At 52.1% G+C, this 131,002-nt stretch overlaps 2 protein-coding genes across 2 annotated transcripts; both read right to left on the bottom strand.

Annotated features, from left to right (window-relative positions):
• Positions 1-9,930: 9,930 nt before the first annotated feature.
• On the bottom strand, positions 9,931-64,602 carry LOC144731865 (ras-related protein Rap-1b). The gene is made up of 7 exons (XM_078613165.1): positions 64,281-64,602; positions 25,627-25,721; positions 21,544-21,612; positions 13,158-13,214; positions 11,614-11,754; positions 10,833-10,976; positions 9,931-10,266 (listed from the first exon to the last, which is right to left on the bottom strand). Exons 2-7 carry the CDS (start codon positions 25,681-25,683, stop codon positions 10,177-10,179), a joined length of 558 nt encoding a protein of 185 aa, XP_078469291.1. The 5' UTR covers positions 25,684-25,721; positions 64,281-64,602; the 3' UTR covers positions 9,931-10,176.
• Positions 64,603-84,902: 20,300 nt separating this feature from the next.
• LOC144731864 (twinfilin-2-like) lies at positions 84,903-113,508 on the bottom strand. Its single transcript, XM_078613164.1, has 9 exons — positions 113,387-113,508; positions 103,459-103,536; positions 101,486-101,670; positions 100,769-100,864; positions 93,033-93,137; positions 91,573-91,698; positions 87,579-87,729; positions 86,343-86,464; positions 84,903-85,064 (listed from the first exon to the last, which is right to left on the bottom strand). Exons 1-9 carry the CDS (start codon positions 113,409-113,411, stop codon positions 84,903-84,905), a joined length of 1,050 nt encoding a protein of 349 aa, XP_078469290.1. The 5' UTR covers positions 113,412-113,508.
• Between the last annotated feature and the right edge of the window lie 17,494 nt (positions 113,509-131,002).

The following is a 131,002-nucleotide window of genomic DNA, read 5'->3' as shown; positions in this document are numbered from 1 at the left end:
AACCAAAGCATTTGTTTGTGAGTTGAGAGCGTGTCCCTCGCCTCGCCAGCAGATGGCGGTGTACGACAACAAACGGCAAAGTGCGGCGCGTACGTTGAACTTCTTTCGCACCGCACGTAGCCAATCAGGAGGTGCGGGAGAAGTACGAAGATTCAGCAGCGGTGGCAGCAAGTGGAGCCCGAGACATGGGTGCAGGAGACGCGGTGAGACGAGACGGACAGAGAGAGAGAGAGACAGGGAGACAGGGAGGGAGGTTCAGATCGAGTCTAAAACTAAACTCGATTTGAAGCTTTCGTGACTCTGGTTCTTTCGGTAAAGTCACGTGGGTATAAAATAAAAGGAATCACGACGTTTCGGGCCACGCTTTCCCACCTGACGATGGACGCATGTGCTGTGCCCGAAACGTCGTGATTTGTTTTATTTTATACCTACGTGACTTTACCGAAAGAACTAAAGAGTATAGAAAACTAAACTATTTTTAACTTTTTTTTATTTTACCAGGCCAGCCCCCACGGAAGCGACCTGGCCATCACGGACGAGGTAGCCCAGACGAGGTGGCAGCTTGTCGTCGTTCATCACGTGGAGGTTTATCTCAGCAGCCAAATACTCAAATCGCCGTGGTGATGTTGTCGATTCGAAACGTGGAGAGAAAAAACCGGAGGACCCGGAGAAAAATCCACGCGACCACGGGGAGAGAGAGAGACACGCAAACTCCAAATATACAGCAGCATCCGGCGTCAGGGTCGGGATCGCACCCACGACCTCCTGTAGACCAGGCGAGGTAGTTAACATCTCTTAAGGGAGAGAGAGACACGCAAACTCCAAATATACAGCAGCAGCAGGCGTCAGGGTCGGGATCGCACCCACGACCTCATGTAGGCCAGGCGAGGTAGCTAACATCTCTACAGGGAGAGAGAGAGAGACACACACGACCTCCTGTATACCAGGCGAGGTAGCAAACATCTCCTAGCCACCCTGGAGCCCAGACACCACCATACAGGCAAATCCTCGTTTAGCGCTCGACAATGCGTTCCTGGAGGACGTGAGCAGCGATAAAGTCGCTCCATGAGGGGTCTCGCGACACCGCCGTGCACGGGGGGGTCCCGACAGCAGCGGTCGTCATTACTTGTGAGCATATTAGATACCGGGACTCCTCTACTTACGAACACGTTAGGTTTCAGGTGTCTGTTCGTAAGTCGATTTGTTACTAAGCCCAACTTTACTCCTGTCGATTCCAAACGTGTTGTACGGCGTGTACACTAAACACGGGGAATGGCTTTAAAAGTTGTATAATCTCCTACAGATGTAGATGCCACTGGTTCTTCATGTTCTGTAGATGCAGATGCCACTGGTTCTTCACGTTCTGCAGATGCCACTGGTTCTTCACGTTCTGCAGATGTAGATGCCACTGGTTCTTCACGTTCTGCAAATGAAGATGCCACTGGTTATTCATGTTTTGCAGATGTAGATGCCACTGGTTCTTCACGTACTGCAGATGTAGATGCCACTGGTTCTTCACGTTCTGTAGATGCAGATGCCACTGGTTCTTCACGATCTGTAAATGCCACTGGTTCTTCATGTTCTGTAGATGCAGATGCCACTGGTTCTTCACGTTCTGCAGATGCCACTGGTTCTTCACGTTCTGCAGATGTAGATGCCACTGGTTCTTCACGTTCTGCAGATGTAGATGCCACTGGTTCTTCACGTTCTGCAGATGTAGATACCACTGGTTCTTCACGTTCTGTAGCTGTAGATGCCATTGGTTCTTCACGTTCTGTAGATGTAGATGCCACCACCGCCATCTATTGCGCGGTGGTTGAACTTACGTCTCCCCGTCCTAACAGGCAAACTGGTCGTATGGGCAGGTCTGTTCGTATCTCTTAAAGTTCGTTAGTCGAATGTTCGTAAGTAGAGGATCCCTTGTACGCGAATGGGGTTTATTGGGAGTGTCGGTTAAAAGTTTGAACAAAAATGCAGATGGTAAACATTAATTCGTGACTAAAAAAAAGATTAATATCTTGTCGTACTGACTTCGGTGTTACGTACGCGACTGTTGCTGCTCTTGCAAGGCGGCAGCGGGGGGGGGACACGAGGTTGCAGCAGCAGCAGCTGCTGCTGCTGCAGCTGTGGCACTTTTAAATCATCATCGAGACTGAAAATCTCATTAATCTCGAACTGCCTTTTGTTAGTTTCCGTCCTTCCTCACCACCACCTGCACCCCGGATTAGCACAGCGGGCTACGTACGGTGCGAAATAAGTTCAACATACACTGCGCTACACTATACACTACGCTGTACACGAGCCAGTGGTTCTTAAGCCGGGGTGCAGGCCACCCCTTGGGGGTGCGGGGCGTGGGCAGATTTCTTTGAGAAGGTAAATCATAGAAACACAAACTAAGCACAACTTATTTAGTTTCATCAAACCCCTGTGTAGCTATTGACCAGGGGCGGTTTCTTCATTAGGGCGATTGGGCGACGCACCACCAACGTCATTCAACCACAGAGTCACGCGAGCCGTCACTGTCAGCCTCTGGATATAGTCCAATCAGCGTCATGTCACGTTCTGTGGAGTACCGCCTCTTTTTGGGCGATTTCCCTCCGGCTGAGAATCGCCCCGAGTGTTCCCATAGACTTACATTCAAAGATGGTTTTTTTGGAACGGGGGGCGCTGCAATGCATTCTCTATGGCTTCCGGGAGGGCTCACACTAACGTGCTTACGTCATCATACGTAAGCACGTTTCATCCAACAAAATTATTTGTCGCCACCTAGTGGAATCTTTAATAAAATGAACTTGAGTGGATTGTATTAATAGTGAGTATAGAAACAAACAAGATGTATTGTAAGAGTCACTTTATTTTTCATTAATATTAAAGAAGTGAAGTTGCCTTTACACGCTTAAGCTGTTAATTTATCCTTTGCATGGGTGGACCTTATCCTTATCAATCATCCAGACATTTGCCCCCCCTGAGAGATTTTGCAGGAGCCGCCACTGCTATTAACATAACGAAAAACAATCACGAATGAGAAGCAAAGCGATGCAAGGCTGAAAGTAAAAGTTTAAGAACCACTGCTCTAGACATTACACACTACATGGTATGTGTATCGTTTATTGTAAAGTGTCAATCACAGTTCCTATGATCACTGTTACATTGCTTTTATAGCTTTATTTTGGTGATTTCGAAAACGTTTTGGTTTAGCCATATTTGTTTGTTGTAGTACAGAGTTAGTCTGATAACTTTAATCTAAATTGTCTTATGGTTGTTATTGTTTGACTTGCATCCCACTGGGATGTTTGCACACAGCCTTGATACGCGGTGCTTTTTCTGGAAGACTTTGCTGTTTTTTCCTGGACTTTTCTGTTTGCGTGTAGTCACTTCAATATGTTCCTTGTTTATGTTTTTGTTTGTTGCGGTTGCACCCGAGTCAAGAGCCGAATGGCTCACGGGGCAATACTTAATACATGAAACTGAAACACTACACACTGCACTACGATACGCTACACCACTATACTAAATTGAAGACGAATCTCTTTAGAACTTGTTGTGTTTCGTTTGTTACCACCCCCACCCCACCCACACCTCCGATGAGCACGGCTGGTCACGTACGGTGCGAAAGAAGTTCAACACACATACAGATCTGCCTCTAAGCCCTAAAGCGATGCCCTCCGTCCAACATTCTGTTGCGTGGAGAGCTTTCTTGCAGGCTGCAGCCCGAGACTCGATTCTACCCTCGGGAGAAGAAAATCGATTATTTAAAATAATAATCACGACGACTTGAAGCGTTGTCACCACTGAGTGTTTGTCGTGCGGCAAGGCCCCGCCTGAGGTGTCATCTCAACATTCACTGTGAATCCATCATTCATTCACACAGAGTGACCCCCCTTCCACTCACACAGTGAATCCTTCATTCATTCACACAGAGTGAATCCCCTTACACTCACACAGTGAATCCTTCACTCCTTCACACGGTGATCTACTTACACTCACAGAGTGAATCCTTCACTCATTCACACGGCCACCCCCTTACACTCACACAGTTAATCCTTCACTCCTTCACACGGTGAACCACTTACACTCACAGAGTGAATCCTTCACTCATTCACACGGCCACCCCCCTTACACTCACGCAGAGTAAATCCATCATTCATTCGCAGATGAGTCGCACACAGACTCGTAGAGACACGCGAACCCACTGAGACACACACACGTGACACACGCGTGTCACGTGCGTGTGTCACGTGTCGGAAGAGAAGTGGTGGCGAGTTCCCACACTTCACCCCGCCGCACGCGAACTGCCGACCGCATAGGGGCGCCACGGTGGCTAGGAGATGTTAACTACCTCGCCTGGTGTGCAGGAGGTCGTGGGCTCGATCCCACGGTGGCTAGGAGATGTTAACTACCTCGCCTGGTGTGCAGGAAGTCGTGGGCTCGATCCCACGGTGGCTAGATGTTAACTACCTCGCCTGGTGTGCAGGAGGTCGTGGGTTCCATCCCAGACCCCAACATCACGGTGGCTAGGAGATGTTAACTACCTCGCCTGGTTTGCAGGAGGCCGTGGGTTCTATCCCAGACCCTGACGATGCCTGCTGCTGCTGTATATTTGGAGTCTGCTGTCTCTCTCTCATCGTGGATTTGTCTCCGGGTCCTGCGGTGTTCCCACTCCACTTTAAGAATCAACAGCAACATCACCACCACGCGTTTGGAGTGTTTGGCTGCTAGAAATGCCCTCGTGATGACGACCACGATGAGCCACTTCGTCGAGCCGCCATTCGCAATGGGCAGGTGGCTTCTGCAACACAAGTCGACATCTGAGTGGAGGCGCTCACCTGGTACAGTGGCAATCGTTTCAGTTGCCGGTCTTGGAAGATGGGGGGAGGGGGTGGCTGCGTTGACCATACTTCACCACGCCGGTCGGCGCGGGTCGGTGAAGCAGAAGGCGGGTGTGGGGTGGGTGAGCGGGGGGTGGGGTGAGCGGGGGGTGAGGGGGGGTGGTTGTGGTGTGGGGGTGAGGGGTGGGTGAGGGGTGGGTGACGGGGGGTGTGGGGTGGGTGTGGGGTGGGTGAGGGGTGGGTGAGGGGGGGTGTGGGGTGGGTGAGGGGTGGGCGAGGGGGGGCGAGGGGTGGGTGTGGGGTGGGCGAGGGGGGTGAGAGGTGCGCCGTGGCGCGGGGGCGTCGCGCCATCGTCAGGAGCCCCACAAACTCGCCACTTTCAGGACGTAGCCACTGAACCCCCCCGCTACCCCAACCACCCTACCCCCTCCTACCCACCCCTCCCCTAGCCCCCTACCACCCCCACTACCCCCCCCACTACCCACCAAACTGATAAGATTCCCGATCCATCGATCCGTCGGGGCGTTTGGGGTGGTCTCGAAGAGGAAAAAATGTTCGGAAATCTCGCAAGAGCACCGCGGGCTCCCCCCCTCCCCTCGTGCAAGTCACTGATGAGAGCCGCGGCAATCTCCGTCTCAACTTTGCTCCACATTTCCTCCTAGGAGTTTTCATCTTTTGCTGCTGCCGCCGCTTCCGTGGACGCCGCGAGACCTCTCTTCACTTGGACGCGCCGATGTGTGCGGGGGGAGCGGTGGCGCAGCGCTTAGCACCACGCCGCGAACTCTCGCAGCAGCAGGCAGCGCCGGCCGTCGTCCGAATCTGGATCTTGAGCCCCCCCCCCCGCCAGTCACCCCGAAACCTGGTACTGACCAGCGTGAAGTATGGTCACAAGTCCCCCCACGCACCAACTAGCCCACGGATACCCAACACGGCGTGCGAGTGGGGGGGGGGGGTTCCCATCCAGCAGTGGATGAACAGACTGAGCTCAAACACACCTCGTGACACAAGACGACAGGATGAATTTATTGCTCTAATAAATTGCAGACGTCTCTGTTCGTTGGAACTTTAAACCGGGGCTGGTCTCCCTCGCCCGCTCTCTCATCCCGTTAGCGACGAGGCGAGCACCACGGACCACTTTCTCCAATGTGACCCCCTCGGATGTAGCCCCCCCCACAGCCCCAGCCCCTCCCCCCCCCCAAGATCTCCCGCCCCTCCACCACGCGACCCCCTCCCCCCCTTCTCTACATCTAATTCCCCATCTCTCATCCGGCATGACCACCACCACGACCACCGCCTGGGAGCGCATCTCAAGATTCAAATTCCTCCTATCCATTAATTATCCCTCCCCGCCCAGAATTTAATTTGTGCGCGCAATCAGCTTACTAATGAATGACTTAATTGATGAATATGGGGGGGGGGGCGTGGGTTGGGTTGGGTCGGTGGAGTGTAAAATGTAATACAATTTATTTGGCATCAAATGTATGTACGGTACACATTGTACGAATATTTAAGTAGTTCGGGGAAAAGAAAAAAAGTATTATATCATCAGACATCTACAGTACAATCAGTAGAAACTATAAAGCGGGTTAACGTGTGTGGACTACAAGGCAGAGAGACTTGGGATGCACCAATGAGTTGGAGATGGGGAGCGAATGGATTTCCTGCGGCTGGGTTTTTAAAAATCTCACGACCCCCCCCCCACGCCGGCACCTCTGCCCACAATGGTTTGCCCCATAACCTGACCAACCGAGAGACAGACAGCTTCTCCTTTCAAGTCGGGGCGTTCCATTGCTTCAATGGGGAGAGGGGGGGGGGGTCAGACTCACGAGATACGGACACGCACACGCACACACATATATGTTTGTTTTTAATTCGGAGCATTCAATTTGTTTTTTTTTCTGTAGGGGCTGGGGGGTGGTGGGTTGTGTGGTGAGGGGCAATACAAAGCATTTTGAAAGCCTTCGGGGGGGGGGCCTTGCTGGTAACTTTTTTGTGTCAATGTCACGCCTGCGAATGAACTCGACTTGTAAACACAAACAACGGAACACGCACGCGCTCGCTCGCATCCTCTCGTGCCACTGCCAAGCCGAAGTTCAACAGCTTATAACCGAGTTGTAATAAAGGATATTGTTTAAGAATAACGACGATGTCGATTGACGTTGGTGATGACGATGGCGAGAGGGGTGCGGGGGAAGGGCTAGCATCAATAAATGAATCTTGTAGTACGCACGAAAGCATCTTAAATCAAAAGTAAGGAAGTGAAATAAACCATGCAGGAGCGACCCCCCCCCCCAGCGCCGCGTGGCGTCACGCGCGGCCTGGCGAGCAGCAGCAGCGGTGGACAGAGGCAGAGGCAATCACGGCACCCGCGCAAGTTCCACAGCGTGTGAAGTTGTAAAGTCTCGCGCTGCTACAGCCCGGCCGACTGACCAATCAACTGACAGCCCGGCCGACTGACCAATCAACTGACAGACCGGCCGACTGACCAATCAAATGACAGCGCGGCCGACTGACCAATCAACTGACAGCCCGGCCGACTGACCAATCAAATGACAGCCCGGCCGACTGACCAATCAACTGACAGCCCGGCCGACTGACCAATCAACTGACAGCCCGGCTGACTGACCAATCAACTGACAGCCCGGCCGACTGACCAATCAACTGACAGACCGGCCGACTGACCAATCAACTGACAGACCGGCCGACTGACCAATCAACTGACAGACCGGCCGACTGACCAATCAACTGACAGACCGGCCGACTGACCAATCAACTGACAGCCCGGCCGACTGACCAATCAAATGACAGCCCGGGCGACTGACCAATCAACTGACAGTGCGGTCGACTGACCAATCAAATGACAGCGCGGTCGACTGACCAATCAAATGACAGCCCGGGCGACTGACCAATCAACTGACAGCGCGGTCGACTGACCAATCAACTGACAGCGCGGCCGACTGACCAATCAAATTACAGCGCGGCCGACTGACCAATCAACCGACAGCGCGGTCGACTGACCAATAAAATGACTACATCGGTCGACCTACCAATCAACTGACTGCCCGGCAGAGTGATCAATCAACCGGCTGACCGACCAATCAATCAATCGTCAGACCGGGCGACCGATCAATCAACTGACAGAACGGTCGACCACCAAAATCGCATCTCCCTCCCCGTCTCACCTGCCCGCCCGCCCGCCCGCCCGGACAGACGGGTGCCTCCGTCTCACAACGCAAAGCGGTGCCGGGGGACCGGGGCCACATCAGCGAGCGAGCGAGCGGGGAGAGAGAGAGGGAGAGCTGCGGTCTGGGGATTCTGGCACCGCCGGACTCTAACCCCAACAAACCTCTGGCGCCGTCAAGGTCCCCCCCCCCCCCGCTCTCCTCTGGCTGCCAACGGAACCCGCCAAATAGAAAGAACAAAAAAAACCCCAAAAACAATCACTCGTGCGCCCACAAAAAATAATCGAACGCAGTCCCGGCGGCGGCCAGGACGATGTTCCCCCGGCGGCTCCGCTCACGAATCGCCCCCTCTGGGTAAAAAATAAAAAACGGCGAGTTGACAACTCAGTTTTCGTGTTCCGCACCCCCCCCCCCCCCCAACATTTGATGGGAGTTCAGGAGCGGGGCCGGGGGGAGTGGCGGTGGGGGGGGGGGGGCGGGGGGAGAAGTCGTTTGGAGACGGGGGGCCGGCGGTGGAGGCCGGGGGGTTAATCGGCGGCGAGCGCAGAGAACCGGGCGAAATGCATCGTGCATCTGGAGAAGAATAGAACAGGTAGGGGCCAAGGGGGGGGGGGAGCGCCACCCAGCCCCCACCTGCCCCCTCACCCCCCCCCCCCCCCCCTCCCCGTTATTTTCTGTTCTTTTTTTTACGAAGTCTCAGCTCCTGAGCCACCACTTTTTTTTATTCTTTACAGTAAAATACAAAAAAATAATGGAGAGGGAAAAAAAAATGACAATACAGTATTTATAAAGTCTGAAGAGACGGGTCGTATGCAAAAGTCTCTGTACAAATATTAGTACGGGAGCCACAGGTTAAACGGGGAGAGTGTTAGTTGGGCGCCTGCCTGCACTGTCGAGTGGCGCTGTGCCACTCGCTTGCTCGGCGACTGTCGGAGCGGGGCAGGGGGCAGTGGGGTGCGTGAGGAGGGTGAGGAAGAGGGCGACAGAAGCCCCAGACAGCCGCAGTAGCTCACAAGTTCGCTCACAAGTTCGCTCACTCGCTCGCACACGGAACGCACACACGGAACGCACACACGGAACGCACGCGCGTGCACTAGCGTGCACACTGACGCACTAACTCGCACTCGCACACACTCGCGCGCGACCGCACACTCGTGCACACACACACACAACGCATTAGCGTGCACATTCACACGCAAGCTCACACGCACTAGCTCGCACGCACAAGCTCGCACGCACAAGCTCGCACGCGAACGCACTAGCGTGCACACTCATGCCATAGCTTGCGCACGCACAGAGAACGCACTGCCGTGCACATCGACACATTAGCTCGCACAACGCACACGGAGCGCACGCGCGTGCACACTCGGGCACACAAACACGCACGCACGCGCACCTGGCCAGCCGCCTACCTGTCGATCGCACGGCGGAGCGGGGCGGAGGGTTAACCAACTCTCACGTGCAACACACGGACCGTTCGAAACATACACACACGCCGGAGGGATAACAAAGGGACAGAAAAAGACAAAAGAAATAACCAGGGAAGGGGGGTGGGGGCTGTGTGTGGGGGGGGGGCACTCATCTTTTTCCCACTTCTCAATTTTTTTTTGTAAATTTTTTTTCCTTTTTTTCCCGGTGGACCGATTCCGCAGCCTTCACAAAAGGGCCCCCCCCCCCTCCACGGCCGCCCCCCCCCACCCCCCCCCCCTCCCGCCGGCTGAACGTCGTAAAGGTGTCGGCGTCGCGACTCGGTAATTGGTTGCGTGGTGAGGCGTGGGTGGGCGCTCGGCTCTCGAACGCGGGGAAGTCGGTCGTGGTGAGGGACAGCGTCGGTGTCGCTTTCGTCTCCGCACGAATTTCCGACAGACGCCGGTGGGGAGGGGGGGTAGCGGCCGGGGGGGGGGGGGGGGGGGCGACCGACGGACAAAAACTGGCGGTGCGCAGACGGTGGGTGGAGGGGGGGTGGTAGGTTGGGATCGGATCGGGGGGACGTTTCCCTCCTCGCAAAACGCCGAGCGCGACGGAGGACCCCACGCCGGGACCCCCCGGGGAGTTTCAAGGCGTAATAGAAAAAAGGTGGCGGTGGGTGGCGGCGGCGGCGGTGTTGGTGGCGGCGGCGATGTTGTTGGCGATGGGGATTGACGGCGGTGGTGGCCGAGGGCGTCTCACAGCAGCGTGCACGACTGCTTCTTCTTCGCCTTCCTCTTCTCAGGCGGCGCTCTCCTGTTGATCTGCCTCACCAGGTCGTAGAAGATCTGCGGCGGGGGGGGGGGGGTCAGGGGAGGGTGGGAGGGAGAGAAAGGGAGCGTGAGAGAAGACGGAGGAGGAGGGTGGAGGAGAGGGGTGGAGGGGGGTGGAGGAGGGAGGGAGGAGGGGGGTGGAGGAGGATGAGGAGGTAGAGGAGGAAAGGAGGGGGGGGGGAACCGCAGGGGGAGAGGCTGTACTTAATACTCGGAAGTATTCGGTGATAAAACGTCAAAGTGATTTCCTCCTCAAACAACAACAACAACGACGATGACGATGATGATCAAGTCGACTCGGGGCATCTGGCCACCGCGGGGTTGCCCCCCCCCTCCCCCCGACGTGGGAGGATATCGAAGCACCCAGAGAAATCGACGCGTGTGAGGGGTCGGGGGGTGGGGTGGGGGTGTGGAGGTGGGGGGGGGGTGTGGAGGTGGGGTGGGGGTGTGGAGGTGGGGTGGGGGGTGTGGAGGTGGGGGGGGGGTGTGGAGGTGGGGGGGGGTGTGGAGGTGGGGTGGGGTGTGGAGGTGGGGCAGGTGTGGAGGTGGGGGGGGGGTGTGGAGGTGGGGGGGGTGCCCACCTCGTTGACGTTGATTTTGGACTTGGCGGAGGCCTCCAGGAAGGCGCAGCTCTGCCACTGGCGCGCCAGGTTCTGGCCCTGCTCGCGGCCCACCACGCGCTCGTCCTCCAGGTCACATTTGTTCCCCACCAGGATCATGGGCACCTAGGAGGGCCAGCGGGACAAGCGGGTGGACAGGTAAGAGAGTGAACCACTGGACAGGTAAGGGAGTGAGCGGGCAGATGGACGCGCGAGTGGACAGGTAAGAGTGCGAGCGAACGAGTGGGTGATTGGATGGGCGAGCGAGTGGATAGGCAAGGGAGTGAACGAATAAGTGAGTGAGCGGATGAGCGAGCGAGTGTACAGGTGAGCGAGTAGACAGTCGAGCGAGCCGGTGGACGTCCCCCCGAGCAAGTCGTCCAAACGGACAGAAGGGAAAGAAGATGATCGGCCTCTGTCTACCCACGGCTCGCGAAGCCGTGCGTGACGCTGGCTCCTCCATGGCTTATTTCACTTCAGTAGTTTTTATTTAAGATCATTTCGTGCGTACTACAAGATCCATTTATTGATGCTAGCACTCTCCCTCCCCTCATCGTCATCACCAACGTCAATCGACAGCGTGGTTATTATTAAACAAGATCCTTCATTACAACTCGGTTTTAAGCCGTTTCATCACTTCGGGCTTGACAGGGGCACAAGGGGAGACTTGCGAGCGAGGGGGGGCGAGGGGGGGGGCGAGGGGGGGGCGAGGGGAGGGGCGAGGGGGGCGGGGCGAGGGGGGGGGGGCGAGGGGGGGGCTCACGTCGTCCGTGTCCTTGACGCGCAGGATCTGCTCACGCAGGTCCTGCAGGTCGTTGAAGGTGGACTGCGCCGTGATGGAGTAGACCAGCACGAAGCCCTGGCCGTTCTTCATGTACAGGTCCCGCATCGCCGTGAACTGCTCCTGCACGTCGTTCCCACCGAGACACGAGCCCGCGCACACGCTCACCGGCACGCTCACCGGCACGCTCACCGGCACGCTCACCGGCACGCTCACCGGCACGCTCACCGGCACGCTCACCGGCACGCTCACAGACACGCTCACCGGCACGCTCACCAGCAGGCGCACCAGCAGCCGCACCAGCAGCCTCACACAACACGCACACACCCTCATCGACACGCTCAAGAACACGCACGCAAGCACGCTTTCCCCAAAACGCACACTCACCAACACGCGTGCACGCGCTCACCAACACATTCCCCAACAAAGCTGCTACTCTCGCGGCCGCCTCTCAACAGTTTGACTCCCGCTCACAGCCAACACCGCTGACGATTACCTGTACCGGGTCTTGGGCATCCCCTCGGTCGACTCAACCTCATACGAGCACCCGGTGCGGTGAGTAAACGTCAGCACTGGGGGAGCCAAAGGCGGCTTCAAGGATGTGGTTGCGGCCACACCGCCCCATCCCGTGCCGATTCTGGCCACGCCGCTCCCCTCGAGTGCCGTGAAGGCCTTCAGGGGGGCGCTGCTCGCTCGCCGCACTTGCCCTGAGGCTACACGGGGGACCTTTGTCTCCGCGCTTAGAGCTACGCTGAAGCATGTGTGACTGTGTGTGTGCTTTGTGCGTACGCACACAATGCGGGGCTGTGTGTTCGGCTATGAATGCCATTGTGTGTGGGAGTGCACAGCTGTAAATAACCACGCGTGTGTGCGAGCGTGTGTGCGAGCGTGTGTGTGCGAGCGTGTGTGTGCGAGCGTGTGTGTGCGAGCGTGTGTGTGCGAGCGTGTGTGTGCGAGCGTGTGTGTGCGAGCGTGTGTGTGCGAGCGTGTGTGTGCGAGCGTGTGTGTGCGAGCGTGTGTGTGCGAGCGTGTGTGCGTGAGCGTGTGCGCGCATGTGCGAGTGTGTGTGCGATCGTGTGTGTGTGCGTGTGTGTGAGCGTGTGCGCGAGCGTGTGTGAGCGCATGTGTGTGCGAGCGTGTGTGCAAATGCAGTGTACATAACGGGCGCGGCTGCAAGGGCATTTACACAAATTCCTGGAGTGGTGAAAATTCCACATTGCCATGGTGGGGGGGGGGCTAGTCTGTCCATAGGACAACCGCTGTTTACTTCCCCACAACGGTGGTACTCATTTTAGTCGACCCCAGAGAGAAGTATGATGGGCCGAGTCAATCCTTACCCCCCCAGGGTTTAAACTCCTGCTCTTGCGCCGAGCCATATGGCCGTACAGGTGTTAAGCTGTGAGATGATTGTAGGCGTTGCAGGTGGGCGTGTGGGTGATTGTAGGCGTGTGTGGGTGATTGTAGGCGTGTGTGTGTGTGATGATTGGAGACCCGTGTGTGTGCGTGCAATGTGGTGCAGCACTGACTGTGCCGGCTGTATCCAGGATCTCCAGCATGCACTGTGATCCATCCACTTCCACTTGCTGGGCGAGAGGAGGGGGAGAGAGAGAGACACAGATTCACTCACTTTAGTCACAAAAAAGCAAAGACAAAGATTCCCCGTACAGCCTTAACGGACTGTCGGGGCAAGTGCTGTTAGCGAGCAGCACCTATGAAGGCCGACACGACACAAGAAGGGGTTGGGTGGCCAGCACCACGCCCGGCCGCCTTTGTCTCCCCAGTGGCGACGCACGCACACGCACACCAACAATACTAACAACAAAGTGGGCGAGAGCAATCTTGGCATGGTCTGCGCGCCGGCACCGCGCGGCACGCCACCAACACGTGTCCGCTCACGCCAACGTCCGCCCCCTTCCTCTCATCTCCCGACCCCCCACCGCCATACCCCACACACCCCCCACCACTCCGGGCACTATTTGTGTTTCCGTGTTTTGCCCCCGGCTAAGAGCGGCGTTTCCAACCCCGCTCGGTTCCTTCGCAGCACCCAACCCACACCGCTCGGGGCCAGCGAGGACCCCCACCCCCCTGCTCCCTCCCCCCTCCCCCCAGGCAGCCGTCCAAACTCGTCACTCGCCCGTCCGGCGAGCGTCGCGTACACACGGAGAACCGGGGGGGGGGGCAGCCTCATCCGACTCACGCCTGGCAAACCACGTCGCCGGGCGGCTACGCCAGGGCGTTGCCAAATGGGAGTTGCCAATGGGAGTTGCCAAACGGCATTGCCGATGGAAGTTGCTTACGAGAGTTGCCAACAGGAGTTGCTAACAACTGGAGTTGCTAACAACTGGAGTTAACCGACACATCGAACAACGCCTTTGTGCACCGCGTCGGCTTTCGTGCTCTCGACAACAACGACGGCACTTGGCCCCCTCGACGGGCCTTGGCCGCGCGTGCGAAACGGGCCACCCCTAGGTCGGCTCGGCCTCAAAAGGGGAACTCGCAGGCCGGCCGGCCCGCCCACGTGGTCGCTCGGACGGACGGAGTTCTATCGGCGGAAGACGCGGACTTCCATATCGCGGTCCCCACGCTCTCATTTCCCACAATAACCCCCACCCTCTCTCACTTCATTTAATTTAAACGCGACATCGGCACTTTCCGTCCGCCTCGCTCAGCGGCACGAGCCCAGCGGCCGCGTGTTGGGGGTCGCCCGCCAGGCGCGAGCCGTTGGCGCGAGCCACAGCGATGCGGACATACGGAGAGCGGGGAAACCCAACGGGCTCGTACCGTGCGAGTCGCACAGATGCAACGCTGTGGACTGTGCGTGCGCTGTGCGCAGACAGAGATATACACAGAGATACATAGATACACAGAGACACAGATACATCATTGCGTACTGTGTGTATGTGTATACTGTGTGCGTGCGTACTGTGTGCGTGCATACTGTGTGTGTAGTGTCTGTGTGTACTGTCTGCGTGTGTACTGTGTGTACTGTCTGCGTGTGTACTGTGTGTACTGTGTGCGTGCTGTGTGCGTGTGTACTGTGTGCGTGCTAGTCGGCAGGCCGTTGTCTCCTCGTGCGGTCCAGTGGTAGGGTGACTGTGCGCTTCACGTGATGGGATCTCGCTTTGTGCGCCCCCTGCTTTGGTACGCGTCCACTACTACTACTACGACCACCGTGTAGGCGAGTGAGACCAGCACAAGGATGTACCATTCATGCCAAACATATTTGCGTGGTCGATGTCCGCTCGCCATTCATCGCGATGTCTAACTGCGCATTGAAACTATTAAACTAAAATATTTGTATCTTTGACCAGGTAAGGACCCACTTGAGCTGTGTCGCTCTTTGTCAGGAGTGACCTGGCCATCACTAATGGCAGCTCAACCAAGTGGGCTTCTCGTCATCACGTGGAGATTCATAGCGGCAGCCAAATTCTCTAAAAACGCGTGATGTTGACTCTAAATGTGGAGGGGAAAACCCGGAGGAACCGGAGCAAAATCCCCACGATGACGGGGAGAGAGACGCAAACTCCAAATATACAGCAGGCATCAGGGTCTGGATCGAACCCACGACCTCCTGTAGACCATGCGAGGTGGTTAACATCTTTACAGGGAGAGGGAGACACGCAAAACTCCAAATATACAGCAGGCGTCAGGGTCTGGATCGAACCCACGACCTCCTGTATACCAGGCGAGGTAGTTAACATCTCCTAGCCACCGCAGAGCAACATGAGGGGGGGGGGGGCTGAGTGATAACGGTCGTCACTCAGCCGGCTCCTCCTTCTCACAACGGTTTTAAAGTCTTTGGGTTGTTTTTTTACGTTCTACACATGTTTCCAACCTAAGATAGACATGAAGTTCACTCAAAACTGCTCTAGAGGAGTTGTACACCCCTAGCTGCCAGTGCTATTCAGTGGCCTAAAATAAAATGTTTCGCTCCGGATGACCGCTACAAAGTATGATCTGCGTTTTTTATTTAGTGTGCTGATCTTAAAGGTGCATTGAAAAATTATAATACTCCGATTGATGCTCCTGCTGTTGTAGAGTGACTCATGCAGCCAGCTATGGCAGCAGGGTTTTGGTAGTACATGTTGTTTATGCCATTTATTGTGAAAATTACGTCACAGTTCCTATGATCACTGTTTCATTGCTTTCATGGCTTTATTTTGGTGATTTCGAAAAGTGTATTGGTTTAGCCATGTTTGTTTGTTGTAGTACAGAGTTAGACTGATGGCCTTAATCTAAATTGTCTTGTGGTTGTTGTTGGTTGTTTGACTTGCATCCCACTGGGATTTTTGCACACAGCGTTGGTGTACGGTGTTTTTTTCTGCAATATTTTGCTGTCTTTTCTTGGATTTTCTGTTTGCACTCAGTCACATAGTCACTTTAAGATGTTTTCTTGTTCATGTTTTTGTTTTTTGTTTGTTGCGGTTGCACCCGATTCAAAAGCCGAATGGCTCACAGGGCTATACCTAATAAATTAACTTGAACTTTCCTCAACTCCCTGAGGAAAATCTGTCACATCTTCCGGCCAAACAAGATTTCAAACCGGGACCTGCACATCGAGATCAATTCTAGACGCACAACGCAGGGGGAGGGGGGCATAGCGGAGAGACAGGAGACTCTGGTGTGGCTGGGACACGTGCTGAGAATGGAACCCGGGTCCCATAGCGGAGAGACAGGAGACTCGGGTGTGGCTGGGACACGCGCTGAGAATGGAACCCGAGTCCCATAGTGGAGGCCGCCCTACAGTGGGGGACACCACGAGAGAAAAGAGCACGGGGCAGGCCGAAGGCCTCCTGGCGACGCACCGCTCAAGACCAACCAGAGGCCATGGGGGGGGGGGGGGGGGCGCCTGTGTTGGGGTGGAGCAGAGAAGGCCGCTAGAGACCGCACAGCACGGCGAAGAGGAGTAAGTAAAAGTGTTTCCAACCAGGGTCGGAAGCGTTTCAAAGCGTTCGGGGAGCACCGAGGACGACGTTTGCTCGTCGCCGCAACCCTGACGGCGCAAAGACGGTCGCTGCGTTGCGCAGCGCTTGCGGATGCGCTTGTGCGGCCATCTGGAACGCTCATCCCTTTCGATATGAGGAAGCCAATGGAGCTGTGCACTTTCAAATCATCATCTAGATTGACAAAATCACTTCAAGGCTGATTTTAGCATGTATTTAGTTTGTTGTCGTTTCTAATTATAACGGTTGGCTATGTACTGTGCGAAAGAAGTTCAACATACGATGCAGAGGGGTGGCTCGGTAGCGGAAGAGGGAGCGGCTGGCAAGAGAAAGGTCGTGAGTTCACAACCGATATTTGAGGGGGGCGGGCGGCGATGGGTGGCAGCATTTACTCGGCCAACCATCATCGCTCTCTCTCCGGGGTCGTAAAACCGAGAACTACTTAGCGGGAAAGTCTCAACGTTGTGGGGGGGGAAATTGTACAGGTCCGTGCAATGTTCACCACCGGGCCGAGAGCTGCGATCAGTAGAGCGCACTCTCTCTCGACTTTGTAAATCGCGACATTCGTATGGCACGAGGATGGCACACGCACACACACGCACACACGCACGCCCGCGCAATGCACACACATGCACACACACGGCGGAGAGGGGCGGTCAAGGGCCCCGTTACTGCCCATGCCTGGGGACGGGGCACTGCTCAGCTGTAACCCCGGCGGTCGGCTGGCGCACGGCTTGCTTAGAATCCCCCAAAAGCCGGCACCGGCGTTTCTCTCTCGCTCCGTCTCTCTCCGCGCGTCTCTCTCGGCGCGTCTCTCTCCGTGCGTCTCTCTCGACGCGTCTCTCTCCGCACGTCGCGCTCCCCTTAGGGGCGAGGCAAAACTGCGATGGCTCGCGGCTAACAGGGATACATTTACACAACGCCCCCCACCCCCCCATCACCTCGATAGGGCTCTTGCTGGGGGGAGGGGCTAAATAGTGTAACGGAGCTGCAGGGGGCACAGCGCACACGCGGGCCGCGGTATCTCCACAGCGCCGTTCGCAACTTGAAAATAACTCCACCCCACGAGCACGGAGCGAGACGACTCCGCGGGATTCCTGTCACACCCCCCCCCATTCACTACTTGTCCCCCGGGGGGGGTAGGCCATTGTGAAATTGTGAACCCGCCCCACGCACAAGCGGGGCCCAGTCAAGCACCACGCTTCCTTCACGGTGGCCAAGGGGGAGGTGGGTGGGAGGCGGCCCCGACACCCCCCCCCCCCCCGTTCGGAGCGCGCCATCAACCCCGACGCACAGCAACGTGCGTTGCACCTTAAAACGACGGCACGGCGCTACAAAAACCACAAATTTAATTTACGCCGAGCCGCTGGCGTGCGTTCCGAGATTCAGCGGCTGAGCTGGGGAGGGGGGGGGGGGGACCCCGCACCGTTCAACGTGCAGACGCGACGTGGGGGAACACGGGGTTTAAAAATAATAATCGGCGATCCCCAGCGTAATTAAAGGGGATTACAGCGGTGCTAATGTGCGGCTCAAACGAACAAAAAACTTTGAATTGTTGTCAGCCTCGGGGGTAAACGCTCCCACCCCCCCATCCAGCCAGGCGGAATGGCGCCCGCATGGAACTCGGCACGGCGAAGGCAACGGGGGGGGGGGGGGTGCCGACTCCCCCGCGCAAATCACTCCAGGCAAGTGGCCTCACTGAGATCCACCGGTGAGAGCTCCTCCCTCAACGCCCCTCGCCCTCCCTCCCTCGTCCTCCCTCCTACTCACTCCCCCCCCTCGTCCTCCCTCCAACTCCCCCCTTCCTTCCTCTCTCCTCCTCCTCGTGTGTGGTGACCGCAAGTCGTAAGTTTATCCAGCAGCGGGCACGTGATGGTGTTGACGATGATGTGGCCAGCAGTGGAGAGAGCATGGCTCGTGGTGGTGATGGTGATGGCGTGGCAAGCAGTGGAGAGACCACGGCTTGTGGTGGTGGTGGTGGTGATGGTGGAGAGTTTATAGAGTAGCTCCAACTTCTATCGCATCTTGGCTCTAGACCTGCCGACTCGCGCTCGAAGGAAATTTAAACTAATCCAGGGTGAAGGTTTTAGGGCGAATCGTTTCGGGATGAGGCAGTTTCAGGGCGAGGGGGTTTAGGGGCGAGGGGGTTTAGGGGCGAGGGGGTTTAGGGGCGAGGGGGTTTAGGGTCGAGGGGGTTTAGGGGCGAGGGGGTTTATGGGCGAGGGGGTTTAGGGGCGAGGGGGTTTAGGGGCGAGGGGGTTTAGGGGCGAGGGGGTTTAGGGGCGAGGGGGTTTAGGGGCGAGGGGGTTTAGGGGCGAGGGGGTTTAGGGGCGAGGGGGTTTAGGGGCGAGGGGGTTTAGGGGCGAGGGGGTTTAGGGGCGAGGAGGTTTAGGGGCGAGGGGGTTTAGGGGCGAGGGGGTTTAGGGGCGAGGGGGTTTAGGGGCGAGGCGGTTTAGGGGCGAGGCGGTTTAGGGGCGAGGGGGTTTAGGGGCGAGGGGGTTTAGGAGCGAGGGGGTTTAGGGGCGAGGAGGTTTAGAGGGGCGAGGAGGTTTAGGGGCGAGGAGGTTTAGGGGCGAGGGGGTTTAGGGGCAAGGAGGTTTAGGGGCGAGGCGGTTTAGTTGAACAGGAGAGGAGACTAGATTGCCCAGCCGCTTCGGGGGTATTTATATATATTAGTGTTTTAAATGCGTTTACTGTGTGAAATCTGCACGGATAAACATACAAAAAGACAAAAATATCCTCCTGTAATAGGTTACTGTATTCACTGCACCGTACTTACCACTCCGATCTCGAAGCCTCTGCATGAGGCGATGGATACACGTGCAGTATTTTCCTTGTTTAAGTTGCATGTAGTGTATAATGTAGTGTATATAATATTTGACAGTGAAATCAAGCGTAACTACTTTGTGTTTTGGAACACACGCTGTGCCGATAGCCGGACTGGTTACAGCCTTTGGAGCGGTTTTGACGGATAGGCCCGGGACCGCCGGGTAACGATGGAATCAGCCGGATAATCGACGGTCAACTCAAGTGGCGGCATTCCTCCCGACACTTGGTCCTAACCTCAAGAGTTACATCATCGTCAGAGAGCATCGCTCATTCCACTGCTGGATGGCGGAGAAACCTCGCGAGGGAGTAATAAGTCCGCCCCAAGCACACGGATGGATGTCAGCAAGCCGCCCTCCCCCCCAGCCCCCCCCGCCAACGCGGATGCGAACCCCGACGAGCGAGACGACTCCGCGGGAGGCTTGCTAATTATCACACGGCAGTGATATAGGGGGCGTCAGAATGGCCTGGCACAAGCGTCGTGGTGACGTCACCGCCAATTAGTGGCGAATGGCGGTTGTTGTTGTCAGAATGAACAAACAATTTACGGGCACAACCGAACGAAAGGGCGGACGAATGAAACGGTTTGGCACGTAGTAGTGGGAGGGCTTTCGCGACCAATATGATGCACCATGGCGGTTTGTTTTTGGTTAGGTGACACGAATACAAACGAGTCGTTAAACCCGCCACCCCGACACATGGCCAATTAAGCAAGGTTGTATACTCTTCGGTTCATTCGGTAAAGTCAAGTAGGTAGAAAAATTAAATAATAAATCATATATCACGACGTTTCCATCGCAACACAAGCGGTCATCATCAGGTGGAAATAAAAACCCAGCAGTGGAACTGCTGAACCAGCGAGAGAGCTGTTACAACACGAGGTTATTTATTTAGTTATCGAAACGTCGTTAAAAATGATTTTTATTTTATTTATTTTTTTCTACCAACGTGACTTTACCGAAAGAACCAAAGAGTATGGATTCCTGCAGTCACGAAAGCTTCAAATCACGTAAGTTTAAGTCGTGTAAACAAAACGTGGCCAATTCGCTACTCGCACAGCACACGGCTGCGTGTTGGAGAGTAAAACCCACGGCACAACATTTACAATGAGCCAATGAAGCGGCAATTAATCGGCACGTTCTGCTTGCGTCACACAACCTAACAACTAATTTGGCTGTCGGGTGGTGGCGGCGATCTAACCAAAGGGAAACTACAAATGGAACGATCAAGAACGATCAAGTAAAATAAGTAATATTTTTAAAAACTTTTTTTAAAACACGCTTTGATGAAATGTACTAGTAATGGAAGAACTCCACGACTCCAGGAAGTGGTCCCGAAGCTTGCCACAACGTAAGGAGCCGTGGTGATTTACAGCCAACGTCAGTTGAGCGTGGACAATTAGACCCAAGCCGAAACATAAAATATAAAAAAGAATGTTTACATTTGTTTTGATAGAATATAGTATTGTCATCAGTATGACATAAGTAGTCGATACCACATTCGGAAGTGGGTTACAATTTAGTTACAAGATTTGAGGATACAACAACAACAAACAAAGTGAGTTAAATAAAAGTGAGTGGTAATCATAAAACAAAGAGGATGCGACGACGACGATGATGATGAGACGGGGAAACTCCCCAAGACACGAACGCGACCAACCCGGCCACTTTGGTGACCTGAGCGGTGCGTGTCAGCGTCCACATCATCCTCGGCGCGTGTGCACGCCGTGCCAACAACAATAACAACAATAACAACGATACCAACAACAACAACAATAAACGCTTTCATGAAATGTACTAGTAATGGAAGAACTCCACGACTCCAGGAAGTGGCCCAGAAGCTTGCCATAACGTAAGGGACCGTGGCCAATTACAGTCAACGTCAGTTAACCGTGGACAATTAGACCCAAGCCGAAACATCACAAATAAATAATTATGTTTAAAAATATATGTTTTTATTTTTTATGATAGAATATAGTAGTCATCAGTATGACATAAGCATACCAAGTTTGCAGTTGATACCACATTGGGAAGTGGGTTAAAATTGAGTTACAAGATTTGAGGATACAACAACGAAAACAACAACGACAACGACAGCAGACAGAGCGAGTTGAATGAAAGCATGTAACAACAAATCAGCGCACCTTCCGGTAGGAGTCTTCGATGGTGGGATCGTACTTTTCCACAAATATTCCTTGCACGAACTGTACCGTCTGCGGATAACACAGGGAAAAGGTGTGTAAATGTTAGGCACAACAGCACGAGCATTTCACCCCCGTGTGACAATTAATTTGTATACAGTGTCATTTGTGGGCTTTGCCTGGTAGGATGGGGATGGTTTGGTTGTATTTGTATGTGGGCGATTTGTTTACCTTTCTTGTACTGTGCACTCCTATCGTGTTTTATGTACTGTTTGTTGTTGTCACGTTCTAACCCTGTGCCCCTAGTGGACATCTGTGAGCTTTATAGCTCAGATCCCTCCTGCAGTATAAATACAGATTCTGACCGGCCATGAAAGACAACAGCAAAATATATAAATATCCTGCGCCCTCGCAAGACATAGTGCACCCGAAGCAAGGTCAACTGATTAAAGACCAAAGTAAATAAAAATAAATAAAGGGACTTCAATAGTGGAAGGGGGGGGCTTAATTTGCAGGCTATGGTGAGAGCCGGAGTGCATTCCACCACACTATAAACTATTTTTAGTTTACCTGTTAAGGCCCTACTGTGCTGGTATGTACCTCTTTTACAGAAGCTATCTGGCCAACAAAAATGATAGCTCAATGAAGTGGCTTATCATCATCATCAAGTGCAAATTTATAGCAGCCAAATGTAAAAAATGCGTGACGTCGATTCTAAATGTGGAGCGGAAAACCGGAGGACTACGAGAAAAATTTACGCAAACTCCAAATATACAGTAGGCGCCAGGGTCGAGTTCGACCCACGACCTCCTGTATACCAGGCGAGGTGGTTAACATCTCGCCACCGAGGAGCTGCGTGGATGAGGCAAGGTACGCTCCAAACCCAACCACCACCCCTCCCCGTCTTGAAATTTTATTTCAGGCCAAGTTTAAAGCAGCAGCAGCAGCAGCAACAACAACAGAAACGTAATCTCTCCACCGAGGAAAACTGCGGCGGTGGAGGAGCCTAACCCGAGGGGTGGTGGGGAACGCTCCCGGCCGCAACGGAACGACCGGCTCAAATTACCGACGCCAAAGTTTTTCTGGGTACCCCGGGCGCGGCCGTGGGTGGCGGTGTTCCGGCAGTACGATTTGCCGTGTGAACAGACCACAAACATTTCACATGATTGAACTAATATTTTACTGATTTTATCCAGGAGAGAAACTACGTTTTTTTATTTACCAGGTGAAGGCCCCACACACTGGGCTGTGTAGCTCTTGTTCAGAATGTCAAGTAATAGCCCCACATCGTGGCTTATCATCATTAAGTAGCCAAATACTTAACAACGTGAATTTCACTACTGCCACCCGACACGGCCAACCAGTAAGGGTTGGCTGTGTCAAGGTGGTTGCGGGTTTAAACGACACATTTACGTGATCCAACCCAAAAAACCTCCATTATGGATTTCCCCCCCGTCTACAGCGGTAAGCCACCAGACCCCCAACCCCCCCAGCCCTTCCACCCCACACACACACCCAGAGAGCCACCGCTGTCATCGTTTGATGTTTGCAACGGCGACGCCTGTCGTACGCCGTTTCACATTTATCGCAAATCCTGCGGCAGGCGCGCGCCACGGTTTCCAACAAGCAGCAAAATTGCCCTACAGACCTAGAGACTTAACAAGAACGACAGCCAACAACGACCCAATTAACGTGCGGTGAAACGTGCCGGCAAATGCCAAGACAACGTCTAATGAACATTCGGCGTAAGTCCCCCTTGGTTTTTGTGCGATGCGCGCGTGTGAAGTAGAGCTTGTAATGGACGCGCCGACGCATCAATTTTAACGGCGGCACGTACATCCGACCGTCGCACGCGCAGCCAGCGAAGGGCCGCTGTGCGCCAAACGTGTGACCCTCCTCTCTTTGCCACCGCGATCGCGCAAGACTGCTCCCCGGGCTGCCCGTGCACCGGCGACGCGATTAGTTTTATACGTCGCCACTCGTCGTCGGCAAATTCCCGGCAGGTACTCGGAAGACGAGGTCCAGAGAGAGACTGTAGACCGAGACCCATGGACTCCTCTCGCAGAGACCCATGGACTCCTCTCGCAGAGACCCATGGACTCCTCTCGCAGAGACCCATGGACTCCTCTCGCAGAGACCCATGGACTCCTCTCGCAGAGACCCATGGACTCCTCTCGCAGAGACCCATGGACTCCTCACGCAGAGACCCATGGACTCCTCTCGCAGAGACCCATGGACTCCTCACGCAGAGACCCATGGACTCCTCACGCAGAGACCCATGGACTCCTCACGCAGAGACCCATGGACTCCTCACGCAGAGACCCATGGACTCCTCACGCAGAGACCCATGGACTCCTCACGCAGAGACCCATGGACTCCTCACAGAGACTCATGGACTCCTCACAGAGACCCATGGACTCCTCACAGAGACCCATGGACTCCTCACAGAGACCCATGGACTCCTCTCGCAGAGACCCATGGACTCCTCTCGCAGAGACCCATGGACTCCTCTCGCAGAGACCCATGGACTCCTCTCACAGAGACCCATGGACTCCTCACGCAGAGACCCATGGACTCCTCACAGAGACCCATGGACTCCTCACAGAGACCCATGGACTCCTCACAGAGACCCAGGGACTCCTCACAGAGACCCAGGGACTCCTCACAGAGACCCATGGACTCTGGCTGAGACCCATGGACTCCTCACAGAGACCCATGGACTCCTCAGAGACCCAGAGACTCCTCACAGACACCTATGGACTCCTCACGGAGACCCAGAGACTCTGGGTTTAGAGTATTTGGCTGCTATAAATGTCCACGTGATAAGCCACTTCATGAGCTATCAAACAGCTCAGTGGGGCCTTACCTGGTAAAATAAAATAAAAATTCAATGGCTGGTGGTGCTAGTGGTAAAAAACAGTGAAGGCAAGGAACTGACTATACAAAGGAGCCCCCCCCCCCCCCCCCCAAAAAAAAACATAGAAACATCCTGGGCCCCCTGCCTCCCGTAACTTAATCCAGCCCTGAACATCATCATCGTCCTCATCGTCACCGCTGTTGTCCTCACCGGGTCTTCCACAACGTCAATCACCAGCTGCTTGGCACACGCGTCACGGAAACTCGACGTTGCTTGTGCTGGGATGTCCCTGGCTCCCCCCCGGCACGCAAACGTGGATAACCCCCACACGGCGCGGCTTCACGGACCATCGCGCACGTGTGTGTTGGTGGTGGTGGGGGGGAGCGGTAGTGTAGCGGTTAGCGCCCTGCGCTACGAACGCAACGACCCGAGTTCGATTCCCGCTCATGGCCAACACCAGTGACGGTTATCTGAACCGGTCCTGGGTCTCCCCTAGGTCGACTCGGCCTCAAATTAATACCTGGTGATGTGTCTAAACATCACCACCGGGGAAACAAAGGGTGTGGTGCTGGCCACCCACCCCCTCGTGTAGCATTCCGGCCTTGATAGTTGCTACTCGCTAACCAGCACTTGCCCCTACAGTCTGTTAAGGCTATAATACGGGAGATCTCTTCTGTCTTTTGTTGGTGGTGGTTGTTGCAGGAATGTGCGGTGCCGCACAAGACGGAAAGACTGCCCTCGGCGCCCAGCGCAACGTCACTCGCCCAACGCTTCACATCGCCCTGGGGGACACGCGGACGGTGTCGCGGTGAAAAGTCTGCCAGGTCGGCGGTGAGCGGGTGAGGTGGTTGCGTGGGTGCGTGATGGTGTTAAGATCGTCCTCTCTGGAAGAGGCTCGTGAAGGACGCTACTGGGCAGTTGGAGGCAGTCGCCCTCCAACAACAACGGAGGGCGGAGGAGCGATGCTCACAACAACGAGCGGAGCGCCGGGTGGCTAAAGCACAGCAATTTGGCACAGTAGGAGGCACAGGTGGTGCATCGGCCAGTCATCTCGGTCAGTCGACCCGTGGCACCTGCTGGGTCTGCCCCGTGACCTCCTGCCAGCGGGCGTTCGACACTTCACGTGGCCTCAAGGTGCACATGGCCTGGCACAAGCGTCGTGGTAACGTCACCGCCACTTAGTGGCGAATGGCGGTTGTTGTTCATGGTGGGGGGGTGACGCAACTCACCAGTGCGGACTTCCCCACTCCACCAGACCCCAGCACCACCAGCTTGTACTCCCGCATTGTGACACGGGGAAGCCCTCACCTGCACGCGCACACACCTGGGAGACAACACGGACAGAGAGGTAAATACTTGCCGCCTATAGTCCTTCAACAGATTGTCGGATTAAAAATTATTGCGTCGTTCAACCCGCCACCACCCGACACAGCTAATTGGTAAAGTTGTGTCACTTAAACAAAACGCGGCAATTCGTTGCGAGAGCGAAACAGGAGGAGGATTTCTCCACAACTCTGTGGCGGTCGCCTGATGACACTGGTTGTTGTTACCAGTGAAACATCATGGTACTCGAATTGTAAATGTTGTAGTGTGTGTACTCTCCAACACACAACCGGTTACTGCTCAACTAGTAACTAATTGGCACGTTTTGTTTACGTAACAAACCTGACTAATTGGCTGTGTCGGGTGGTGGCGGGTTTAACGACGCATTTATTTATTTATGAGATCCAACCCAAAAAAATGTCTATTATGGGCAAGTGCCATTTGTGAGCACCTATGCACCACCGATTAGCACGGTTGGCTACGTACGGTGCGAAAGAAGTTCAACATCCATACATAACATTTTTGACATGCGTTTTTCTGGATTTTTTTGTTGTTATTCTGTCTCTCACTGTTCAAATAAACCTACCATTAAAATTATAGACTGATCATTTCTTCGTCAGTAGGCAAACGTACAAAATCAGCAAGGGATCAAATACTTATTTCCCTCACTGTACATGGATGCCGGCACGGCACACGAGGGGGCGCGTGGGCGAGGCTACCACCAACTTCTGGCCGCCTCTGGACTCGCCCCAATGCCGATGTTTACACACAGCACCAGGTACTGATTCTTAGGTCGAGTTGACAAAAGGGAGACCCAGGACCGCTTCAGATATTCGCCACTTTGAGCTGGTGAGCAGCGGGAATGGAACTCGGGTCGCAAGGATCGTAGTGCAGCACAATCACCCCACTGCACTACTGCACACCCATACAACAACAACCGCCATTCGCCACTGTGACGTCACCACGGCGCTTGTGCCAGGCTGTGCACGTATACATTCACAAACTCAAGTATGCTTACAGAATAAACTATTTTTATTTTACCAGCTAAGGCCCACTGAGCTATATAGCTCCTTTTCAGAAGTGACCTGGTCACACAAATGATAGCCCAAGGAAGCGGCTTATCACGTGGAAATGGACATCAGCCAAATTACCTAAATGCATGACTATTGATACGAAATGTGGAGGGAAAAAACGGAGGAACCGGACAAAAATCCTCGTGTCCACGGGAAGAGAGACACGCAAACTCCAAATGTATAACAGGTGTCAGTCAAGGTCAGGATTGAAGCCACGACCTCCTGTATACCATCGAGGTCGTTAACATCTCGCACCCAATCACAATGTAGCACACACAAAATCCATCACAATATGGTAGCAAAGATAAAGATCCCTCCCCGTATAGCCTTAGCAGATATTTGGAGTTGGGTCACCGGGTTCGTGGCACAGTGCGCTTTCCACTGCACCATTGCTGTTCCCCACGCACGCAAGCGTCATTCGCCAGTCCACCCACCACTCTTACCACATTATCGTAATCATTGTCGTGTTGTCATAATTGCGCCATCACCACAAACACCTTCGTAATTACCATCGTCACCAGAATCCCCATCGCCCACCATCATCGTCAGCCTGCCCCACTAAATACTTGGTGCGTGCGTTCTCACTCGTGACTCAATCGGCGCGCTCGGCGCTTCCGCGGCAGGTGCGCACGAACGACCCCCAGCCAGCGCCTCGCAGCGTTTATTCACCCGGGGGCAGATATTCGTGAGCCGCGGGGGCCAGGAAGGAGCGTCGAGAATCGTCGAGAAGCGCTACAAAGCGCCAAAAAGTGCCCAGAAGCGCCGAGAAGCACCGAGAAGCGCCGAGAAGCACGGTATCACGGCAGGAAACTGGCACTTCCTTCTTTGCGGCCATCACTCGTGCCACCCTTGTGAGTGTGGTGCTCTGTTTCTGGGCACGCGCGCTAACCCCAGCCCCAACCACTGGGCCACAAGCGCCTGTCCCCATGGCCAGGTAGATCTCCGTACATGTCTATGGCTCTCTACACGAGTCTATAGGTCTCTGCAAGTCTCTGGGCCTCGTTGCAAACCTATGGGGTCTAAGCAAGTCCAAGGGTCTCTGCGAGAGTCCGTGGGTCTCGGTCTCCAATCTCTCTCCCTGCACCAAGCCTTCCAAAGTTGGCCTGCTGGGTATTTCCGACAACATGAATGCGACGAGTGGTGACATACAACGGGCAGCGTGGCCAGGGGCGGCAACGCTCACACGAGCGCAGGAGTGGAGGAGGAAAAATAAATATAAATAGCGAGATGGCCCTGCCTCTGCCCACCTATAAAAAGGCACAAGGTGGGGGGGGGGGTCAAGGCAGGGGACGTGTACACAGCCGCGATGTTGCCGAGCCGGTGGGCGAGCGCCTGTGAGCGACCGCTCAAAGAAGGTGATAGCCGATGGAAGTCTATGAGAATCTATGGGTCTCTGCGTGACGCGTCTATGGGTCTCTGCGTGACAAGTCTATGGGTCTCTGCGTGACGACCCGACAGACCCCCCCCCCCCCCGCTGTTCCCCATCCCGTCAACCTTCCCCGACCTCGCACGCGACTCTGTAGCTACAGGATGTTGTCGCCGTGGTAACTCGCCGTCGGCAGACCTTGGACTCGGGGTGGAGTGGGAGGATGGGGCGAAGGGGGGGGCTGGAACCTCTCGCCCGTTATCGCACCGCGGGGGCCGAGGTCGGCGGAAGCCGGAGCCAGAAAGCAAACAAGCGCCAGCGGCGCTAACAGCTGGAGGGGGCGGGGAGCCGCATTTAATCTCGTTCGTAAAAAAATTAGCAACGGAAATATTCGCACGCTTGAGTTTTTAAAATGTATTTTAGTTTCATGCTGATGACTAATTGGGTGAAACTCGTGATGTGTGCCGATGACTCTGCCCCATCCCACCCCTCCTCTCAGCCCCGTTCCGTCCCGTCCTTTCCCTCCGTCCCATTCATCAGTCCCATCCTGTCAGTCTGTCTCGACTGTCCAATCCTTCCCATCCGACTGCTGGTAACAGCGCCGGACCATGCAGGGGTGGGGGTGAGACGGTGTGGGGTAGGGAGGACTTCATCCAACAGTGGATAGACAAAGGCTGCTGCTGCTGCTGCTACTGGTGGTCTAGCGGCGTGGAGTGTGCCGGGGTTACACACGGGTGTTGTAGTGACCTGGCACAGGCACCGTGGTGACAGTCGCCGTCACTCGGTGACGAATGGACGGCTGTCGTGGTTGTTGGCGAGGTTGCATGGCGAGGGCGGTGGGGGTGGTCAGGAAGCATGGGGTGGGGAGCAGAGGGTGACGACAACAAAAGCTTCAAACGTCTCTGGCCAGTTGGTGACGCGCGCAGCCTCGCTGGGTAACTGTGCAGGGCGACCCCGTTTGGGGTGCGCGTTGACAGTCCAGCGGTTGGTGTTCGCAACGTCACTTTTTTGGGGGGAAATTTCCCCACCCCCCCTCCTTACGTGGTTGACGACCACCACGGAAAACGGACATTGCAAGAGCTACCCGCTTCGGGGTACAAAATCAGGATCTCTATTTGTTAATAGCGGAGGAATCCGTTGAACTGTAAGAACGTTTCTCACAGATGTCCAGTAAGGGGGGGCCACGAGGTCAGAACATTGACAACAAACGAATCAACAACACCACAGGAGTGTAAAGCATAGGGAAGGTATAACAATCACTTTCAAAATATATATGAGTAAAACTAAATTATTTTTTTCATCTTAAACAGGTAAAGCCCACCGAGGTATGAACTTGTACCTTCAAGGTGACTCCCTGGTTGCTCCCACGGGGGGTGATGCACGTTCCCACTCACCCTGCCCATCACAATCAGAACATTTGTTTACCCTGGAGGAATACGATGAGCTATGACAGTAATAGTCCAAACGGAAGATCCTTCCCTTTTTTACTCCTCCACCACTTCTTTGGCCGGTCCCGTATAACGCGGCCCTCGGCAACACGGCCCACCGAAACTTGACACCGCTGCCGCCACCGTGGTCGCCACGGTGGCTGGGAGATGTTAACGACCTTGCCTGGTATACAGAAGGTCATGGGATTGTTCGCCTGTTTTTTATTTGGAGTTTGCATAGCTGTCCACGTGGTCACGAGCTTAAGAGTATTTGGCTGCTATACATTTCCAACCGATGATGAGCCACTTCGTTGAGCTATCATTGGTGATGGGCAGGTCGCTTCTGAAAAAGAGCTACATAGCTCAGTGGGGCCTTACCTGGTAAACATATTTTTTAGCCTTTCTAGTTTGCACGCGAATTAAACCGTAGCTCGGAGAACACCAGCGCCGGATCGGCGCAGGGGTAACAAAAGCGGCTGCGGTGACGCCAACGCAAGATGATTGGGACTCTCACCAGAGACCCATAGACTCTCACCAGAGTCCCATAGACTCTGAGACCGATAAACTTCCATATTCTGAGTTGCGATTAAAGCGGTTTCTTGTGTGTAGTAGGTTTATAGTATCAGCCCAGTCACCGATAATTGGATAAAAAGTAGCAGTCTGACCGCCATTGGACCAACAGACGTGGGCGAGTGTAGAATGCCCCCTCGTGTGCGGATACAATCTTAGAAGTGGTTCTGTGACATGTCTTCACATCGGGCCGCCCTCTAACAAGCGGCAGGGTACTGCACAACTGTGTGCGAAAGAGATGCCAACGGACGCCGCATCTCATGACGATCGCCATAAAAAGTGGCAACGAGGCAAAAACATAAATTTGCTCGATTGATTTTGCTCTCCACTTTGTTCCTTTCGCAGCGGGCCGGTAAAGTTGCACACGTGGCACGGACACTCAAAGCAACTTTGTTAACAAAAATCAAATAAGTAAAACTATTTCATAGAGTTTTCCGGACCACAGCACCGCGTCGTCCAGAGGGTGAGGCACGCACGGTGCCGCTTGTGCCCGGTGTCAATGACGACACGCCGATCATCTGGCCGCGCGCACGCACACCAACACGCAGAGCTAGCGGGTGACTTTGGAGGTTGGTTAGCCTTTATATAATGCTAATAATTGGCCCAGATGAATTGCTATTACATTAGAGTAAATAAACCTGTATTTGTTGGAAGCCCACTTTAAATCTGATAGGTTCTTCGTGTTTGTATCGTGACACGCTTATGAAGAAGCCGACTCTGGTGACACGGTGCATCTGACGGCCTGGATCGTTACCCTTCACTTGCTGGCTTTTCCCGAAGATATCCGGCGCAGTTTCAAGCGAACCGCCGCTGCTATTTGCCGAGTTTGGTCGTGAGACTCATTCGTCAGCTCACCGGGTAAGCGAGCTGAAACAATAACTTAAACTATTTTTATTTTGCCAGGTAAGGCCCCACTGAGCTATGTAGCTCTTCGTCAGAAGCTACCTGGCTGCCACAAATGATAGCTCAACACAAGTGGCTGATCATCACGTGGAAATGTATAGCAGCCAAATTATCTAAATGCGTGATGTTGATTCTAAATGTGGAGGGAAACAACGGAAGACCCGGAGAAAAAATCCACATGACCAGAAAAAGACACATGCAAACTCCGAATATACAAGCATAATCAGGGTCGGGATCGAACCCACGACCTCCTGCATACCAGGCGAGGGAGTCAACATCCCCGAGCCACCGTGGCATTAACTGTAAAATACTCCGCGCCGCCTGCTTCCTAGTAGTGGTCGCTGACGATCACGTGACTCGCCGTTCGAAGAGACGTTTGCCAAAACTGAAATTTATACTGGAAAAAAAACTCAAATCGAGATCGCGCACACACACACCAACAACGATCCCAGTATAGCCTCAACAGACTGTTGGGGCAAGTGCTGTTAGCGAGCACCTGTGAAGGACGGTACGGTACACGAGGGAGTGGGTGGGCCAGCACCATGCCCGGCCACCTTTCATCTCCCTAGTGGCGATGTTGACTAGACACCGCACTAGGTGCTCATTTGGGGCTGAGCCAACTGAGGGGCGGCCAAGGGAACGGTTCAGATAGTCGTCACTGGTATTGGCCATGAGCGGGAATCAAACTCAGGTCGCCAGGTTCGTAGCGCAGCGCGCTAACTGCTACACCACCGCTCCCCTACACACACTCACAGTGACACAGCCAACCACCCCCCCCCCACCCCACCACAGATTGTTAAAACTGCCAACTGCGAAACTCACAGCAGAGCCTTCCTCAAGCGGCCATAGCACACACAGCCTTGCGTAGGCCTCGGCAAGGTAAGGTACTTTACCCATTTTACTGGGTAAAAGGGTAAAGGTGTCGACATGCCAAGGGGTAAGGTAAAGGGTAGGGTAAAGGTAGGCTCGTTGCTTTTTACCTTTTACCTTACCTGCTAAAGGGTAAAAAGTAGAGTAGAGTGATTGTATTGTGATAAGGTAAAAGGTAGGGTAAAGGTAGGCTCGTTGTTTTTACCTTTTACCTTGCCTTGCCGAGGCCTAGCCTTGCGCGCAAAGTACAACAGTGAGAATATCGAGTGTGCTAAATTATTTATGTGATTACAGGAGGCTCTCGACAATGACGGGGAGGGCGGCCGCGGATAAAAAAGAAAATCACAGATAATCTAAAAGTGTCCATTTTCCGCAGATCTTTATGCCAAAAACCACCAATATAGGTATGTACATTGTGTTTAAGGTCAGAAAATGTAGTTTGTTAATGAACACAACGAACATTTGTAGTCAAGAATCGACCGGTCGATGATGCACGTGCTCCGTGAGAACACTTTCCTGCTCCCACCCCACAACCAAGACTCGGCCCACTCAGCAGACAGCAGCAGAGCCACGCCAACAGCAATCAAACTCCACCACTCACTGCTGTAAAGATATTGCAACTACTGTACTGTAGGGGCAATCACGTGGATTTCAGATTAACCGGAGCACACACATTCATTCGGTTTTAAGCACGCGAGACTTGTAATAAACATTTGCAAGAATAACAACTCAATCCACGAGTTATTAATTTATTCTTATTTTGTCAACACCTCAGGTGCGCGTGGTTAAATCCGCAAGTCGGATAAACCGCACGCGGACAAATACGAGTCAGCTGTGTTATCAAACTGAGGAATTGCTCCCTCCTCCTTCGTTGCCTTCCTCCGTGGGAAGGGGGGGGGTGCGTGTGTGGGGAGGGGGGTGGGGAACGGGGAGCGGGGAACGGAGGGGGGGAGACTGGGAGGACGAGTGAGGGGGGGACATGACGCGGGCAACCAAGAAACCGGAATTGCCGGCCTCCGCGCGGGAAAATAATCTACGTACGCCGAACTGGGGTGGGGTTCAACACACAACCGAGCCACCTTCACATAATCAGACGCGTCATCATTCGGTGGTGGTGGTGGTGGCGTTGTCCGTGGTGCACAATTAACACCGGCAACACACTCAGTGCCAATAACGGACACCGTACGGGACTTACAAAAATTAATGTAACTAAAATGATTCAACAGGTGATTCATCGCGCACGCGTTGCGACTTGCGCGTTTAAATGATTGACGTGCTCCGAAGAAGGGCCACCGCCTCAAACGCTGCCCATCACACACACACGTGCTTTTGTTAAAGGCCACAGTGTTACCGACATTCACGCGGGCCGTGACCAAACCGCCCGGAATGCGGCCGATTTCGTCGGCGGGCCGCCCGGAATGCGACGCTAACATCTGACGACGCGCCCCAAATAAAAAAAGAATGATCTGGATGCAGCAGCAGCGGAGGGCGCTTGGCCGAGGTAAACAGAAAGAAAAAAACCCTCCCGGATCGCTCGCAACGGCGTGGCAAGCTTATCACGGAAGCAATAAACCAAAAAAACTATCAAACAATTATTATTTTACCGGGTAAGGCCCCACTGAACTATATAGCTCTTTTTTCAGAAGCGAGCTGGCTATGACAAATGATAGCTCATCATCGTGTGGAAATGTATAGCAGCAGCCAAATAATCTAAGTGCATGTTCCTAAATGTGGAGGGGAAAAAAAAAAATCGGAGGACCCGGAGATCAATCCACATAAACACCACATACATGCAGCATGCGTCGGGGGTCGAACCCATGTCCTCCTGCATACCAGGCGAGGAAGTTAACATCTCCTAGCCACCGTGGCGCCCCACAAAACGAAGAGTCGCGAGACGACGCGTGATAAAAACGAGCCGTGCAGCAACGACCAGGGGGCGACGCGGAATGGATTCTCGACCGAATCGTGACCCCTGGAAAGCAAACGAGCAATTGAATCGTAGCGGGGGGATGGGGGGAGGAATGCCCAGTCGCCGTTTTGCCATCGGCAAATCAACTATTTAAAACTACGAATAAACCGTTTGTTTTATTTTACCCTGTAAAGGCCCCACTGAGCTGTGTAGCTCTTCTTCAGAAGCGACCAGACCACAAATGATAGCCCCAACAAAGTGACTTATCACCACGTGGAAATGTATAGCAGTAGCCAAATACTCTAAATGTGCGTAATTATTCTACATGCAGAAGGAACAACCTGAGGACCCGGAGAAATATCCACCGGACCACGGGGAGAACATGCAAACTCCACATATACACACCATGCGTCATCAGCGTCGGGATCTAACCCACATCCTCCTTATACCAGGCGAGGTATTTAACATACCCCCCTCTCTCTCGCACGGCCCTGGCCGAGCGGTGGAGCAGCGGGAAGAAGGGAGTGGGGCATTAGGGGCGTGCGTGTACGTATGCAGAACTTATTTCGTGCCGTATGTAGCCAACCGTGCTAATCAGAAGTGCGTGCCTGCGGGTTTTTGCCGGGATCACGCGCGCGCAACCTGGCAAGTGCAGCAGCTAGAGTGCAGAAGGGGTGCTGGCAACGAGCGTATGTACGAGGATTAGGGGGTGGGATGTGCAGACAGACACACAAGTTGGCGTGTTCATCATTTGCATGCACGTTGAACTTCTTTGGCACCGTGCGCTCATCGGAGGTGCGGTGGAAGGACAACAAACGAACACGCAAAAAGCAAAATCACAGTGAGAAGCACAACGGGGATTCGATTGGAAGTTGCCGATTCTCCTCCGCTGTCCCCGATGTTCTGGAACAACAGACCCCCAGCCGCCCGTGCTGGTGACTCCCTGCGCCCAGTCAAGTCCAGGCCTCAAGTCCTTTCCCGAACGACTGTGCCTCTGAATTAAATCATTCCCGCAGCGTCTGCGCACCATCTTGAGGTGCGGTCACATTTAGACATAGCAAAATAATTCCACATCGTGTTACAAGTCAACCGTCGCCCATGACTTTTTTATACTTCAAGGCCCACTGTGTTAATGTGAAGGCGTTTGTGGTGCTCTACATTGGGCAGGCGGGGAAAAGACGATCGAGTTTTGGTAATCGGGCGATAAAACCAAAAGAACAAGCAGTTTTTGTTCCTCAAGACACGCAGATAGGCCGCGGTGCTCAGCGATGCATAACATCAGTTTGACGAAGGCTAAGGCAACGTACTTCTCTGTTTTGCTCTAAAAATGTCACTGCTGTGTCAACAACAATCATGATTTCCACTTGTAACAGGCCGAAGAATCGTCACCCACTCAACGCGAGGGAGAACGGCGCGAGTTCCGCGTTATAACGGGGGGGAGGGGGGGTGCGTAAAATTGCTGTGCGGTCCCAATTGGGCGAATTATTTAATTATTTCGTGGGCAACGTTCGACATTGGCAGATTTTGGACGGCAATAGCCCTTACTCGTTGCGAACAACTTCACGCGATGCTGTCCAAGAGCAGTATTAACCAGGGGGGGGAGGTAGGGGGGGGGGGGTCGGCCTGCTGGTTCTGAACGTCAAACGCCTCCTGCAAGCGGGGGCGGGGGCCAACGTCGATGAGCTATAAAGCTCTTTTTCACAGACGTCCAGCAGACAGCGGCAACGCCGCCGTCGAATCCCGTGAAGCGACGGGACGTTTGGTGCCGGTCTACAGAGGTCGTGGAAGGGGGTGGGGCCGAATTCTCCGAGTCGTGGTTGACTTGACGAGCCTTGCGAGAGGCAGAGTCCCTTTCATATTCGTTTTGTTGGCTTTTGTAAAATATTCCGCCCGTAAAAATCCCTCCTAAAGTGCCCGTGCGTCCGTTTGTAAAGCAGGAGTCCCCCCCCACCGTCCGGGTCGAGGCATCAAACGGCGCTCGCGTTTGCAAAACACGTTCGACAAAAACCAAAGATCTCCCCAGATAGCCGTCAGCAGATTGGCGGGTCAAGTGTCGTCAGGGGAGTAGCGCCTATGAAGGACGGCAGAGTACAAAAGGTGGTTAACAACGCCCGGCCGCCTTGGTCTCCCCCAGTGGCGATGTTTACACATCACACCAGGTATACCTAGGAGAGGCGCCCAGTAGGTTCAAATATTCAGCGCCGTTATATGGTCGCGATGAGCAGGCATTGAACTCTGGTCGCGTGGTTCGTAGCCAAGTACGCTAAATCTCTGCGACGGCGATCCCCACGACACGTAATGACACGCACGTACACACAAGATTTTTAATGTACGAGATATTATCACGAATATCACACCCAGTAAAACACTGTCTTTAAAAGAGGCAGCCCGCGTACCAAACGGAATGCTTCAGATTTGCGCTGCCATCACGTCGGGCTCGATTTAAAATGAAAATCGTAATAAAAAATATATAATTAAATTGCTTGCATCTCATTCCAGACAACTCCAAGCCAATTCTGTCTCCACGATACCCCCCCGCCTTATCCCCCCAAGCCCTGCGGGGGTGGGTACATCGTGTACCCTCGTTAAAAAAAGAAAAAATCAGCGCTGCTCCAAACAGGAATGGCCGATCGGCTCCGCCTGCTTCGGCAGGGCTGTGTCGGGTTTTGCAGTGGCACGGGCCATTGCTGGAGCCTTGATGGCACGTTGCCATGGTTGCTTCGAGAAGGCAGTCGCTCCATTACACCGCGGGAGCAATGGAGCAGAGGTTATCCCTCTAGATCCACACTGCGGGAGTGATGAGCCAGAGGTTATCCCTCTAAATCCACACTGCGGGAGTGATGGGCCAGAGGTTATCCCTCTAGATCCATACTGCGAGAGTGATGGGCGAGAGGTTATCCCTCTAGATCCATACTGCGAGAGTGATGGGTGAGAGGTTATCCCTCTAGATCCACACTGCGGGAGTGATGGAGCAGAGGTTATCCCTCTAGATCCACACTGCGAGAGTGATGGGTGAGAGGTTATCCCTCTAGATCCACACTGGAAGCATCCACGCGGGAGTGATGGGCCAGAGGTTATCCCTCTAGATCCACACTGCTGGAGTGATGGGCCAGAGGTTTTCCCTCTGGATCCAAGTACTGTCTTGCCTCTCGAATGTGCCATGTAATTTACACCATCTGCGATGTCATATGCAGGGTCTTGTTTTTCCTGTCTCAATAAAGTTGTTTGCCCGTACTATTTGTTTAGTTTGCACGAACCTCCCCAAAGCCGTGAATGTATCATCTTACATGCAGTCTTTGTTTCGCAAGTTTACAGCGCCGTTTAGACTGTGACGTGTGCCGACCATGAGAATTACAAAGAGAAAATATCAAAACCAAATCCTTCGACAATGCGCCCACACGACTCCTTCCATGAACGATGACCGCGAGAGGTCAACCGGCGCTCGCGAAATCAAACTCCGGTTCCTGGTAACGCCGCCGGCCAGCTCCGCATTTCCACGCCAACCCGGCGCTCCTGGGTGTTCCCCCGTGCGTGAAAGAGACGAGCGGTCGGCGGTGGGTGGGACGGGAAGTTTGGACAGGGGCGGGTGGGCGACACCACCCCCACCCACAGAGTCCCCCAGAAAGAAATGTTGTGATCCTGAAGTCTTGCGTGTGTGTGTAGTCACACTGCGGGCAATTACATAACCCAGCGACACTCACACAGAAACCACTGTATATGCCACCATGCACATCACCCATGCGAGGTCACTGCTTTGTCATTGCTATTTGCATTGTTACCGCAATTCACTCCCTCGCAGATCCAACGAGTCCAAGTATTGTCGCGGTCCGATTTAAGGTTTTTTTTTATTTGACTTGGGTTTCTAAAGTTTTGTTCGTATACTGTACATGTCGGCCGTCCCATCTCACTTGACACACTACACTGTGCTCGTCTGTACATCCCGTTTCATTTTGAACCGGTCAACACAATTTCAAGCCTTTTCGATTTATCCAAAAATATTTTGGCGATATTGTTCAACCTGGGTGTTACATCACCCAATCACCCTGGCAACTTTTGCCAGTCAATCTGCAGGAGCGCATTTAACCCCGCGTCTCGATCCCTAACGTCTGTAGTCTCTTCCGTGCGATTTGTTTCAACTCGACCCGACCGCCCGTCTCGTTCGTACCGTCAGTCAGTCGCCCCCCCGCCCCCCATCCGCTTCAATGCTACTAATTTGTTCTGAATGTTCATTCTGTTAGCCTAAAGGGGGGGGGGGAAATGTGCATTTAATTTTCACGAACTGGAAACGACCAAGTCTGAAACGCACTATCTTGAGCGTGTGTGAGAACACATTCGTAACATATTAATATGCACAAGCCTGGAACTTGGCCCCACGTTTACCTGCAAATGGTCTGCCGGTAATCAGGTCGTCATCCGGCGGTGGGAGCAGCAGCGGTTGGCGCGCCGCCGCACAACAAAACGCAACGACGACGACCCCGAGTATAGATTTTCTAGCCGCGATCAACCAGTGGGGCCCAGTGGCATCTGAAGCTGTCCCCTGGACGTCGCCCGCCCCACCCACCCACCACGGACCCATTTCTCCTATAGAGCGTACCAGTAGTCGCGTCCCAAAAGAACACCGCGTTATGGGGAAAAACAATTTCCAGGTTCTAATACATTTGATGTAATAATCGGTGTAACGCACAGTCCACGATAACACGTGAGATGCGTAACGCAGGCCCGAACGAAGACCGAGACGCGCGTGGGGACGCATCCAGAAGCATCCAGCAGCATACCAATGCCCCGTGGGATCGGCCACTCCCGTTTAAAGCGGCGCCGATTTTTAACGGAGGGTACACGATGGTAGGAAAATGAGGGTACGCAAAGCTGGGGGGTACAGGGGAGAGGCGTAAGGAGGTGGGGGGCGCTGTTTGATCGTGGAGATAGAATTAGCTTGGAGATGTATGCCGCACGACCGTAGTTCCGTTTGCTTGATCGCGTTATATATCCAATTCTCATCACGAAAACACACGCAGCGTTATAGGAGAACTGGCTGCGTATACAAGCGAACGACCCCGACAACCCGCCACAATGTTTACATCACTTGCGAGTTCGGCTTAACTCGTATGGGCTTGCAGCCGATAGGGTGTGGACAAGGGTCAAGCCGGGTAACTGCCAAGAAACGTTCGAGTGGCGTTTAGCCGAGCGGACTTGGGGACCACGGTGATCTCCCGCGGCGTTGGTTTAAGCGGACAGAAACCTCCGTCTCAAATCTACCCGCCATCCAAGTCACCCACAAACATTCATCCACTACTGCGCCCTATCCACCAACACAGCATGTCATATAGAACGCCATTAACCCACAGACCCACCAACACGGAATGTCATACATAACACCACTCACCCACCTACCACACTGAAGGTCACAACACCATTCACCCACCCAACACACTGCATGTCAAAACACCATTCACCCATCCACCACACTGAAGGTGACAACACCATTCACCCACCCAACGCACTGCATGTCACATCACTACTCACCCACTCACCACACTGCATGTCACATCACTACTCACCCACTCACCACACTGCAGGTCACAAGACCACTCATCCACTCACCACAACGCTCCACTTTTCGGCTGCTTCCCTCGCGCACTGCCCCACTGTGGAACCTCACTTCCCATGACCGTCTCTCTACACCTCCCCACACCCACCCACTGCAAGTATGAACTGCTGAGCGTGACGCCTGCCGCTTTTTTGGGCCGTCGCTCACAGAAAGCTACAGCCGAGAAACGACACACGACGACGGGTATGGTCAGCCTGCCATTTCCTCAAACGCAAGAGTCGAGGGGAAACGGAGGAGACATTTCGTAAACCGGAATTTTTGTCAGCAAATTTTTCCATGGCAGGGGGGGGGTTAACGCTCTTCTAACCCCAACGTGCCCGACGTTTGACCGTGCTCGCCCGTCCGAGTCACTGCTCGCATTCGCAGAAGGGCGCAAATCACGCGGTCGCAACCGCAGGAGCTGCGCATGGCAAAAAGAGGTTAATGTCATCAAGACACGGTTTGTTTCCCGATAGCGCGGCAGTAGATGTGTTCTTGAAAGGGACACCGCTTTATGGAAAATCGCGTTGTGATAAATTAAATATAATATAGGGGGAGAAGCGCAGTCGGTGAGAAAAACACCTGAGATGCGTACGCAGGCCGAACGACTGAGGCAGCATCCCAATGCCCTGTGCGACGATGCTACGCTAAGGCAGCCTACACACAACCAAAATATTACTGGTCATACTCTCTGTCATCGGGCCACGGTCAATCCACTGCTGGATGAAGGCCCCCCACGCAACCCGTACCCCCACCGCCACTCTGTCGCTATTCTTCTAGAAGCATCGCACAGCCGTTGTCCCTTCCAGCCGTGCCGCATCCGGCAAGCCCCCCCCGAAACCCCACTTTGCTTTCTCTTCACCGGGAATTGTAACGCAACCGGTGGAGGAGGCGAGGAGGATGAGGATGGTGGTGAGGTGCGGTGGAAGAATACAGAAAAGCCTAATTAAAAACCCCACACAATTGGCGATGGGATGCGTAACACTCCAGCTGTTTCTCAGGGCCACGCTCTCAGAATCTGCCATATAAGGGCACGTGTGTTACTTCCCCCCACCTCCCACCCGCCCGACGGTATCCCGCCGCTCCGCCCCGCACCACCCCTCCACACCACCCCGCGTCGGAACGAATCGCCTGCGCAGGTGGGCGGGTGGCCACCCGCCGCCCGCCGGCTGCCTGGCTGGCGGTCCCGGCCGTCCGCGTGGCTATCTTAATGGTTCCCACGCGTCCCCAGAACCTCGACCCGCCCCAGCCCAGCCCCGGGCCGGCCGGGGCCAGGCACCGCGGTTCCACCCCGCAGCTGCCCGCCCGCCCGAAACCCCAAAATGTTGCCCGCAGATGTTAAGAAATCCGTGGAAGCGCCGCGCAGGTTTTCTCATCGGGACCGGAAAAAGAGGAGAAAAGGGGACGCGGGGCTGATTCCTCGAAAATAACGAGGGTGGATATGCCGCGTTCGAGCAACGATGACAGGGCGGCGTGGGGAGTTGCTATATATTTGTTTTAATCTCTGGAACTCCGAAGATTGGAGACGACAATAGGAAAGTAACGGTGTGTGGGGGCTGTTTCGGTTGTGCCGGGTTTGTTGCTCGGCGGGCGCGACGTCCGACGGTTCGCTCCAGGGGCGGGCGTCTCCAGAAACGGCCCATTCGTGCACCAACGATGTGAGCATGGTACCGCCACGATGTTTAGGAGTCGATTTTAAAGCGAACGTGTCGATGCGGGGCCCAAGGAGGCGTCCCGCCGTTGTTTGACCGACTCTCCCTCTCTCACCGTTCACTACAATTGTTAAACCGCTCACGAATAAGCGCGACGGTGGCGAGATGTTGACTACCTCGCCTGGTATGGAGGAGGCCGTGGGTTCGATCCCGACCTTGACGCCTGTATATTTGGGGTTTGCGGTGCATCTCTCCCGCGTGGATTTTTATCCGGGTCCTCCGGTTTTTCCCGATACATTTAGAATTAACATCACCACGTGTTTAAAAGTATTTTGGCTGCTGCTATAAATTTGCACGTGATGATGGTGATAAGGCCACTGCGTTGAGCTATCATTTGTGATAACCAGGTCACTTCTGAAAAACAGCTACATAGCTCAGTTGGCCGTATACCTGGGAAAATAAATATAGTTTCAGTTTAAAAACCAGTCCAGTGATTTGGGCAGCAGGGCCCGAGGGGGAGACACGACCCAACTCTGGTCATTTTATCGCAGTTTCACGAGCAGACAGACTCGTGTCAACGTTCACATCGGTTTATTTTCCTCCTTCACTTAAAACGTACGCGCTCTCTTTTGCCTTTCACGGTGTGTGCGTGTTCGTTCTCCGATACTTGCTAACGGGAAAAACCACAAATATTAACATGCTCGCCATAATTTCGCAGTGTTTTGCAAGGCACCGTCGTTTTCCCACGCCACAGCTGAGCGGGACACCTCTTAAAGAGGGCCTCTTTAGAGAGCGAGTGTTTGGCCTACTCTTCCACACCGGCCAGTCATGGAAGAGGTCGGAGGTACCACTCACACGACCTGCCGATAAGGTCTAACCGTCTACACCGCTGGGTGGACGGACAGACTATAAACAATTACACAAACTATTTTTTATTTTACCAGGTAAGGCCCACTGAGCTCCAAAGCAGCTCTTTTACAGAAGCGACCTGGCCACAAATGACAGCTCAACAAAGTGGCTTATCACGTGGAAAGTTATAGCAGCCCAATGCCATAAACGCATGATAATTCTCCATGTGCAGGGAAAACCCAGAGGACCCAGAAAAAAATCCACACGACCACGGGGAGAGACACGCAAACTCCAAATATACAGGCATGAAGCTTGGGATCGAACCCACGACCTTCTGTATAACAGGCGAGGTAGTTAACATCTTGCCACCACAGCGCCCCAAGACTGTCAGGTGTGGAGGGGGTGTGGAGCCAGGAGATCGAACCGGCGACCAATGATTTGCACGTCCGGGGCAGCGGTTCCAATGAGCAAGTTGGTGGAGGGGGGGGGTTATTGTAAAAATATGAATAATCAGTTAATTAGCATCTGTTTCCTTTATAAGGGATACAGTTGTAAGGTGTATTACTTAATAATACGCTCCCAGGCCGTATCAAACCTGTAGTTGTCAGAGTGGTTAATATTATTTGTATTTCTCTCAATTTCAATAGATTCTCGAATTAGTCTCGGCCAATAATAATTACTTTTACACAACACTTCAACGTTATCAAAATCAATTGAGTGTCCTTGTCGGCAAGCATGTTCTGCAACTGCCGACAGTTGTTTTTTGTGAGTATTTAATATTTATTTGGTTGAGTTAGCCTGTCACCGCACAAACATCGGCGTTAACGTCATCGGCTTTTAATTGAAGTCGGCATATTGCAACCTTCGAGAATTAAATATTTACTTTTGAGCGATCACGTGACCAACACTTTATAGGGCATCTAAAAGGTGTGCCCCCCCCCCCTTGGGTGTGCATGGGGCCAATTTGGGGAACTATAAATAGCTTGGCGATGTAATCCTCCACCAATGTTGTCCAACAATAATCGTCGTCAAGGTGTGGGTTTCCATACCCACGCTAAACCCCGGTTTGCATGAACACATTGAACTTCTTTCACAACCGATCGTACGTAGCCAAACCCCTTGCATAAGCTCATCGTATTCCTCCGGTATGAATGTAATATTATCATTCTAAAGTCCACGTGCACCGATGCTCGACCACTGCGGCGAGGAATGTGGTACTGAAAAGTTCAGATGCTTTATTTTTTCTTCTCAATAAAGTGCAGTAATTCTTTCTAGATCCATCTATTTCCATCAGGCTTCAGCAGTGCAGCCTTACCTTCAGTCACTGCCAGCACACGTTGCCTTTCACAGCGTAAACTAAACTAAAACATTACTGTTAACAGGTACGGCTCACTGAGCTGCATAGCTCTTTTTCAGAAGCGACCTGGCGATCGCAAATGATGATAGCTCAACGAAGTGGCTTATCTTCACGTGGAAATGTATAGAAGCCAAATACTCTAAATTAATGTCGATTTTTAAATGTGGAGGGGAAAACCAGAGGACCCGGAGAAAAATACACACGGCCACGGGGAGAACATGCACACTCCAAAAACACAGGCGTCAAGGGTCGGGATTGAACCCGCGAACTCCTGTATACCAGGCGAAGTAGTTAACGTCTTGACACCATGAACAATGTCGATACAGTGAGGGGGCCCAGCTCGTTTTACAGGAATGAAACGGAGAAAAAAATCGATGCCCCGACATGAAACCGACACTTTCCAAAAGTGCACCAGGAAGATATTCATTAGCAGTAATCACAGACGAGCTTGACGAGGCGTACGGCGGCGAGCGAGCCTGCGCGCACCACGTGGGCATGCAGGCATAACCCGCCTTGGGCTGAAGAGGCTCATCCTGTTTGGCGCCGGTGGTTTTGGCGTAAACGGTCAAAAGTTCGACGCAAACCCTTCCACACACCAGCAGTACGAGCCCCCCCCCCCCCCCAGTTTGCTCGGGGCCAGCTCCCACCACTTGCACGGCCGCCCAGCCCGAATGTCGCCGCGCGTAACCCCCAAACCTACGAACCCCACAACTAAGAGCCGCCGTGCCGTCTGATGCTTCTTCAACGGATTGCGGAGAATGCAAAAAAATAAACTCCGCAAACTCTCCATGTCTCTCGACCCCGTAAGCCCTCCTCCTCTTGTGGGTAGCAGAAAAGAATAGAAGGCGGCAGAAGAGAAAACACGGGGGGGGGATTCTTCGTGTGTCTTTGCCTGACGCGTAAACCGCTCGAGAGCTGGTGGCGGCGGAGGTTTGCGTCTGGCAATGGAGTGGCGGTGGAGGGTCCGGGAGGAGGGGCCGGAAGGAGGGGCGATGGAGTTACGGATGAGTTGCGGAGGGGGGGGGGAGGCGGGGCGGGTCTCCATGCAGCATCTCGCAATCGCGCTGGCACGGCGACCGTCACGCCGGCGAGCCTTATAGGGGGGGGGGGGGGACTGTAAACAACAGCCGTGGTGGTGGGGGGAGCCCACCACACGACGACACTAAACCCACACGGAGAGAACGTGCGTCACAACAAACTCAAGCGAGATGGATCCGTAATGGCCAACAGAGAGTAACAATGATGTCCCCGCCGCCGTTGCCGTGCGGAGGGAGCTATCTCATGGAAACTGTGATGCGCAGAGGAGTTCGTTTGTTGGTGGGCGGGCGGGGGGGGCGCTAGCGTCAAACGACACATGGCCCCGGCCCCGAGCGAGTGACAGCACCGACTTTCCGCTCGTGTTGCTACTATCTCGACAACTGCGGCAAAACAAAAAAAAGCTCGCCCAAAATTCCGACAACCGCCGAGGAAATTAACTCAACTCACTCGCCACTTATACTGCAGGCAGAGGGAGCGCGGGGGGGGGGGGCTGATCGGACAGTAACCCCTCGGTTAAACGGAACTCCATTCAACGAGTCTCGGATTTAAATGGACAAAATCTGTTGAATCAGGAGATTTTGTCCGATGATCAGACAACGACGGACTGAGTCCTGTCCGTAATGGGGGCATCAGTGCACATAATATTCACTTCGTCCGCTTAATGGGTACACGGTGTTTATTACACACGTGTTTTTTTGTTTAAAATAGGTTCAAAATAGGGATAGAAGTGGAAAATTCGTTGTACAATACATTTACAGTACTTAGTTCTTCAAATATATGTTACCGTATTATTAATATACAGGTATTACTACACTATTATTATTACTGTGTTGATTTTTGATAATGAAAAGCATTTACAACGTTACAATTATCCTTACAGAAACACCAGCGAGTAGTTCTGTGCTAGGGTGTTGGATTTAGTGCTCACAATGCGCCATTTACCCATTAACGGCCAATTCGGTATTCTACGGACACCTCGTTCCCCCCATTAGTCCATTAAACCGAGAATGTGCTAATCACGTAAATCAATTTACTTCGCCCACCCCCCAAGGTGTCGTGTTTTTTATCGGTCAACTCACCAGTAGTAAAGGAACTTCCTCTAGTTACAAACGAGTTAGGTTCTAAGGGGTCTGTTCGCAAGTCACGTTCTGCAGATGTAGATGCCACTGGTTCTTCATGTTTTGTAGATGCCACTGGCTCTTCATGTCCTGTAAATGCCACTGGTTCTTCACGTTCTGCAGATAAAGATGCCACTGGCTCTTCATGTCCTGTAGATGCCACTGGTTCTTCATGTTGTGCAGATGTAGATGCCACTGGATCTTCACGTTCTGCAGATGTAGATGCCACTGGTTCTTCATGTTCTGTAGATGTAGATGTCACTGGATCTTCACGTTCTGCAGATGTATATGCCACTAGTTCTTCATGTTCTGTAGATGAAGATACCGCCACCGCCGCCGCCATCTATTGCACGGCGGTTGAACTTACGGACTCTCGGTTGTAACAGGCAACTAGAACATAACGGTCCAGAGGTTTGTTTACACCTCTGAACGATCTTAAGTCGAATGTTCGTAAGTAGAGGAGTGCCTTACACGAAGAAGTTACAGGTATAACGTCGATTTTACGGAAAGGACGCGTGTTCCTGAGAAATAAAAACACGCGTAAAGTGAAATGGCTCTTCCCATTAACTTATTTCTGACAAGAGGGATTTTAATTCCAGTCATTCCAACTACTACCTAATCTATACAACTTTTTGACGACACTTTTCACAATGCAAATATATACATATAAATAATAAAGAACATTTATATTAAACGGATTAAATAATACTTAGTTTAAAAAAGTAACCTTTTCAGGGAACTCGCCAACAGATCTGCTGCTGCTGCACGCTGGAATGATAAGAAAGGTGATCTTGATTTAATTTCGTGACTGCAGGAATCCATTCTTTGGTTCTTTCAGTAAAGTCGCGTAGTAATAACCAGGTAAAACCTTAACTGTTTATGGTTGTTCCATCATATCTGCAGGGTACTAGTCTGTTTTTCCCCGAGTTAATTTCCCCCCCCCCGCATCCCCAGCGTTTGGCATTGATGCTTCATTGGCATTGCTGCTGCATTGGCACTCGTGCACCGCCCCGTGCTTCTCCTGCTGTTGTTGGTGCACTTGGGCTACGCCCATCCCCAAACCCTTATAAACAGTTTGCCTTTAGAGGCTGACTCCTTTGCCTGATGACGACCGCTTGTGTTGCGATCAGAAAGGTCACGTGGAGGCGTTCCTGTTGCACTGTAGGGATACCGGGTGCCACGTGGTGAGATGTTAACTCCCTCGCCTGCTTTGCAGGATGTGGTGGGGGTTTGACCCCGACCCCGACGCCTGCTGCTGTATATTTGGAGTTTGCATGTTCAACCCTGTGGTCGTGTGGATTTTTCTCCGGGTCCTCCACATTTTAGAAACACGCCTTGAGAGGATATGGCTGCTGTGAATTTCCATGTGACGATAAGCCACTTCTCGTCGGGCTATCATTTGTGTCCAGGTCGCTTCTGAAAAAGAGCTATATATCTCAGTGGGACCTTACTTTGTAAAATACTTTAGTTGTTTACCATGACGCCGTTTGATCTTACGACACTTGTCTCGTCAAATTTCGTAATAAAACGCGGAAATTCGATTCCGTTAAATCTAAACGTGTCCATAATTTGTCAATTGCCTTCAGGGGAAATTTCCGTCATCTGAACATTCGTAGAAATCGGGGCGATACCTGTAAATAGGGGGGGGGGGGGATCGTCACCATCTCTAACTTCCCCACCACCCCCAACTAATGTGCCACTGGACTGGAAGTTAGCGTGCATGGCTTAGTGACATCATTCGCATCATCAACCGCACCACGCTGCCCGTTCTATGTAGGCAGGATGTGAGAGGCGGGGTGAAGGGAGTTTGCCATTTTCACGTACAAAAATATTGGTTCAAGCAAGCCTGACACTGCGGATGATACACCGAATGTCGAAACGGGTCCAGTTGGGCCTGCAGTCCCAGAAGGCCGTGCTGCTGGTGTATCATTTGCATATTTGATTTTGTTACTTAAAATGTAATGGATCGCAATTGCTGCCAATTTACGGACTTAAAACCGACTAATCATCCCAGCTCCAATGAGAACCAGGCCTCACAAATGGGGGGGGGGGGGGGGTGTGGGTTGGCACGGCAATTCCCGTAATGGCATTCAAATATCAACTGGACGTTAGCGTAACGTTGAGTTGCTATTGGGGACAAATTCATTGAGAAAACCGGAGCCAAAAACAAACCACACAGCTTTTGCAACTTGCAACGTATAAGGCCACCGCGTTTCCGTCGTGACGGCCGCTCAACGGGCTTCCGTGCCGCCAATGAAGCGCTGCCCAAGACGAAATACGCGTGTCGGAAAAGCGCTAAGGCACAGAATCCATGCGTGTGCAGGATTTTTCTCCCAAATTTTTTTTTATATCTATGGGGCCATTTTTGCCAGTATCAAAGTATGAAAAATAAGAATAGGTTTTTATTTTTACCCTTTCGGGCAATAAAACAGGAGTTGTGTCAAGATGTTCAAAAACCAAATAGATTATACCTTTTGCAGGGAATCAAGTGTGCACTGACCACACACGCAATTGTGGTGAACATGCAAACAAAACATGCTCTGATAATCTATGCATTGTCCTTGAAACTGATTGGCCTCCACAAGAGACAGCCTTCTTTATGGCCTAGTCTCACGAGTAGTGGTACCCCGGAGATCGAACTTAATTCGTTCCAGAAGGCCATTCGAACACTGATTTGTTCGAGTTCTGGTGCGTTCGATCTCCGACGTTCTACTGTACTGTGTGTGCTCAATGCAGACTTGATTCCTTGCAAAAGGTTTCCATTTGTTACTTGAACATCTTAACACAACTTCTGTTTTTTTTTGCAAGAAAGGTTAAAACCCATTCTTATTTCTCATCATTTTTGATACTGGCGTCAAAGGTCCCACAGACATCACTGCTCAAACCGAGCCACAAATGCTCTGATACTTGCATCGTCTTTGTGACCGTTCGCCTTCTGGCACTGTGTGTGCTCTCGCACTGGTGGTGTGACGAGGACATGAAGGCGGCTGTCTCTGGTGCAGGCTGATCAGTTTTCAAAGACACTGCACGGACTATTATCAGCACATGTTTGTTTGCATGTTTTGCCACAAGTGCGTGTGTGGTTAACGCAGTCTTGATTCCCTGCCAAAGGTTCCTGATTTGGCGTTTGAACATCTTAACACGACTCCTGTCTTATTGCAAGAAAGGGGGTAAAACATTCTTATTTTAACATTGTCGTCTACCCGGGGTCCTGGTTACGCACCCGGAGTGTGTGGCGGCCATGAGGTGCGACGAGGTCGTCGCCGTCGCCGCAAATTAAATCAAAGGCTGCGCCGATTTCGTCTCCGACCGGTTACCCCGTCCCCGGTGAGCTTGGAGCGCCCGGCGTGGCGACGAGTAACAATTCACGGCCCTGCAGGGTGGGGCTCACGAGCCCTGTGATGCGGGTATCAAGATATGGAGGCATGGGCCCCTGCCTCCCCGGAAGCCGATGCCTCCAGCAGCTTCCGCACCAGTAGCAGAAGCCCCACTCAGACTTTCCTCACTTGGTATAAGGTTGCGCTCGATACAAGCAAAACACAAAGGAATCACAATTGCCTCGCTGATCTCGTCAAGGAGCATAAACCATCATCACGCAAACTCCGGTCATCCCTTCGCAGCAGCAGTGGCTTTCTGGCTGGCCATCAAACAAAGGTAGTCACCGAATCTCACGTTTTCAGTTGCGCTTCTGCTGCTACCTGGAACGCTCCAACTTCCGATATTAGGAACCCACTGTGAGCTACGTGCACTTTTAAATCATCATCAAGATTGACAAAACTCATTTCTTTACTGATTTTTGTGTGAGTTTGTTGTCCTTCCCCCGCACCTACGCCGCGAAAAGAAGTTCAACATACATACATTATCGACTAGCGGTGGTTACAGTCACTGTCTTTGCATTAACGGTGACAAGAATGAAAAAAAAAGGGGTGATTATGTACTTATATTGAACTTCTTTCGCACCGTACATAGCCAACTGTGCCAAATGGGAGGTGCGCACAGAGAGACTTCTATCAGGAACCACAACGCGTTTAGCTTGTTAACCGAGCAACAAAGGCAGCTGCCACGATGCAACAGTTATCGAAGGGTTAGTCAATCAGCTCGCTGAACATGCAACGCAGGAGTCGCCGGTTTTCCATCTCCCAGCGTGGCAGTCAAAACAATGGCGGCAAGTTTCTGCCGAGTACACCACAGCAGTGGATCGGCAGGCCGTGTGCGGTGGGGAAAAGTGTGGGTAGCTCACCCCAAGCCGAGAGGAGACTGGTCGATGTGGACGAGTAGACCAAATACCACCCCCACCGCCAAGACCTCCCTGTGGGGGAAGCTCTTCAGCCCGCAGTGGAGTGAGCAACCAACCAAAATAATTTTAGAATCAAACCATCACCATGCAACCAACTGTGACCACTGCATCAGCCGTTCCCCATAACTCCCCCCCCCCCCATGCCAGGTGACATCACCACACCGGGTACAGAATGCACGCACGAGTCTCTCCCGCGCCAACTCAAAAGTCAAATGCGAGTGGCCGAGAAGACAGGCGCTCAACTACGTAAAAACGACGAGGAATGTGCCATCCCCGCAAAGAGTGAGGAGCTGAGGGGAGGGGGGGACGCGGGGAGGGTTTATAACAAACAAAGAATGGTAACGTGACAAAATGGGCTCGCACAGCCACAACAGAAGTGACGGTTTCTGTAGGTGGGCAATGTTCAGTTGCAACATTTCCAAATGACAATTTCTGCGGAGCGGGCCGTTTCCGATTGTGTAAGCGTGACGCGAGAACGTGAACGCACGCTCTGATCGCGGGCACAAGCACAAGGGAGCCATTTTTCTTTGTGTTTGCAGCGCAAGACGCAATATATTTGACGTGCCGATGGGGCCCCGCGCAACGCGATATCTCCCAGGAGCCAAATCGTCTGAAACGCGTGACGTCGATTATAAATGTGGAGGGAGAAAAAAATGAAGGACCCGTAGAAAAATCCACGCGAGAACACCACGGGGAGAGAGAGAGAGACGCGCAACTCCAAATATACCGCAGGCGTCAGCGTCGGGATCGAACCTACGACCTCCTGCGTACCAGGCGAGATGGTTAACATCTCCTAGCCACCGTGTGGGCGCCACGTCGAGCGGCGCGTCTCAGCGCTTGCCCCCACCGGTGCCCACTGACAACGAGGGTCGGGGGGGGGCGCTGGGTGCGCCGTACCGATAACGAGCGGTAATGGGCGTAGCGCTTGCTGTAATTGGCGAGTGGGGGGGGGGGCGTGTGTGCGTGACCAAGATAACCGCACTTCCTTCCAGCCTCCCCGGGAGGCCCCGATAGACCTCTCCCTGACGGTATTTTGCAAGAAGAGTTCGCAGGCAAAGGAAAAAGAGAGAGAGGAAAAACAAAAAGCCGTGATCGCAGACGAGGGGCGAAGGCTCGCGCCAACCAAATTTGGTCAAATGTCGTTCCAGGGGATCCTCTGAAGTTACGCGCGACCACCCCCCACCCACCCAACCATCCAAACACTCAACCAACCACCGACCCCACCCAACCATCCAACCAACCACTCAACGAACCACCCACCCAACCACCGACCCACCCAACCATCCACCCAACCACCCACCCAACCACCCAACCACTCAACCAACCACCCACACCCACCCAACCACCCACACCCACCCAACCACCCACACCCAACCACCCAACCAACCAACCACCCACACCCAACCATCCAACCATCCAACCACCCAACCAGTCAACCACCACCCACCCACGCCGCCACGTATCTGCGGCAGGAAGGCAGGGAGGCGTGGAGCAGTGATAACGGGTTTTGGTGCCTCGCAGACGGAAGGTGACCCCGGGGTGGATTAAATTCCCATGCGTGCGGAGTTTGCACGTTTCTCCCCCCCCCCCCCCGATCTGAGTGGGCTTCTTTGGGTTTTCTTTTATAGCTAAATCAAAAACCCACACGCACTGAAACCGGGTATTGGACAAACATCCCAATGCTGAAATGTTACCTGATTACACCTGGATACATCACCCCAAACTGCTAAGTTATTGAAAACTTTGACTAAACAATTTTTATTTTACAAGATAACTGAGCTAGTGAGTTATTTTTCAGAAGAGACCCGGCCACAAATGATAGCTCAACGAAGTGGCTGATTATCACGTGGAAATTCATAGCGGCGAAATAATCTAAAACGCACGTGGATTCTAAAATGTGGAGGGAAAATCCGGAAGACCCGGAGAAAATTCCACACGACCACGGGGAGAACATGCAAACTCCAAAGATACAACAGGCATCACAGGGTTGGGCTTGAATCCATCACCTCCAGTATACCAGGCGAGGTAGTTAACATATTTACGGGGAGAGAGACACGCAAACTCCAACAAATATTAGCAGGCGCGAGGGTCGGGATCGAATCCACGACCTCATAGTGTCCCAGGGGGAGAGGGTCGGTGGGAATGAAGAAACTTGCCCCGTTGTTATCAACTGCCACGCCATGAGATTGAACCGATACGGGTGGAGCTCTGGGATAGGAGTGAGTCGTGAGCCAAGTCATGAACAACCACGGCAGCATGCCATGCGCAGAAGAAAAGAGTAATTTCCTAGTCGCTAATAATTACATGCTTATTACAGACGCCAATGTTTCACGTGAGGTAATAAAATGCATAAAACCATACAAACAGAAAGTAGCTGGATTTTTTTTTATTGAATCGCGCCCCTTCTCCACCCCCGCAGAAGCATGCCGATTAATTAACTCGTTGAGACGACGTGGCACCCTGATGTACACCTGCATTTATTGACGAAGTAAATCCAAACCGGATTACAGACTAATTTACGCATCGATGGACGTGGCGGATTATTGGTTAAACGCACACCTCAAGCAGAATCCCGTTCTGCGTCTCCGCGTAATAAATAAATAAGTGTTGCTTACGAGCCCGCCGGCTTTCCAGAAGAAATATTTTTTGCGGCGGCATTTGTTCAAGTGGGTGGGGGCCTTACCCGGGTCTCATCGGCAAAGCGAGGGTTTTGTTAAACAAGTTCTGCTCGCTTACTGGACGCTACTGGCTAAGGGACACTTTTCATCTGCTCCAGTGGTTCTTAACCTGGGATGCACGCCCACTCCTGGGGGTGCGAGACAAGGCCAGATTTTTTTAGAAGGTAAATTATCGAAAAAGCAAATATTAAGCACGGGCACATAGGTTACAACTGACTTAGTTTCATCAACCCCTATGTACATATTAAGATTACACTTTTTACACGCTTTTTATTAACTCAATCTGTCTGTTGTTGTTGTCGTTGTTGCATCCTCAAATCTTGTAACTCAATTATAACCCACTTCCCAATGTGGTATCGACTGCAAACTTGGTATACTTATGTCATACTGATGACAATACTATATTCTATCATAAAAAAATATATATTTTAAACATTCATTTTTATATGTTATGTTTCGGCTTGGATCTAATTGTCCACCCTCAACTGACGTTGGCTGTAAATCGCCACGGTCCCTTACGTTAGGGAAAACTTCGGGGCCACTTCCTGGAGTCGTGGAGTTCTGCCATTACTCGTATGGTACATTTCATTAAAGCGTGTTTTTAAAAAAGTTTTTTAAAATATTACTTATTTAAAAATTAGAGAACCCAAGGGGTACAAAGGCTGCAGTAAGGGTTAAGAACCACTGCTCGGGGCTCGTCCCCCCCCCCATCCCCTCCGCCGTTCATCGCAAAAAGCAGTACCAAACACACACAAAGCAGTATTAACTTAACTCGTGGGTTTTCACAGCCAAAATCACACGATTATTGATTGTACTGTGTGAGGCCACGTAGAAGTGATCCGGCTACATTTGTCAGAAAGACCCCCCCCCCCACCACTCGACAGAGCCAAACAAATGTAGTTCGTCATGCGGAGGCGAAATGAGTTTGATGGCGCGCCAATTGTCCACGTGGTCGCGGGAATTTTTTCTCTCCAGGCCCTCCGGTTTTTTCCCCTTTAGAATCGATAGCATGCGTTTAAGATTATTTTGCCGCAATAAATATCCACGTGATGGCAAGCCAACTGTGTTGAGCTATCATTTGTGATGGCCAAGTCGCTTCTGAAAACGAGCCATGAAGCTCGGTGGGCCTTACAACACCTGGTAAAATAAGAAATTGTTGAGTTTAGTTTATTGTTCCAGCTCGCTCACCCGGTGAGCTGACGTACGATTCTCACGACCAAACTCAGCAAATAGCAGTGGCGATTCGCTTGAAACTGCGCCAAGCATCTTCAGGAAAATCCAGCAAGTGAAGAGTAACGACCCAGGCCGTCGGATGGACCTTGTCACCAGAGCCGGCTTCTTAATACGCGTGTCACGATTCAAACACGAAGAACCAATGAGATTTAAACTGGGCTTCCAACAAATACCAATTAATTTACTCTTAATTTAATTGCAATTTATCTGAGCCAATTATTAAAATTATATAAACGCACTAGCACTTAAATTTCGATTTAAAGCTTTCGTGACTACAGGGATTCATATTCTTAGTTCTTTCGGTAAAGTCACGTAGAGGGGAAGTAAAATAATAAAAATAAAACATAATAAAATTCTCACGTTTCGGCCACAACGCAAGCAGCCGTCCTCAGGTGAAGAACAGAGCTGTCAGAAAGACAGCGCCCTAATGAACACTACTAACTAGCACTTCTATTGCACGGTGCGACCTTGGAAACGATGACAACACCACCACGGGTTCACGCGACTGTGGGGTCAAGCCACCACGGTGGCAACGCAACCGCGGGATCGCCCCACAACAATCGAGATGCCTGGCAATGGCCGATGAGGTCATCGACAAGCAGGTCGGGCGAGTATTAACACTCAGTAATTACACAGCAAGGGGGGGGGGGGCTTTCACAATACGAGAAGCAACCGGTGGATTTCGACAGCGGCGCCCCAGCCCCTAGGCCCCGTCCTTTCGGCCCAACGCAGTAGAAGCCGGCACAGCCGCGCCGCGGCTACGTCACGCTTTTTTCAGTGGAAGTTTGAAACAAACATCGCTTCCCGACGCGCCCCGCCCATCCCGAACGCGCTCAAGAATCCTGCCCAGGCAAGACACCTCTTCCCCCTCCTCCCCCACCACTGCCCTCTTCCTGGGCTCAGAGTCAGGCCACCCCCCCCCCCACATAAGAGGTAGTCGACATCCAACGGGTTAAAAACCGCACCGCGAGGTTGCTCCGATGGATTGTCTGTCGCAAGAGATAACACACCGTGTCACAAAGCAACGGGTGTAGAGCACTTTTAGTCAAGGGTCCCTATCGTTTGTATTTTAGAGTCGCGTTTTTCCCCCGGGTCGGCTTTCTCGCCCGTCGGCATCTCCTTTGCAGAGTTGTGTTTGGTCCCGGTCATCCCCAAGGCAACGCCACTGCATGATCTGCACGGACCACACGACCTGCAGGGTTCGTGCTGTACGTACGGCTATCTGCGCGCGTGGGTCGTGAGAGCGTGCTGGGGGTTCGATCTTGGTCGACGAAACGGAAGCATCGCTTACACGCGCACGCACAGAAGGCGGGCCCGGGCGGAGAGGTGGCACAAGCCGTCAGTGGACTATGAGCCCGGCGCCACAGTGGCGAGGAGATGTTAACGACCTTGCCTGGTATAGAGGCCGTGGATTCGATCCTGACCCTGCCTGCTGTATATTTGGAGTTTGCGTGCATCTCTCCCCACAGAGATGTTACCTACCTCGCCTGGTATACAGGAAGGTCATGGGATTCGATCCCAACCCTGACGCCTGCTGTATATTTGGAGTTTGCATGTTATCTCTTCCTGTGATCGTGTAGATTTTTCTCTGGGTCCTGCGGTCTTTCCCTCCACATTTAGAATCAACTTGGCGCGATACATTTCCGCATGATTAATCCACATCGTTGAGCTATCGCTTCTGAAAAAGAGCTGTACAGCTCAGTGGGGCCTTACGTGGTCAAATAATTGGCTCGATTAACCGCGATTCAAATTGTAACCGACTCCCCCTTGCGTGGGCAGATTTACCCCAGAACACATCCTGCCGCCTCCGCCAGATACAGGAAGCTGCGAGCCGCGCCCAGCACCACGTGGCCAACGACGCCAGCGACACCGCCAAGCCACTGCCAAGCAACCTCCCGTCCAGCGGCACACGTGGGAACGCAAGAGCCGAGGGAATTCGTTGCCCGATTAGTCGCATAAGAGAACCTGGGATCGGTAACCAAGGGGGGTGGGGGGGGGGCTTTAGGGTCAACAACGCAGAAGCAGGTATCGCTTTGTAGAGAAGATCAAGTGGTTGTTATTTGAAAAGGCTCGCCCCTGCCATAGGAATGTGGAATTTTTGACTAATGGTCTCAGGGCTATAAACAGGAGATGTGAGCATGAAATCACTAAAAAATATATGTATTCCTTAAATAATGAGAGTGTGTATGTGTCCATACATGTTAAGGAGATGTTAACTACCTCGCTCGGTATACAGGGCGTTGTGGGTTCGATCCCAACCATGACGCCTGTATATTTGCACGTTCTCCCGGTGGTCGCGTGGATTTTTCTAACATTATAATCAACACGTGATTAGTGTCTTTGGCTGCTACACATTTCCACGCAACAAGCCACTTCGTCGAGCCATCAGCTGCGGCCAGGTCGCTGCTGAAAAAGAGCTACGTAGCTCAATGGGGGGAGCCTTACCTGGTAAAATAAGACAAATGGTATGTTGAACTTTTTTCGCACGTAGCCAACCGTGCTAAAATCAGAGGGGGGGGAGGGGGGCGAGAAAACTCAAGCAGCCCAGCACAACAAGTGTGGGCTGGTGGAGCGCCGGCAGGGAAGCGTTGTTAAGAAGAGAGAAGAAACGTGCGGGAAGATTATTTGGATTAATTAACCTGCTATAAATTTCCACGTGATAAGCCACTTTGTTGAGCTATCATTTGTGACAGCCAGGTCGCTGCTGAAAAAGAGCTATATCGCTCAGTGAGCCTGACCTGGTCAAATAAAAAGAGTTGTAAATAGTAATATACTGTGTATAAATGTCCAAATGATGGGCCGCTGTGTTGAGCTATTATTTGTGGCCAGGTCGCTTCTGAAAAGCAAGTTAATGGATGAAGGAACTCTGCGGGGGGGGGGGGGGGGATTTGGCATGACCCGGAAAATCACTCCGCTGCTAGCCTGCGGCTCCTGCCCAAAAAGCAATCGTGGGAAGCGCCACAACGGTCGAAGCAGAATCAGATCAGAATGTGTATTTATACTGGAGCAATCCGATGAGCTATAAAGCTCTTTCTCATAGATGGTGCACAGGATAAGCATGTCCCAAACAATCAATACAGACACACGATAGTAGTGCAAAGTACAAGAAAGGTAAACACATCGCCTGAACAAATACAAATAAAACTAAACCATCCCCATCCTACCAGGCAAAGCCCACTGAGGTATTAACTTATTGTTCAAAAACGACCTGGCCACAAATGATAGCTCAACAAAGTGGCTAAACATTTTGGCATTGATAGCAGCAGGGAAAAACCGGAGGACCCACGCGACCACGGGAAGAGAAACACGCAAACTCCAAATAATCAGGCGTCAGGGTTGGGATTGAACCCCCACCAGCCTCCTGCACGGCACCCGCGGGCGAACGCAGACCCCACCCCCTGCCACCCCCCCCCTCTCCAGCACCACAATGACACCAACAACGGTTTTGGTTGCTGAAAAATGTCGGTTTAAAAATAAATAAATGTAGGAGTAGTGGTGGTGTGCGTCAGTATGGAAGGGAACCACGCTGCCACACCCATCATCGATCACCCGTTTCCCCTGCGGGGGGGGGGGCTGATATAACTTGACGGCGCCACGTTGCGGTGGAAGGTTTTTGTTGCGCAGTAGAACTGCGAAAGGGGCAGCGGCAACTTGGGGAGGGGGGTATTTCATCTAGCAGCGGACTGATCACGATCGATGGCGGTGATGGTGGTCGCGTAACCTCCGTGATCCGCAACGGCGGGCAGAAGCCCTCATGCAGCAGTGGGTCATACGTGCGCACTTCTGAGAGAAGTCTCAACAGTTGCCACGCTGTGGCAGAAGACTGGCTCTTGCCAGGGGAATGTGGAATGTACAGACCGCGGGGATTTTGATTAACGGCCACCCAGCAGAGACGAGCGACAATGCTGCCGTTCATTCGATCGCGCACCATCGATGAACTCTCGACAAATGTCAGTCAAACTCCGGTTGACTTCATCATCCGCGGGGCGGGTTATCCTATCTCACTCAACGGCACGTGGGAAGATAAAAAAAAATCCCAACGCACGCGCCGCTTCCAGTATCAGCAACTCCTCACTCGTCGAGGGTCGGAGACTGGGTGCCCGCGTGACCGTGAGCACGTGGGCAAAGTGAATCTATTACTCCTGAGAACTGACTGAGACACAGAAACCGCGTTCCACCGCGTTCACTCGCACACTCTCTCGCCGCAGCTGCACGGCGAATGCGTCTTTGGCGGAACAAGCGGCGGTCTCCCGAGCGCCTCTTTAAACCAACCCACACGCCGCTCTTATCTGAGGGGGCATAAGGTAGAACACGCAATCACAGTAGCAAAGGGTAATGAACGTCTCCCGTGCTGTGCCGAAAAATGTAGAACTACTTGTTGGCTCTGTTACAGGTTGGCCACCCCTGGTATATAGGATAAGTTACCCACGCGCGTGTGGATGTGTGTGCGCGTGTCCTGCATTATGGGTAGCTGTAGTGCAGCAGTTAGCGCGCCGCGCTATAAACCTGGCAACCCGAGTTTGAATCCCACTCACGAGCCAACACCAGTGACGGTTATCTGAACAGGTGCTGGGAATCCTCTAGGTCGACTCCGCCTCAAATGAGTACTTGTGTGGTGTGTAAACATCGCCACTCGGGAGACAAAGGCCGTGGTGCTGGCCACCCACCCCCTCGTGCGCCGTGCCGGCCTTCATAGGTGCTGCTACTCACCAACAGTACTTTCCCCAACAGTCTGTTAAGGCTATGCCTGGGGATCTTTGTCTTTGCTTACGTACGTGTGTGCGTGCGCGTGTTCTGCATTATCCGCGCGGTTTTGTTTTGTCCGGGGGTCGCCCAATCCTCCCTTCCACTGACCCGGGTAGATCAGCAGTTCAGAGTCCTTGACTACGAGCGAGCATCCATGGCGCGAGAGCGAGGGAGCTGTGTGACTCGGCTCGCTTACCACTCACGGTTGAACGCGTTTACGCAGAAGAGCTCCGTCCGTCTGCCCGCCCACCCGCCCGTTCGTCCGCGATAACTCTCGTGCTAAAAAATCGGGAGGGACTCGATAAGGAGTTGAAATTAAACCACGAGATCATGCGGCATTTGGCGGGGGGAGGAACTCAATCGTTATAGAAAACTGGTCACATTGATTAAAAAAAAGTTGCGTTGCTTTTCAGTGGTGGGGGGGGGGGGGTACACAAGAGTGAAGCTGCCTGGTACGCGATAATCGTTATTTAATGCGTAGTCGGCTCTGGCGACCGATATTATCCGCAACGGAGGTTTTATTTGTTAACAGGTAAGATCGGCGTACACGAATTGCAAACGCTGCGCGTTTGACTCTCAAGACGCACAACCGGCGAGTGCCGAACTAGTAACTGATTGGCGCGTTTTGTTTACGCGAGACAACCTCACGAAAAAAATCGGCCGTGTCGAGTGGTTGGCGGCTTTAACGACACACATTTATTATTTACGCCAACTAACCTGGAAAACCCCCCCCCCGCCCCCCCCCCCCGGTCTGTCGGTGAGTGATCGGTGTTGTCGCAGACGCCGAACGTCGGCGAGCAAGCGACGAAGGTGCGCCGACGCTCCCTTCGAAAGGCGGCATCGTCGGAGGCACCCTCCCTCCTCCTCGGGGGGGGGGGGGATCTGCACGCGTGCAGACGCTTCCGGTTTAAAATATATATAAAAAATTTGGCTCAACAGATCCGGCGGAAAGCGACGCCCACGGTCCTTCGCCAGAAGCTCTCCGGGCGCGCAGCACGGGGAGAGGGAGACCGAGGCTGTGGCCGCCCGCCAGGCCGAGTTAAAAACGGGAAGAGATTGTGGGACTCCGGGGGTTGGGAGAACGGAGAGGATGGGGGCGCGGCAGGGGAAGTGATGGGGCGGACGGGCGGCACTGGGACCTTGGAAAGAGGCCCCGTGATGGGAACAGAGAAACGCGGAAGCCGTTTAAAATCGAAACTTCCCCCTCTCACCCCCCCCAAATGAAGCGCTCAACCAGCCAGACCCCCCCACCACCACCAGCGTGTCCCCGGCCACCCCGATCCTGGCCTCTCACCAAACAAACACAAACTGCCGGCGAAGGAACTTCATTTAAAGTGCAACATCCCCCCAACGCCCCCCTCCCCTGCGCACTGCGACTCCCCACCACTGTACCGCTTACAAAGACAAAGAGGCCCCCCCCCCTCCCGGGTATAGCCTGTAACAGAGTGTTGGGGCAAGTGCTGCGGCTGCGGGTCGCAACCTATGAAGGCCGACACGGCCACACGAGGGGGTGGGTGGCCAGCACCACGCCCGGCCGCCTTTGTCTCCCCAGTGGGCGGTGTTTACACACCGCGCCAGGAACTCATTTGAGGCCCGAGTCGACCTAGGGGAGGAGGCCCAGGGCCGCTTCAGAGAACAGGTCACTGGTGTTCGGCCGTGAGCGGGAGTGGAACTGTCCGGCAGGTTCGTGGCGCGGCGCGCGAACCGCTACACTACCGCTCCCCACACACACGTGCACCCCGTGCTCAAGGTTCAACGATGAAAGTTCCACATCCCTGTGGCAGGAACCAGACGCACTCTTGATAACGAACGGCGACTAATTATGGACAATGCCCGGCTTGATCTCTTTTTCTAATTTATTTTAAAACAATTTCCGAGCACACAGGATCCAAGACCCAAAAAGTCACGCAGCCAAATAACAGGCAGCACTGTGTCCCATCGATGAAGAAAACTCATTTCGAATCTCAGTCGTCGCTAACTTAGGCACATCATCATAAAACTGGACAGGATTTGAAGATCACCACGTGGTATACTACACAACTTCTTGGGAGTAAAATCGGGGGTGGTGGTTGTGGCGGTGGTGGTGTTCATAGGTGCAACAACAAGTGGAAAGCCGGGCGGCTAAAATACAGCAAGTTGGCACAGTAGGGAGGACAGCTGGTGGTGCATCTATCGGTCATCTCAGTCAGTCACCCATGGGCACCTGGGGTCTGTCCCGAGACCTCCTGTCAAGCGAGCCTTCGACACATCACGTGGTCTCAGAGTGCACGTGGCCTGACACAGGCGCCGTAGTGACGTCACCGCCACTTAGTGGCGAATGGCCGGATATTGATATTGGTTTCCGAGGTGCTCGCTAACGGCACTTGCCCCAACAGTCTGTTAAGGCTATGCGGTGATCTTCGTCGGTGATGATGACAAGTCTTGTCGTCCAGACAAAAACAAAGCACGTGCCCGCTCATCCTCTCAACATGAGGCTGATCAGAGGCATTAGGGGGTCATGACAAAAGCACCCCAACCCTTAACAAATTAAACCACTCGTCGACTCACTCACGGAGTCAAACTGACCCCTCTCACTCACCCATCCCACATGCCCTGTCACAACCCGACCCACCCATATAAACTCACTCACCCCACCGCTTCAACTCATTCACCCTCCTCCAAAACCCACCCCCCAACGCACTCACTTCATTCCACAAACTCACTCACCCACACACACTCTCGCCTACAAATTCAATGGCTAGTCTAATCGCTCACGGACTCACAAACTCACCCCTCTCACTCACCCACCCACTCACCCATCCCACACACCCTGTCAACCCAACAGGGTGTGCGGGATGTCAACTGGAGTTCGTCGAGCTGACCCCACGATCGCACCAAGCGAGAGGAATAACGCAGCTCACAATGCATTTGTTTTGATACGTAATCGCCACTACCTGTGCTGCGATGTATATGTTTCCAGATGACGATGGAGTCGTATATGGGCACCCCCCCCGCCCCCTTGTCACTCTGCTGCTGGATGGAGGCTGTGTAGGTCGTCAGTGATTGTTTGACCATACATCACCGCACAGGTTGGTGCAAAGGGGAAGAACCATTGCCCGCGGCTTCTTTCAAATGAACAAAAATCTCGACGCATTTACAGTACGGAATAAAAGGGAGGTTCGTACATTTTTAATTCCGTGCAAGAGTCGGCAAATTTCATGCTCCAGCAAACGTTCGATTTGATTGATTGTCCGGAAATCGTTTGTTCTTATGAATAACAACTACTGGAGTTACGGGTGACGTTAAGGCCTGGTACGAGGGATCCTCCTTTAAGAAAAACCAGTTGAGGTGAATGCCAAAAGAAAGTTACGATTAGTGTGGTCGGGACGGAAATTCTTTGAGAGGCGGGCTGGCGGGTCACGACTAAAAGACGCCACCCAACTTTCAGAAACTCCAGCCTGGGGAGGCGATAACTTCAGGTGCAAGAGAAGATGTGCAGTGAGACGACAACACAAAGACAAGGGGCCTCAAACCCACTCCCAACTACCGATGGACGGGGACTGCACACATAAGAGCCGGAGATGGAAGATACTACACGAGCCAAGGCCCTCTGTGACCTCGAAAAACTGACGTGCCCTGCGCCACCCACCCGTTCTGAACCCAACCTGGAACCAATGACGGGAACAACTTACTGTACTCTAAACGTCTTCTAGATGGAAGCCATAATTAGGAACAGCCCATCGTGGGAATTCAGCACCGAGGGAGAACCACGGGTTACTTGACTGTAGGTAAAGTCACGTAGGTATAAAATAAAAGAAATCACGACGTTTCGGGCGCAACAAGCGTCCGTCATCAGGTGAGAAAGCATGATCTGCTGCTGAGGCAGACTGTCGAATCCAGATTGACTGTAGAGTATTTACAAATGACGTGCCCCTACCGAGTGAGGGAAACGTCTCGCCCAGCACCTCACCACAGTCCTTGCAGTGCCTCACCTTTGGCACCCGAGTTGTGAGCAACCTACCCCGACAGCTCAAACGGAGTCCCCTCCCCTCCTCACCGACTTCATCCAGCTCCTCGCACACCTCGACCGATCACTCACCTACCTCGCCCGACACCTACGAGACCCTCCCCCCACACGTTTGGTACTCACCCACAAATTAAATCACTCGTCTACTCACTAACTTGCCAAAACTCAACCCTCTCTCACCCCCCCCCGTCAACCCGACCCACCGACTTTAAACTCACTCACCCCCCCACCGATCCAGCTCATTCACCCTCCTCCAAGCTCACCCCAGGCACTCACGTTGTCCACAAACTCACAACCCACACTCACCCACAAATTAAATCACTCGTCTACTCACTCTCGGACTTAAGACTTGCCAAACTCACCCCCTCTCACTCACTCAACCCACTCGCCCATCTCACACCGTCAACCCGACCCCACCCATATAAACTCACTCACCCCTCCTCCCAAACTCACCCCCACGCACTCGCTTCGTTCCACAAACTCACTCACCAACAAATTAAATTGCTCGTCGACCCACTCGTCCACCTTACTCAATCAAAATCTTGCCAAACAAACTCATCCCTCTCACTCACCCATCCATCCATCCAACACACCCCGTCAACTCGTCCCACCCATATGAACTCACTCACCCTACTCACCCGACCGCTCAACTCATTCACCCTCCTCTGAAACTCACCAACACTCACATTGTCCACAAACTCACTCGTCTACTTACGGACTTACAAACCTGCCAAACTCACCAAACTCACCCCCTCTCACTCACCCATCTATTCAACCGACCCACCGACTTCACCCATAAAAACTCACTCAACCCAATCACCCCACCGATCCAACTCATTCACCCTCCTCCCAAACTCACCCCAACAACTCACCGCGAGACACTTGGGACCGAACTCAAAAATAATTATTATTACAACTCGGGTGGGTGTATCGATCGTTTAAACTTAGGCCGCCAAACACCTGTGTGTGAGTAAACTCAACAACAATCATCCGCATATAAAACCAGACACACACACAGACACGCACACAAACACGAACGTGGAGTTTGTCCGTAGAGAATGCCACGGTGTTTTGGGGTGGGGCTGCACAAATATCAACCACCACCGTCATCACCACCACGGCCACCAACAAAACAACTATCACCAAAGACAAAGATGCCCCAGCATAGTCTTAACAGAATGTAGGGGCAAGTGCTGTTAGCGAGCGCCTATGAAGGCCGGCACGGCACACGAGGGGGTGGGTGGCCAACACCACGCCCGGGACCGGTTCCGATAATCGTCGCCGGTGTTGGCCGTGAGCGGGAATCGAACTCGGGTCGCCAGGTTCGTAGCGCTAACCGCTGCACCACCGCTCCCCCCCACCACTATCAACTACCACCAACCACCACCACCACGACCATTACCACCACCATCACTACCACCACCACCATCATCATCACTACCACCACCACCATCACTACCACCAACACGACCATCACCACCACTACAACCACCACCACCAACACGACCATCACTACCACCATCACCACCACCACTTCAACCACCACCACCATACTCTCGCTCGCTCCCTCAACAAACCGCGCACCCCCACACGGTCACAAATTCGCCCAGAATTAAAATGTTTTTAAAAACCCACAAAACCGCCGGGGCATAATCGTAAATCGCCAAACGCTGGACGAGTAAACGGAGAGCGAGAAACAGACAGCGAGAAACGAGGGAGCGAGAGGCGAGGCGGGCGGGCGGGCCAGGAAGAGGCGGCCGCCATTTTACGGGGTCCCGTCATCACCACCACCACCATCAACCACCACCACCAACAACATCAACCAACAACATCAACCACCGCGGCGACGAGGCAAGGGGAGGGAGCCCCGAGAAAACTTACGTTGTTTTACCGCACACGGTGAGCGAGAGAGAGCGCGAAGAGGCGGCAGACCCGCGGAGCAAGGCGATGGGCGGCCGGTTGGAGGTGGTAGTTTGGGGCTGGGGGGGGTAAGAGTAGCGACGAGGCTCTGGCGGGCCGAGTAGAAAGTCGAGGATGGCGGCGGCGGCGGTGGGGGAGGTCCGCGATGGCGTTTCTTTTTCCCTCGAGTCGATCCGCCCCGCGCGATTCTTCGTGTCGCTTCTCTCTCTGAGGGGGGTGGAGACGCCGCCGCGCGCTTCGCTTCTCTATCCTCGCCTCAGCCGAGACTTGGGCGAGGTCACTTGCGCGGTGACGTCACCGGGCGAGACCATTACACCGCGCGCGCGGGGGGGGTGGTGGGGGGTGGTCCGCGGTGGTCTTCTTGAGTCGATCCGCCCCGCGCTTCGCTTCTCTACTGACGCCCTCCCCCTCGTCAACGACTTGGGCGAGGTCACTTACGCGGTGACGTTACCGGGACGAGACCATTAGCGCGCGGCGGCGGGGGTGAAACTGGACTGTTAAGCAGCCGGGGCGACTGTGGTGTTAGGGCGGAGGGAGGAGGAGGGGTGTTAATGTGAGAGAATGGTAGAGTCCAACACTGTTGGAACTTTTAAATGATTCAGAATTAGAAAACCGTACAACGTTGAACTTCTTTCGCACCGTACGTAGACAAACCGCGCTAATCTGGGGTGCGGGGGGGGGGCAACACTAAACGCACAAAAAAACGAGTTTCATCAATCGAGATGATGATGATTATACTGATAGGAACCTCCTGGTTACACCAGCCCACAGGGGATTATTGTGTCCGTCCGTCGTGCAGGGAGGGGCTGGGTGGGGAGGGAGGGGCTGGGTGGGGAGGGGAGGGGCTGAGTGGGGATGGGCTGGGTGGGGAGGGTGGAGAGGGGCTGGGTGGGGAGGGGAGGGTGAGGTGGGGCTGGGTGGGAGGAGTGGGGCTGGGTGGGGGTGGGAGGGGTGGGGCTGGGTGGGGAGGGGCTGGTCACCCCGTGGTGCCCTTATAAAACTCAACGTTTAACCTACTCACACCGGCTTGTGCCCGCCCTCACAGTCGGGCATATTTGCGGAATACACCACGCCGCCGTTGACCCTGGCCATTAACCGAGCAACCCAACGTTCCTACCAGCTCCCTCCGCAGGAGGAATGTGTTTTAAAAGTGCAGCATAGCTCCCAGTGGCTTCCTAACATCGGAAGGGAAGAGCGTTCCAGACGGCCGCAGAAGCGATTCTGAAAGCGCCACGCGATGATGCGGTGCAGCCAAAAGCCGCCGCCGCTGCTGCTGCGAGGATGGCCGCAGTTCGCGTGATGGTTTATGCTCCATAATATAGGGGAGTTCTTTTGGGGTTATAATCGCGTGAATTTAAATGTGTCGTTTAACCCGCCGCCACCACCCGACACAGCCAATTACTGTAGTAAGTTTTGGTGTCACGTTAACAGAACGTGCCAAATCGTTACTGGTACAGCACGCCGGTTGTGTTGCAGAGAAAATCCACACCATTTACAATCCGAGTACGACGTTTCGCCAGTAATTACAACTTGTATCATCAGGCGGACAGCAAGATTTGTGTGCTGGCGTGCTGTACTAGTAACGAATTGGCACGATCTGTTTACGTGACAAACGCTACTAATTGGCTTTGGCGGGTTTAACGACACATTTACGCGATCTAACCCAAAAAAAACCTCGATTATGGATGATATTGGTCGCAAAAGCCTGCTACTGTTTTATGCTCCTTGATGAGAACAGCAAGAATCTGAATATGTACTTAGAACTGGAGGAATCCGATGAGCTATGAAGTTATTTTTGCCACAGATGTCCAATCGGGGCGGGTAAGGACGTCACATCAACAAACAATACAAAAGCACGGCGCCACTCGCTTCGTCAAAGAAACGTTTAACCTGAATCAGAATATGTATTAACACTGATGAGCTATGAAGCTCTTTCTTTCCACAGACCTCCAGTAGGGGCACGGGGTCAGGACGTTACAGCAACTGTGGTGCCACAACCGCGGAGCGAAACTCAAGCGCCGCAATTGTCCACTACCCCCCACCCTGAGCACACACACAACAACAACAACCGCCATTCGCCACTAAGTGGCGGTGACGTCACCACGACGCTTGTGCCAGGCCAAGTGCACATTGAGGCCACGTGAAGTGTCGAACGCCCGCTGGTAGGATGTCACGGGGCAGACCCAGCAGGTGCCACGGGTCGACTGATTGAGATGAGTGGCCGATGCACCACCTGTGCCCCCTACTGTACCAACTTGCTGTGCTTTAGCCACCCGGCGCTCCGCTCGCTGTTGTGAGCGTCGCTCCTCCGCCCTCCGTTGTTGTTGGAGGGTGACTGCCTCGAACTGCCCAGTAGCGTCCTTCACGAGCCTCCTCCACAGAGGCCGATCTTGACACCGCTGGTACCAGTCATCGGCAAGTCCACTCAGCTCCACGTCCTCCTGTACCACATCACTCCATCTCTTCTCTAGCCCGTGCCGCGCCCGTTTAGCCACCTCGATCCGGCCAAACAAAAGCTGTTTAGGCATGCGGTGGCTGGGCAGCATTGCCTGCCGGAGGAGCTCACCGATGGGACTTTGCCCAGATCTTTCAAGGATTTGTGAGCTCCTCACACAATCCAGCCTGGTTAAACCCAGGATGGATCGTAGGCAGGCCAGCCTAAATGTTTCCAACCAGCGAAGATGCTCCACCAGGGGGGTCCACGTTTCGCAAGCGTAGAGAAGGGATGGAATGACTGTGGCCGAGAAGACCTGAAGCTTCGTGTGGAGCGACAGACCAGGTTGCTTCCACACAGCGTTACGCAACTGATGAAAAGATATTGCCGCTCAACTGATTCGGACCTCTGTTGTTAAACTGGAGCTGGTCATAAGCACACTGCCCAGGTATGGGGAACTCTCCACTCTCTCCACTACTGCCCCATCACCGATTGGGAGTTGTGGGGGTGGAGTGTCCGATGGTACAAAATACCCAGGCAGGTGCTTAGTTTTGGTGGGGCTGATGGTAAGGCCCCACCTCTTAGTGGTACGCTCCAGTCTCAGCAGCAGCGTCTAAAATTCCTCCTCTGAATGAGCAGCTATTACCAAATCATCGGCATACATAACGTGGTTTACCAATAGGGAGCCATCCCTTGATCGCACCCGGGCATCGATCAGCCTCCCATTATATCTGTACCAAATGGAAATTCCCCTGGTACAGCTATTGAAGGCTTCACCAACTACGCGGTCAAAATAGATGTTAAATAATGTGGGAGCCAGAGGACATTCCTGCCGCACCCCAAGGTGTACAGGAAAAGGCTCTGACTCCCAGCCACGTAGTTTTACCCGGGCCCGCTCACCATCATGAAGGTCCTTAATTATCGTGAGCAGAGGGTCAGGGACTCTGAAAGCACGAAGAACAACCCAGAGCCCAGGCCTACTGACGGTATCATAGGCCTTGACCAGGTCAATAAAGCAGAGATGTAGGTCTTGTTGGAATTCCCAACATCTCTGCTGTAGCAGACGGACAGAAAATATGGCATCTGTGCAGGACCGTCCTTTCCTGAAACCGCATTGGGGCTCCACAAGCCTCTCCTCAGCGTGCCTAGCAAGGCGATGTTGAATAATCCTTGCCAGGACCTTTCCCGGCACACTGAGGAGTAAGATGCCCTTGTAGTTGTTACAGTCTGTGCGGTCACCCTTATTAAAGAGGGGGACCACCAGGGCATCCTTCTAATCCTGCAGAACCTTCCAGTGGTCCAGACTGTTGTTATGATGTCATGTAGGGCAGTCTGTGCACAAACGCCACCCTCCCTGAGCATTTCGCTTGAGAGATTATCTCTGCCCGGTGCCTTTCCTAGTCTCAGACTCCGGATCGCCTTCAGTACTTCCTCAACAGATGGCACCTCAGCCAGCCACTCACAGGGGGTGACCTCTTCCAATATTTGAGGCACCGCAGCCTCTGCAGGGTTATCTCCACTTTGTGCCATAATGTTTTCCTGGCTGAGGGATTTCCCCTCCCCAGGACCTCACAGAAATGCTCAGCAAATCTGCAAACCTGTTCCTGGGGGTCGGAGATTGGATCACCGGTTTTTCCTCTAATGATGGTAATAGGTGTGGCGCTGCAGGTTACTTTTTTGATGGAATTAAATAGTGATTTGTGATCGCGGGCCACTGAGACAGACTCTATCTCCTCAGCAACCCGCGACCACCACCCATCCTTGCAGCGCCTTACGGCTCTCCGAACCTCTGAGCGAAGGCTGCGTTAAACCTCCTCATTCTCTGACGTGGGATGCTGTAGCCAATGAGAGTGGGCCTGTCGCTTTTTCTCAACTAACCTGAACACCTCCTCTGTCAGCCAGGGTTTCTGGGGAGGTCTGGACCACGTACCCAAAGCAGTCATTGCCGCTGCATGAGTAACAGTCCTAAACCTCGCCTATTTACCCTCGACATCAGGAGGAGTGGGGGACGATGCCAACCCCAGCTGCAAGCGATGATGAAATTCTCGCTTGCAACTTTCATCAGCTGAGACCAGACCACTTTAGGTTGGAATGGGGTCCTGGGTGTACACCCACCACCGGAGTGGAAGAATGGCAGGTGCATCTTACTGATGACTAGTCGATGGTCAGAGGGCAGATCAGCTCCACGGTAGATCCTGGTGTCAAGGACATGGGCTCGCATCCGCTGGTCCGTCACTATGTAGTCCAGCAGATGTTCTTGCTTGGACCCGGCATGCGTCCATGATGTTGTGTGGATGCGCCGATGCCGGAAGAGCGTGTTGGTAATTACAAGCCCATGGGCTGCACAAAAATCTAGCAGCCTCCTACCGTTGTTATTGAGCTGATCTGGCCCATGCCTTCCAATCACTCCAGACCAGGTCCCAGCATCATGACCAACTCGGGCATTGAAGTCACCCAACAAGATGACTCTGTCCCGAGTTGCCACTTTAGCCAGCACCTGTGACAGGAGGTCATAGAAGGCATCTGACTCATCGGCTTTGCCTGCATCCCTCCACGGATGTTCGTCTTCGGTGGGGGCATAAGTAACCACGACCACCACTCCTCGCCTCCGGTTGATGGGAAGGCGAGCCCAAAGTATCCTGGGGCTTACAGCTTCCCACACCTCACCGCCACGCTCCCACGCCCCCTTCATTCTTTTGTTCCAAAGAAGAGCCACACCCTGTTGTTTGGCAGTCTCCTGCCCCGAGTAGAGGACTGTCCACCCCTCATGGTGGCAGGAGCCAGAACCGGTCCACCGGACCTCCTGAATTCCACAGAGATCCAGGCGGTACCGGTCCAGCTCCCGACAAAGGAGTGGCAGCCTCTCCTCCGCTGTGAGCATTTGAACATTCCACGTGGCCATCCGTAAGTGGAGGAGCCCCGAGGGTGAAGATTCAATCTTCTGGCTCCGCCAATTGGGGTTTGGCCAGGAGACGTCATAGACGCCTGTCCCCCCTGGGCCTCCGGCACAAGCTTATTTGTTACAGGTTTATGTTTAATTCGTAGTTTCGTGGTAATAAATTGAAGGTGGAGGGGTTACCAGCCCCTCGCACCTATCCAGAGCCCCCGTTTAGCCACTGTGGTGGTCACAGATGCCATGAGGGGAGAGGCCAATGAGGCATTGGCCCTCCCCCCACAGCGCTGTCCATGACAGTTTTACCCGTCCGGCACCGTGAGGAGGTAGGAGGTTGTTTTGCCAGACACACGCACACACACACGCGCACACACGGAGTGTCCTGGCGGGGGATTGCCTGGCACATCGGGTTTTAATCTGAAGGGCCACTAGAGGGAGAGTCCCATGGTTTCCCGGTGCCAGGAGATTGGCCGACCCTCGCAGGGCAGGTGACATTGCGATGCCCCTAAAATTGGTTTAAAATTGTGTGTGATCAGAAAGAAAAGGTTCCCTGGGCCAACCGCAATGAGTTACTTACAACACTGGGGGAAGACGGAGGGCGGAATATTAAGCAAGCAAAAGCGCAAGAGCCCTTCCAGACAAGGGGCAACGAGGGACAACGGGTGGCCACTGCCGCGCAGCACTCGAGGGAGGACACGGTAACGGGGGGGGGGGGGGGCGATAACCACAGGTAAGCACACGATTGGCCACGGAGTACAATGGCACCCTGGGCCTTTGAAGTTAAGGGAATAAAAGAGGAGCCCGGGACAATTTCTCTCTCTTGTCTTCAACCTCCGGGCCGTCAAGACCCACTCCCTGCCGTCTTGCCTCTTCGAGCCGCTCGCAGCATCCGTGTGATGCCAGCGAGTGCTGCTACGAGGCAGTGATAGGTAAAGTTTTCTCTGGTCCTTCTCCCTCTGACTCTCACAGTGTCCGTGTGACGCCATGAGTACAGCTTCGAGGTGCGTGGTAGGACGTTTGAGTGACTGGGTTCGTAGGCAGACTCAGGCTAAGCTCTTCTCGCTAAATATTCCCCCCAGGTAGTGTGTATGTGCGCCATTAATAAACTTTAGTACAGAGTATCGGTGCGGTGTGATCTCTGTGTGTGTGGGTAGAACATCGGCGTGGCATCTGCAATTTGTGTGTGGTGCGACTGTGCGGGGGGGACGGTGTGCGCGAGAGAGCGAGCGCAGGGCTGCAGCGTCGGTGCGGTCTTGGTAATTTGAGTGTGTGAGGCGCGCGTGTGCTAAACATTGACGGCCGCCGACACTCGCGCGTCCATGCCACGCGAATATTAGGGTGGGCGAGGGGTGCGTTAGAACCCGCTCGCCGACGCTCGCTCGTGTTCACGCAGCAGCAATAGCATTGACGGCGAGACGCGCGCGCAACTTCGCGCAGCCCTTTAGCGCTAGCCTTTGTGTATAAGCGGATTAGGGCTTAACCACCCGGAGGTGCACGCGCATATTCATACCGCCGCTTTAGCGCTCGCCTTCATGTGAAACGAGCGCCTGCAGGGGCACGCGTGTGCACGCAGCCGCCTTCGTGTCAGTGGTGGTGTACGTGGGCGTGTGCGGAGTAACCCCGTGAGGCGGTGAGCCAGCGACTTAGCTATGTCCCTCAGAGGGGGCGCTAACGTGGGGGGGCGATCATCTGAACGGTGGAGGCCCGGCGGGGGCCGAACGGCGCGGCGGAGGAAGGAGCGGAGGAGGGAGTGGAGGAGGAGGGAGGGGAGGGGGAGGGAGTGGAGGAGGAGGGAGTGGAGGGGGAGGGAGTGGAGGGGGAAAACGTTGCGCTCCACCTGCCCAGCGAGGGCGGTGGGGCGGACGTCGGCCCTCACACAACAAACAATTACACAAACAGGATAGGAGTGCAAAGTGTAGGAAAGCTAAACACATCACTTAACACGTATTCACATAGAACTAACACCGTTTTGTTTCTTTTACCAGGTATAACCCCCTAAAAGTATTAACTTATTTTTCAGAAGTGACCCGACCATCAACAAATGATGGCTCAACAAAGTGACTTATCACGTGTGGAAATGTATGGCAGCCGTATACTTTAAAGGCATTTTTCTAAATGTGGAGGGAAAAACGGGAGGCACCCGGATACAAATCCACGCGACCACGGGGAGAGAGAGAGACACGCAAACTCCAAATATACAGCAGCAGGCATCAGGGTTGGGATCGAACCCATGACTGCCGCTTACCAGGCAAGGGAGTTGTTTAACATCTCGCCACCGCGGCGCCCCTTGCCATGGTCAATCCACTGCTGGATGAACGCCTCCCCAAGCGGGTCACGTGATTAATAAGTTATTTTTCTATTCCGTCGGATCGCGTGAGTAGAATGTGTGTCATACACCCTCCTCCACCCGACACGGCCGGTGAATGAAGTTGTCGCGTTCGCATACTTGGCTAACATGTTACCATTTAACACGTTTAACACATAATGCGTTGGCTTTCGCGACCAATATTCGTAACGAAAGGTTTATTTGGGTTAGAGTGCGTGAATATAAACGCGTCGTTAAACCCTGCACCAACATCCGATTTCCCGCACCTCCGATTAGCAAGGTTGGCTACGTAGGGTGTGAAAGAATTCTAGATTTGAAATTTTCGTGACTGACTGCAAGGGTCCATACTCTTTGGTTTTTTCGGTAAAGTCACGTAGGTAAAAAAAGAAAGCAGATAAATTAAATCACGACGTTTCGGAGGCAACACAAGCTTCCGTCTTCAGGTGGAACCGTCACAGCAAAATTGCTGTATCAAGTGCTGTATCAAGTGATACAGCAATTTTGCTGTTACTTGATACAGCAATTTTGACGGTTCCACCTGAAGACGGAAGCTTGTGTTGCCTCCGAAACGTCGTGATTTAATTTATTTTGCTTTTTTACCTACGTGACTTTACCGAAAAAACCAAAGAGTATGGTGCAAAATAAGTTCAACAAACATACAGTGAGGGAAAAAAGTATTTGATCCCCTGCTGATTTTGTACGTTGTAAGAAATGATCAGTCTATAATTTTAATGGTAGGTGTATTAGAACAGTGAGAGACAGAATAACAACAACAAAAATCCAGAAAAACGAATGTCAAAAATGTTATAAATTGATTTGCATTTTAATTAGGGAAATAAGTATTTTGACCCCTCTGCAAAACATGACTTAGTACTTGGTGGCAAAACCCTTGTTGGCAATCACAGAGGTCAGACCTTTCTTGTAGTTGGCCACCAAGTTTGCACACATCTCAGGAGCGATTTTGTCCCACTCCTCTTTGCAGATCTTCTCCAAGTCATTAAGGTTTCGAGACTGACGTTTGGCAACTCGAACCTTCAGCTCCCTCCACAGATTTTCTATGGGTTTAAGGTCTGGAGACTGGCTAGGCCACTCCAGGACCTTAATGTGCTTCTTCTTGAGCCACTTCTTTGTTGCCTTGGCCGTGTGTTTTGGGTCATTGTCATGCTGGAATACCCATCCACGACCCATTTTCAATGCCCTGGCTGAGGGAAGGAGGTTCTCACCCAAGAGTTGACGGTACATGGCCCCGTCCATCGTCCCTTTGATGCGGTGAAGTTGTCCTGTTCCCTTAGCAGAAAAACACCCCCAAAGCATACTGTTTCCACCTCCATGTTTGACGGTGGGGATGGTGTTCTTGGGGTCATAGGCAGCATTCCTCCTCGTCCAAACACGGCCAGTTGAGTTGATGCCAAAGAGCTCCATCTTGGTCTCATCTGACCACAACACATTCACCCAGTTGTCTTCTGAATCATTCAGATGTTCATTGGCAAACTTCAGACGGGCATGTATATGTGCTTTCTTGAGCAGGGGAACCTTGCGGGCGCTGCAGGATTTCAGTCCTTCACGTCGTAGTGTGTTACCAACTGTTTTCTTGGTGACTATGGTCCCAGCTGCCTTGAGATCATTGACAAGATCCTCCCGTGTAGTTCTGGGCTGATTCCTCACCGTTCTCATGATCATTGCAACTCCACGAGGTGAGATCTTACATGGAGCCTCAGGCCGAGGGAGATTGACAGTTATTTTGTGTTTCTTCCATTCGCGAATAATCGCGCCAACTGTTGTCACCTTCTCACCAAGCTGCTTGGCGATGGTCTTGTAGCCCATTCCAGCCTTGTGTAGGTCTACAATCTTGTCCCTGACATCCTTGGAGAGCTCTTTAGTCTTGGCCATGGTGGATAGTTTGGAATCTGATTGATTGATTCCTTCTGTGAACAGGTGTCTTTTATACAAGTAACAAAGCACTCCCTTTAAGAGTGTGCTCCTAATCTCAGCTCGTTACCTGTAGAAAAGACACCTGGGAGCCAGAAATTTTTCTGATTGAGAGGGCGGGTCAAATACTTATTTCCCTCATTAAAATGCAAATCAATTTATAAAAATTTTGACATGCGTTTTTCTGGATTTTGTTGTTGTTATTCTGTCTCTCACTGTTCAAATAAACCTACCATTAAAATTATAGACTGATCATTTCTTTGTCAGTGGGCAAACGTACAAAATCAGCAGGGGATCAAATACTTTTTTCCCTCACTGTAAAAGGGAAATTTGTGAATGTGTGTCTCTTCGAAATGTTGAGCATACTTCCCAACATGCAACAAACTTGAAATTTGCCATGTGGGTAGATTCCAGACTGTACACAATGCAAAAAGTATAAAATAGACTTTTGTATTTTAGGGGGTGGGGGGGGGGCGCAATAATGGATATATTTTGCACGGCAAGTGAGCGGTGATGTCACATCTGTGATGTCACCCGCATGCGGCAGCGTCACGCAGTGTGCCTGCTGACGTCATGCATCCCCTCCCACCCTCCGTGTAGGCCGTGTGTTAATCCAAGACAAGAATCCAAGTCCCGGGCGAAGCCGGCTAGTAAAGCTAGTTATGAATAATTACTATAAACGTAACTCGTCATCAATCGGCTGAGAACATCTTACAAATAAGACCTCATTGCAGCAGGGGCAGTAGCAGCAACAGCAGCAGTACCCTCCTGATAACGAGTCGTAGTACGACTAAGCGTGGCACTCCTTGATAAAACATGTTTGACTTCATTATTATTGTAGCTACAGTGATCACCGGTGATCAAGCGCCCGATTACCCGGCGGCTTCCAACATTATGGGCTGATCCGGCAAAAACCGATCCACAGGCTGTAACCAGTCCGGCTATCGGCACCGTGTGTGTGACAAAACAAAGTAGCTTATGCTTGATTCCAGTGTTAAATATTATTAACAATACATTATACACTACATACAAGTTACACAATGAAAATACTGCACTTCATAGATCACCCCATGCTGAGTCTTCGAGATTGGAGGGGTAAACACGGTGCAGTAAATGCAGCTACTTTGTTTAAAGTAGGCTGTTTATTTTTCGTCTATTTATGCCAATTTCATATCGCAAACAAATGTATCACACTACAAACAAATAATAACCCTTACAAACATCCATAATAGGTTTTGTTTTGTTATATCGCATGAATATAAATGTGTCGTTAAAGCCGCCACCACGCCAAACAGCCAATTAGTAAGCGTTGTGTCACGTCAGCAAAACTTGCCAATTCGTTGGAGAGTAAACCCAGCTCGAATATAAAGAATATCGGTCGCGAAAGCCGACGTGTTAAACTCACTAAAAGCATAATGTCATATAACAAGAATGTGCAAAAGATAAGCTATTTAATGTAGTGATTATCGGGCGTTTCTTTAAAATCCAGCACCCCCCCTCCATTCCTCCCTCCCGAAGCCGCTGGATAATCGACAACCTACTGCAGTTCAGTGTCTTCTCAATCGATGATCTACTGTAGTTCAGTGTCTTCTCAATCGATTATCTACTGTAGTTCAGTGTCTTCTCAATCGATTATCTACTGTAGTTCAGTGGCTTCTCAATCGATGATCTACTGTAGTTCAGTGTCTTCTCAATCGATTATCTACTGTAGTTCAGTGTCTTCTCAATCGATTATCTACTGTAGTTCAGTGGCTTCTCAATCGATGACCTACTGTAGTTCAGTGTCTTCTCAATCGATTATCTACTGTAGTTCAGTGTCTTCTCAATCGATGATCTACTGTAGTTCAGTGGCTTCTCAATCGATGATCTACTGTAGTTCAGTGGCTTCTCAATCGATGATCTACTCTAGGTCAGTGGCTTCTCAATCGATGATCTACTGTAGTTCAGTGTCTTCTCAATCGATGATCTACTGTAGTTCAGTGGCTTCTCAATCGATTATCTACTGTAGTTCAGTGGCTTCTCAATCGATTATCTACTGTAGTTCAGTGTCTTCTCAATCGATGATCTACTGTAGTTCAGTGTCTTCTCAATCGATGATCTACTGTAGTTCAGTGTCTTCTCAATCGATGATCTACTGTAGTTCAGTGTCTTCTCAATCGATTATCTACTGTAGTTCAGTGTCTTCTCAATCGATTATCTACTGTAGTTCAGTGGCTTCTCAATCGATGATCTACTGTAGTTCAGTGTCTTCTCAATCGATTATCTACTGTAGTTCAGTGTCTTCTCAATCGATTATCTACTGTAGTTCAGTGGCTTCTCAATCGATGACCTACTGTAGTTCAGTGTCTTCTCAATCGATGATCTACTGTAGTTCAGTGTCTTCTCAATCGATGATCTACTGTAGTTCAGTGGCTTCTCAATCGATGATCTACTGTAGTTCAGTGGCTTCTCAATCGATGATCTACTCTAGGTCAGTGGCTTCTCAATCGATGATCTACTGTAGTTCAGTGTCTTCTCAATCGATGATCTACTGTAGTTCAGTGGCTTCTCAATCGATTATCTACTGTAGTTCAGTGGCTTCTCAATTGATGATCTACTGCATTCAGTGGCTTCTCAATCGATGATCTACTGCAGTTCAGTGTCTTCTCAATCGATGATCTACTGCAGTTCAGTGGCTTCTCAATCGATGACCTACTGTAGTTCAGTGTCTTCTCAATCGATGATCTACTGCAGTTCAGTGTCTTCTCAATCGATGATCTACTGCATTCAGTGGCTTCTCAATCGATTATCTACTGTAGTTCAGTGTCTTCTCAATCGACGATTTTCTGCTGCTCAGTGGCTTCTCAATCGACTATCGGACCGTGTACGAATGGGGCACCAGGGGAGGCGAACGGCATTAGGGTAGAAGTCCTCTCCCTCAACAAGGCCCGGAGACCCGCACAGTTCAAAGTTGAACGCGCGTCTGACGCGTGCGTTCCCAGGGGACACGGAGCCCGCTACAAAAACACAGCAGCACCAACAACATCATCATCATCATAATTGCACGGCGCCGAGAGAGAGAGAGGGAGACCGCATTAGCATGTCGAGGAACACAGGGCGATGTACCCTCCTCGGCGGTGGCGGCCGCCTTTGATTTGGCCATCGTATTATGAAGCCGACGTGATTTCCTGCCCAATTAATAATAATTATAATAATAATGAAAGCATTGAATTTATATCACGCCCACGAATGTGCTTCACTCACTCGCTCGGAGAGACAGAGAGAGAGAGGAGGGATGACTCAGAGGCATGGAAAAACCCACACAGCGGAAAGCTACAGCCAATAATTTGCCCACGTTCTGCGGTCCTCTATTGGGGACGTTGGGCCAACTCAAGGACTTGAGTTGTGTGTCCGTGCGGCAGTAAACGGGAGCATCGCGAGAAACCAACAGCTGTCAACCCAATATCATTGCCCCGAACTTAACACATTCCTGCGGAAGAAGCTGGTAGGAACGTTGGGTTGCTCGGTCAATGGCCAGGGTCAACGGCGGCGTGGTGTATTCCGCAAATATGGCCGACTGTGAGGGCGGGCACAAGCCGGCGTGAGTAGGTTCAACGTTGAGTTTTATAAGGGCACCACGGGGTGACCAGCCCCTCCCCACCCAGCCCCACCCCTCCCACCCCCCACCCGGCCCCACTCCTCCCACCCAGCCCCACCCTCCCCACCCAGCCCCTCCCCACCCTCCCCTCCCCACCCAGCCCCTCCATCCCCACCCAGCCCCTCCCTGCACGACGGACGGACACAATAATCCCCATTGGGCTGGTGTAACCAGGAGGTTCCTACCGGTATTACAAACCTTATTGGTCACCCCGTGCCCTCATAAATCTCAACGTTCATCCGACAAAGTCCCATCACAAGGGAGAAACACAATCAAATAGACGCAAATAATAGTTTTTTTGCCCGAATTGAAACGTCTGTACGCCGTATGGACCTGAAAACTAAATTTCCCTGTACAAGAATACGGGGTAAACCGTAAGGGGTTGGCAGCTATGGAAACCTTACGCATGCATGCGGGCGGTGGGGGGCGCTCCGCTCGTTGTTGAGCGTCGCTCCTCCGCCCTCCGTTGTTGCTGGAGGGCGACTGCATCCAACTGCCCAGTAGCGTCCTTCACGAGCCTCCTCCACAGAGGCCGAACTTGACACCGCTGGTACAAGTCATCGGCAAGTCCACTCAGCTCCACGTCTTCCTGCACCACATCACTCCATCTCTTCTCTAGCCCGTACCACGGCAAGAATCTCACTCATGCACTCACTCATCCACTCAATCATTCACTCACTCACAAAATCATTCACTCACTCACTCAATGGTTCATCCACTCAATCATTCACTCACTCAATCATTCACCAACTCAATCATTCACTCACTCAATCATTCACCCATTCAATCATTCACTCACTCACTCAAACATTCACACACTCAATCATTCACTCACTCAATAATTCACTCATTTACTCAATCATTCACCCACTCACTCACCCACCCACTAAATCATTCACTGACTTAATCATTCACCCATTCACTTACCCATCCACTCAATCATTCACTCAATCATTTACTCACTCACTCAATCATTCACTCCACCCACTCGTTCTTGCAAATGAGACTTTGTCCTAGTCTTGTCAGTTCTCTCGCCTGGTAAAACGAAATAAAATCAACTGCAACTATCGCTGGGACAATGGCTCCCTCTGGTGGTGGCGATTGGCAAGCAAAAGTCGTTAATCTGCGTTAACAATACAGGGACTCAACTTACGAACGAGTTAGGTTCCAGAGGTGTCTGTTCGTAAGAGATGTATAATCTCCTGTAGATGCCACTGATTCTTCACGTTCTGTAGATGTAGATGCCACTGGTTCTTCACGTTTTACAGATGTAAATGCCACTGATTCTTCACGTTCTGTAGATGTAGATGCCACTGGTTCTTCACGTTCTGCAGATATAGATGCCACTGGTTCTTCACGTTCTGCAGATGTAGATGCCACTGGTTCTTCACGTTCTGTAGATGTAGATGCCACTGGTTCTTCACGTTCTGCAGATGCCACTGGTTCTTCACGTTCTGCAGATGTAGATGCCACTGGTTCTTCATGTTCTGCAGATGTAGATGCCACTGATTCTTCATGTTCTGCAGATGTAGATGCCACTGATTCTTCATGTTCTGCAGATGTAGATGCCACTGATTCTTCATGTTCTGCAGATGTAGATGCCACTGATTCTTCATGTTCTGCAGATGTAGATGCCACTGATTCGTCATGTTCTGCAGATGTAGATGCCACTGGTTCTTCATGTTCTGCAGATGTAGATGCCACTGATTCTTCACGGACAATTGGACATACGGACCAAGTTTGTTCGTATCTCTGAATGTTCGTAAGGAGAGGCGTCCCCGTACGTTACATTATAGCCACGCCATCTATCCATGCGTCCCATCAGCCACACGACTTCCTCCTCCTGGGTGTACATTGCAGTATTTCGGTATCATTTGGTTCGGCAAAAGTGAGATGTGAAAAGTGACATGTCAAAAGTTATATGTAAAAAGTAACATGTCTAAAGCGACATGTCAAACGTGATATGTCTGGACCGGTCTCGACACTCGGGGGCCTCATCCAGCAGCGACGAGGCTCACCATGAACCAACAACGTTGGCGAACCACTCCACTGTCCCGTCTGCATGCGAGTGGTACCCCTTTGAGTGGCACCCCTTTGAGTGGCACCCCTTTGAGTGGTACCCCTTTGAGTGGTACCCCTTTGAGCGGCACCCCTTTGAGTGGTGCCCCTTCGCACGTGCGAGGGTTTCCTCTCACATGTGTATACTCATGAAATGGAAAAAAAACACCTTCATGTGTAGAGAACCGCAGAGCTTGGAGAGCAATCGTTGGGTAGCGCCGGCTGCTCGTCACCGCGTGGCTGCTGCTGCCTTCCCACTCCTCGTCTGTGGTTCCTCCTCCTCCTGGCGACTCTGAGTCGTCCTATCTCTCTCTGAGTCGTCCTCTCTCTCTCTCTGAGTCGTCCTCTCTCTCTGAGTCGACCTCTCTGAGTCGTCCTCTCTGAGTCGTCCTCTCTCTGAGTCGCCCTCTCTCTCCGAGTCGCCCTCTCTCTCTGAGTCGCCCTCTCTCTGAGTCGTCCTCTCTCTCCGAGTCGCTCACTCGAGACCCACGTCCCCACTTCCACGAGGCTCGCGTGAGACCCACGTCGCAGCTTCCCTGTCCACGCGAGCCTCGTGCCTCGAGCAAAATCACAGCCAAACGCCGGTGCACTTGATTTATTATATATATTTTTTTATTGCGAGACGATTTATATATAAATCAAAATGAAAGCTAGTGCGACGCTCATTCATCTCTCTCTCTCAATTAACAACGCGTCATATTCATAGATTAGAGGCGTGATTAGCAGCTCTCCCACCACCACCACCACCACCACATATAGCGACACAAAGTCTGTTATTGTCAAGCGACGCAACATAAACAACACAAACAACAACAGTTCAGTGGTCATCGTCGGATCAACTCGGGTAAACGGACTACACCAACACAAACACCACAACCAACCCGGCCACACCAACCACCACCACAACCACGACCACCACCACAACCACCACCACGATGGTCCGTTAAGTGGCCCCGGGGGAGAGCCAGGGACATCCCAGAACAAGCGACGTCGAGTTTCCGTGACGCGTGTGCCAAGCAGCTGGTGATTGACGTTGTGGAAGACCCGGTGAGGACAACAGCGGTGACGATGAAGATGATGATGTACAGGGCTGGATTAAGTTATGGGAGGCAGGGGGGCCCAGGATGGTTCCACCACCACCACCACCCATGCCTAATGATGGTGAACCCAACCTTGATACTCGCATTGAAAAACTATAAACCATTTTTGTTTTATTTTACCGGGTACGGTAACCAACTGAGCGATGTGGCGCTTTCTCAGAAGCGACCAGCCCATCACCAATGACAGCTCAAGAAAGTGGCTCGTCACCGGCACCTGGAAATTCATCGCAAAAGCCAAATACTCTCAACGCCATGACACTGAAAATAAATGGAGGCAAAAAGTAAAACGGCGGACCCGGAGGAAAAAAAATCTACGCGGCCATGGAGAGAGAGAGACACCGCAAACTCCAGATATTTGATCTGTTTTTGTTTATTCTACCAGGTAAGGTCCCACGGAGCTGTGTAGCTCTTTCTCAGAAGCGACCTGGCAGAGTGGCCGATCATCATCATCATCACAGGGAAATTTACAGCAGCAGCCAAACACTCGTAAACGCCGTGAGGTTGATTCTAAACGTGGAGGCAAAAAAAACCGGAGGTCCCGGACGAAAAAATCCACGCGGCCACGGGGAGAGCGAGAGACACCGCAAACTCCAAACAGACAGCAGGCGTCGTCAGGGTCGGGATCGAACCCACGCCCTCCTGCGTACCAGGCGAGGGAGTTAACATCTCCGCACACCCTCACTGATTATATTATTCCACGTCCGGGTTTTAGTTGTCAATGGAACGGGTGAGGGGCAGCAGCAATCGTCACCGCCCCTCCCCACCCCCTTTGCATCGGTGATCATCAAAAATACAGACGGCACTCACGCGCACACACAGACACACACGGGCAGGCAGGCAGGCAGGTTCACCAAGACAGCGATCCCCCGTATAGCCTTCACCAGACTGTTGGGGCAAGTGCTGTTAACGAGCACCTATGAAGACTGGCACAGCACACGAGGGGGTGGGGTGGTCAGCACCACTCCATGGCCACCTTTGTCTCCCCTGTGACGACGTCTATACACCGCACTAGGCGCTCATTTGAGGCCGAGTCGGCCTAGGGGAGGCCCAAGACCTGTTCAGATATTCGTCACCGACGTTGGCCGTGAGCGGGATTCGAACTCGGGTCGCCGGGTTTCGCAGTGCGGTGCGCTAACAGCTGCGCCGCCGCTCCCCACTACACACAGCCAAAGACACAAACAACGAACACACACAAACATGGGCAGGCGCGTACACACACACACACAACGTACAAATGTGAAAATACAAATTATTCTTACTCTGTTGATCTATTGCATTGTGAGCGACACAGCAGGTTCGGCAGAGTCGGTCCACCTTTGTACAGAGTGCACGTCGCGTAGCGACGATCATCACGCGCGAGTGGGAGGTTTGATCTTTGTGCACACGATGGCAACGATGAGGGCGATGACGATGGTGAAGATAGTGACGATGGTGACGATGATGAAGATAGTGACGATGACGACGATGATGGTGTTAATGATGGTGACGATGATGGTGTTAATGATGGTGACGATGATGGTGTTAATGGTGACGATGATGAAGATAGTGCCGATGGTGATGATGGTGACGACGACGATGGTGAAGATGAAGACGATGGTGATGAAGACGATGGTGATGATGACGATGGTGATGACGACGACGATGGTGATGATGACGATGGTGACGATAATGGTGACGACGATGATGGTGACGACGATGATGATGACGACGATGATGATGTTGACGACGATGGTGAAGATCAAGACGATGGTGACGACGATGATGATGGGGACGACGATGATGGTGACGACGATGATGGTGACGACGATGATGGTGACGACGATGATGGTGACGACGATGATGGTGACGACGATGATGGTGACGACGACGCGGCTCCTTCCAGGAGGAGCAGCTCCTCCCCCTCCACACTCCGGAACCAAACGCACGGGTGGGAGGGAGAGGCTCTACTCGTCACACGGCAATGATACCCCCCCCCCCCCCCACACGGTGCACGTCTAAAGCGTGGGGTGAGCGAGGGGTGAGCGAGGGGTGAGCGAGGGGTGAGCGAGGGGTGAGCGTGGAGTGAGCGTGGGGTGAGCGAGGGGTGAGCGTGGGTGAGTGAGTGTGGGGTGAGCGTGGGTGAGCATGGGTGAGCGTGGGGTGAGCGAGGGGTGAGTGAGGGGTGAGCGTGGGTGAGTGTGGGTGAGATGTGGGGTGAGCGTGGATGAGCGTGGGTGAGCGTGGTAGCGTGGCTGGGAGGGGGGATGCGGTGCGCAGCGGCCGGTCGTCTCAGCGAGTTGACCTCCTGGCGGGAGCGAACTCTCCACGCCCCCTGCGACAGCCTCAGAAGCGCACCCAGCCTGGCACCGTGGTGACGTCCATGCCACTTAGCGGCGAATGTCGTCCTGTGGTGAAGGGGAGACGAGCGAAGTTGCCGAAGGGATTTTGAGAAGTCGTCTGAACACGGCAGTGCGGCGGTCCCTGCTCATTACAAATCGAGCGCACGGCTTGTGTCGTTGTTGATGCGTGATTAGTTTAAATTTAAACTCAACTGTGCACCATCTCTTGTTCCACCTACATACGAGAGACAGATCCCCCGTTGTCGCGTACACTGGGCTGCTGGGGCAAGCGCTGTTAGCGAGCACAAGGCCGGCACACGAGGCAAGAGTGGGGATGGTGTGTCCAGAATCACGCTCGGCCACCTTTGTCTCCCCAGTGCTGATGTTTACACACCGCACCAGGTACTCAATGAAGGTTAAGGCCGAGTAAGCCTAGAGGAGGCCCAGCACCGGATCAGGTATTTGATGATGGCTGTGAGCGGAAATTGAACTCGGGCTGGCTGGGTTCATAGCGCAGTGCGTTAACTGAATGCACGACCGCTCCACACGCACTTACGCACACACACACGCGTACACACGCACCTACGCATGCGTGCACAAACACACGTGAACGCACACACACACGCACGCACACAGACACACGCACGCACACAGACACACATGCACGAATCGGCACACACGCGTGTGCTCATGCCAAATCGGCAGAAATTAAAATCTTTCCAAGCCACCCCCCAGCAAAACGATTCAGCAGCCCCCTCCTCCCCCCCCCCCCTTGGCACATTTCAATTCACGAGAAGCCTCCTGCCCCCTCCCCTGCCCCCTCCCCCCCACCGGCCAAATTTGTGAGCGTGGCCGGGAAACCGGAACCCCCCCCCCCCCTCACCCACCCAGCCGGCAGACTGTGGCAGGCCTGGTCCATCCGCAGCGAGGCGGCGCCGCCAGGGGCCGGGATCGGCTCCACGGACGTCGCTCGCCGACCCACCGCCGACGGCGTCGCTGTCGCCGTCGGCGGCGGCGGGCACAGTCCCCTCGCGGGTGCGGAACGCCCCGAGAAAAACCGAGAAAACTCGAGACGTGTCGCCGCTCTCCGTCGCCCCCGGCGAGCGACGTCTTCTGACGTTCCGCCCCCCCCCCCGCTCCCCTTCGTCGTCACCCGCCGTGCGTCGTACGCGGAGGTACGGGGGGGGGGGCGGTGGCGGCCCCCCGGAACACGCAACACGCACAGCCCGCTCTCCTATAATGCCGCATGTTGTTTTCACACACGCGCGCAGAAACGTAGGAACGCGTGCGTGCCGAAGGTTCGCCTTGTTGATGATTTTTCTTCTTCCAGGAAATAAAAAATGATAAAAACGCGATCCCAGCGACAAGCCCTCCACGAGACGAGGACACGAAGGGGAAAAACAAATCCTACGATTCAGAACCGAAGTTAAACTCAAATAGGTGGAAAAAAACTTGACGGAATTAAAACGTCGGACATTGATTGATGCGCGGTGCCGGGCTGATATTTGGGGTTCACGGAGATCCGGGGGACGGGAGAGAAGATATTTGTGTCAAGTCTCCGTCCGTTGCTCCAACCACACCCCCCCCCCGCTATCGCCAGCCCTTGAAAATTCCACATCTCTACGGAAAAAGGTGCCTCTCCATTGTGTCACGAGGGTAACGCGCACGCGGGGGTGGGCGGGGGAGGGGCAGGAACGTCCGCGAAGGGGAGACGGAGCGCCGAGGATCGGCTTCGCTGGCGCGGATCGCGAGCGAGACGGCTCGCCGGTCGCACCCGTCGCGAACTTTCCCCGCCGCCCACGCGACGACCCCGCAACGTCCCGTCCTGCTCACCGCCACCTCGTCGTTCAGCTCACCCCCCGCCCCCCCCCTACCCCCCCCCCCCCCCCTAGTCGTCACCCTCCCCCGGGCTCTTGGTGATCCTCTTGACGCCGCGTTTCCCCGTGGGGCCGCGGGGCTTGGCGAAGGCCGGCTTGTAGGCATGCTGCTTGGGGTGCACCTCTTCGTAGAGAAACTCCTCCGTCAGCTCGTCGCGGTCCTCAATCTCGATCTAAGAGCACACACACACACGCAGACGCGCACACACGCGCAGACACACACATGAAGATGCACAGACGCGCACACACACACAGACATGCACCCGTACGCGCACACACATGCACACACGCAGCCAAAGACAAAAATATCACCCGTGTAGCCTTAACAGACTGTTGGGGCAAGTGCTGTTAGCGAGCAGCTCCTATGAAGGCCGGCATGGCACACGAGGGCGTGGGTCGCCGGCACCACGCCCGGCCTCCTTTGTCTCCCCCAGTGGCGATGTTTACACACCGCACCAGGTACCCATTTGAGGCCGAGTCAACCTACGGGAGGCCCAGGACGGGGTTCAGATAATCGTCACCGGCGTTGGCCATGAGTGGGAATCGAATTCGCATCACCAGGTTCGCAGCAGGCTAACCGCTACACCCACCGCTCCACACACACACACGCACACACACACGCACGCGCACACACACGCACACACACACACACGCACACACGCACGCACACACACACACGCACGCACACACACACGCACACACACACACACACGCACACACACACACGCACGCACACACACGCACGCACGCACACACACACACGCACACACACACGTACACACACACACACGCACACACACACACGCACACACACACACACGCACACACACACACACGCACACACACACACACACGCACGCGCAAGCTTCCAACCCCGCGCTGTAACTTGTTGTGCCGGCCCGCGGTGCGGCACGTCCGGGGCGATCTCCGTCATCGCCGCGGGAGCGTGTTCAAAACGCGGATTGGATGCAACGCGGTCGAGCGAAGGGAACCACGGTCGCACGCGAGACGCAATGATCGCTCGTTGTGACGGCTGCCTCGGCGTAGCATGGTCGTCATGGCACAGGGCGGCGACGACAAGATAACAACCACGGGTGTATCTCTGGCCATGACTCACACCGCCAGAAAGGGCATCTCGCACCCACAGGGGGCGCGTGCACCGCAGGTCAAGACGGCGCTGCGGATTCCACGCCGCCAACCACTCCCTCCCCTTCCCCCTCGTCTCTCCTCATTCTCTCTCCCTTGCTCTGGTCTTCTCTCTATCTAACCTGCACCCTCTCGCTCGCTCACTCGCTCTCACTTTCTCGCTCTCCTCCACCCCCTCTCCATCACTTGCTCTGGCCTTCTCTATCTAACCTGCGCTCACTCGCTCTCTCACTCACTCGCTCTCACTTTCTCGCTCTCTCCGCCTCCCCCCCGACTCGCTCTCCCACCCTCTCGCCCGCCCTCACCTTGCGAGCGATGTCCAGGCCCAGCTTCTGCTCCACGGTGTCGATGAGTGGCCCCTTGCAGCTGGAGTAGAGCATCCGCTCCTTGATGCTGCACTTGTATCCGGGCATCGAGTAGATGAACACTGTGGGGGGCAGGGGAGGGGGAGGGCAGGTGGGGGGCGGTCGGGGGAGCAGGGGGGGGGGGGCACCAAGCCACAGTGTTCACACGGCCGCTGGGAGCAGCGGAGCCAGGGGGATGGGGGTGGGGGGGGGGCGGTGGGGGGGGGGCAGAGAGCCAGCCAGCTAGGGGGGGGGGGGCTGCCCAGAGTGTGGCCTGACTCTGAACTCTTAGAACATAAACCCAGAGCCCCTCGGGGGTTTAAACGCTGGAGGGGGAGGAGGGGGATGGGGACACATGGAGGTGGTGGTGATGTAGAGTGGTGGTGGTGGTGTAGTGGTGGTGGTGTAGAGTGGTGGTGTAGAGTGGTGGTGGTGGTGTAGAGTGGTGGTGGTGTAGAGTGGTGGTGGTGGTGTAGAGTGGTGGTGGTGTAGAGTGGTGGTGGTGGTGGTGTAGAGTGGTGGTGGTGGTGGTGTAGAGTGGTGGTGGTGTAGAGTGGTGGTGGTGGTGTAGAGTGGTGGTGGTGTAGAGTGGTGGTGGTGTAGAGTGGTGGTGGTGGTGTAGAGTGGTGGTGGTGTAGAGTGGTGGTGGTGTAGAGTGGTGGTGGTGTAGAGTGGTGGTGGTGTAGAGTGGTGGTGGTGGTGTAGAGTGGTGGTGGTGGTGGTGTAGAGTGGTGGTGGTGTAGAGTGGTGGTGGTGGTGGTGTAGTGGTGGTGGTGTAGAGTGGTGGTGGTGGTGTAGAGTGGTGGTGGTGTAGAGTGGTGGTGGTGGTGGTGTAGAGTGGTGGTGGTGTAGAGTGGTGGTGGTGTTGAGTGGTGGTGGTGGTGTAGAGTGGTGGTGGTGGTGGTGTAAAGTGGTGGTGGTGGTGTAAAGTGGTGGTGGTGGTGTAGAGTGGTGGTGGTGGTGTAGAGTGGTGGTGGTGGTGTAGAGTGGTGGTGGTATAGAGTGGTGGTGGTGGTGGTGTAGAGTGGTGGTGGTGGTGTAGAGTGGTGGTGGTGGTGTAGAGTGGTGGTGGTGGTGTAGAGTGGTGGTGGTGTAGAGTGGTGGTGGTGGTGTAGAGTGGTGGTGGTGGTGTAGAGTGGTGGTGGTGTAGAGTGGTGGTGGTGGTGTAGAGTGGTGGTGGTGCTGCGCCACGCCTACCGGTGGACTCGAGGCGGTCTCCCTCGTGCGAGTGCGGGAAGATGAAGAAGTGGTAGCGGGCGGCGTTCTCCGGCACGCAGCGCGGCAGCTCGGCCACGGAGATCTGCTTGGCGTGCTCCAGGTTGATCGTCTCCTTGTCCAGGTCCACCGACTGCGAGCAAAGACAAAAGCCAACCCCGCCGGCCGGCCGATTTGACAACGCAGAACCCGCCGGACGAAGGTCCGATTGGCGCGGTTGGCCACGCTCGCTGCGAAAGCTTCTGTTCCGACGCGGATACGCGACAAGCACCGACCGTGCCGAATTCTACTGCAGGGCGCGCACACGCACGGGCGAGTGGTCCGGCGCGAACGCCGACGATCAGCGGGCACGCGGACGCACGCTCTGACACTCGCTCACACGCACGCTCTGACACTCGCTCACACGCACGCTCTGACACTCGCTCACACGCACGCTCTGACACTCGCTCACACGCACGCTCTGACACTCGCTCACACGCACGCTCTGACACTCGCTCACACGCACGCTCTGACACTCGCTCACACGCTCTGACACTCGCTCACACGCTCTGACACTCGCTCACACGCACGCTCTGACACTCGCTCACACGCACGCTATGACACTCGCTCTGACACACGCTCTGACACTCGCTCACACGCTCTGACACTCGCTCAGAGACTCGCTCAGACACTCGCACACATGCTCTGACACTCGCTCACTCGCTCTAACACTCGCTCAGAGACTCGCTCAGACACTCGCACACATGCTCTGACACTCGCTCAGAGACTCGCTCAGACACTCGCACACACGCTGACACTCGCTCTGACACTCGCTCTGACACTCGCTCACTCGCTCTGACACTCGCTCACTCGCTCTGACACTCGCTCACTCGCTCTGACACTCGCTCACTCGCTCTGACACTCGCTCACTCGCTCTGACACTCGCTCACTCGCTCTGACACTCGCTCACTCGCTCTGACACTCGCTCACTCGCTCTGACACTCGCTCACACACTCTGACACTCACTCGCTCTGACACTCGCTCATACACACACTCTCCACGCACGCCGGCCGAGACGATCGTCGCCGGTGTTGGTGGCCGTGGGCGGGAATGGAACTCGGGTCCGCCGGGTTCGTAGCGCAGCGCTAACCGCTGCGCCACCGCTCCCCACGCCGCTGCCTACAAACGTTTGTTCGCGTCACCTGTAAGCGCACTAACAGAACCGGTCATTAACCGGTTCGAAACGATTTACTGCAAGTACAAAAAACTTTCTGGAGCGGTAAACACGACGCGTGTTACCACGGTGGGGGTGCAGCGGTGAGCATAAACCGCTTCTGTTCCTCACTAGAACTCCACCGGAATAATTTACTGGTCCCTGACTTTATGAACAGGTAACCGGTTCTTTCGCACCGCTCGTAAACAACCGTCCTAAATCGGGAGGTGCGGGGGAAGGACAACAAACTAAAACACGAAAAGAAGTTGAAAAATAAATGAGTTTTCAATCTCGGTTTAAAAGCGCATCGCTCCGGTGGCTTCCCAATATGGGAAGAGCGTTCCAGACGGCCACAGAAGCGCATCTGCGAGCGCGCGATGTGGCATCCGTCTTTGTTCGATGGCCAGCCAAAAGGCGACGCAGCAGCAAGGATGACCGGAGTTCGATCGTCCCCACAGCACGGGGCTGTTGCCGCAAGGCGCTGGTGCCTTGAGCACCGACACGCGGCAGGCCGCAGCAGTTCCACAGCAGCGGCCTACGATGGTGGCCGTGCGATACCAAACAACTCATCTGCAGTGCAAATTCCCTGCCGACCGAGCAATTTTAAGAGCCGCGGCAGCAAATATCCCCCGTATAGCCTCAACGGACTATTGGGGCAAGTGCTGTTAGCGAGCACCTATGAAGGCCAGCAACGGCACACGAGGAGGTGGGTGGCCAACACCACGCCCGGCTGCCTTTGTCTCCCGAGTGGCGATGTTTACACACTGGGCACTCATTTGAGGCCGAGTCGACCTAGGGGAGGCTCAGGACCAGTTCAGATAATCGTCACCGACGTTGGCCGCGAGCGGGAATCGAACCCGGGTCGCCGGGTTCGGAGCGCGGCGCGCTAACCGCTACCCACACACGCGCACACACAGTAACACACACGCGCACACACAGTAACACACACGCGCACACACAGTAACACACACGCGCACACACAGTAACACACGCGCACACACAGTAACACACACGCGCACAGTAACACACACGCGCACAGTAACACACACACACAGTAACACACACACACAGTAACACACACACGCACACGCACACAGTAACACACACGCACACAGTAACACACACGCACACAGTAACACACACGCACACAGTAACACACACGCACACAGTAACACACACGCACACAGTAACACACACGCACACAGTAACACACACGCACACAGTAACACACACACAACAACCGCCATTCGCCACTAAGTGGCGGTGACGTCACCACGACGCTTGAGCCAGGCCAAGTGCACCTTGAGGCCACGTGAAGTGTCGAACGCCCGCTGGCAGGAGGTCACGGGGCAGACCCAGCAGGTGCCACGGGTCGACTGACCGAGATGACCGAGATGACTGGCAGATGCACCACCTGTGCCCCTTACTGTACCAACTTGCTGTGCTTTAGCCACCCGGCACTCCGCTCGTTGTTGTGAGCGTCGCTCCTCCGCCCTCCGTTGTTGTTGGAGGGCGACTGCCTCCAACTGCCCAGTAGCGTCCTTCACGAGCCTCCTCCACTGAGGCCGATCTTGACACTGCTGGTACCAGTCATCGGCAAGTCCACTCAGCTCCACGTCCTCCTGTACCACATCACTCCATCTCTTCTCTAGCCCGTACCGCGCCCGTTTAGCCCCCTCGATCCGGCCGAACAAAAGCTGTTTAGAGGCATGCGGTGGCTGGGCATGCGGGCTACATGACCCAGCCAACGCAGCCTTGCCTGCCGGAGGAGCTCACCGATGGGACATTGCCCAGATCTTTCAAGGATTTGTGAGCCCCTCACACAATCCAGCCTGGTTAAACCCAGGATGGATCGTAGGCAGGCCAGCCTAAATGTTTCCAACCGGCGAAAATGCTCCATTAGGGGGGTCCACGTTTCGCAAGCGTAGAGAAGGGAGGGAATGACCGTGGCCGAGAAGACCTGAAGCTTCGTGAGGAGTGATAGACCAGGTAGCTGCCACACAGCGTTACGCAACCGATGAAAAGATATTGCCGCTCGACTGATTCGGAGTGAGACCTCTGCTGATAAACTGGAGCCGGTCATAAGCACACTGCCCAGGTATGGGAAACTCTCCACTCTCTCCACAACTGCCCCATCACCGATTGGGAGTTGTGGGAGTGGAGTGTCCAATGGTACAAAATACCCAGGCAGGTGCTTCGTTTTGGTGGGGCTGATGGTAAGGCCCCACCTCTTAGTGGCACGCTCCAGTCTCAGCAGCAGCGTCTCCAACTCCTCTTCTGGATGAGCAGCTATTACCAAATCATCGGCATACATAACGTGGTTGACCAATAGGGAGCCATCCCTTGCTCGCACCCGGGCGTCGATCAGCCTCCCATTATATCTGTACCAAATGGAAAATCCCCCGGTACAGTTATTGAAGGCTTCACGAACTACGCAGTCGAAATAGATGTTAAATAATGTGGGAGCCAGAGGACATCCCTGTCGCACCCCAAGGTGTACAGGGAAAGGCTCCGACTCCCGACCACGTAGTTTTACCCACACACACACAGTAACACACACACAGTAACACACACACAAACACACACAGTAACACACACAGTAACACAAGCACACACAGTAACACACGCGACCACAAACGGCCGGCTCGCTTCTGAACAAAACCACGTGGGACTGATGAACTTGGACCGCCGTCCCGGCACCGACCGTTTTGACCGAACTGAAACGCGAGCGCCGCCGAACCGAGCGGCCGCCGCGACGCGTCCACGCCCACAGGTTGCCCGCACCAGCTGCACGTAGTTGACCTCTCCCTTGCTGAACCTTTGCAGCGCCTGCAGCGCCCGCTCCTGGATGGGAAAGGAGACGCCCTGCAGCGTCTGCTGTTTGCTGTCCACGCTGATGTCAGTCTTCACCTGCACGGGGAGGGTGGCGTTGGACGGGGAGGGGGAGGAGAGCCGGGCCGGGCCGGGCGGGGTGATCTCACTCACGCCGGCTCACGCTGCTCTCCCAGCAGGGCACCACTGTGCGTCTGCTGTGCGTGGATGTGCGTGCCTGTCTGTGCGTGCGTGTCTTGTGCATGTCTGTGTGTCTGCTGTGCATATCTGTGCGTGAGTGGATGTGCGTGCGTGTCTGTGCGTGCGTGTCTGTGCGTGAGTGTTTGCTGTGCGTGTCTGTGTGCGTGTGTCTGTGTGCGTGTGTCTGCTGCGTGTGTGCATCACTGGGGAGCGGTAGTGTTCGGGGTTTGGCGCTGCGCTACGAACCCGGTGACCCGACTTCGATTCCCGCTCATGGCCAACACCAGTGACGAATATCTGAACTGGTCCCGGGCCTCCTCTCCTAGGTCGACTCAGCCTGAAATGAGTACCTGGTGTGGTAAGTGTGTGTCTCAGGTACTGTGCCGGTCTTCATGGCTGCATGCTAACAGCACTTGTCCCAAGGCTCTATTAAGGGTACCAGGGGGAGCTTTGTCTGCGTGTCGCTGTTCCTTCCAGTGCCTCCCCATGCCTCCGAGTGTCTGGCGGTGTCTCTGCTCCTCCCTCCCTGTTCTTCGCTGCCTCCGTGTCGCTCCCGGCATGCCCTCATTCCAACCGCGTCTCCCCGTTCCTCTCGGTGCCTCGGTGTGCCTCCCCGTGTCTCCCCATGTGCCTCCCCGTGTGCCTCCCCGTGTCACCCCGTTCCGCATTGTTCCTTCCTGTGTATGGCCGCATCTCCCATTTCCTTCCCCACGCTTCCCCCCATCTCCCCGCGCCTTCCCACTCCTCTGCACATCACCCCAGCGTCTTCCTACTCCTCCCCGCGTCTCACCGCACCTCCCCGAGTCTCCCCTGCTCCTCCCTGCGTGTCCCCCGAGTCTTCCCCACGTCTCCCCGCGTCTCCGCCACGTCTCCGCCACGTCTCCCCACGTCTCCCCGAGTCTCCGAGTCTGCCCCACGTCTCTCCCTAGTCTCCCCACGTCTCCCCACGTCTCTCCCACGTCTCCCCACATCTCCCCACGTGTCCCCACGTCTTTCCCATGTCTCCCCACATCTCCCAACGTGTCCCCACGTCTCTCCCACGTCTCTCCCACGTCTCTCCCACGTGTCCCCACATCTCCCCACGTGTCCCCACGTCTCCCCGAGTCTCCCCCGTGTCTCTCCCGTGTCTCTCCCACGTCTCCCCACGTCTCTCCCGCGTCTCTTCCGCGTCTCTTCCGTGTCTCCCCCACGACTCCCCCCCCCCCCGTGTGTCCCTGCGGCTGCTCTCTCACCTCGTTGAGCTTCAGCTTCTGTAGCTCGGCCTCGGCGGCCGTGAGGGGGTTGGGTGCGTTGCTCAGCTTGAGGTGCTTCTTGTACCCGGAGAGGCTCACCTCCTCCTGCAGGTGAGAGGCACCAGTTCGTCACACACCGCGTACAACACAATTACCATCATATACAACTACTATACTACTCATTCACCATTCTATACAACTACTATACTGCACAATTGCCAAACACACAGTGGGCCTGTATAATTGGAGTTTACGTGTCTCTCTCTCCCCGTGGTCACGTAGATTTTTCACCGGGCCTTCCGGTTTTTCCCTCATCCACATTTGGAATCAACGTCACGCGTTTAAAGTACACTGGTACCTTGGTATACGTCGTTAATTCGTTCCAGAAGGTAGGACTTATACCGAAAATGACGTAAACCAAACGAATTTTTCCCATAAGAAATAAAGGGAAAGGAAATAATCCGTTCCAGAGTATAAGAAATTATATTATATATGGCATATTATACATTAATGGGGTTGTATAAAATAACGTAGACACTACATATTACTAAAATGCATACATAAATTAAAATAAATGCGTAAATTAATTAAAATAAATTGAAATAAAATTAAACATCACTTTACCTTGCTGAGAGGAGTTGACAGCCTACGAGGATGGTGGTGAGGAAGGGGAGGAGTCGTGAACGGGGTCTACGTGGGTACGCGGTGACTCATCCCGACCCATACAAGTTCTAGCAAGCGCGTCGTATCCCAAGCAAGACGTCGTATCCCAAGACATTTTTTTCTCGTCAAAACACGACGTATACCAAACTCGACGTATTCCAAAGCGGTCATATAGCGAGGTATGACTGTATTTGGCTGCTGTGAATGTCCACGCGGTGACGACACAAGCCACCACGTTGAGCTATCATTTGTGATCGCCGGGTGCACTTCTCAAAGAGAGCCACGTAGGCTCTTTGGGCCTTTACCTGGTAAAATAAAAAATAATAATAAATTGCCAATTAAAATAAAAGTCGCTGTAAAGAAACTGCCAGCGTAGGTCTCTGTGAGTCCGAGTGATTGTAGGAACCCAGCACCTCCGATTAGCACGGCTGGCTACGTACGGTGCATACATAGACTCGCACGAAGACCCATAGTCACACAGAGACCCATAGACTAACAGAAACCCATTCTCACACAGACCCATAGACTCACACAGAGACCCATAGACTCACACAGAGAACCATAGACTCACACAGAGATCCATAGACTCACACACAGACCCATAGACTCACACACAGACCCATAGACTCACACACAGACCCATAGACTCACACACAGACCCATAGACTCACAAAGAGACCCATAGACTCGCGCAGAGTCCCATAGACTCACGCAGAGACCCATAGACTCACGCAGAGACCCATAGACTCACGCAGAGACCCATAGACTCACGCAGAGACCCATAGACTCACACAGAGACCCATAGACTCACGCAGAGACCCATAGACTCACGCAGAGACCCATAGACTCGACCGAGAACTGTCGCGGATTGCCTGTGCCCCTCTCCTGACGGTCGCCCCACCACAGCACGTTGCACCGGGCTCGCGTTTCCATTGCAGTAACAACATCATCATAACAAAACGTACAAAAAAATTGGTGTCTGAGTATACGGGGTCCTTATGCGAGTACAGGAGGCTCTCGATGATTCGGCGTTAATGACGGGGAGGACGGCCGCAAATAATTATAAATCGCGGATGATTTAAAAAAAACATCAATTTTCTGTGGATCTCTCTGCCAAAACGCACCAATATGGGTATAGATTACGTTTAAGGTAAGAACATTGAGTTTGCGCAAAAATTGCAGTAGGGAACACTTTCCTGCTCCCACGCAGAAGGCTGTAAGTGGATAGCAGAACCACGCCAATCAAACGCCACCCAATGTTGGAAAAAATATGCAAATACAGAGACTCCTCTACTTACGAACATTGGACTTACGAATAGACATGGTCCGCATGTCCAGTTGCCCGTTCGGACCGAGAGTCGTAAATTCAACCGCCGCACAATAGATGGCGGTGGTGGTATCTACATTTGCAGAACGTGAAGAACCAGTGGCATCTACATCACACAAGAGATGATGCAACTTTTAAAGCTATTCCCCGTGTTTAGTGTACACGCCGTACAACACGTTTGGAATCGACAGGAATAAAGTTGGAATTACGAACAAATCGACTTATGAACAGACCTCTGGAACCGAACTCGTTCAAAAGTAGAGGAGACACTGTACTGTACTGCAGAGGCAATCGATGGGTTTCAGATTAACCGGAGCACCCATATTTGTTCGGTTTTAAGAACGTGAGACTTGTAATACACAATTCCAAGAATAACGACGCGTAACCGTTTTTAGATTATTAATTTGGGCTTGAGGGGGAAATAATCCACGAGTTGTTCATTCGTGTCAACACCTCAGGTGCGCGCGGTTAAATCCGCCAATCGGATAAACTGCACGTGGACAAATCGGGAAGTCTACCGTCTATGATGCTTCATGCGAGTCTATGGGTCTCCTCTATGGCTCCCTGTGCGAGTGTAAAGGGGGGTCCTCCCCGCCCCCCCCCCCCCTTGCGTGAGTTTAGGGGTCTCTCCTCCACTCCGCACATCGCTCTTTTGCCCAGTCTAGCCAAGACCCCCAAAAACTGTGGGTGCCATCGCCTTGCTCGGGAAAATGCTCGGAACTCTTTTTCTTTTTCTCGTTGCTTCAAAATTTGGCAGCAAAGGCAACAAGAAAAGCCGTGAAAGGCGAAAGTAATAATAATGTTAAATGGAAAGAGAATTACGTTCGCTCACGCCTCGCGTACGCACGGCTGGGAAGGTGACTCGTTGCAGTAAATCGGTTCGAAATGTCCAAAAATTCACCGTTCGTGATGAACGAACACGGCAGCACGTGAGACGCACGATGCGAATGAGACGGTACAGACGGGACGGGCAATATAAATCAAGGGGTAAAAAACTGAGAATTGGCGACGAACCTTTACATTCCTGATACACACACGCATGCGCGAGCGTGCAAAGCCCTCGCGAAGACTTTTGTAACCCATCCCTTGCAACATCGACACACAAGAGAAAACGTTACCCTGGGTAGCCGACACAGACCGCTGGGGCGCGTGCTCTCAGAGAAACACCTATGAAGGCCGACTTGGGCGCATGAGGTCGATTGGATGTGGTCGGCACCATCGAACTCGGGAGATGGGTTTTCGCGGCACGGTGTGCTAACCGCAGCGCCGCCGCTGTTACCTAACATCAACTGTTACGTAACGTGTGCACAAGCACACACACATGAATTACACGATTTATGGGTTAGAGATGTTAACTCCCTCGTCGCCTGGTATGCAGGATGGTCGTGGGTCCGACCCCAACCCTGACGCCTGTGTATGTAGAGTTGGCATGTTCTCCCCGTGGTCGCCTGGATTCTTCTCTGGGTTTTCCGGTTTCCCCTCTACATTTAGAATCAACATGGGTTCAGAGTATTTGGCTGCTATAAATGTCCACGCGACGATAAGCCACTTCGTCGAGCTGCCGTTTGTGGCCAGGTCACTTCAGACAAAGGGATATGTAGCTCAGTGGGCCTTGCCTGGTAAATCAAAATACAGTTTGTTCTCCTATAGCGCGGTAGCTGCGTTCCTGAAGAACACCTTCTTATGGAAAATCGAGTTATCATAAATAATACGTAACTTAGGGTAAAGCACAGTCCGCGATAGCACGTGAGATGCGTACGCAGGCCGAACAAAGACTGAGGTGCGTGGGCAACATCTAGAAGCATCCAGCAGCATCCCAATGCTCTGTGGGGCGACGCTACGCTGAGGCAGCCATTACAGCGACCGTGGTTCCGCTCACTCCATCGCCGTCGCAACCAATTTGGCATCCGCGTCACGGCAAAAATGTTGTCCACTATAATACATTGGCAGCGTTAACGTGCGCTGCTGTCACAGCCCTGCACAAAGTGCGCAGCAACCACCGACCCCCCCACAGGCCTTCAGGCCATGCTTCCACCCCCGCGTGAAAGCCGCCGTGTCACCCCATGATGATGCACCACCCCTACCAAGTCCTGCGCCCTTGACCCCCCCCCACCCAGTTGCCAGAACATTGCTCCCTGGACAGAAGCTCGCTTCTTCTCCTTCGCTGCTGTTCGGATAGGGAACCGCCTCTCTGATGAACACATTGTCGGGGAAATCACCGATTCTGGTGTTCAGGCCTTCGAATACCGAGCACACAGAGACATGGGGCATCTCCTAACTTCACCACACACCTGGTAGTGAACCAATGATGATGCCGATTAGATGAACTAATGTCCGATATGCCTGCTGTTCACAATTGCACACCAATGCAAGAAATCGATACGTCCAATTTCGCGCTTTTGAAAACAACACGCGTTACGGGAGAGATAGAATGCAGTCATCGTGTAGAGACGGAAAACAACAGACCACTTAACCGCCACGGTACGCGTGCAAACGGACAGTCAGGTGGTGTGTTAAAGGCCTCTGATTGGTGCAGAGAGGCCTCAAAGCGGATTGGTTAGGGCCGGAGAATTGAACCAATTGGTTGAGAAATTAAAACGTAAAAGGCGGAGGGGGGGGGGGGAAACGAGGGCGGACTGCCGGGGAGACGTTTGACGATCGTTAGAGAGGAGGTGGACGAGGATTGGACGAGGGAAACGGGGGCGGGGAGGGGGTCGAGGGATATAAAAGGAGCAGGAGTGGAAGGGGCGGCTGGAGAGAAGGTCTAGCATCGAGAAACGAAGAAGCCCGGGGCCTAGGAATAGCGTTTGTATCTGCAATGAAGGGCTCTTGGACAAGCAAGGACGTGCGTCGCCGTCACCGCAGTAGCACTAAGTCACATAAATACATTTACAGAGTGAAGCTGCAACCCAAACGAACTCACGCAGCTACACGCCCGGGCCGTCTGAAGCTGCGTCGATCGCAAACGCAGGGAAAGCTCGCGCACGCACACACACGTGTTCTGTGACGCTTTCCAACGCACGTGTTGTGTCCCCCCGGGGAAGGGGAGGGGCAGGGCATTTAATTAGCCGTGCTGGAAGCCGACGGGACGGGTGGCGGTGAGGGCAGGCGTGAGCTTGAACAGTCCCGGGCCGATCCGGCAAAAACCGCTCCACGGGCTGTAACCAGTCCGGCTATCGGCACCGTGTGTGTGCGTATGACAAAACAAAGCAGCTATGCTGGATTTCAGTGTTAATATTATATATATACAGGACATTCTACAATACATACAACTAAAACAATGAAAATACTGCACGTGTATACATCATGCTGAGTATTCGAGATTGGTGGGAAGTACGGTGCAGCAAAAACAGAAACTTCTTAAAGTAGGATGTTTCAGCTCCTCTATTTATACAAATTTCATACAGTAAACAGATTTAAAACACTAAAAAACAAACAACACCTAACAACAATAATAGAGGTTTTTTGGTGAGATCGTGTAAATATAAATGTGTCGTTAAACCCGCCACCCCCACCCAAGACAGCCAATCAGTAAGGCTGTCACGCAAACAGAGCGTGCCACTTCAGGCTGTCGGCTGACGATGCGAGCTGTAATTACTGGCAAAACGTCGCACTGAAATTGTAAATCTTGCAGGTGTTACTCTCGAACACACCGCTAAGTGCTGTGCTGGCAATGAATTGGCACGTTATGTTTACGTGACACAAACCTAATTGGCTGTGTCGAGGTGGTGGCGGTGGTGGTGGTTTAACGCCACATTTATATTTACGCCAGCTAACCCCAAAAAAGCCTCTATTGTGGGTTAGCTTGACCGTCTATAAATGGACGCGTTTGGCTGGCTCACGTCCCCCAGGTTGTAGGCAACGCTTCGATCGAAGTGGCCAGTGGAACAGCAGCAGCACGACCCCACACTGAGGTTTCGTTCCGGATTGGATCATCCTTACAGAGAGTTAGCGTGTGACAACCCTCCACTCCCACCTCCTCCGCACCTCCGATGAGCACAGCTGGCTACATACGGTGGTGAACGTACGTACCTACGTACCCCCACCCCTGCTTACGGACAGGGACAAGGTATAAAAAGTCAAATGATGTAGCTTCTAACCCTGAGCTGTTCGCCTTTTGGCGTCGTTCCCTGGTCTGACACTGGCGAAACTAGGCCATAAAGACAGCTGTCTCTGGTCTAGGTCAGTTTCAAAGTCAATTCCATGTATTGTCAGAGCACGTTTGTTGATGTGAACCCGATCCCCCTTGCAAAAGGTTCATATTTGGTGTTTGAACATCTGAACACCTCCTGTTTTATTGCCAGAAAGGTTAAACACACATTCTTATTTTTCATAGACGGACGACAGCTGACGCATAAACGCTCTCAACAACTTGCGTTTGAAAGCGCCAAACGGAACATGCCGAGCCCCCGCGCACACCGGTTCCATCACGAGCTGCAGTGACTCACACGACCGCCAGTCAGCAGCAAGTAACCAATTACTAAAATCACCAATACAAACCCACCCGGACGCATTTTGCTTGTGCATTCCCAATCTCTGCTGCTCAACAATGTACGCATGTACGTTGAACTTCTTTCATACCGTACGTAGCCAACCGTGATAATGGTGTAGTGTACAGTAGTGTTTTAGTGTATAGAAGTGTAGTGTATAGGAGTGTAGTGTATAGTGTACTGTATAGTGTAGTGTATAGTAGTGTGTCGTAGTGTAGAGTATAGTAGTGTAGTGTATAGTGTAAAGTGTAGTATGTATATCTATGGGTCTATGTGAGTCTGTGGGTCTCTGTGTAAGTCTTTGTATGTACTGTATGTTGAACTTCTTTCACACCGTACATAGCCAACCTTGCTAATCGGAGGTGTGGGGGGGGGGGACAATGAATGTGTTCATAGCCTAAGTTACACGTGTGTGTGTGTGTCCGTGTGTGTCTGTGTGGGGAGGCAGTGGCAAAGCGGTTAGTGCGCTGCGCTATGAACCCAGCGACTCGAGTTCGATTCCCGCTGACGGCCAACACCAGTGAGGAATATCTCATTTGGTCCTGAGCCTCTCCTAGGTCGACTCAGCCTCAAATGTATACCTGATGTGTAAACGTCGCGACTGGGGAGACAAAAGGGGCCAACCGTGGTGTTGGCCACCCACCCCCTCGTGTGCCGTGCCGACCTTCACAGGTGCTCGCTAACAGCACTTGGACCGACAGTCTGTTAAAGGTTATATGGGGGAGCTTTGTCTTTGGGGAGGCAGTCACCCTCCAGCAACAGCGGAGGGCAGAGAAGCGACGCTCACAAGGAGCGGAGCGCTGAGCGGCTAATATGCAGCGAGTTGGCACAGTAGGGGGCACACAGGTGGTGCATTTGCCAGTCATCTCAGTCGGTCAACCCGTGGCACCTGCTAGGTCTGTCCAGTGACCTCCTGCCAGCGGAGCCTACGAAACTTCAAGTGGCCTCAAAGTGGAAGCAGCCTGGCACAAGCGCCTTGATAACTTCTAAGATATTTAGTGGCGAGCGGCAGTTGTTGTTGCGAGTGGGTGAGCGAGTGCGAATCAGCGAGTTGTCGTGACCCGCTGTGTGGCGGTGGTGGTGGCGGAGCGGTGTGGATGAGACGAGGCTGTCAGTGTCTGGTCACTCAGGAATCGGCGCGTGGCGACGTTCACGCGGAATAAGCAGCCACGGTAGCAGCAGCAATAGAAGAGCAATAAGGAGGCGGATCACCGTCGGGAGGCCCACGATAACCGTGGCGCGGTGATTTTTCCCACCTTCTCCGTGCCGTAGAGCTCCTCCTTGATGTGGCCTCCACCAAACTCCTTCTTCACCGTGGCCCGGGTCGCCGCGTACAGCATCTTCTGACGCACCTAGGAGGGGGCGGCACGCGGGGTGCGGGACAGTGCTGGGTGATACCTTTGTTCTTGTGTGTGTGTGTGTGTGTACACACACCGTCGCGTTTGCATACCCGTGATTGTGTACTGATGTAAGGGCAATAGAGCCTGCATGCAGTGTGAGGGGACTAGTGCCCACGGGAGGTAATGACAGGGGAGTCAGCCTACAGTACGAGTGTACTAGTGGCCACGGCAGGTAATGACAGTGGTATCAGTTGTGAGTGTGAAGGGACCGGTGGTTACGGGAATGATTGAGAAGAGGAGCGTGGTCAGGTGACGGAAGAGGACGGTTGAGTCTGCCGGTGGAGCGAGAAGGGGGGCGTGGCCTCGTGTGGGAGATGCGCGGGAGACTACACACGATGCTATACACGACGCTAAACACTACACTATACACTACAATACACCGCAGTATACAGTACACTATACGCTCCACCTCCATACACTAAACACTACTATAAACTACACTATACACTGCACCATTAGCACGGTTGTCTATGTACGGTACCTACACTGTTTAGCAGCGTGTGTGTGTGTGTGCGTGCGTGCACGTGTGTGTGCGTGTGCGTGTGCATGCGCGTGTGTGTGTGCGTAACAAACCGGTGAGCTGTCGGGACACCAGGTGATGAAGAGCCACTCGTGCCCCTGCGGGTTCTGCGAGTCGAGGCGGTACAGCAGGTAGCATGGCTGCTCGGGCTCCAGCACCGACTGGACCAGCGCGTCGTACTCCGCGTCCCACGCCTGCCCCGGCCGCCGCTCTTCGGCCAGCACCAGCGTCTCTGTGCCTGGCGAGCGGCGAGCGGCGCGTCGTTAGCGTGGCCGGCGGCCACCGAAACCAGCCCCGGACAAAGTCGGCAACGCTTTCCAAATCATTTTTATTTTTATCACCAGGTAAGGTCCCCAAGTGAGCTACATAGCTAGTTTTCACAAGCAGAATGTTTATCGATGCTGGAGGAGGAATCCGATGAGCTACGTAGCTCTTATTCGTGGATGTCCAATAGGGGGCAACGGGGTCGGAAAGTGACAACAACAACAAGCAGTGCAACGACGCGGGCAGCAGCGCAATGTATAGCAAAGGTAAGCAAATCACAAAAATAAATTGAAGCTACAACTATTTATATTTTACAAGGTAATGCCCCACCGAGCTATGTAGGCCTTTTGCAGAAGTGGCCGCGGGCACAAATGATGGCTCAACGAAGTAGGCTTATCATTCTATATTTAAAGTGTTCGTGACTGTAAGGATCCATACTCTTTGGTTCTTTCGGTAAAGTCACGTAGGTGAAAAAAACCCATACATAATATTTCAAGAATTTATTATTTCTTTTTATTTTTAATTCTTTTTTCACCTACGTGACTTTACTGAAAAAACCAAAGAGGCTTACCATCGTCACGTGGAATTGTCACGGCAGCCAAACACTTTAAACGCGTGACGTTGATTCTGAACGTGGAGGGAAAAACCGGAGGACCCGGAGAAAAATCCACGCGACCACGGGGAGAGAGACACCGCAAAATTCAAATATACTGCAGGCGTCAGGGTCAGGATCAAATTCCCGACCTCCTGCGTACCAGGCGAGGGAGTTAACATCTCGCCACGGTGGTGAAGCTAAGATTGACGGCACTAAACGTTCTGTCTGCCTGCAACGGGGCGGGGGTGGTTGTCCAATATGAACGATTGCAGCGAACGAGGGGCGAGTCAGTGGAGCGGCTGGTGGCCAAGCTGTCGCTGCTGCACGTGGCCGTTGCCTGCGACCCAATGCCGCAGCAGAGGCGAGGGTTGATGGATCACGCACAGATGATGCGAAGCTCCCTTCTATCCCTGAGCATTGAGGAGGTGCCGTACTCTGGCTTGCCAGGAAAATGCGATGCAGCAAGGTGTTGACTGATACTGTCTGCTCCCCCTTCTGTACGGGGATAGGGCGTTGCCCCCTCGCATGGCGTGGGTTTTCTCCAGGTGCTCCGGTTGCCTCCCTCCCACATGGCCGAAAACATCTTAATACGTAGAGAACTGCAGAGCAATAGTTTTGCGGCGGCTCACCGCCTGGCAGCCCTCCAGCTCGTGCGTCTGTGGTTCTGACTCGGCGATTGTGAGAGGACATTTGCATGAACGACGCGATATGAAATTAATCAAACATTTACTTATTTTATGAGTGAATGGATGAAGTGATTGGGTGGATCAATTAATAAATGAACGAACGAATTCGGGTAATGAATGAGTAGGTGAATGAGTTGAGTAGATGAGTGAATGAGCAAGTGCGTAGGTCAGCGGTTCTCAACCTGGGGGTGCACGCCACCGCCTGGCGGTGCGAGAAATCGCCAGATTTTTTTTAGAAAGTAAATCGAAAACACAAATTAAGCAGTTACAACTTACTTTGTTGTAACTTATTTTGTTGTATTTATTAACATTATAAATTGTTCTCAACAATTGAGAACCCAAGGGGGTGCAAGGCTGCAGTAAAGGTTTAAGAACCGCTGGTGTAGGTGAATGAATGAGTAGGTGGCCGATTCAACAACTGAGTGAGTGAGTGAATGGATCACTGCAGCAGCGATGAGTGCGTGCAGAAGCGGCAGCGAACCATCGTCGATGGCGATCTTGATCAACCGCACGTCCCCTCCGCGTGCTCGCCCCAAGAAGTCGCGCAGGTCCTGGGACGCTGGGGCACAAACAAAGACAAAGATCCCCCGTGCAGTTTTACAGACTGTTGGGGCAAGTGCTGTTCGCGAGCACCTATGAAGGCCGGCACGCCAAACGAGGGGGTGGGTGGCCAGCACCACGCCTGACTGCCTTTGTCTCCCCAATGGCGATGTTCACACATGGCACTGCATATTCATTTGAGGCCGAGTCGACCTACGGGAGGCCCAAGACCGGTTCAGATAATCGTCACTGGTCTTGGCCGTGAGCGGGAATCGAACGCGGGTCGTTGGGTTCGTAGCGCAGTGCGCTAAACGCGACACCACCGCTCCCCTTTGTTCATTAGACAGCCATCACAGATACGGGTGCACAACACACGTGTACAAGAACCGCCGCTCGCCACCAAGTGGCGGTGACGTCACCACGGCGCTTGTGCCAGGCCAGGTGCACCTTGAGGCCATCACGTGAAGTGTCAAAGGCTCGCTGGCAGGTCATGGAACAGACCCGGGTGCAATGGATTGACCGACTGAGATGACTGGCAGATGCACCAACTGTGCTCACCACTGTGACAACTTGCAGCATCTTTCAAATCCTGCAACACTAGTCCTGTGAACCAGCCGGTTGCAATGATGTACATACGGGGACAAAGATCCTTCAACAGTGTTGGGGCAAGCGGTTAGCGAGCACGTATGAAGGCCGGCATAGCACACGAGGGGGAGGATAGCAAAAACCACGCCCGTCCGCCTTTGTCTCCCCAGTGCTGATGCTGACACATCGCACAAAGATACTCGGTTTAAAAGGCTGAGTCGTCCAAGGGGAGGCCCAGGATCAGTTCAGATAATAATCGTCACTTGTGTTAGCTGCGAGTCAACGGGTTCGTAAGGCAGTGCGCTAACTACAGCGCCACCGCTCCCCAGCAACACACACAAACACACACTCGCACACAAACACACACTCGCACACAGACACACTCACTCGCCGCACGCAATGCGTATTTCTGGTCGGACCGTTTATCACAAGGTCAGGGTTATTTAGAGGTGAATGAAATGCGTCTGCATTGTTTTTTTTCCCACGTGTTGACACGCTATCAATTTTCACAATATCAGGATTCTTCGCCTGGTACCTTTCCCAAAATGTATTCTAATCGTATTTAGCGCCTCTGTGCAGCTCACTGCAGCTCGTTACTTTCATCTCCCTCTCTTCCCTCCTCTCTCATCATCAAGATGTTAACTACCTCGCCTGATATACAGGAGGTCGAGGGTTCGATCCCAACCCTGACGCTTCGATATTTGGAGTCTGCGTGTTCACCCCGTGGTCACGTGGATTTTTCTCCGGGTCCTCCGGTTTTCCCCTCCATATTTAGCGTCACACGTTTAGAGTATTTGGCCGCTATAAAGGTCCATATGATAAGCGACTTCGTTGAGCAATCATTTGTGGCCAAGTCGCTTCTAAAAAAGAGCTATATAGCAGCACAATGGGTCTTCCCTGGCGAAATAAAAAGTTTAGTTTAGTATCATCACCACCCCTCTCATCTCTGACATCTTGGCCTGGTCATCCCTTCCCCCCCCTCCTCCCCAGCTCTCCTTCTTTCTCCCTGACGCTCATCAACTTTTATTCCAGTCATCCTCCCAGCAGAAGCAGCAGCGGCTTTTGGCTGCTGGCCATCGAACAAAACGGTGGTCACCGCATCGCGTGGCGCTTTCAGGTGAGCTTCTGCGGCTGTCTGGAACGCTCTTCCCTTCCGATATTAGGAAGCCACAGGAGCTATGCACTTTAAATCTAGATTGAAAACTCTTTTGAGAACTGCTTTCTGTGTTTAGTTTGTTGACCTTCCACCTGCACCTCCGATTAACGCGAGTGGCTACGCACGGTGCGAAAGAAGTTCAACATATATACATACATTAGGACGTGAACACGGGCACAACATTTCATCATTGCAACTTTACCAATGCTAATGGTTTCAACGCAGCCGCTGTCAGCTACGCAAGAAGGCAGTCTCCGAATACTTCCCAGTCGTCTATCGGCTTACTCTCAGTTTTGATGCACGTCCGCATATTTACACCTCTAAATCATTGCGTTGGCTCTTTCGCAACGTACAGAGAAGCAAGACGAACTGAGATGCATTCTGCAAAACGGAGGACACGCCTATCGTGGGCCCTCCCCACCATCGTCATCCTCAGCCATTGTCTATCCACTGATGGATGAAGGCCCTCCCAGGCCATCGACGCCACCACCGGCCACGATCCAGTGCGTGGTTCATTCCGTTTTCACTCCCGCATGTAACCTTATCTCACCGCTCCATCTCCGCGGTGGTCGTACCTCCTGCTGCGGTTCCCGTCATCAGTCTCGGCCATCGCCCTCCGTCTAAGCAACTCCCGCCCTTGCCCATTTGGGCTCCGCGGTGGCGAGATGTTAACTCCCACGCCTGGTACGCAGGAGGTTGCGGGTTCGATTCCCGACCCTGACGCCTGCTGTATATTTGGAGCTTGCGCTTGTCTCTCCCCGTGGTGGTGTGGATTTGTCTCTGGGTCCTCCGGTTTTTCCCCCGCCAAATTTAGAATCAACATCACGCGTTTAGAGTCTTTGGCTGTTGTACATTTCCACGCGATGATGAGCCACTTCGATTAGCTATCATACGCGGTGGCCAGGTACGCTTCTGAAGAGGAGCTACACAGCTCTGTGGGCCTTGCCTGATGAGAAAAACATCGTTTAATCGTTTAAAATAAAATATACTGTTAGTTCTTTTGGTAAAGTCACGTAGGTAAAAAATGAAATTAAAAATAAAATAAAACAATAAAAATCACGACGTTTCGGAGGCAACAAAAGTCTCCGTCATCAGGTGGGACCATCACAGCCAGATTAGCTGCATCAAGTGATGCATCAAGTGATGCAGATAATCTGGCTGTGACGGTCCCACCTGATGACGGAGACTTGTGTTGCCTCCGAAACGTCGTGATTTTTATTCTTTTATTTTAATTTCATTTTTTACCTACGTGACTTTACCGAAAGAACTAAGAGTATGAATCTTTGCAGTCACGAAAGCTTCAAATCTAGAATTAAAATAAAATAGTTCAATAGTTTTCATCTACTTCCCTTAAATTCGCGGAACTTCCATCGCATGACGTGTCGTCGTGTTGCCGTATCACGGCCAAACTGCACATCCGTGAAAAAAAAGCTTTTTAGCTCATCAGATTCGCCCAGTATATATATTCAGATTGTAAATGTTGTGGCCTTGCTCTCCAACACACCGGTGTGCTGCACTAGTAACGAATTGGCCACGTTCTGTTCATGTGACAAACCTTACTAATTGGCCGTGTCAGGTGGTGGCGGGTTTAACGACACATTTATATGTTCACGTGATCTAACCCAAAACACCTTTATTATGGATATACGTAAAGACCGATGCTGAAAATATTGTGAAAGGCAGCTGCAACACTTCCGCAGGTCTGCACCAAAACAAGGAATTGAGGGACTTGTCTTGGAAAGCCACAGACGCTGAGAAAACAAAACCGGCCGAGGACTACGCCCACCAGACTTGGCACAACGTGATCGCCCGCCCAAGGCGCGCGGTAGGGCCCCGTTTTTTTACGACGTCTATCTCGGATCCCACGTCGCCCGCAGCGCCGGCGATTGGCAACCCACTCCCCGCGGGAACTAACAATGCGTGTTTTTATGATTATTACTATTCTCCACGCCACAACGCTCGGGGGGGAGGGAGAGGGTGGGGCGCAGCGAGCGGCGTTACGGAGAAAAATGTGGCGATCAGAAAATGTTGCGGTCCGCGATGGAACGCAGTCAAAAGCAAGGCCAATTTTGCCGGTGCGTTAACGATTCATCGATTAAATCCCGATTCTTAGGCTCACGGTAGAGGCGTGCTATCGTGTGAGTGCGAATAAAATATTATTTTGCATTCGCAACGAGTGGCAAAGAAAAACTCAAAACATTCGTCGGCGGCACCGCCTTAAGAGGAAATACACATAACAGGCGAAGTTCCAGTCAACGTCTCTCCTTCGTTGCTGTGCTATTATACGTCGCACATTCAATACTTTTCCTTTCGAGGCCACAGTGTCATTGACGTGTGTTCGTTCGTTTCTCAATCCGCCTGTCCTGGTGAGGGTCACGGCGCTAGTAGCGTGTTGAGTAGGGCGGTCCAGACCTCCCTTTCCCTGGCGACGGACTCCAGTACAACTACACTATACACTACACTTTACTATACATTATACACTACACTCGACTATACATTATACACACTATACTCGACTATACATTATACACTACTATACACTATTACACTATACACAACTATACACTATTACACTACTATACATTACAATACACTATATACTACACTACTACACTATACAGACTCCAGCTCTTCTGGGGGAATTCCCAGTCGTTTCCAAGCCAGCCGAGCGACATCGTCCCGCCAGCAGCGTGTCCTGGGCCGGCCCCAGGGTCTTCGCTCAGTGTATCGAGTTTTTAAAAAAAAAAGTCTGCTCATGCAGCGCCGTCAATGCAGCGTCGCCACGTAAATTGTCGATCCGTGGGCGTGGGTGTTGTACATTAGTTCACTCGAACCCGACAGCCACAGACCCACGATGGCAGAAACCAAACTCGATTAATGAATAGAATTGTGACCTCATTAGTCTTGACGACTGGCCATCATCCTAACGAGCCGTGACGTTCACTGCTCAAGCCCACTACTATACTTGTTGAAGTCTCATACTGATCCATTTGTTCCACCCCCTCTCCTGTTTCCCCTTGCCTGGTACACAGGAGGTTGTGGGGTTCAATCCTGACACTGACGATGCCTGTTATATATTCCGAGTTTGTCTCTCTCATCATCATCACGGTGGCTAGGAGATGTTAACTACCTCGCCTGACCATGAGGTCTGTATATTTGGAGTTTGCATTTCACCCCGCGTGCACGTGCATTTTTTTCTGGGTCCTCCGGTTTTCCCCTCAACATTTATAATGATCAACATCACGCGTTTAAACCATTTGGCTGCTAGAAATGCCCACACGATGATGAACCCATTAATTGAATCTTCATTTGTGGACAGGCCGCTTCTGAAAAATAGCTCTATAAGCTCAGTGGGGCCTTACCTGGTAAAATAAAAAATAGTTTAACAGTTTTAATAGTTTGGTCTGCAGCACGGCTAACGATGCACAGAAATGATGGCATGACAAGTGCAAAATGCCACTTCAGAAGCAAAGGTTGGCAGACCGCGCCAGACCGCGCAGACATCTGTGAAAGCTACAAACCCTCTAAGCTGCGAGGGGGCCAGTTCAGCAAGTTTATTCACGAACCCATACGTATGGATCCTTGAGAATTCCGAGTTGAAAAAAAATGTCCATCCATTGAATGCTGAAATGCCTCCAGAATATCACTGCGTCTTTCTTTACATGCCAATCCCAATCGTTACGATAGCCAAATATAGTTGTCGTTTGTCCCCACGCGTGTGTCTGAGATCTTATCTGAGTCCTCAGGTTTCCTCGTACACACAAAACACTCAGTCAAAAGGAATTTGCAAAACACATCCCAATGCAGGACTAATAGGACATCAAGTCTCAAGACTCGATGAGGCTCTTATGGATAAATTATCCAAATTATGCATTGATTGTGATGGCTGCCTTATGAATAATCAAGTTAGGACCCAGCACACGACCAATGACACAGGTTAAATAAACAGTTCGAAGCAGTAGCGTAGCTCACATGGGGGCAGGCAGGGGGTGCCTTGGCCTCCCCACCCGGTGGCCACAGCTATGAGTTGGGGGCCCCCATGACAACCACCATGACATTTATTTTCACCAACAGTGGCATAGAACAACACACACTTGTTTAAAACGGAGCACCCCTACAGCGTTAAATGTTCGAGACCGTGAACTTGACGATGTGATTAGGGCAAGAGGAGCCCGCGATGTATAAGAATAGCCAAGGTGCGACCGTGTGAGACAAATTAAATATTGGGGACCCATCCTGACCGACTGCCGCGCCCACCTTAGCTGACAATGTCGTTACTACGCCACTGGTTCTAAGAATGACATTTATATCGCTGTGGGAACTTCCATTATTAGCAGACAACAGCCACGATATTTGCTAAACATTTCCTTCGCAGAGGCTGTATTTTGATTGACAACACGTCATGGCATTACACTGTATTTGCGATGAATTGTTGCTGTACATGATTTAGAATGTTCATGTAATAATGCACAGCTCCTCTGTCAGGCCACTGCTAGATGAAGACCTGTCCCACACAGAGTTGTGGGTTCTTTAACCATACTTCACCAGTTGGAGTTTGGTGAAAGGGGGATTTGTCCAGGACCAGTTCGGATATCACTCGCCACTGATGTCTGCCACGACGGGGATTCAAACTCAGGTCTCCGGATTCAGAGCGCAATGCACTAACAACGATCGGAGTTATGACCGGGCGGGAATTGAACGGCGGGAATTGAACTCAGGTGGCCGGGTTCATAGTACAGTGTGCTTTACCACCCAGCCCAGCACTACATCCCTTATACATGTAACAAACATCGAGAAATCATATTACTTAACCACCCGCCCGTTTTTCTTGCTCACATTAATGCCCAGGTCACACTTGTCACAAAATTAGACTATTCTGGAATCTCCAGTTGCCCATATCTGTCAACCCATCCGGTTTACCCGTGTTCTTGTACAGGGAAATCGAGATTTCAGGTCCATACGGCGTACAGCCGTTTCGATACGGGCAAAAAAAAATGTCCATTCGTTTGTGTTTCTCCCTTGTGATGGGACTTTGAAAGATGAACCTGAGATGTATAAGGGGCACGCGGTGACCAATGAGGTCTGAATTTGTCTGTAATAAGGTAGGCACTGATAAGGGGTTGACAGGTTTGCACTTGTCAAAAAATTACACTATTCTGGAATCTTCAGTTGTCCTCACTGGTGAAACAAATAAAGTCGTCGACTTCAACGTCTTGAACTGCAACATACAAGGAATGTGGCTCCTGCAATGGTACGATTTTTTATTATTATTTTAGTTTCTCCGTGCAAGCCATTGGTGATCGGACGGGAGGCCATAACAATTGCGACACCTGGTAATCCGGGTTCATCTCGGATGGGCGGCTGCCACCAACCACTCTTGCATCGTCTCTGTACCATTCGCCTTTTCGCGATGTTCTCCGGTCTGACATCGGTGGTGAGACAAGGCCAGATAAAGACGACTGTCTCTGGGTGTGTAGGCAAATCAGTTGCATAGGGGCCGTCCATAAATGTCGTCACGCGATTTTGGACGATTTTTGACCCCCCCCCCCTCGTCACACGGCGTCACAAAAAGTCAGGCCCCCTTGAAATATGACGTCACAAAGCTCTGCCCCCACCCCCAAAAAAATAAAACACGCTTCAAATCGCTTTAAACTATTGTCATTGTAGTGCGTATTTAATGTGGCGCTGCACTCCGATGTTGTAGGAGAAAACATTTATTAAAAAGTATATTTAATTAAGTAGAACGTGTTGTCTATATTTATTTAAAGTTGCGCATTTTGACGTGACGTCACATTTGTCAAACCCCCCCCCCTCATCACACATCGTCACAAATGTCTGACCCCCCCCCCCCTAAGTGCGTGACGTCATTTATGGACGGCCCCATATATTATTATCAGAGCATGTTTGTTTTTGCACGTTTTGCCACAAGCACCTGTGGTGAATGCAGACTTGATTCATTGCAAAAGATGCCCATTTTGTGTTTGAACATCTTAACAGAATTTGTTTTATTGCCAGAAAGGGGTAAAACCCAGTCCCATTTTTACTACACGCTTTTTTTTTAATCTCACTCCGTCTGTTGTTGTATCCTCAAATCTTGTAACTCAATTTTAACCCACTTCCCAATGTGGTATCGACTGCAAACTTGGTATACTTATGTCATACTGATGACAATACTATATTCTATCATAAAAAAGTAAAAACATATATTTTAAAACATTATTTTTTATATCTTATGTTTCGGCTTGGGTGTAATTGTCCACGCGAAACTGACGTTGGCTGTAATTGCCCACGGTCCCTTACGTTATGGCAAGCATCGGGCCACTTCCTGGAGTCGTGGAGTTCTTCCATTAATAGTACGGTACATTTCATTAAAGCGTGTTTAAAAATAAGTATTTTTAAATATTACTTATTCACACTTTGATCAACCCCCGGATCTCAGGGGTGGTGCCGACGCAGCCTCAAAGAATCCCCTGCCACCTGCCTCCATTCATTAATTCCGCGGCGAATAAATCAACACGAGCCATGGTCAATCCACTGCTAGATTGAAGGCCCCCCACCCCCAAGTTTCCGCCAATCCCAAGACGTAATTTATCCACACGGATTGATGATTGTATCGATACGTCGTCTCCTGGGACGTATTTGAAGACGCATCCCCCGTCTCCTTGAAGCCTTCAAGAGGCGTCCTGCCCAAGCCAAGCTACTGGAGATGTGGACAAAGAGCTTTAGAGCTCATCGGATTCCACCAGTATCAATAAATATTCGGATTCAAGTTAAAATTTTCTCTGACATAGCGAGTGGCACCGTGCTTTTGAATTGTTTGTTTCTGTAACGTTCTTACCCGCCTTGACTGGACACATGTTGAAAAACTGCTTTAGAGCTCATCGGATTCCACCGGTAGAAACAAACATTCTGATTCAAGTTGAACTCTTCTTTGACACAGCGCCTGGCATCATTTGACACGAGCACGTGCTATATTGGGCCCACGGGTTCCATTCCTCTTCCTTGTGTCTCAAGGTGCAACATCCAAGCGGGTATCTCTTAGGAGGAGGGTTCTCAAGCAGCATTTTGTTTAACTTTTACCTCGGGAACCAGTCTGTTGAAAGAGATTTCTGACGAAACTTTGTACGCGAAACAACAGCAGGGAAAAAAACTAAAATCTACGACAGTTGAGAACTTAAATGCGGGTTCCAAAGCTTCAAAAGCCTTGGGCGTCTTTACACGCCAGAGGCTTGCCTGGTTGCCTCAGAGCCACGATGCCGATCGACGCAGTTCAATTGCACGGCTGACATCAGTGGCGAGTCGTTTCTGAAACGATGCCTGGGTCTTGCCCCCCCCCCTTCCCGCTCTGACCGGCGAGGTGAAGTATGGTAAAATGTCCCGTACGACTGCCAGTTTTTTTTGGGGGGGGGGGTCCTTCCATCCAAACAGCAGATTAACAAACGGTTGCATAGTAACATTTTATCCTGTATATATACACGATTAAAAAAACACACACGGATTTCCCTCCCCACAGGAAGCCAATCAAAAAATGTAATTCACGGTCAAACTTCCCAAAGTGAGCAAAGGAGCGCTTCCTAAGAATAAAAATACACCCCGAGTCCCGGCAAGGCTCTCTCGGGCACAAAAAACCCCGCGGCATTTCACCGTTTTAAGTTCGCGGTGAACAAGCCTCAGACACCGGCGGACTAACAAACACTGCGATAACTACAACACAGGGAGGAGGGGGGAGGTCTGCATAGCTCAATAATTACTGCGCGGAACCGTGATTTTAAAGTGGTCTCATTCGTTGAACGAGACTGCAAATCCGAATCGGAGAGCTCCACCCGGACACGCCGCTTAGCTGCGAGACGAAAACACACAAGTGGCGCTGGGGAAAGATCCAGCAGTGGATTGAGCAAAGGTTGCTGATGTGGTGGGAGCCGGGTGTGGTGGTGGGGAAACCCGAGCGGCGCGGCCTGCACAGCGCGGCCGAGTGAAGCCTGCGGGGCCACTCAGGCGAGAGTGGTGGCGCCCGGGAAACGCCTTGAAGGGGAGATTGAAGCCGGGACGATTTAACGGAGGAAAATGAATGGGACCCGGGGGCCGGAGACAGAGGAGCAAGAGAAAGAAGCACAGCCAGGCGCCTTACCGACTATGCCGGTCTGGTGAGACATGGCTTGGATTATCGATGAGTTGAAGGGAAACCGGGGACTCGGGCGAGACCGGAGGAGACGAGGCTGAGCCAGGCCACGCCTACCGACAGCCGGGACACGCCCACCGACACCGATGCCACGCCCATCAAGCTAGGCCACGCCTATTTGACCACTAATTTTTTTTTATTAAAATCAGAATATTTAATCTTAATTTAGGAGCTTTCGTGACTGCAGGAATTATTCTTTGGTTTTTTTCGGTTAAGTCACGTCTAAAAATAAAATAATAAATTAAAATAACATATTACGACGTTTCGATTGCAACACAAGCAATCATCATCAGGTATAAAAGAAATAGCAACAAAAATCTAACTAGAAAACTATAGACAGACATACAAGCAGACAGACATCACAACGGCACACAGAGAGAGGACACAAATCGGCACAAAGAGAGGGGTCGTTTCTGTGACGGTCCCTTAAATATAGAGAGGGGGGGCGGGGACGGAGAGAGGGAGGGGGCAGAGAGAATTAGCATATCAATGAGTGTACGGCAACGTACTGCTGTTGCAAGTAAGATGACAATGTGGAACGGGCACGCAAAATTGAAAACGGGCACGCAAAATTGAAAATTAGGAGACAGGCACACGAAAATTAAATAACCTAGCAAAATATCGAAATGTGATGTAATACAACACAGAGAGTCGGTTAACACACAATTAACGCATAGCCTGGTTGATTACGTGTTTCAAAATGTGCTAAGTTAGAATTTTAAGTGTGAAAATTCCAAAGAGAGGACACAGGCAGAGAGAACAAATAGTCAGAAAGAAAAAGGATAAGCTTAAAACTTCCCCGTAGAAGTGGTTCAATCTTAATTTAGGAGCTTTCGTGACTGCAGGAATTATTCTTTGGTTTTTTTCGGTTAAGTCACGTCTAAAAATAAAATAATAAATTAAAATAACATATTACGACGTTTCGATTGCAACACAAGCAATCATCATCAGGTATAAGATATATATCAGAATATATCAGAATATTTATTTCTGCTGCAGGAGAAATCCGATGAGCTATACAGCTCTCTTTATTTCCCCACAGATGTCCAGTAGGGGCACGGAGTAAGAACGTCATAAACAACAAACAATACAGACGGTAGTGGTGCAAAGTACAAGAAAGGTAAAAAATAACCCAAACATTCAAATAAAACTAAACCATCCCCACACCCTACAAGACAAAGCCCCACTGAGGTCTATTAACGTATTGTTTAAAAGCGACCTGGCCACAAATGACAGCTCAACAAAGTGGCCCATCATTTGGACATTTATAGCAGCAAAATTATCTATATACTCTAAACGCGTGATGTTGTTTCGAAATGTGGAGGGAAAAACCGGAGGACACGGAGAAAAAATCCACGCCACCACGGGGAGAGAGAGAGACACGCAAACTCCAAATATACAGCAGCAGGCGTCAGGGTCGGGATCGAATCCACGACCTCAATAGACCAGGCGAGGTAGTTAACATCTCACCACGGGGAGAGAGAGACACATACATTCTAAATATACAGCAGGCGTCGTGATCGAACCCCCGACCTCCTGTACACAAGACGAGGTAGTTAACATCTCTTAAAACACCACATACACATGTACTTGTACCGGTCTCTCCTCATTAAATATTTAAAGTACGCCTTTACGCATTCCCATCAGCCACACATCCTCACAGCGCCGCATTGACTCAGGGAATGCTCTGCACCGGTTTCGATTTTGAGTGTGCCATCAGCAGTGCAGCGTGCTTTGAGTCAATGGTGGTGAACTGCCAGATGTCACAGGCAAGGATCTCTCTCTCTTTCTACACTATGAGGTCCGAGTTTGGCGCCAAATTAGATAGGAATACATAACTCGCAATAACCATTCGCGTCGTTGTGGATAATATTAATACATGGCAATAAATGTTTTTCCTTCACGTGTCCGTACTTTTATTTTTCCAGGAGGAAGTACGTTAATGTGGAGAGAGACGGATGTGTGGAGGTGCGATATTGCTTATTTACATTTCTGTCAACCCCTTGTTGGTGCTAACCTTATTACAGGCCAATTCAGACCTTATTGGTCACCCCGTGCCCTTATAAATCTCAACGTCCATCCTACAAAGTCCAATTACAAGGGAGAAACACAAACAAAGACACACACGTTTTTTTGCCCGTATTGAAATGGCTGTACGCCGTAAGGACCTAAAATCTCGATTTTCCTGTTCAGGAACACGGGTAAACCGGATGGTTTGACACGGTATGGACAACTGAAGATTCAAGAATAGTCTCATTTTGTGACGAGTGTGACCTGACCATTAATGTGAGCGAGAAAAGCTGGCGGGTGGTTAAGTAATGTTACGTCTTTGTGTTTGTTCACATGTGTAGTGTAATAGCGCCGGCTGGTGGACAGCAGCGGCAGCTGTGGTGGACAGACAGCGCACACGCCGGTGAGGGCGCGTTGGCAGTGCGGAGAAACTGGGGCAAGGGTCACGGGGGACTACGTCTGGAGGCCCCTGGAACCTGCCGGCGGGTTCGAGAAGGGGGCGTGGTCAGGGCGGAGCCAGGGCCGCGCCGGGAGCATAAAAGGAGCAGAGAACGGGGCGCTCGGGGTTGCCGGTTCTGGGAGTGGTCTCGTCGTCGCTGTCGTCTCGTCGCCGTCATCACTAAACGTCTCCGCTAGATGTTGCGCTACGAAGGAGAGCAGTTGGCTATCTCAGTCAGCGCCGTCAGTGTTAGACGGCTCGTGTTGTGTGCAGGCTGAGCTCCTGTGTGTGGACGAGACCGTGAAAGTTAATAAAGAAATCTTGATTTGAAGTTTTCGTGACTGCAGGAATCCATACTCTTTGGTTCTTTCGGTAAAGTCACGTGGGTAGAAATAAAATAATCACGACGTTTCGATCGCAACACAAGCGGTCGTCCTCAGGCGGAAAAAATATAATCCAGCAGTGAAACTGCTGAACCAGTGAGAGAGCTGTTACAACAAGGCTATACATGTGGCAATGGGCAAGCAAGCGGGGTCTGAGCTGGAAAGGAATAATAAAGAAAGTGCCTCCTATAAACTCTGTCTGAATCGTTGACACGACCCATGTATAAGGGATGTAGTGGTGGGCTCAGTGGTAAAGCACACTGTACAAGAATATGGGTAAACCGTGTGGGTTGACAGCTATGTATTTAAATTATCCACAGTGATGCTCGTAACACGAACAGGCTCTTCCACAAGATGTCAGGGATCTCCAAGTCTGTTGGTATTTTAAAAATATGCGCCTTAGAACCTATTAGTACGCTTACGCTTATGAAAAGTTTTAGTTAATCTTCTAAATGGATTATACTGCTGCTAAGTCTTGTATAGCGCTTTGAGATCATTTATGAAAAGCGCTATTTAGATACTCCTCTGCTTACGAACGAGCTAGGTTCTAGAGGTAAATCGATTTGTCCGTGAGTCCAACTTGACTCCTGTGGATTCCAAGCATGTTGTACGGCATGTACACGAAGCACAGCGAATGGCTTTAAAAGTTGTAAAATCTCCTGTGTGATGAAGATGACACTGGTTCTTCACGTTCTGCAGATGTAGATTCCACCACCACAATCTATTGCGCGGTGGTTGAACTCATGACTCAAGGTCCGAGCAGGCAACTGGACATAACGGACATGTTTGTCCGTATCTCTGAACGTTCGTAAATTCTAAAGTTCGTAAGTAGAGGAGTCTCTGCAGAAATGGGAATTATTAATCACATAGGAGTCTCACATCATGGGACCTCTTTTGCCAGTACCAAAATATGAGAATCGGTTTTCCCATTTTTTCTGGCAACAAAACAGGTGTTGAAATGTTAAAACACCAAACTAAAACCTTTTACAAGGAATCATGTCTGCATTAACCACAATGCTTGTGGTCAGAATGCAAACATAAAAACATACTCTGATAATATATGCATTGTCTTTGAAACTGATTGGTACACACCAGAGACAGTTTTCTTTGGAGCCTAGTCTCACGCCATAAGGTGTCCTCTGGTCTAATACCTTTTGAGACGAGGCTCCAAAGAAATCTGTTTCTGGTGTGGACCAATCAGTTAAAAAGACAATGCATATATTATCAGAGTATGTTTTTTTTTGCATTCTGACCACAAGTATTGTGGTTAATGCAGACATGATTCCTTGTAAAAGGTTTAAGTTTGGTGTTTTAACATCTTAACACCTGTTTTGTTGCCAGAAACAGGGGAAACCCAATTCTCATAGGAGTCAGTTAAATTCATAGGCCACGACCATGCTTACTACGACCACGCCCACAAATATCCTAACCACGCCCACAACTACTATAGCCCCGCCCACAACTACTATAGCCCCGCCCACCCCAACACAAAGCCCGCCGGCGTGGGCCCTGCCCACCACTAATGTGGCCACGCCCACTCTAACACTGGAGCCCCGCCTACCCCCCGGTGTCTCGTCCCCCCCACCACCAAACGCGCATGCGCAAACAACCACGTCGGGGGGGGGGGGATGTCCCGTGCACCCTCCGCGAAAAAAGCGGGAAGTGGTCACGAGGACCCGCAAGGGCCACGTGGTCACGTGCCAGGGGCGCGGTCGCTGATTTATTTATTTTCCCTCCCCACCCCACCTCCGTGTCTGGTTATGACCATATAAGGCGCGAATCGATGTATGTCGTTAATCGATTACGTATTGTGATTAATCGATTCCAGCTCGCGATTAATCAAATATTACAAGCGATTGCTTTAACATTTAAATTGGTTAATAATTTATATCGATTCCACTTATGGGCAATAATTTCCAAATTAAATCCATTATATTCGATTCAAGCAACTAATAGTATTTTATTTAAATTAAGGACAAATGCGTGATTAATAGAAAAGCCCACAATGCACGATTAATTAAGAGTAATTCAACGATCTATGAGGCAATTACAGAGGAGTACAGTGCCAATGAGAGCAGAGAACAACCTGGCGCTGTTGTTAGAGACACTCAAATCAATAATCATGTCACCCCCCACCCACACTCCCAAAGGGCGGCTAAATCAAGTAACAGTTTGTGGGAAAAGTCAACAACTTGATCGTCCGCCAGAGTACCGGGTTGATCACGCCATGTGAATGTGGAATTTCCACCTCCAGGGCCCTAGACAGGGAGGCAGTCTAAGCCTCGCGACTATGACGATGGCGAATCATCTTGTCATCACAATGATCACTGAGGATCTACTTTCTGTAGCCAAAGCTTTAAACTGCGAGCTACAGACTGCCCTCCGCTGGAGTCTACTCTCGTCACATCTGGAGCGGAGCGCCCAGTCCCCTACACGCTCAGTGCTGCACCCACAGAACCCGCAGCGAGCCAGCAGCAGCGGTGAGGGTGATGGAGAGTCCAGCGCCCACGAGTTCATGCCGGTCATTCATTCGTGAACCCGCTCGCCCACCCATTCGTTCACCCACTCCCTCACTCAGGCACTCATTGGCCCACTCACACAGTCACTCATTCACCCACTCACACGCAATCACGAATTCACCCACTCAATCATTCCACCCGTAGTGAAGCACTCGAATCACTCACTCCCTCACCCACCACTCACCCAGCCAGACACCCACTCACTCACCCACTCACTCAGCCAGCCAGACACTCACTCACCCACTCACTCACCCGCTCACTCACCCAGCCAGTCACCCAGTCACCCCCTCACCCACCCACTCACTCACCCAGCCAGCCACCCATTCACTCCCTCACCCACCCACTCACTCACTCACCCAGCCAGTCACTCACCCAGCCAGTCACCCACTCACTCACTCACTCAAACAGTCACCCACTCACTCACCCACTCCCTCACCCAGCCACCCACTCACTCACCCAGCCAGTCACCCACTCACCCCTCACCCACCCACTCACTCACCCAGCCAGTCACCCACTCACTCACCCACTCACTCACTCACTCACCCAGCCACTCACTCACTCACTCACCCACTCACACCCTCACTCACTCACCCAGCCAGTCACCCACTCACTCACTCAAACAGTCACCCACTCACTCACCCACTCCCTCACCCAGCCAGTCACCCACTCACACCCTCACTCACCCACTCACTCACCCAACCAGTCACCCACTCACTCCCTCACTCACTCACCCACTCACTCACCCAGCCACTCACTCACCCAGCCACTCACTCACCCACTCACTCACTTAATCACTCACTCACCCACGCACTCACTCACGCACCCAGCCACTCTCTCACCCACTCACTCAATCACTCACCCAGCCACTCACCCACACAATCACTAGTTCACCCATCGAATTCAGAGTAAAGTCGTTGTGAGGGTGACTGATACTTCAGCCCTCAATGATTCACTCTAGTAACTCAATACTCACTGACCAATTTATTAATTCAATCACTCACCCATTCAACAATTCACTCATTCATTCTTACATTCACCCACTCACTCACCCATTCAGGCACCCACCCACTCAATCACCCATAGCATTTAGAGTGAAGCAGCAGTCAGCGTGTGATTGATGATCCAGCACTCACTGATACACTCCAGTTTTCCACTGCTTTACCCACTCACTCACTCACCCAGCCACTCACTCACCCAGCTACTCACCAACCCAATCGCCAATTCACCCATCAAATACAGAAAAAAGTAGTTGTGAGGGTGATTGATAATTCAGCCCTCACTGATTCACCCCAGCTACTCACCACCCACTGACCCATTCATTCACTCACACAATCATTCATTCACCCACTCACTCATTCATTCACCCACTCACTCATTCACCCATAGGAATTGAGAGTGACGCAGCAGGCAGGGTGGGTGATGGTCCAGCACCCGCTCGCCGGGGGTCAGCGTCTACTCGTCAATCTTCTACCGCTGCTACCACCCATGGTCGTCACCCTTCCCGTGATCTTCACTTGCAGACTCCTCCTCACCACCCGCGTTGAGGACTCGGGTCTCTACCGGACACGCGCCGTGTCGTCTCATCCACCACACGGGGCTCAACGCGGCGTGGCGGCGAGCTGCTGCCTCCCGCGCCTGGCATCAGTCTCGGTCATCGCCCTTCGTCTAAGCGCGGAGAGGTCCACCCTTGCCCATTTGGGACGCCGCGGTGGCTAGGAGATGTTAACTACCTCGCCTGGTATGAAGGAGGTTGTGGGTTCGAGCCCGACCCTGACGCCTGCTGCTGTATATTTAGAGTTTCCGTGTCTCTCTCTCTCCCCGTGGTGCCAGTGTCAAACTACAAATATACAGCATGCGTCAGGGTCGAGTTCGAACCTACCACCTCCTGTATACCAGGCGAGGTAGTTAACATCTCACCACGGAGAGAGAGAGACACGCAAACTCCAAATATACAGCAGGCGTCAGGGTCGGGTTCGAACCCACGACCTCCTGTATACCAGGCGAGGTAGTTAACATCTCACCACCGCGGCGTCTCAAATGGGTAAGGGTGGAACCCTTCTCGCTTAGACGAAGGGCGATGATCGAGACTGATGATGATAACATTTTATTTGACCTTTTTTCCAGTTTCAAAGTATGAAAACAATAAGAATTGGTTTTACCCTTTCAGGAAATAAAACAGGAGGTGTTAAGAAGTTCGTACACCAAATAGAAACCTTTTTGCAAGGAATTAAGTACTGCATTGACCACGCACAGTACTTGTGGTGAGCATGCAAACAAAACATGCTCTGACACGTCGACTAAAAGAACACCAATATAAATATGAAATTATCTCAAACACAACTGTTGGCAGTGGCAGAACATGCTTGTCAACAAGGACACTCAATTGATTTTGATAACGTTGAAGTGTTGTGTAAAACTAATTATTACTGGCCAAGACTAATTAGAGAATCCATTGAAATTGAGAGAAATAGAAATAACTTTAATCGCTCTGACAGCTACAGGCTTAGTGTGGCCTGGAAGCGTATTATTAAATAAAATATATATTACAATTACAATTCCTTATAGGGGAAACAAATACGAATTAATAACAAATGAATGATTACCAATCTATTATATAATTACAATACCCTCTCCGCCTTAAATCACTGTACCAGATTGGGTTAATTGATGACGTCACCCTGCTGCTGCTTTAAGACCGGGAGCAAGTGGAGAGCCTCACTATTCTGGCAAATTGCCCGATGATGCTGGATGCAATTACCAGCGAAACGTCGTACTACAAATTTTAAATGATGTCGATTCTCTTCAACACACCGGCGTGCTAAAGTAGTGAACTATTTGTAAACGTGACACATTTTTTACTGTTTGGCCGTGTCGGGTGGTGGAGGGTTATGACACATTTATAAATAACGCGATCTAACCCAAAAACCTTTATTATGAAAAACATGCCCTGATAATCTATGGCGTTGTCTTTGAAACTGATTGGTCTAGACCAGAGACAGTCGTCTTCTTTAGGGCCTACACCAGTGTCAGAGCAGAGAACGCCTAAAGACAAACATTACAAAGGCAATGCACTCTCAGGGCATTTCTAGTTTGGGGTGAGCAGCTATGAAATTGGACCTTTTTGCCAGTATCAAAGTATGAAAAAATAAAAAATAAGCGTAAACCCTATTCTTATTTTTCATCAATTTTTACCTAAAACTTTCGTGATTGCAGCAATTCGTTTTCTTGGTTTTTTCGGTAAAGTCACGTGGATAGAAAAATAAAATAAAAAAAATAAAATACTTTTCTCTCCGCCTGATGAAGACCACTTGTGTTGCGACCGAAACGTCGTGGGTTTTTTGCTTTTATTTTGATGAATTTTCAATTTTATTTTTATTTTCTATGCACGTAACTTTACCGAAAGAACCAAGAATATTTATTTTTCATACTTTGATACTGGCAGAAAAGGTCCCATTTTGTATTTGCCCACACAAATACAATGCCCATATATTATTAGATGATGTTTGTTTGCGATGTTCACCACAAGTATCGTGTGTGCTTAATGCAGACTTGATTCCAGATTTGATTCCTTGCAAAAGGTTTTTACTTGGCGTTTGAACATCTTAACACAACTGCTGTTTTATTACCAGAAAGGGTAAAACCGTAGTCTTATTTTTTCCAAACATACTTTGTGATAATATTGTTTCTGAAACTGATGGGTCTACACCAGAGACGATGGCCACCAGGTGGCAATGGAGAGCCGCGAGGGAGACGCGACACGAAGGGTTGCCAAAGCCACCTCGGGCAGCTAAAAGTGTTCTTTAGGGACGCTGTAGCAAAGATAAGTAACTCATACCTGTCAGTTCCTTATCAGTGCCCTACCTTATTACAGATCAATTCAGATCTTATTGGTCACCCCGTGCCCTTATACATATCAACGCTCATCCTACAAAGTCCCATCACAAGGGAAAAACACAAACAAATAGACATGTTTTTTGCCCGTATTGAAATGGCTGTACGCCGTATGGACCTGAAAACTCAATTTTCCTCTATAAGAATACGGGGTAAACCGTGATGGGTTGACGGCTGTGGTAACTCAGTAAACGAGACATGTCTAGCCGGTATGGGCTTAGGGGCCGTCCATAAATGACGTCACACACCTAGGGGGGGGGGGGGGTCAGACATTTGTGACGATGGGGGGAGGGGGGGGGGTTTGAGAAAGGGACGTCACATCAAAATGCGCAACTTTAAATAAATATAGACAACACGTTCTTTAACAAATGTTTTCTCCTACAACATCAGAGTGCAGTACCACATTAAGTATGCACTACAATAACAATAGTTTAAAGCGATTTGAAGCATGTTTTATTTTTGTGGGGGGGGGGGGGGGGCAGAGCTTTGTGACGTCATATTTGAGGGGGGGTCTGACTTTTTGTGACGCCGTGTGACGATGGGGGGGGGGGGGGTCAAAATCGTCCAAAATCGCGTGACGTCATTTATGGACGGCCCCTTAATGTAAATTAACCACAAGTATAATTACGAATGAAAGTATTAATGACCATGGATTGGGCCCATAGGGTCACGTGAGTGCACAGTAGACCACGCCCACCAGTAGAGTAGTCAATGCAGGGTACAGGGCACCTATTCAAATTCGGGGGGACGCTGAACAGGGGTTGAGCAGTGAGGTGGTGTGAATTGGGGCTGATTGCTGTGCATCTGGTCATAATTACAGATGAACACAATCCTCTGGTGTCCCTTGGTGGTGGAGTCATCCGATTCTCAGAAGGAGGGCAGAACACAACGCAGAGTATCCACTCATCGCCTTCGAACTCACTATTGTTTTTTTGTACTCATTAACCGGCCTGTCCCCTCGTAACGAACACGGGAGGAGAGGGATTGGGCGGGCGGGTCACACTTGGTGCCGTGGCTCTTTTCTTGAGTCAGCCATTGTCATTTGGCTGCCGAGGTTGTGTTGCAGGTGGGTGGGTATCTGACCACAGATACAATTTGGTATTTCCCCTGTTTAAATCCATTAACGTACAGAAACGTCTTCAAGGTGGAAAAATAACTTTTACTTTGTTTATATTCATTATTTTTGCGCGCATTGCATTGACGCAGTTATTTTTGTTGTGAACATTTTTTCTCTTCAATTTCCTCTATCTTTATTTTGAATTTCTTTCAATTTGGGAAGGTGTGACTGTCATTATTTTCTTGTTTCTGATTTTTTTGTTGTCAGGTATCATTGAACCATTGCAATTATTGTTACAGCTGTGTGGGTTCGATGGAAGGAGAGGTACCCGTATCACCGATAGGGTTCACAGGCACGCGGCCGCCTAGCATTGTGGACTCGAGGGCAGGTCTAAAGTCACCAGTGAGGGTGTAACTTTGGCATGCCAGTTTCATGACAGACCAAAAACTTCAGATGTTTCAGGCGCAGGTGCTGCAAGTACTCCAAGGACAGGACAGGAGATAGGGTCAAGCAGAGAGGGTCAGGTTGGTGGTGAGCTCAGTGACCTAATTACCCAGTTGGCACGCGAAATTGGCCAATCAGTGACCTTGCAACTGCAGTCAAGCAGCAAGACTAACGATGCCAGTATGCGGGGTGACCATAGTAATTCAGCCTTCAATTCAAAGCTCATCCGGGATTCGGTTAGTTGTGCAGTCTGATGCCAAGGAGCCTCCATTCTTTCGGGGTGATGGTTTGAATGAGTACACAATCCAGGAATGGCAGGAACTCAGGGAGACCTACCTTAGGAAGTGTACATGCCCGGCAAACAAATATTCAGAAGAGATAGCCTGCAAATTAATGGGAATAGCCCGGGATATTGTGAAAATAAAATTGCGTGGGAATCCGAAACTGTCCCCAGAAAATAACCCCAATTTTTTTTTTGACATTCTAAAACAACATTTTAGTGAGCTGACCTACTCCGCAATGCCTCTTGCAGACTTTTATAACACATTTCCAATTTCAGGGGAAGGGTAATGGATTATTGGGTGCGACTTCACAAGGCTGTTGAAGTACTGTAGCAACAGAGTGCGCACAGAGGCGGGGTCGTAGTATTGAGGACCCTGGTCAAGAGGTGGCGATGATGTTCATGAAACACTGTCCAGACCCGACACTTGCTGGAATCTTCTGGTTAAAGGCAGCAGAAAAGTGGACTGTCGAGGAAGTCCAGGAAAGAGGAGCACTTGCGTGAGAGTAGACAACGAACATTGAATGGACCACAGAAATTGCCAAGAACAAGACATGCTGTTGCTAATGTTCAAATGAGTGAGCCGACACCTGGATGCCCAGAGAACCCTGGAGGAAACCTTCAACATGACTCATAAACTCGGGGACCCATGGGAGGTCAGGAGATCACCGACACGTTGCACACGAGGAGGCTGATCAATAGGCTGGACAGGGTCTTGGAGCAGCAACTACAACTGTCTGGGATGGGACAACATCCGATGAGAGGAAACCCATTGCGAATACGCAAGATATGTGGTGTGTGCAATGAAGAAGACCCCACAGCACTACTGCAATGCAGAAGGGCCAACTTGTGTTTGTTGTGCTTTGCAGCTGGCCACTGGAAACGGGATTGCCCCCTGTGGAATGGACGGGCAGCAGAGGGACCAGGCAATCGAAGGTCTTCAACAGCGCAGTGCAGTGAACGTGGGCCAGGCAGCAGCTTCGTCGTTTGCAGAGCGCGCTGGGTGTCATCGTCCCCCCCAGTGATGGGCTTCGTTGGCGGACACGCAAAGTCTTCAACAATAAGGAGAAATTCCACATTCCTACGGCATGAACCAGGACATCCACAGGACAAGCACTGGCGACTTCTGCAATGCGGTGTTCACGGATCCTCCACCAGATGTTATTAATTTTCCTGACCCCAGAAGGACGACGACGATGATAATGAATTCGGGTGTCCTTATAGAACAAGGGCTGGAAGGGAAGTGCGGCCAATAACCCAACTAATTTAAACTTTGCTACATAGACCCATTCTGGGTAACATGGGCGTATGGCGTAGGAGGTCACAATCAATACTAAATATGGGCAGCCATTATGAGATTTGTTGAGAATTTAACGAAGTTTTTTTTCATTTATTACCCGCATTTTTTTCTTTTAATTTGTTCCTTCCTTATTGCCTGTCAAGAGGGGTAGGCTATTTTTGCGAACCAAAAAGTGTCGGGCGGTTCAGGCAGAAGAGTGACCAAGTCCAGTGAGGTGTATAAGGCGCCACATTCAACTAAGGGGACACCGTGGACTGATCATCCTCGATGTTCTCCTTACTCTTAAAGCGAGTAGCTTTAAGCGAGTAGCTACGAAGCTTTGATAAGGAGACCAAGTCCTCGAGGTATATTTGGGTTCATATGCTGGGTCGTCTCGTTTCAGTGTTGTACCGGAGGGGTCGAGTGGTCTCTGTCGTGAGAGATGCTGATAGGGTCCTATAAATATATATTTTTTGGAAAACAGGAGTGCAACAATTATAGTGTGGTTCAGGAGGGGTGAATGTAGCCGATATGGGCTTAATGTAAATGAACCACGAGTATAGTTGTGAATGAAAGTGTAATAAGAGCGCCATCTCCTGTATTATTGTGGGGCGTGCATCGTTTATACAGTTACGGTTTATCTATAGTAGGGATTATATCTATAGTAGGGATTATATCTGGGGTAAAGGTGATGGGGCGGATCCACCAGGGAAGCCTCTGGAACGTGCCCGAAGGTTCCAGGAGGGGCGTGGCCAGAGGCGGGGCTTAGTCACCGGGGAGCGAATATAAGCAGGGGCCGCAGCAAGGTGCGGGGTCGGTGTGTGAAGATCAAGAGGAGCTCCCCGTCGCTGCAGCCGCCCGAGCGGTTCAACATCCATAGAGAGAGAACAGAAGCTGTACCGAAGATTTATTAATAAACAACGTAAAGTTCTCACCGTGTCGGAGCCACTCATTACGAAAGTAATAATGATTATGGATTGGGCCCATAGGGTCACGTGAGTGCACAGTAGGCCACGCCCACCAGTAGAGTAATCAATGCAGGGTACAGGGCACCAATTCAGATTCGGGTGGACACTGTACAGGGGTTGAGCAGTGAGGTGGTGTGAATTGGGGCCGATTTCTGTGCATCTGATCATAATTATAGATGCGCGAATGCTCCTCAGAAGAACACTTTGATATAAAGAGCTACAGTCACACAATCCTCTGGCGTCCCTTGGTGGTGGAGTCACCCGATTCTCAGGAGGGCAGAACACAACGCAGAGTATCCACTCATCGCCTCCGAACTCATCTACTATTATTATTGTTGTTGTTTTTTGTACTTATTAACCGGCCTGTCCCCTCGTAACGAACACGGGAGGAGAGGGATAGGGCGGGCCGGGTACACATGCATAAATACATCCATCATGTATCTGTCGCGCCACATAAATACAATGAGGTTGGAAACATTGCGTCGAGCTAGCATCGATATCGTTTCGAGAGATGAGACCTTGTCCCAGGAAACATCTGGCGGTTGGCCAGCATCAGTTGCAGCAGAGCCTGGCTCTGCTGCTGAAGAGACAGTCAATGTGGAAACCGGTCTTTGTCTACAAACATCTGGCAGGTCGCCAGCATTAGTTGAAGCGAGCCTGACTGATGATGATGATGGAACCCTGAATGTGGACACCAATTCTGAGTTTGGCTTGTGTTGAACCAATACTGCTGAAGTGTTCACTCCCAGAAGGGAGCCGGGTGCCTGATGGGATGTGTGCTTATCCTGAAGAAATCCGGCATGGGGCAGATATGTGAAGGAATTGCATAGTCCGCTTGTATAGAGTACATTTGGGAATATAAAGTGGATGCCTCGCAATCACCGCGAGACCTTTTGTTAAACGCTAATTACGAGAAGTGATTTGATTTGAAGCTTGTACACGCTTGGAGGGGAAACCTGTCCGAATCAAAGAACAATATGTTATCAACCAATCACAGCCGTCTCGTTCACCTTCACGGGATTCATATCACGCCTCAACCAATGCGCTTGACGGAGAATTAGCAAGGGGTGCAACGAGGCGTGCAATGTAATGGGTGGAGGGAGATGCGGTGAATGGAATAGACGAGAGGAAGCGATGGGGGGGGGGGGCGAATGTGCGATGGCGTGAATTCGGCAGAAGCGAAATGTAACACGCGGTTGATTTTCGCGACCAATATTATTCATAATGAAGGTTTTTGGGTGAGATCGCGTGAAGTATAAATGTCGTGTCGTAACCCTCCACCACCCGACACGGCCAGTAAGGTTTGTCACGTAAACAACGCGCCAATTAGTTACTACTTCAGCCCACCGGTGTGTTGGAGAGCAAATCTGCAACGTGACAAACCTTCCTGGCTGTGTCGGGTGGTGGAGGGTTACGACACATTTATACTTCACGTGCTGTAACCCAAAAACCTCTATTATGAAAGCGAAATGGACGGCAGTAAATTAGGACGATGAACGGATTGCATGATTGATGATTGAATGATGAATGAATGATGAATGTATGGGGGAATTTAATGAGTAAAAGTCATACGGTGAGGATGTGACGAGGAAACGGTGGTGGTGGTGGTTTTGAGGGGGGAAATTGAGGGGGTTGTGGGGTGAGAGTTGCGAGTGAGGAGCGGAGGCTTAGTGAGCGAAGGTCACCGCTTTAATGTGGAGGAGGGGGGGGGGGAGTTTGTTCCAGTTAAGGGAGAGAGAGAAAACGAACGCGTGGACCAGCAGGAGGAGGAGGGAACAGAGAGAGAGAGAGACAGCGAAGATTGCCAGTGTAGGCTCAGGGGTCGTCACTCATTGTCAGTGTGTGAGGGCCCTGCCACAACATTTCAAATAATTGGGTTTGACAGCAGCAGCAGCAGCACGATGATGATGACGATGGGGGGTGTTGCCACTCTTTGTGTATTGTCGGTGGGGGCCGCGCGTCAGGGGCCGCACTAAAAGGCCCCTCCAGGAGTCCTTCAGGGACAGGCCAGTGGCCCGCGGCGGGGCCTTGCAGTGGAGAAGACGGCGGTGCAGTGGCCCCTGGGGCAGCAGCAGCAGCAGCAGCGCGGCCCCACACGCAAAACGGTACTGGCCAAAGGACTGAATTTCGCTGTCACCCCTAAACATATACCAGTAGAGGATGTGATTTCTACATAGCAGGCGTGACCAAAAAGATCTCAAAAATTCCAAACAAACATAATGTTTTTTATTTTTTACCTACGTGATTTTACCGAAAAAACCTAAGAGTCTTGCAGTCACGAAAGCTTCAAATCTAGAAAGAAAAAAAAGACTCACACCGGTTATTCACCTTATTTGGACATCGGCTGGGCACGCAATGTTTGTCAGATTTAAAAATTACACCGGACACTCCTTTTCGACACGCGCTAGCCGCGGGCGGAGGGAGGGAGACGGGGGGGGGGTGGAGGTAGTGGTGGTGGGGGTGGTGGTGGTGGGGTTGGTGGTGGTGGTGGGGGTGGTGGTGGTGGGGTTGGTGGTGGTGGTGGGGGTGGTTCGGGTGGTGGTGGTGGGGTTGGTGGTGGTGGTGGGGGTGGTGGTGGTGGGGTTGGTGGTGGTGGTGGGGGTGGTTCGGGTGGTGGTGGTGGGGTTGGTGGTGGTGGGGTTGGTGGTGGTGGTGGTGGTGGGGGTGGTGGTGGTGGGGTCGGTGGTGATGGGGGCGGTGGTGGTGGTGGGGGTGGTGGTAGGTCCGCGTTGAATCGCGGCCATTGTGCTTGCACGGCGCCTTTGAAGGGACGGATGCCCGGCGTTGACCTCTTGACCTGGCGGCGAGCGCTCGACTATTACCGCGATCACCAGCAGGGGCCGGGCACTGACCGCCTGGGGTGAGTGTGGCGGAGGGAGCCCAATCCCTCCATCTTACCTGGCGAGATGTTAACTACCTCGCTTAGTATACAGGAGGTCGTGGTTCGATCCTGACCCTGACGCCTGCTGCTGTATATTTGGAGTTTGCGTCTCTCTCCCTTTCCCCATCGTCAGTTGAATTTTTCTCCGGGCCCTCCAGTTTCGCCCCTCCACATTTAGAAAAAAACGTTACCGCTTTCAACGTATTTGGCTGCCGCTATAAATTTCCACACGATGCCGGTGATACGCCCACTTCACTGAGCTATAATTTGTTGATGGCAAGGGTCTCTTCTGAAAAATAACTACATAGCTCAATGGGGCCTTATCTGGTAAAATAACAAAAACGTGTTTATAGTTTAGTTAATCTACAATGCTGTCCTAACACCTTAAATTCTCAACCTCCAAGTTGCTTACCCTATCCTCTTCCCTCCTGCACGCGTGTCCCACCCATCACTACGTCTGCTCGCCGAACAGTCCAAATCTTTCCTGGCACATTCGAAACGACGATGCCGTTCGTTCATTCGTCCAAGCAGAAAAATAAATAAAAACCCTCAATCAAGTCTTAACAGATCACTTGCAACTTCATTTTCACGCGGTGATATTGTTCGGGTTCTCTCTCTCTCTCTCCCACGTGGGAGACGGGCCGTGGCGCCTCGAGGATCCCCGAGCGAGATGTTTGCGCTCATTGCACGTGCGGAGTGATCCTTGCCACAAATCGAGCACCTTCACCTTTGCAGATCTCGCCAAGGAGCACGGGGACCATCATCACGTGACCCCCCCCCCCCCCGGTCATCCACGCAGCGAATTTTGGCCGCTGGTCATCGAGCAAAGACGGCGGTCAGTGCAGCGTCGTCGCGCGGTGCTTTCAGACGCGCTGCTTCTGCGGCCGTCTGGAACGCTCGTCCCTTCCGACACTCGTGTAATGACGAGGTGACACACTTCTCTTGAGATGGCACTTTATTGAAGACCCGTTCACTTGAAGTCAGGCGGAGACCCCCACTGCAACAGCCCCGAGTCTCCCGCGCATCTCCCCCTTTTATACCAACACGAGGCCACGCCCCCCTTCACGAAGCTTCTCGCTGGCTCTGGACGCTCGCTCCACCGGCAGACTCCACCGCCCTCTTCTGTCACGTGACCACGTCTCACGCCAAAAGGCGTCCTCTGGTCCAATACCTTTTAAGACTAGGCTCCATAGAAGCTGTCTCTAGTGTGGGCCAATCAGTTTCAAGGACAATGAATATATTATTAAAATTACGAAAGCTTCAAATCAAGAATGCATATATTATCAGAGTGTGTTTTTTGTTTGCATGCTGACCACAAGTATTGTGGTTAATGGAGACATGATTCCTTGTAAAAGATTTCAGTTTGGTGTTTTAACATCTTAACACAGCTGTTTTGTTGCCAGAAAAAAGGGGA

Source organism: Lampetra planeri, chromosome 40 (assembly GCF_965212315.1).
Source record: "Lampetra planeri chromosome 40, kcLamPlan1.2.h2, whole genome shotgun sequence".
NCBI classification, from domain to species: domain Eukaryota; kingdom Metazoa; phylum Chordata; class Hyperoartia; order Petromyzontiformes; family Petromyzontidae; genus Lampetra; species Lampetra planeri.
The sequence above is the reverse complement of the archived record's forward strand: the minus strand, read 5'-3'. Positions and strand labels throughout refer to the sequence as shown.

Coding starts and splice junctions, on each gene's coding strand:
- LOC144731865 (XM_078613165.1), bottom strand. CDS start 25,683: ATGCGGGAGTACAAGCTGGTGGTGCTGGGGTCTGGTGGAGTGGGGAAG. Junction 21,613..25,626: donor GAGTGGGGAAGTCCGCACTG/GTGAGTTGCGTC, acceptor TGTTATCCGCAG/ACGGTACAGTTCGTGCAAGG. Junction 10,267..10,832: donor CCAAAATCAACGTCAACGAG/GTGGGCACCCCC, acceptor CCCCCGCCGCAG/ATCTTCTACGACCTGGTGAG.
- LOC144731864 (XM_078613164.1), bottom strand. CDS start 113,411: ATGTCTCACCAGACCGGCATAGTCG. Junction 93,138..100,768: donor AGCTCTACGGCACGGAGAAG/GTGGGAAAAATC, acceptor TCTCACCTGCAG/GAGGAGGTGAGCCTCTCCGG. Junction 85,065..86,342: donor GCCTGGACATCGCTCGCAAG/GTGAGGGCGGGC, acceptor GTGTGCTCTTAG/ATCGAGATTGAGGACCGCGA.